General features: G+C 50.3%; 8 protein-coding genes and 1 long non-coding RNA gene across 16 annotated transcripts; 3 read left to right on the top strand and 6 right to left on the bottom strand.

The window, feature by feature from the left end:
* Positions 1–16,522: 16,522 nt before the first annotated feature.
* LOC116956852 (lipopolysaccharide-induced tumor necrosis factor-alpha factor homolog) lies at positions 16,523–37,061 on the bottom strand. 2 transcript variants are annotated; one of them, XM_032978705.2, is made up of 4 exons: positions 36,294–37,061; positions 31,046–31,137; positions 20,431–20,635; positions 16,523–18,570 (listed from the first exon to the last, which is right to left on the bottom strand). In XM_032978705.2, the coding sequence occupies exons 2-4, from the start codon at positions 31,101–31,103 to the stop codon at positions 18,465–18,467; spliced, it is 369 nt and encodes a 122-aa protein (XP_032834596.1). In that variant the 5' UTR covers positions 31,104–31,137; positions 36,294–37,061; the 3' UTR covers positions 16,523–18,464. The 2 variants fall into 2 exon arrangements, with proteins under 2 accessions (XP_032834596.1, XP_032834604.1); XM_032978713.2 differs by having other exon boundaries at positions 20,431–20,632.
* Positions 37,062–38,331: 1,270 nt separating this feature from the next.
* LOC116956838 (lipopolysaccharide-induced tumor necrosis factor-alpha factor homolog) lies at positions 38,332–42,667 on the bottom strand. Its single transcript, XM_032978686.2, has 3 exons — positions 42,384–42,667; positions 41,353–41,569; positions 38,332–40,472 (listed from the first exon to the last, which is right to left on the bottom strand). The coding sequence occupies exons 1-3, from the start codon at positions 42,493–42,495 to the stop codon at positions 40,367–40,369; spliced, it is 435 nt and encodes a 144-aa protein (XP_032834577.1). The 5' UTR covers positions 42,496–42,667; the 3' UTR covers positions 38,332–40,366.
* On the top strand, positions 42,497–44,847 carry LOC116956848 (uncharacterized). Its single transcript, XR_004405054.2, has 2 exons — positions 42,497–42,624; positions 44,300–44,847. It is a non-coding gene; the product is annotated as an uncharacterized LOC116956848 (long non-coding RNA).
* A 9,868-nt stretch (positions 44,848–54,715) lies between these two features.
* Positions 54,716–62,551, bottom strand: LOC116958635 (lipopolysaccharide-induced tumor necrosis factor-alpha factor homolog). 3 transcript variants are annotated; one of them, XM_076052545.1, is made up of 4 exons: positions 61,631–62,551; positions 59,333–59,543; positions 55,903–56,143; positions 54,716–55,235 (listed from the first exon to the last, which is right to left on the bottom strand). In XM_076052545.1, the coding sequence occupies exons 2-4, from the start codon at positions 59,529–59,531 to the stop codon at positions 55,130–55,132; spliced, it is 546 nt and encodes a 181-aa protein (XP_075908660.1). In that variant the 5' UTR covers positions 59,532–59,543; positions 61,631–62,551; the 3' UTR covers positions 54,716–55,129. The 3 variants fall into 3 exon arrangements, with proteins under 3 accessions (XP_075908660.1, XP_075908653.1, XP_075908667.1); XM_076052538.1 differs by lacking the exon at positions 61,631–62,551 and adding an exon at positions 60,504–61,467; XM_076052552.1 differs by lacking the exon at positions 61,631–62,551 and adding an exon at positions 60,788–61,467.
* Positions 62,552–66,172: 3,621 nt separating this feature from the next.
* On the bottom strand, positions 66,173–81,675 carry LOC116956817 (lipopolysaccharide-induced tumor necrosis factor-alpha factor homolog). Of its 3 annotated transcripts, none has more exons than XM_032978674.2 (5): positions 81,596–81,675; positions 74,397–74,483; positions 71,530–71,760; positions 70,480–70,702; positions 66,173–69,327 (listed from the first exon to the last, which is right to left on the bottom strand). In XM_032978674.2, the coding sequence occupies exons 2-5, from the start codon at positions 74,446–74,448 to the stop codon at positions 69,222–69,224; spliced, it is 612 nt and encodes a 203-aa protein (XP_032834565.1). In that variant the 5' UTR covers positions 74,449–74,483; positions 81,596–81,675; the 3' UTR covers positions 66,173–69,221. The 3 variants fall into 3 exon arrangements, with proteins under 3 accessions (XP_032834565.1, XP_032834556.1, XP_032834573.1); XM_032978665.2 differs by lacking the exon at positions 81,596–81,675 and adding an exon at positions 81,372–81,589; XM_032978682.2 differs by lacking the exon at positions 81,596–81,675 and adding an exon at positions 81,257–81,375.
* A 1,983-nt stretch (positions 81,676–83,658) lies between these two features.
* Positions 83,659–89,322, bottom strand: GFER (growth factor, augmenter of liver regeneration). 2 transcript variants are annotated; one of them, XM_076052524.1, is made up of 4 exons: positions 89,113–89,322; positions 87,559–87,818; positions 86,091–86,263; positions 83,659–86,050 (listed from the first exon to the last, which is right to left on the bottom strand). In XM_076052524.1, exons 1-3 carry the CDS (start codon positions 89,290–89,292, stop codon positions 86,101–86,103), a joined length of 603 nt encoding a protein of 200 aa, XP_075908639.1. In that variant the 5' UTR covers positions 89,293–89,322; the 3' UTR covers positions 83,659–86,050; positions 86,091–86,100. The 2 variants fall into 2 exon arrangements, with proteins under 2 accessions (XP_075908639.1, XP_032834527.2); XM_032978636.2 differs by having other exon boundaries at positions 83,659–86,263.
* A 12,090-nt stretch (positions 89,323–101,412) lies between these two features.
* LOC116958627 (uncharacterized) lies at positions 101,413–104,965 on the top strand. The gene has a single exon (XM_032981354.2). It carries the CDS (start codon positions 102,057–102,059, stop codon positions 102,909–102,911), a length of 855 nt encoding a protein of 284 aa, XP_032837245.2. The 5' UTR covers positions 101,413–102,056; the 3' UTR covers positions 102,912–104,965.
* A 1,530-nt stretch (positions 104,966–106,495) lies between these two features.
* NDUFA3 (NADH:ubiquinone oxidoreductase subunit A3) lies at positions 106,496–110,649 on the top strand. Its single transcript, XM_032978623.2, has 4 exons — positions 106,496–106,597; positions 108,042–108,107; positions 109,572–109,649; positions 110,302–110,649. The coding sequence occupies exons 1-4, from the start codon at positions 106,585–106,587 to the stop codon at positions 110,391–110,393; spliced, it is 249 nt and encodes an 82-aa protein (XP_032834514.2). The 5' UTR covers positions 106,496–106,584; the 3' UTR covers positions 110,394–110,649.
* A 248-nt stretch (positions 110,650–110,897) lies between these two features.
* On the bottom strand, positions 110,898–128,238 carry TBL3 (transducin beta like 3). 2 transcript variants are annotated; one of them, XM_032978609.2, is made up of 23 exons: positions 128,008–128,238; positions 126,397–126,448; positions 124,772–124,867; positions 124,329–124,376; positions 123,248–123,392; positions 121,914–121,998; positions 121,481–121,651; positions 121,116–121,191; positions 120,653–120,749; positions 119,952–120,190; positions 119,344–119,485; positions 118,655–118,713; positions 118,166–118,272; positions 117,592–117,727; positions 116,542–116,805; positions 115,990–116,060; positions 115,710–115,866; positions 115,122–115,180; positions 114,128–114,231; positions 113,686–113,757; positions 112,881–113,039; positions 112,328–112,418; positions 110,898–111,647 (listed from the first exon to the last, which is right to left on the bottom strand). In XM_032978609.2, exons 1-23 carry the CDS (start codon positions 128,040–128,042, stop codon positions 111,209–111,211), a joined length of 2,904 nt encoding a protein of 967 aa, XP_032834500.2. In that variant the 5' UTR covers positions 128,043–128,238; the 3' UTR covers positions 110,898–111,208. The 2 variants fall into 2 exon arrangements, with proteins under 2 accessions (XP_032834500.2, XP_075908624.1); XM_076052509.1 differs by lacking the exon at positions 128,008–128,238 and adding an exon at positions 127,703–127,953.
* Positions 128,239–142,847: the final 14,609 nt, after the last annotated feature.

Here is a 142,847-nt window from a genome sequence, read left to right as displayed (position 1 = left end):
TAAACACCAGCTAACATCATCAACACCAGCTAACATAATCAATACCAGCTAACATCAACACCAGCTAACATCATCAACACCAGCTAACATCATAAATACCAGCTAACATCATCAATATCAACTAACATCATCAATACCAGCTAACATCATCAATACCAGCTAACATCATCAACACCAGCTAACATAATCAATACCAGCTAACATCAACACCAGCTAACATCATCAACACCAGCTAACATCATCAATACCAGCTAACATCAATACCAGCTAACATCATCAATACCAGCTAACATCATCAATACCAGCTAACATCATAAACACCAGCTAACATCATCAACACCAGCTAACATAATCAATACCAGCTAACATCAACACCAGCTAACATCATCAACACCAGCAAACATCATCAATACCAGCTAACATCATCAATACCAACTAACATCATCAATACCAGCTAACATCATCAATACCGGCTAACATCATCAATACCAGCTAACATCATCAATACCAGCTAACATCATAAACACCAGCTAACATCATCAACACCAGCTAACATAATCAATACCAGCTAACATCAACACCAGCTAACATCATCAACACCAGCTAACATCATCAATACCAGCTAACATCATCAATACCAACTAACATCATCAATGCCAGCTAACATCATCAATACCGGCTAACATCATCAATACCAGCTAACATCATCAATACCAGCTAACATCATAAACACCAGCTAACATCATCAATACCAGCTAACATCATCAATACCAACTAACATCATCAATACCGGCTAACATCATCAATACCAGCTAACATCATCAATACCAGCTAACATCATCAATACCAGCTAACATCATAAACACCAGCTAACATCATCAATACCAGCTAACATCGTCAATACCAGCTAACATCATAAACACCAGCTAACATCATCAATACCAGCTAACATCGTCAATACCAGCTAACATCGTCAATACCAGCTAACATCATAAACACCAGCTAACATCGTCAATACCAGCTAACATCATCAATACCAGCTAACATCGTCAATACCAGCTAACATCATAAACACCAGCTAACATCATCAATACCAGCTAACATCGTCAATACCAGCTAACATCGTCAATACCAGCTAACATCATAAACACCAGCTAACATCGTCAATACCAGCTAACATCATCAATACCAGCTAACATCGTCAATACCAGCTAACATCGTCAATACCAGCTAACATCGTCAATACCAGCTAACATCATAAACACCAGCTAACATCGTCAATACCAGCTAACATCATCAATACCAGCTAACATCGTCAATACCAGCTAACATCATAAACACCAGCTAACATCATCAATACCAGCTAACATCGTCAATACCAGCTAACATCGTCAATACCAGCTAACATCATAAACACCAGCTAACATCGTCAATACCAGCTAACATCATCAATACCAGCTAACATCGTCAATACCAGCTAACATCGTCAATACCAGCTAACATCGTCAATACCAGCTAACATCATAAACACCAGCTAACATCGTCAATACCAGCTAACATCATCAATACCAGCTAACATCGTCAATACCAGCTAACATCATAAACACCAGCTAACATCATCAATACCAGCTAACATCGTCAATACCAGCTAACATCGTCAATACCAGCTAACATCATAAACACCAGCTAACATCATCAATACCAGCTAACATCATCAATACCAGCTAACATCATCAATACCAGCTAACATCATCAATACCAGCTAACATCATCAATACCAGCTAACATCATCAACACCAGCTAACATCGTCAATACCAGCTAACATCATCAATACCAGCTAACATAATCAATACCAGCTAACATCATCAATACCAGCTAACATCATCAATACCAGCTAACATCATCAATACCAGCTAACATCATCAATACCAGCTAACATCATCAATACCAGCTAACATCATCAATACCAGCTAACATCATCACTACCAGCTAACATCATCACTACCAGCTAACATCATCACTACCAGCTAACATCATCAATACCAGCTAACATCATCAATACCAGCTAACATCATCAACACCAGCTAACATCATCAACACCAGCTAACATAATCAACACCAGCTAACATCATCAATACCAGCTAACATCATCAATACCAGCTAACATCATCAATACCAGCTAACATCATCAACACCAGCTAACATCATCAATACCAGCTAACATCATCAATACCAGCTAACATCATCAATACCAGCTAACATCGTCAATACCAGCTAACATCATCAATACCAGCTAACATCATCAATACCAGCTAACATCATCAACACCAGCTAACATCATCAATACCAGCTAACATCATCAATACCAGCTAACATCATCAATACCAGCTAACTTCATCAATACCAGCTAACATCATCAATACCAGCTAACTTCATCAATACCAGCTAACATCATCAATACCAGCTAACATCATCAATACCAGCTAACTTCATCAATACCAGCTAACATCATCAATACCAGCTAACATCATCAACACCAGCTAACATCATCAACACCAGCTAACATCGTCAATACCAGCTAACATCATCAATACCAGCTAACATAATCAATACCAGCTAACATCATCAATACCAGCTAACATCATCAATACCAGCTAACATCATCAATACCAGCTAACTTCATCAATACCAGCTAACATCATCAATACCAGCTAACATCATCAATACCAGCTAACATCATCAACACCAGCTAACATCATCAACACCAGCTAACATCGTCAATACCAGCTAACATCATCAATACCAGCTAACATAATCAATACCAGCTAACATCATCAATACCAGCTAACATCATCAATACCAGCTAACATCATCAATACCAGCTAACTTCATCAATACCAGCTAACATCATCAATACCAGCTAACATCATCAATACCAGCTAACATCATCAATACCAGCTAACATCATCAATACCAGCTAACATCACCAATACCAGCTAACATCATCAATACCAGCTAACATCATCAACACCAGCTAACATCATCAATACCAGCTAACATCACCAACACCAGCTAACATCATCAATACCAGCTAACATCACCAATACCAGCTAACATCATCAATACCAGCTAACATCATCAATACCAGCTAACATCATCAATACCAGCTAACATCACCAATACCAGCTAACATCACCAAAACCAGCTAACATCATGAATACCAGCTAACATCATCAATACCAGCTAACATCACCAATACCAGCTAACATCACCAAAACCAGCTAACATCATGAATACCAGCTAACATCATCAATACCAGCTAACATCATCAATACCAGCTAACATCATCAATACCAGCTAACATCACCACACGCCTCACCAAAGAGAAGCAGTTCCAGCCCATCGCATTAGGGGTGAGTTCATGAAATGTTTGACCAAATATAACAGGCTAATTTTTAAGTTGATCATTTTGTATGGCCCGCGAATGGTGATGTTATAAATATCCAAATGGCCCTTGGCAGAAAAACGATTCCCCACCCCTGGCTTAGTCTCTGACATTCAATTTGAACGGACGGACGATCATTTCGTGTTTCGATATTCGTGGTGATTGCACCACCTGGCGGTGGCCTTGTAATTGCACCTTGTACGCGTGTGAATATGATTGGTGGGTACGTGTACTGCTGCGGATACGCGTGACACCTCGGTGGTGTACCCGCGACATCTCTAGAGGGTACACGTGATCTCTCTAGGGGGTACACGTGACATCTCTAGGGGGTACACGTGACATCTCTATGGGTTACAGGTCATATCTCTAGGGTGTACGCGTGACATATCTATGGGTTACAGGTCATATCTCAAGGGGGTACGCGTGACATCTCTATGGGTTACAGGTCATATCTCTAGGGGGTACGCGTGACATCTCTATGGGTTACAGGTCATATCTCTAGGGGGTACGCGTGACATCTCTAGGGGGTACAGGTCATATCTCTAGGGGGTACGTGTGACATCTCTATGGGTTACAGGTCATATCTCTAGGGGGTACGCGTGACATCTCTAGGGGATACAGGTCATATCTCTAGGGGGTACGCGTGACATCTCTAGGGGATACTGGTCATATCTCTAGGCTGTACGCGTGACATCTCTAGGGTCTACGCGTGACATCTCTAGGGGGTACGCGTGACATCTCTAGGGGGTACGCGTGACATCTCTGGGGGGTGCACGTGACATCTCTAGGGGGTACACGTGACATCTCTGGGGGGTACACGTGACATCTCTAGGGGATACGCGTGACATCTCTGGGGGGTACACGTGACATCTCTAGGGGATACGCGTGACATCTCTGGGGGGCACACGTGACATCTCTAGGGGGTACACGTGACATCTCTGGGGGGTACACGTGACATCTCTGGGGGGTACACGTGACATCTCTATGGGTTACAGGTCATATCTCTAGGGGGTACGTGTGACATCTATAGGGTCTACGCGTGACATCTCTAGGGGGTACGTGTGACATCTCTAGGGGGTACGCGTGACATCTCTGGGGGTACACGTGACATCTCTAGGGGGTACGCGTGACATCTCTATGGGTTACCGGTCATATCTCTAGGGGGTACGCGTGACATCTCTAGGGTCTACGCGTGACATCTCTAGGGGGTACGCGTGACATCTCTAGGGGGTACGCGTGACATCTCTGGGGGGTGCACGTGACATCTCTAGGGGGTACGCGTGACATCTCTAGGGGGTACGCGTGACATCTCTATGGGTTACAGGTCATATCTCTAGGGGGTACGCGTGACATCTCTAGGAGGTACACGTGACATCTCTAGGGGGTACGCGTGACATCTCTATGGGTTACAGGTCATATCTCTAGGGGGTACGCGTGACATCTCTGGGAGGTACACGTGACATCTCTGGGGGGTACACGTGACATCTCTAGGGGGTACGCGTGACATCTCTATGGGTTACAGGTCATATCTCTAGGGGGTGCACGTGACATCTCTGGGGGGTACACGTGACATCTCTAGGGGGTACGCGTGACATCTCTAGGGGGTACGCGTGACATCTCTGGGGGGTGCACGTGACATCTCTAGGGGGTACGCGTGACATCTCTAGGGGATACGCGTGACATCTCTGGGGGGTACACGTGACATCTCTGGGGGGTACGCGTGACATCTCTGGGGGGTACACGTGACATCTCTAGGGGATACGCGTGACATCTCTGGGGGGTACACGTGACATCTCTAGGGGATACGCGTGACATCTCTGGGGGGTACACGTGACATCTCTAGGGGGTACACGTGACATCTCTGGGGGGTACACGTGACATCTCTGGGGGGTACACGTGACATCTCTAGGGGGTACGCGTGACATCTCTAGGGTCTACGCGTGACATCTCTAGGGGGTACGCGTGACATCTCTAGGGGGTACGCGTGACATCTCTGGGGGGTGCACGTGACATCTCTAGGGGGTACGCGTGACATCTCTAGGGGGTACGCGTAACATCTCTATGGGTTACAGGTCATATCTCTAGGGGGTACGCGTGACATCTCTGGGGGGTACACGTGACATCTCTGGGGGGTACACGTGACATCTCTAGGGGGTACGCGTGACATCTCTATGGGTTACAGGTCATATCTCTAGGGGGTACGCGTGACATCTCTAGGGTCTACGCGTGACATCTCTAGGGGGTACGCGTGACATCTATAGGGGGTACGCGTGACATCTTTGGGGGGTGCACGTGACATCTCTAGGGGGTACGCGTGACATCTCTAGGGGGTACGCGTGACATCTCCAGGTGGTACGCGTGACATCTCTGGGGGGTACACGTGACATCTCTAGGGGGTGCACGTGACATCTCTAGGGGGTACGCGTGACATCTCTAGGGGGTACACGTGACATCTCTAGGGGGTACACGTGACATCTATAGGGTGTACACGTGACATCTCTAGGAGGCACACGTGACATCTCTAGGAGGCACACGTGACATCTCTAGGGGGCACGCGTGACATATATAGGGGGTACGCGTGACATCTATAGGGGGTACACGTGACATCTCTAGGGGGTACGCGTGACATCTCTAGGAGGTACACGTGATCTCTCTAGGGTGTACACGTGACATCTCTGGGGGGTACACGTGACATCTATAGGGTGTACACGTGACATCTCTAGGGGGTACGCGTGACATCTCTAGGGGGTACACGTGACATCTCTAGGGGGTACACGTGACATCTATAGGGTGTACACGTGACATCTCTAGGAGGCACACGTGACATCTCTAGGGGGTACGCGTAACATCTCTAGGGGGCACACGTGATCTCTCTAGGGGGTACACGTAACATCTATAGGGGGTACGCGTGACATTTCTAGGGTTTACACGTGACATCTCTAGGGGGTACACGTGACATCTCTAGGGGTACACGTGACATCTATAGGGGGTACACGTGACATCTATAGGGGGTACGCGTGACATCTCTCGGGGGTACACGTGACATCTCTAAGAGGCACACGTGACATCTCTAGGGGGTACACGTGACATCTCTACGGTGTACGCGTAACATCTCTAGGGGGTACACGTCATCTCTCTAGGGGGTACACGTGACATCTATCGGGGGTACGCGTGACATTTCTAGGGTGTACACGTGACATCTCTAGGAGGTACACGTGATCTCTCTAGGGGGTACACGTGACATCTATAGGGGGTACGCGTGACATTTCTAGGGTGTACACGTGACATCTCTAGGGGATACACGTGACATCTATAGGGGGTACGCGTGACATCTATAGGGGGTACACGTGACATCTCTAGGGGGTACACATTTCAGCGTTCGGGTGTTTAGGGCCTCCTTCGTGCAGCGGGACACACGCCTTGCCCGTGCGCGAACCTCGTTTAAAAACCCCATGTCCTTAGAACGTGCTTCTGTTGTGTTTAGTTTGTTGTCTTTCCCCCGCACCTCCGATTCGCACGGTTGGTTACGTACGGTGCGACAGAAGTTCAACGCAACACCGCCGCCCAATCACGAAGCGGCACTGCATTGCTTATATACACTAAACTATCAAACTAAACTACTTTGTTTTACCAGGTAAGACCCACTGAGCTATGTAGGCTCTTTTTCGGAAGCGACCTGGCCACGAATGATAGCTCAACAGAGTGGCCTATCACGTGGAAATGTATTGCAGCCAAATACTCTGAACCGTGATTTTAAACGTGCAGGGAAAGTTCGGAGGATCTGGCGAAAAATCCACGCGATAAAGGGGAGAGAGAGAGAGAGACATCGCAAACTCCAAATATACAGCAGGCGTCAGGGTCGGGATCGAACTCACGCCCTCCTGCACACCAGGAGAGGGAGTTAACATCAGAGGGGTGAGATGAGGCGAATCAGGCAGAACAAAGCCAGGCACGCAATGCGAACGCGGCGTAGTAATAACAATCATAACGAGCCAGAAGGACAGAGCCGACCACAGACGATACGATTCAGATTAAAAGTTTTTTTTATTGAAATCAACACCACAACTGTGCCAATCTACGCGATCGATCGTGGCGATTTAAATGCCTCTCCATCATGTACACAATGAGTGTCCTCATGGGTAGTGCAGCGGCTAGCGCGGGGTCATAGTGCAGCGGCTAGCGCGCTGCACTATGACCCGGCAGAGACCCGAGTTCAATTCCCGCTCACGGCCACCGGCGCCACTGACGATTATTATCTGAACCGGTCCTGGGCCTCCCCTTGGTCGACTCAGCCTCAAATGGGTACCTGGTGTGGGTGTGTAAATATTGTCACCGGGGAGACAACGGAGGGCGGGCGTGGTCCTGGTCACCCACCCCCCTCGCGTGCCGTGCGGGCCTTCGCTGACGGTACTGCCTCCCACAGTCTATTGAGGCTGTCTTTGTCTTTATTCCGTAGAAATAGCAGAAAAAAACCCCCGCCAAAGAGTCATACCACCAAGGCACGGAATCTAGAACTCGTCCCGAGCTCTCGGGACTTATCGAACCACGCCGAGTCACAACTCCACGGACTAAGCGGCTGAATTCATTCATTGCTCTTTGGTTATTTCGGTAAAGTCACGTAGAAAGAAAATGAATCAAATAATAGAGTACGACGTTTCGATTGCAACACAAGCAACCGTCGTCAGGTAGAACTGAATTTGAGAGAGAGACAAAACACAGACACGGAGACACACACAGACAGACACACAAGCAGAGAGAGACAACACAGAGACACACAGAGAGAGACACAACTTAGACACACAGACACACAAGCAGAGAGAGACAACACAGACACAGAGAGAGACACACAACATAGACACACAGAGACCCAATGCCTCTGTGTCGAGGCCTTAAATAGAGAGAGGGGGGGGGGGCAGAGAGAGAGGTGGGTCTGCTGGGGCAGCTGCTGGAGCAGAGATATTAGCATGTCACTGAATCCACCCCGAAGCGACCGAGGGAAAGAAAGATCGAATGGCCCTATGAGAGCCTGGTAAATTTTAGCGAGAGAAATTGTTTGTGAAAACTAAATTTAGCAAATCTTTTGGAAATGTAATGTGATGCAACACAGAGAGTCGGCTAACACACAGTTAACGCATAGCCTGGTTGATTACGATCTCCAAAGCAGGCTAAAATTAGAAGTTAAGTGTGAAATTTGACAAACAGAGACACACAGAGAGATGTGTGGAAATCCACCCTGAAGCGGCCGTGGGAAAGAAAGAGCGAATGGACCGAGGAGAGCCTGGTAAATTTTACAGAGAGAAATAGGTCGTTGGGGAAAACAAATTTATAAATAAAAATTGGAAATGTAATGCAATGCACCACAGAGAGTCGGCTAACACACAGTTAACTCATAGCCTGGTTGATTACGATCTCCAAAGATTGCTAAATTTGAACTTAAGTGTGAAATTTGACAAACAGAGACACAGAAAGAGAGAGAGAGAGAAAAAACCACTTACATCCTCCCTGTAGAGGTGGTTAAAACTTGATTTGAAGCTTTCGTGACTGCAGGAATGACTGGTTCTTTCGGTAAAGTCACGTAGAAAGAAAATAAATTAAATAATAGAGTACGACGTTTCGATTGCAACACAAGGAACCGTCATTAGGTAAAACTAAATTTGAGAGAGACAAAACACAGACACGGAGGCAGACACACAAGCAGAGAGAGAGAGACAACACAGACACACAGAGAGAGAGACACAACTTAGACACACAGACACACAAGCAGAGAGAGAGAGACAACACAGACACACAGAGAGAGAGACACAACTTAGACACACAGACACACAAGCAGAGAGAGAGACAACACAAACACACAGAGAGAGACACAACTTAGACACACAGACACACAAGCAGAGAGAGAGACAACACAGACACACAGAGAGAGACACAACTTAGACACACAGACACACAAGCAGAGAGAGAGAGACAACACAGAGACACACAGAGAGAGACACAACTTAGACACACAGAGACCCAATGCCTCTGTGTCGAGGCCTTAAATAATAAAGTTGTGTGTCTCTCTCTGTGTGTCTGTGTTGTCTCTCTCTGCTTGTGTTCGTACGCATGGAGGGGGAGATGGGTGGTTAACCCAAATGCGTAGCTTGCGTATGGGGGGGGGGGGGGTCTACTGATAATGTGGTACACATAGGTAACGGGGGGGGGGGGGGTGAAGCCTCGATAATAATTTGTCTACACTGACCTTAAAATGAGTTAGATAGTCCGGCGGTGGACTATCTGTTTGCTTAAACACGTTAATATTATTAATCCTTGATCGTTTCTGCGTGGATGAAATATCGGGCTTTCTATAGGATTCGGGGGGAGGGGGTGCGTCAAGCGGACGTACGTAGGTGGGGGGGGGGGGCCTAAAAAGAACGGGTACGTACAGGGAGGGGGTCAAGTTTTGACAGATTTTTTCGTACTTACTAAATGGATGGCCCTTTAATCAGTGATTAGACCTTGCTCGGAGCTTTACGTGCTCATGGGACACGTCATTTTCCAGATCTCAGCCCCGGACAGCTCCCACTGAGACCGAGGCTCTCTGCACGCGACGACACATTTGCTGCCGTAGCGTTCGTGAAACGTGAATGACCGATCAGAAATGTATCACGCTCCCCCCCACCACCCCATCCTCCTCTCTCGGATTTCAATGAATTGTCACCGATTCGACTCAACAACGCATTCTCTGTTGTTGTTCACATTGTCGTGGATTTCGCGGCCTCTAGCGGCTGGAGGGCGGCGGGGGGGGGGGGTCACCCGAACCCATTGCGAGCAACGTGTTCGCAACGCAAAGCCCGTAACACTCAACGCCGCACAGTATCTGTGAGCTTAGGAACCAGGATCGATTAATCGGCGCATCCTTACGCCTCCGTACAACGTGTGCTGCGACAGTGATGTCACACGCACGCGCACACAGGTGTCGCACCGACGATTCGCACGGTTGGCTACGTACGGCGCGAAAGAAGTTCAGCATATACACACACACAGGTGCTCGTCTCCTTACCTGGCGAGGCGGGAGCCCCGGTGGTGGAGAAACGATGTTGATGCGGTGACGACGTCGGAGGAACTGTGGCGATGATGATGATGATGTTGGAGGAACTATGTTGATGTGGTGATGCTGAAAGGGGCGATGTCGATGTGGTGATGATGTTGGAGGAACGATGTCGATCCGGTGATGATGTTGAACTATGTCGAATAGAAGAGCGATCTGCGTGAGTGAGAGGCCATGTCAAGGAGTGGTCGATGGTGGAGAAGGAGGAAGTCGATGATGATGATGTTGCTGGAATAACGATGTCAATGTACGATCGACGTTTGATCGATGATGTTGCTGCTGAGCAGTCTAGGTATGGACGATGCAGAGTCCGTTGACGTTGCGAAGACGATGCCTGAATTGGGAGAGCGAGAGTCGGTGTGGATGAAGAGACTCCGTGTCCGTGTGGAGGAGAGAGTCCGTGTGAGACGGAGAGAGTCCGTGTGGAGGAGAGAGTCCGTGTGAGACGGAGAGAGTCCGTGTGGAGGAGAGAGTCCGTGTGGAGGAGAGAGTCCGTGTGGAGGAGAGAGTCCGTGTGGAGGAGAGAGCCCGTGTGGAGGAGAGAGTCCGTGTGGAGGAGAGAGTCCGTGTGGAGGAGAGAGTCCGTGTGGAGGAGAGAGTCCGTGTGGAGGAGAGAGTCCGTGTGGAGGAGAGAGTCCGTGTGAGACGGAGAGAGTCCGTGTGGAGGAGGAAGTCTCCGTGGATGAAGAGAGTCCGTGTGCAGTCCGTGTGGAGGAGAGAGTCCGTGTGAGACGGAGAGAGTCCGTGTGGAGGAGGAAGTCTCTGTGGATGAAGAGAGTCCGTGTGCAGTCCGGGTGGAGGAAGAGAGATGTTGGCCGTGGCACGGGAGGAGTTTTGCTTTTCGAGTGCGGCGCGCACTCATTCATCCGTTCGCTCGCTGAAGGCGCCGCGCGATTGGACGTTCGCGGACGTTCACTCGACCAAGAAGGCCGTGATCGCCACGGACCTTGAAGATGCAGACGATGTGTGACCCTCCCCCTTCCCCCCGATCTACATTCTTCACCACCCAGTTAAGAGACACAAACGCCGACACGGTTGTTTGCTATTTTAGCATTCCGTCTCTCAGAATTGCAGCAATGCCATCCTCATTCGTCGTGTTTCTAACCAGAATAATCTCGGTTTCCTCGGCCATCGAAGTATTTCGAGTATTTGGCTGTTATCGTTTTTCCACGTGATAAGCCACATGGTCCAGCTATCATTTGTGGCCAGGGTCGTTTCTCACAAATCAGTCGATGTCACAGTGGGCTTTACCTGGAAGAACACAAAATACATAATTTCGTTTTATTTGTATATATATTTTTTTGCAAGTGATTTGTTTATCTTTCCGATGCGGTTCACTCCTATCGTATTTTTTTGTCATTATTTGTTGTTGTAACGTTCTGACTCCCATGCTCCTACTGGACCATCTGTGAGAAAAGAGCTTCATAGCTCATCGGTTTCTTCCTGCAGTACAAACAAATATGCTGATTCTGAAGACGCGTCTTGTCTGAGGAGGCTGCTGGCCAGATCGCCACCTTTGGAGTTGACTTCCCCGCAGTTGACGGTTTGCTGGGCCTTTCGTTGAAAGAAACTCCCAGCACACGCGGTCAGGATGAGTGAGTGGGTGACACTCGAAAGCGCGGCCCAGATTCTCAGGTGATTCATTCCACTGGCTGGGCTTCCAAACTCCGGGCCAGCTCGCAGCCAGAAGGGCCGCGTGCCTACAGCACCCTTCTGCCGTCATTCCTCGAGCAGTTTCCCCCATTCGAGGAGGTACCGCCCATGCCCAACTTGGGCGCCACGGTGTCTAGGAGATGTTAACTACCTCGCCTGGTACACAGGAGGTCGTGGGTTCGATCCCGACCCTGCCGCCTGCTGTATATTTGGAGTTTGCGTGTCTCTCTCTCATCATCAACATCACGGTGGCTAGGAGATGTTAACTACCTCGTCTGGTATACAGCAGGTCGTGGGTTCGATCCCGACCCTGACGCCTGCTGCTGTATATTTGGAGTTTGCGGTGGCGTTGATTTTCCTCTGGGTCCTTCGGCTTTGCCCTCTACATTCAGAATCAGCACGCGCTTAGAGTGTTTGGCTATTATAAATGTGCACGTGACGATAAGCCACTTCGTAGAGCTGTCATTTGCGAGAGCCAGGTCGCTTCTGAATAAGAGCCACACAGCTCAGTTGGGGCCTTACCTGGTCAAGTAAAATTAACATTGTTTAACTTCGAACAGCCGCTTGGCGTTTGGTCTTCTGCATTCAGCAGCCGTAGTTTAACATAAACATTTAAAAAACCACTCCAATGCACCAATAACACGCAACGAAAACAAGCGTCACCACCCGTATAGCCTGAACAGACTGTTGGGGAAAGTGCTGTTAGCGAGCAGCAGCTATGAAGCCCGAGGGGGTGGGTGGCCAGCACCACGCCTGGCCGCCTTTGTCTCCCCTAAGTGGCGATGTTTACACACCGCCACAGGTGCTCAATTGAGGGTGACTCGACCTAGGGGAGGCCCAGCACCGGTTCGGATAATCGCCACTGGCGTTGGTGGTCGTGAGCGGGATTCGATCTCGGGGCGCCGGGTTCATAGCACAGTGCGCTAACCGATGCGCCACTGCTCCCGACAGCGGCATCGAAACACTACGCCATGTGTAGGTTACCGTCATCGTCGTCATCGTCGTCATTATTTTCATCATCATCGTCGTCATCATTGTCCTCGTCATCATCATCGTTATTATCCTCATCTTCCATCATTATCGTTATCATCGTCTTCATCATCGTCCTCCATAATCATCGTCGTCATCAGTTATCGTCATTATCATCATCGTCGTCGTCATCCCATCATGGCGCGAGGTGTCCACCCGTGTCGGCAGCGACTCTTGATGGTGCTACTCGAGTCGCTTCTCGAGTCGCGACGAAAGTTGGTGACATTTTTTTCTGCTCCGGCCACAGTTTTAGTCGGCGTTGTTTCTCGGCGACCAGCCTTGGCTCTGGCTGATGGGAGCGTTGAATATCGAAACCCCGTCAAGCGGTTTTTTTTGTGTGTGCGCGTGTGTGTGTGAAGGCCGTTTAGCCAGCCATTTGGATGCTTAAAAAAAAACCAGGCACACGTTTGGTCTCACGAGGATTAACAGATTCGCTCCACGGGATCGCCCCTTGTAAAAAGAAAAAAGCCGGGCGACTGGCTGAACGGGAATCATCGTGTTCGTGTGAGGAAATCATGAACACTCAACGCTCCGACAGCACTGCTTCCATTACGGGCTATATGCAAACCACGTGTGCGTTTGAGCAAGACTATGGTGGTGGTCGGTGGTTGCCCGTCTAGTTTTTCTTTGCGTTCCACGCGACGAGGATGTTTGGAGGCAAAATCAAAATACCGCACGGGACTTCCTGAACGTGCACCAAAAGAACGGCGCAGATGAACGCGACCGGGAAAGGCAAACGCTCGTAGAGACGCCTGCACGCACAGAGGTTGTGTGCATGCTGCGCTCGTTGAACTTCATCCTAGCGCAAGCAACGTACGCAGCCAACCGTGATGACTCGGAGGTGCGTGGTGAGGACAGCAAGCTTTAACGCAAAAAGCAGCACACACGTGCACAGGTGGACTTCGAGTACCGTCTGTGGACGCACAGATGCGCGCAACGACAAAGATACATGCACAAGGACACAAAGACAAAGACCCACCCCCTACCCCCTTTGTCTTTGTGTAGGGGCAAGTGCTGTTCGCGAGTAGCACCTATATCGGCTGGCACGGCACACGAGGGGGTGGGTGGCCAGCACCACGCCCGACCGACTTTGTCTCCCCAATGCTGACGTTTTAAATGCATCGCACCAGGTACTAATTTGAGGCTGAGTCGATCTGGGGGGGGGGGGGAATTCCCATAACTGGTTCAGATAACCGTCACTGGTGTTGGTGGCGGTGAGCGGGAGATACAAAGGCGGCCGTGCGAGGTGCAGGGCACCATACTTCAATAGGGATTACCGTTAGTACGGCTATTCTAATGCACACAATGGACAGGAAGGACAAGCACAAGGGGCTCGCATAATGCACATCATGTACGTTGACTTAGTAATCCCCCACATCTATGCCTATATAAGGAAGGAAACAGGTGGACTTACTCTTTGATTCTTTCGGTAAAGTCACGTAGAAAGAAAATAAATTCAATAATAGAGTACGACGTTTCGATTGCAAAACATGGAACCGTCGTCAGGTAGAACTTAATTTGAGAGAGAGACAAAACACAGACACGGAGACACACAGACACACAAGCAGAGAGAGACAACACAGACACACAGACAGACACACAAGCAGAGAGAGAGACAACACAGAGACACATACAAGCAGAGAGAGACAACACAGACACATAGACAGACACACACGCAGAGAGAGACAACACAGACACACACAAGCAGAGAGAGACAACACAGAGACACACAGACACACAAGCAGAGAGAGACAACACAGACACAGACAGACACACAAGCAGAGAGAGACAACACAGACACACAGACACACAAGCAGAGAGAGACAACACAGACACACAGACAGACACAAGCAGAGAGAGACAACACAGAGACACACAGACAGACACACAAGCAGAGAGAGACAACACAGAGACACACAGACACACAAGCAGAGAGAGACAACACAGACACACAGACAGACACACAAGCAGCGAGAGTGACAACACAGACAACAACAACAACCGCCATTCGCCACTAAGTGGCGGTGACGTCACCACGACGCTTGTGCCAGGCCATGTGCACCTTGAGGCCACGTGAAGTGTCGAACGCCCGCTGGCAGGAGGTCACGGGGCAGACCCAGGTGCCACGGGTTGACTGACTGAGATGACTGGCTGATGCACCACCTGTGCCCCCTACTGTGCCAACCTGCTGTGCTTTAGCCACCCGGCGCTCCGCTCGTTGTTGTGAGCGTCGCTCCTCCACCCTCCGTTGTTGTTGGAGGGCGACTGCCTCCAACTGCCCAGCAGCGTCCTTCACGAGCCTCCTCCACAGAGGCCGATCTTGACACCGCTGGTACCAGTCATCGGCAAGTCCACTCAGCTCCACGTCCTCCTGTACCACATCACTCCATCTCTTCTCTACCCCGTGCCGCGCCCGTTTAGCCCCTTCGATCCGTCCGAACAAAAGCTGTTTCGGCATGTGGTGGCTGGGCATGCGGGCTACATGACCCAGCCAATGCAGCCTTGCCTGCCGGAGGAGCTCACCGATGGGACCTTGCCCAGATCTTTCAAGGATTTGTGAGCTCCTCGCACAATCCAGCCTGGTTAAACCCAGGATGGATCGTAGGCAGGCTAGCCTAAATGTTTCTAACCAGCGAAGATGTTCCATTAAGGGGGTCCACGTTTCGCAAGCGTAGAGAAGGGAGGGAATGACCGTGGCCGAGAAGACCTGAAGCTTAGTGCGGAGCGACAGACTAGGTAGCTTCCACACAGCGTTACGCAACCGATGAAAAGATATTGCCGTTCAACTGATTCGGCTGATTCAAAGTGAGACCTCTGCTGTTAAACTGGAGACACACACAGAGAGAAACACAACATAGACACACAGAGACCCAATGCCTCTGTGTCCAGGTCTCAAATAGAGAGGGGGGGAGGGGCAGAGAGAGAGAGAGAGAGGTGGGTCTCTTCTCCACAAATCTGTATGTCGCCTGATGAAGCGAGTTGTAATTACTGGCGAAACGTCGTACTCAGATTGTAAATGTTGTGTCTTGGCTCTCCAACACACCGGTGTGCTGTACTAATAACGAATTGGCCACGTTATGTTTACGTGACAACCCTTACTAGTTGGCTGTGTCGGGTGGTGGCGGGTTTTAACGACACATTTATATATTGTTTACGCGATCTAACCCCCCAAAAAATCCTCTATTATGAAGGACGAGAAGGTTCGAGAAAGGGGGCTGAGGAATATGAAAGGGAAGACAGCACGGGGAGCGGGGACGTTCGGAGGAACATCCAAGCTGGAAGACAAATACGAAGCCTCGGGCCCCTTTATTGTGACTACTTCGTCGTCAGAGTCGTTACACTTGCATCAACACCGCTGCGAGTATTGTCAAGAGCTCCAAGTACACTATGAACGAGTCAATGATCACCGTGCCGTGCTTTTGAAACATTTCTGTATTCACAATGCAGGATAGTGCAGTGGTGGTGTAGTTAAACATCGCCACTCGGGAGACAAAGGCGGCCGGGCGTGGTGCTGGCCACCCACCCCCTCGTTTGCCACAGTGCCGGCCTTCACAGGTGCTGCTCGCTAGCAGCACTTGCGCCGACAGTCTATAAAGGCTACGGGGTGGGGAATCTTTGTCTTTGGTGCTGCTGACTCATTTGGGGTCCATGGGCGTATCACTTCACTGGTCACCACCATCATCATCAGCCGCCATGGTCAATCCACTGCTGGATGGATGAAAGCCTCCCCAAGCTTCCGCAACCTCTCACGATCCTGTGACGTGACAACCCAACCAGCAGCGCCTGCCACACGATACCCGTGTTAACAGTGGGTATAATGGCCCCCTTTTAGCGTCGATTCGATTAGCGCTCACGTCTCCAGGAACGCACCTCGAGCGCTCAACGAGGTCTGCCTGATTTAAAGCTTTCGTGACTGCAAGGATTCATCTTCTTTGGTTCTTTCGGTAAAGTCACGTAGAATGAGAATAAAATAATAAATTGATAAAATAAAATAACACAATAATATTCTCACGACGTTTCGGCCACAACACAAGCGGCCTTCATCAGGTGAAGGGGACGAGACTGTCTGATGAAGGCCGCTTGTGTTGTGGCCGAAACGTCGTGAGAATATGATTGTGTTATTTTATTTTATCAATTTATTATTTTATTCTCATTCTACGTGACTTTACCGAAAGAACCAAAGAAGAGGTCTGCCTGGTCACGTTTATTTTAATCCCGCCTGAAGGTGTATTTTTTCTTAAAGGTATTTTCTCCTTGTTCAAATTTGTTATGCCTTTTGGGAGTGTGGGGGCGGGGGTGGTATTTGTATCCGTGGTTAAATCAAGAGCCCGCTGCGTGATATATTAGGTTTTAGAATTGCGTGAGTTTAATTATTAACTTACTTGCTTTTAGCAGTCTGCAGCGCCTTGCGACCTCTGGGTGAAACGCACTTTATAAGCGTCAATTCATATTGTGATTTAAACGTTATTATACCGCAGTTGTGTGACAGAATTAAGGTAACGAAGTAAAAACTACAATTAAATATTAATTCAACGGTGCTTTTCGTTTTCATAATAAAGGGGGGTTTCTTCTTTCTCCTCGGTTTAGATCGCGTTCATTACAAATGAGTCGGGAATCCACCACAGCCCATTAGCAAGGTTGTGTCACGTAAGCAGAACGTGAGCTTTGCAAATATAAATATGAAGACGCTCATTGTTCTAACACAATAACAACAGTGATCCGAATCCCACCTCTAGATGTTAAGCGAGTGTGTTCTACCCTGCACTTGTGGTCCATGCATTGCCACTATCAGTGGGTCGTGGCATTGACCACGATATTGACAATATTTGATATTTATTTACCCAGAAAAGTCCCGAAGATTGTTTTTTTGCAGAGTCCTGCCACACATTGGATTCTTGACCGACACAAATTACATCCACCGTACGTTTTATTTTATTTTTAGCTTTTCGGAGGAAACCCGAGAACCGTGAAAAAGAGCTTCATAACTCATCGGATTCTTCCCGGATTAAAAAAAAAAACTATTCTGACTCTGAACCCGGAGGAAATCCACACGGTGGAGGGACAGCGAGACAGAGAGAGAACACACAAACTGCACAGAGAAAGTCGACCCGAGTGAGGAATCGAACCGAGGCAAACTTCCTGCTGTGAGTCACGAGCGCGTCACAACTGCTGCCCGCGTCGAGGATGATGACGTCGGGAGGAGGATGGCGCTTTGGAGGAGGTGGGGTGGGGGGTTGGTGCCGTCCCCATCACATCCTGCGGATCGTGCTGATGCGCGCCTTGCAGCTGGGACAGTGGTGGTGGATGTCGTGGCAGGGGGTGAGGCACAGGGGGATTAAACAGCACAGCCAAAGCCTGCACAGACACGCACAGACAACAAAGACACTCCCCACCGGTCCCCCGTAATATGAATAATAATAAGACGTTTTACCATTTCTGCCAATGAAACAGAAGTTGTGCGAAAATGTTCAAACACCAAATGGATGATAGCTTTGGCAAGGAATCAAGTGCTGCATGAACCACACACGTTACTTGTGGTGAACATGCAAACAAACCTGCTCTGATAATAAGTAATATTGTTTAAAAAAAAAACACTTGTTTATAAACACGCTATTATGAAATGTACAAGTAATGGCAGAACTCCACGACTCCATGAAGTGGCCCCGAAGCTTGCCACAACGTAAGGGGACCGTGGCCAATTAGACCCAAACTGAAACATAACATATAGAAAATAATGTTTTAAAAATATGTTTTTTATGATAGAATATAGTATTATCATCAGTATGACATAAGTATACCAGGAGTTTGCAGTCGATATCACATTGGCAAGTGGGTTAAAATTGAGTTACAAGATTTGAGGATACGACAACAACGAGGACACCGACAACAACAACAGACAGAGTGAGTTCAATGAAAGCGTGTAATAAACACAATGCCAGATATTATCAGATAATGTTTGCATGTTCGCCACAAGTTACGTGTGTGATTAATGCGATGCTTGATTCCTTGCCAAAGGTATCATCTACTTGGTGTTTGGACATCTTAACACGACTTTTCTACTGGCGGCAAATATTATCCCAAAGGCGTCCCGTGATGGCCTTCACAGGCTGCTGGGGTCAAGAGCTGTTGTTGGCGATTGGCACCCATGAACAAGGCCGGCACGGCGCATGAGGTGGTGGTGTGGACAGGACCACGTCCCGACCGTCTTTGTCTCCCCAGTGGTGATGTTTAGACACAGGACCAGGCACTCCTTTAAGGGCGGAGTCGACCGAAGGGGAGTCCTAAGACCGCTTCAGGTAGTCATACAACTGAAATTGGCTGTGAGCGGACAATGGAACATGGGTCGCCTCGTTAGTGGCGCAATTCGCCAACCACCGCGCCACCGCTCCGCATACAAAAGACAAATGTTCCCCGTATATGCCTTCAGACTGTTGGGGGCAAGTGCTGCGCACACGCAGCATAAACCGATCCTGGTTTTGGCATTGTCTCTACGTAAAACGCATAGACATCCAGAGCCACGGAGAAACGCAACCGATCTCGTTGGGGGCACGGTGGTGGTTTCCTGGACGAGTGGACACCAACCACGCACGCGCGCCAAGTCGCGATCGGCAGAGGACGCAGCAGCGACAATCCATCGTTGGGCTGCAATTCCATGCTCCCACGTGGCTGCGTGGTCCTGCACGAACCCGCGCACACCGGCGCTGTGGCCGTGGCTCGGCCATCGAACAAAGACGGTGGCCACCGGCATCGCGCGCTTTCGGATGCGCTTCTGCGGCCGTCTGGAACGCTCTTCCTTGCGATAGTAGGAAGCCGCTGGGAGCTGTGCCCTTTTAAATAAGCTCGATTGAAAATTCATTTCTTTCAAATAGCTTTTTTCTGTGTTTTAGTTTGTTGTCCTTCCCTTGTACCTCTGATTAGCGCGGTTGGCTACGTCGGCTGCGAAATTTAAGTTCAACGTACATACACACATTCATCTATGTGTGTGTGTGTGTGCCTGGTAGATGCACTACCTGTGCCCCAATACTGTGCCAACTTTGCTGCGCTTAATCTTTCCCGGGCGCTCCGCTCATCGCTCTGAGACCGTCGCTCCTCTGCCCTCCGTCGTTGCTGGCGGGCGACCGCCTTTCAACTTGCCCAGCAAGCAGCAGCGTCCTCCACGACGAGCCTCCTCCTGCTCCTCCACCCAACCCAACCCAGCCACCCCGACCCACTCACCCCAGCAGACACATGATGCCCACCAAGATCCAGGCCAGGAGTCCCGGGCTGCTGACGGTCTCGGTGACCACCTCGTGCTGGCAGGCGGGGCACGTGGTGGACGCGGGCCCCGCGGCGGAGGGGCCCTCCGGCTGCTCCTCCGCGGGCGCCACGTGGATGTGCGCGTGCGGTTGGGCCGAGCGATATGAGGCCGGACAGCCGCCTGCTGCACGCGAGTCGCGTGGGGTTAGAGCGGTGCTTCTTAACGCGTTTTCAGTGCGGCGGGGGGGGGGATGGGGGGAGGCACTTTCGCCGATAAGACATCAATCAGTGTGTGAGTGCGGTAGCGGTAAACACACATTTGAAACCATTGTTTGGGGTTTGACAGCAAGACGATGATGATGATGGTGATGATCATGGCGGGGGTGGAGGGGGAGTGTTTTTCACAATTTGTGTTGTATTATCGGGGAGGGGAGGGGGTGGGGGGGCAGCGCACGTCAGGGGCCGCGCTAAAGGCCACTAGGGGCCTGCAGTGGCTCGCGGGGGCCTTGCGACGACGAAATTTGCGTCAGACAATCGCCGCGCGGTGCCGAGGAGCCCCAATTGGGGCGAGGCGAGCGTCCTGCGTGTGCGCAACCAACACGGCACGCGTCATCTCGGTCGGTGTTTTAGCAGGAGCTGAGTGGCGTCGTGGGTGGGCTGGGTGGGTACTCTCGTGTATCTGTGCTGGAGGTGAGCGAGTTGCCTGTGAGCTGTGTGTCTGTGCGTGGACATCATCAGCTGTCACGCACAGCACGAGACACCCGCGTGGGTGGGCCAGGTGAGTACTCTCGTGTATCTGCTGGAGGTGAGTGAGTTGCCTGTGAGCTGTGTGTCTGTGCGTGGACACCATCAGCTGTCACGCACAGCACGAGACACCCGCGTGGGTGGGCTGGGTGGGTACTCTCGTGTATCTGTGCTGGAGGTGAGCGAGTTGCCTGTGAGCTGTCTGTCTGTGCGTGGACACCAACAGATGTCACACACAGCACGAGACACCCTCGCTCGGGTATCGCCGACCCTGCGAGACGCAACGAAGGGAATCTCTGTGCTGATGAACCACAATGGGGGTAAAGCCATGTGTGTGTATGTGTATGTATGTGTGTATGTATGTGTATGTGTGTATAGGTGCTCGCTAACAGCACTTGCCCCAACAGTCTGTTAAGGCTACACGGGGATCTTTGTTTTTTTATCTTTGTATGTGTGTATGTATGTGTTTTTTTAATTGTGTGTGTATGTGTATGTATGTGTATGTGTGTATGTATGTGTTTTTTAATTGTGTGTGTATGTGTATGTATGTGTATGTGTGTATGTATGTGTTTATATATGTGTGTGTGTGTATGTGTGTAGGTGTGTATGTGTGTAGGCCAGACAGCCGGCTCTGGACGGGTGCGAGGGACTGGTAACCCCTCCACCTTCAATTAATTACCACTAAACCACGAGTTAAACTGAAATATGTAACTAATAAGCTTGTGCCGGAGGCCCCGGGGGGACAGGCATCTACGACGTCTCCTGGCCAAACCCCAATTGGCGGAGCCAGGAGATTGAATCTCTACCCTCGGGGCTCCTCCAGAAACAACGAAAAGCCACTACGGATGGCCACGTGGAATGTTCGAACACTCACTGCGGAGGAGAGGCTGCCACTCCTCTGTTGGGAGCTGGACCAGTACCGCCTGGATCTATGTGGCATTCAGGAGGTCCGGTGGACCGGCTCTGGCTCCTGCCACCATGAGGGGTGGACAGTCCTCTACTCGGGGCAGCAGACTGCCAAATAACAGGGTGTGGCTCTTCTTTTGAACAAAAGAATGAAGGGGGCGTGGGAGCATGGCGGTGAGGTGTGGGAAGCTGTAAGTCCCAGGCTACTTTGGGCTCGCCTTCCCATCAACCGGAGGCGAGGAATGGTGGTCGTGGTTACTTATGCCCCCACCGAAGATGAACATCCGTGGAGGGATGCAGGAAAAGGCGATGAGTCAGATGCCTTCTATGACCTCCTGTCACAGGTGCTGGCTAAAGTGGCCCCTCGGGATAGAGTCATCATGTTGGGTGACTTCAATGCCCGAGTTGGTCATGATGCTGGCACCTGGTCTGGAGTGATTGGAGGGCATGGGCCAGATCAGCTCAATAACAACGGTAGGAGGCTGCTAGATTTTTGTGCAGCCCATGGGCTTGTAATTACCAACACGCTGTTCCGGCATCGGCGCATCCACACAACATCATGGATGCATGCCGGGTCCAAGCAAGAACATCTGCTGGACTACATAGTGACGGACCAGCGGATGCGAGCCCATGTCCTTGACACCAGGACCTACCGTGGAGCTGATCTGCCCTCTGACCATCGACTAGTCATCTGTAAGATGCGCCTGCCATTCTTCCACTCCGGTGGTGGGTGTACACCCAGGACCCCATTCCAACCTAAAGTGGCCTGGTCTCAGTTATTTGATGGAAGTTTTTAAGCGAGAATTTCATCATCGCTTGCGGCTGGGATTGGCATCATCCCCCACTGCTCCTGATGTCGAGGGTAAATGGGCGAGGTTTAGGACTGTGACTCATGCAGCTGCAATGGCTGCCTTGGGTACGCGGTAAAGACCTCCCCAGAGACCCTGGCTGACAGAGGAGGTGTTCAGGATGGTTGAGGAAAAGAGACAGGCCCACTGTCATCGGCTACAGAATCCCACGTCGGAGAATGAGGAGGCTTACCGCAGCCTTCGCTCGGAGGTTCGGAGAGTCGTGAGGCACTGCAAGGATGGGTGGTGGTCGCGGGTTGCTGAGGAGATGGAGTCTGCCTCAGTGGCCCGTGATCACAAATCTCTATTTAACTCATCAAAAAAGTAACCTGCAGCGCAATACCTATTACCGTCATTAGGGGAAAAAAATGGTGATCCAATCTCCGACCCCCAGGAACAGGTTGGCAGATTTGCTGAGCATTTCTGTGAGGTCCTGGGGGAGGGAAAATCCCTCAGCCAGGAAAACACCGTGGCACAAAGTGAGGATGACCCTGCTGAGGCTGCGATGCCTCAAATATTGGAAGAGTCACCCCCTGTGAATGGCTGGCTGAAGTACCATACTTTGAGAAAGTACTGAAGGTGATCCGGAGTCTGAGACCAGGAAAGGCAGCGGGCAGAGATGATCTCCCAAGCGAAATGCTGAGGGAGGGTGGCGTTTGTGCACAGACTGCCCTATACGATATCATAACAACAGTCTGGACCGCTGGACGGGTTCTGCAGGATTGGAAGGATGCCCTGGTGGTCCCCCTCTTTAAGAAGGGGGACCGCACAGACTGTAACAACTACACTCTTCAGTGTGCCGGGAAAGGTCCTGGCAAGGATTATTCAACATCGCCTCGCCAGGCACGCTGAGGAGAGGCTTGCGGAGCCTGAATACGGTTTCAGGAAAGGGCGGTCCTGCACAGATGCCATATTTTCTGTCCGTCTGCTACAGCAGAGGTGTAGGGACTTCGAACAAGACCTACATCTCTGCTTTATTGACCTGGTCAAGGCCTATGATACCATCAGCAGGCCTGGGCTCTGGGTTGTTCTTCGTGCTTTTGGAGTCCCTGACCCTCTGCTCACGATCATTAAGAACCTTCATGATGGTGAGCGGGCCCGGGTAAAACTACGTGGCCGGGAGTCAGAGCCATTCCCTGTACACCTTGGGGTGCGACAGGGATGTCCGCTGGCTCCCACATTATTTAACATCTATTTTGACCACGTCGTTCATGAAGCCTTCAATAGCTGTACCGGGGGAACCTCCATTTGGTACAGATATAATGGGAGGCTGATCGATGCCCGGATGTGGTCAAGGGATGGCTCCTTATTGCTCAACCACGCTATGTATGCCGATGATTTGGTAATAGCTGCTCATTCAGAGGAGGAGTTGGAGACGCTGCTGCTGAGACTGGAGCGTGCCACTAAGAGATGGGGCCTGACCATCAGCCCCACCGCAACTAAGCACCTGCCTGGGTATTTTGTACCATCGGACACTCCACCCCCACATCTCCCAATCGGTGATGGGGCAGTTGTGGAGAGAGTAGAGAGTTTCCCATACCTGGGCAGTGTGCTTATGACCGGCTCCAGTTTAACAGCAGAGGTCTCACTCCGAATCAGTCGAGCGGCAATATCTTTTCATCGGTTGCGTAACGCTGTGTGGAAGCTACCTGGTCTGTCGCTCCGCACTAAGCTTCAGGTTTTCTCGGCCACGGTCATTCCCTCCCTTCTCTACGCTTGCGAAACGTGGACCCCCTTAATGGAGCATCTTCGCCGGTTGGAAACATTTAGGCTGGCCTGCCTATGATCCATCCTGGGTTTAACCAGACTGGATTGTGTGAGGAGCTCACAAATCCTTGAAAGATCTGGGCAAGGTCCCATCGATGAGCTCCTCCGGCAGGCAAGGCTGCGTTGGCTGGGTCATGTAGCCCGCATGCCCAGCCACCGCATGCCGAAACAGCTTTTGTTCGGCCGGATCGAGGGGGCTAAACGGGCGCGGCACGGGCTAGAGAAGAGATGGAGTGATGTGGTACAGGAGGACGTGGAGCTGAGTGGACTTGCCGATGACTGGTACCAGCGGTGTCAAGATCGGCCTCTGTGGAGGAGGCTCGTGAAGGACGCTACTGAGCAGTTGGAGGCAGTCGCCCTCCAACAACAACGGAGGGCGGAGGAGCGACGCTCACAACGAGCGGAAGCACAGCAGGTTGGCACAGTAGGGGGCACAGGTGGTGCACCAGCCAGTCATCTCAGTCATTCGACCCGTGGCACCTGGGTCTGCCCCGTGACCTCCTGTCCGCGGGCGTTCGACACTTCAAGTGGCCTCAAGGTGCACATGGCCTGGCACAAGCATCGTGGTGACGTCACCGCCACTTAGTGGCGAATGGCGGTTGTTGTTGTATGTGTGTATGTGTGTGTATATGGTTGGCACAGTAGGGGGCACAAGTGGTGCATCAGCCAGTCATCTCAATCAGTCGACCCGTGGTACCTGGGTCTGCCCCGTGACCTCCTGCCAGCGGGCGTTCGACACTTCACGTGGCCTCAGGGTGCACATAGCCTGGCACAAGCATCGTGGTGACGTCACCGCCACTTAGTGGCGAATGGCGGTTGTTGTTGTATGTGTGTATGTGTGTGTATATGGTTGGCACAGTAGGGGGCACAAGTGGTGCATCAGCCAGTCATCTCAATCAGTCGACCCGTGGTACCTGGGTCTGCCCCGTGGCCTCCTGCCAGCGGGCGTTCGACACTTCACGTAGCCTCAAGGTGCACATGGCCTAGCACAAGCGTCGTGGTGACGTCACCACCACTTAGTGGCGAATGGCGGTTGTTGTTGTTGTATATGTGTGTGTGTATATGTGTGTGTGCGTGCGCGCGCGCACTGTGGGGAGCGGTAGTGTAGTGGTTAGCGCGCTGCGCTATGAACCCGGCGAAACGGGTTCGATTCCCGTTAACGGCCAACACCAGTGACGATTATCTGAACCGGTCCCGGGCCTCCCCTAGGTCGACTCAGCCTCAAATGAGTACCTGGTGTGGTGTGTAAACATCGCCACTGGGGAGACAAAGGCCCTTCACAGGTGCTCGCTAACAGCACTTGCCCCTACAGTCTGTTAAGGCTATATCATCATCATCTCTCTCCTGTCAAACCCCAACAATGGTTTTAAATGGTGTGGCGGCCCTACTCACACTGATGGTGGATATGCGGAGAATAGCAGGTGGACGGATACTGAGCAACTACGTCCATACGTGTTAAGGTGAGAATGACATTTCCAACACTTGTATTGCATACCGAATGTAGCAAAACGCGAGAAGACGGTGTGATCCAAGAAAGCTAGAAACGTTTCCATATGCTGCACGATAATATTATTGAGTGTCACCCTAATTTACACAACACATGGAGCTAGGGGCACCGTAGTGGGGAAACGTAGCTCGTTAATAAATACATTCATGAAATTTCCGTTTCCAACAGCATATCCTCGTGGCTTTGTCATTCGAGAATCAAGGTGATGGTTAAATTAATTGCCGGAGAGCTTGTTTCGTGACCTGGGTGCCCTTTTTGAGTGTGACAGCAGCACATCGGTTAGGCCACAGTTGTGGCGCTTGGTGGTCAGAGCTCTTGTTTGTTCCCAGGGGCTTTGGCCCCACGAAGGAGCTTCCAGAGGCACTTTGAGCGGCTGGAGGAGCGAGCGAGGCACAGCTTCTCCCCAATGTTTGACTTCGTGCAGAATTCAAGGACTTCCAGCAGGGCGGGTGTCCTTATCTTTGGTCACAGGTACTGTGATAAACTCTCTCAATCGTTGTTCCATCTTACTGGTTGCCAGCGAGGCCCACGCCTTTCCTATTCCGCTCTCAGGATGTTGCGTTCGGTTTTTTTATTGCGTCAGATGTCAAATGTTTTTTTTTAATGAAATCTTTAGACGTTTTGAGGTTTTCCTTCCAGCTTACATAAATGGGGGCTTCGGTTGCTTTTTGTCCGTTAGCCTGGCCAAGTGTGGGCCTTCCGAGAGTTCAAACTCAACGGCGGTTATGAGCGGTCTTCAGTCGTCCCAATGTGCGCCGCCGCTTACCGCTCTTGCCTCGAATTATTTGCGGGGCAATTCGCGGCTTCCCCATTGTTGGCCCTTTTGGAGATGGAAGCGTTAAGTCGTGGTCCGGTTGTAGTCCGTTTACCATCGGGCTGGGTGAAATGTGCCCAGCTGTGTATGGTCATATAAACAAGCAATGTGTCTTGAGCCCCCCCCTGCCCCCCCCCTATTGTGTGCGTGTGGTGGCGATTGAAGTCAACCCGCCCACGTCTGTGGTAGCCACGTGAGTGACTGCTGGCAGAAGTGATGATGTCCGATTTAGTATTCGGGTGGTACAGACGTTTTGTCACCCCCAATTAATGTACCCCCCCCCCCTCACTTTTTGTTAGCATATTAATTTCTGTTTTAAATCAACCTTACTTGAAAAAAAATTGGTTTAGAGATTTAAATGTAGGTCACAATACATCTGGACCACCATGAACGTTGATCACCGTAACCGTGACCATCTGTCACGGTCACCGTCGATGCGCCATCGCCAGCGACGGTGACCTTGAGAGGTCACGCAGAAGTCCTTCGGGGCCTTTAGGGTGGCGGCTGGGCGCAACGAGGATGCTGTGTGGCCGTTCAGTTTCGTGACTCCGCCATCCGAGTGCTGTCCTCCCACGCACGGCCCTCCTGTAATGGGACGACCTCAATCTTAACCCTCCTCCCCCCTGACTCTGGCTTCGAGGGTGCTGTGTGGCCGTTCAGTTTCGTGACTCCGCCATCCGAGTGCTGTCCTCCCACGCACGGCCCTCCTGTAATGGGACGACCTCAATCTTAACCCTCCTCCCCCCTGACTCTGGCTTCTCCTGGCCGGGAAGCCAAATCTCATTTACGTCTTGAGTTCACTCGAATAGCCCCTTAGCAGGGGGTTTTATTTCTTATTTCGGCTTTTAGCGCTCTAATGGGGTCATATGTGGATTCAGATTAACGACGACCATTTCACCTCGATGGTGGTATTGCGTTTCACGTAACACGAAACCCTGTGACAGGGCACAAAGCAGCCACCCCAACCACAATGCAGTTCACAAACAAGGCGTCTCTTCTTGTTTTCTCACGCTGCTCCACTCTGGAATTCCCGCATATCGCCTGTGTCGGTTCCAGCAAACGAGTTAACCCTCATCCGTTACATCTTAGCGGAGTGCTGTCTGCTGCTGGCCACTTGGCGTTTTGGGCCTGTGCTCGGCAACCGTGATATAAACACTCTACTGTATACATCACACACGTGAATTTGACTAAACAAATGCCAACACCCCAAATGTCCAACCCCAAACGCATCACGAGTAATGTTGTTGGGCCACTCCCTGGGTGTGGTAGCGTTGCAATAATTAAGCTCTAGGTGACCCCCCCCCTCCCAAAATGACTACGAGTTGTCGCAATGTAATCGAGCTTCTTACGTAATACAATAACGTACATGGCCTAGCGGCCCACGCGTGGACTATGGGACTCTAAACAGCACGGCTGTGTGTGCTCAGATTTTAAACCATTTAATTATTATCTGCGCTGACAGTGATGCACAAGCACAATGAGCCAAAACTCAGCGCGAATGAAAAATACATTATTTAGTTATTTTTTTCTGGTTTTAGTTTAGTTTCATTTATTAGGCATAGCCATGTGAGCCATGCGGCTCTTGACTCGGGTGCAACCGCAACAAACAAAAACATGCACAAAGAACATCTTAGAGTGACGACGCGCAACAGAATCCAGGAAAAAAACCAGCAAAATCTTCCAGAAAAAAGCACCGTATATCAACGCTGTGTGCAAAAATCCCAGTGGGATGCATGTCAAACAATAACAACCATAAGACAATTGAGATTAAAGTTATCAGGCTAACTCCGTACTTCAACAAACACGCATGGCTTAACCATAGGTAATAGTCGACGTTTCGGGCAATAGGCTCTTTTTCACTCATATGCTATGAAGAAGGGCAATTTGCTGAAACGTCGCAGGCTGCGTGTTTGTTGTTGTTTGTGGGGAGCGGTGGTGCAGTGGTTGGCACGCTGCGCTACGAACCCGGCAACCCGAGTTCAATTCCCGCTCACGGCGACCAACGCCAAGTGGCGGGTATCTGAACCGATCCCGGACCTCCTACAGGTCGATTCCGTTTTAAAATGAGTACCTGGTGCGATGTGCAAACGTCGCCAGTAAGGAGACATACTCTTTGGTTCTATTCCGTTTTCTCAATGAAGCGCTGTCGTCCCGACAGTTCTGTTCCTTCACCTGAAGAAGGCCACTTGTGTTGTGGCCGAAACGTCGTGATTTTTGTCGTTTTTTTTTACCTACGTGACTTTACCGAAAAGAACCAAAGAGTATGGATCCTTGCAGTCACAAAAGCTTCAAATCTAGAATAAGTAAGGAGATTGTCGTGGTGCTGTCCACCCACCCCCTAGTGTGCCGTGCCGGCCTTTGAAGGTGGCTCCCTAACAGCACTTGCCCCAGCAGTCTTCAGTTAAGGCTCGACGGGGGGGGATCTTTGTCTTTGTCTATACGCAACGTCACTTACAGTTGGCAAAAAACCATTGGCGAACCTTGCCCGCCGAGTTTTCGGCCCCGAGCTGCGTCGCCTTGTTCCGTGTGCGGACAGCTGCCGGGAGGGGTGCCCCCCCCTCCCCTGCTCGGCTACAAACGGCGGCTGGGCATTGGAAGTGGTTTGAGATTAAATGTGCCGGCGCTGAGAGTCAGCCGAGGCGAGGACGCGCCCCCTGGACGTTAGGTGGTACTGTTCAATAAATATCTACGGCACCCTGTTTTGTTGTGTCAGTATCAAAAAATGATGATGATGAAACAAAACATCTGAATTAGCTTTAGCCCCAAGCCTGCCAATAACACAGGATGCGGTAAGATGTGCGAACACAAAATGATGTAGGTAACCTATCGCAAGGTATCAAGTCTGCATTAACTGCACGTACGTGTTGCAAAAGCATTGAAACAAACATGCGTTGATAAGGATGTTGGCCAACACCAACGCTACAACCTCCTTTATGGCCGAGTCTTTACACCGCCTGCGTTAGACCGGGGAACAACGCCAAAAGGCGAACAGTACAGTGCCAACGCAAGTATCAACGTATCAACAATAATTTAACGATTTAACATTTTTTTGTAATTTACCAGGTTAAGGTCCACTGAGCTACGTAGCAAGTTTTCAGAGAGACCTGGCCACCAAACGATAGCTCAACGAAGTGGCTTATCACGTGGACATTTATAGCAACCAAGTCCTCTTAAAATGCGTGACATTGATTCTAAATGTGGAGGGGGAAAACCCCGGAGGATCCGGAGGAAAAAAAATCCACGCGACCATGGGGAGAGGTACACACACGCTTCAAATATACAGCAGCAGGAGTCAGGGTCGGGACCGAACCCATGACCATCCTGCATACCAGGCGAGGGTAGTTAACGTCTCCTAGCCACCAGAGGGCTGGGTTGGCCACGTCATTATGAAAAGTACGGCTTGTATGCAGCTCAGCGCGAGTGTCGCGGATTAACCGAGTCCCCGGCGTGGGGTGCGATGGTCGTCCGGTCGCTGTAGCAGAGACGAACGAGGTCGGCAAAGGGGCGGGGGGTGTGGGGGGGAGGGGGATCGCTGCTTGTGTTAGATGTGGCCGTGCTTCTCTCATTGTTGTTAATCGACGCTCGTGGGAACGATGAGCTGCACCACGAGCTCGTGAAAGACGAGGATGGATTTCTCGTCCTTTGCACGCCTAACGAGCTCAAGGAATTGTTTGCTTTCATTTGTGACGACCATTAAGAAAAAATAAAAAAAACTATTGCTTTTCGCAACGCCACACGAAAGAAGAAGAATTGTTTGTTGTAACGTCCTAACCCGCCCCCCGACTGGACACCTGTCAAAAAAAGCTCTTATAGCTCCATCGGATTCCTCCAGAATTAAGTAAAATATTCTGATTCTGGCTATGGGAGGCCTTGACCCAGCAGTAGATAAATCATGGATGGTGATGATGATGATTATTTGAAATCCGTATGGGCGCGAGGTGGTGCAGGGTGTGGGGGAGAAGTTGGAGAAGTAGGAGGAGGACGAGAGGGGTTCGGAGCTGTCCTCACCTCGGTTGTGATCCGGAATGAGACCAAACTGCATCGACTGAGGTCGGTTCTCGATCATCGCACTCGTCCCCGTCGTGTGAGGCCGCAGTCCTCTAACAATCAAGCGACACAATAACGGCAATCGTGATGGTCAGCCGCACCAGTCCGGACTACTATCGCGGGGAATATTCGAACTGCAGAGACTACGCCACACATCTAACTCGCTCTTGCTCTCCTCGGATCGTTTACCTGCGCCGCCGTTTTTTCGAGTTGTGGGTTTGTTCCTTCGGCACGTTCGATGTTCCCATCCTCTACGAGAGCGGATTTTTTTTTATGCTTGCTGCGTTTACGGAATCTTCCGTGTGCAATGTCAACTGGCTCAACGGGATCATTACCATCATCGTCATCCGTGTAACGAATGCAGTAAACTCGAACTAAACTCAAGACTTTTCTACAACCTGTTGTGTTTATTATTATTATTATAGCAATATAGGGGAACAGCATAAATGATTATTACGGATAAGTATATATATACAGGGTGTTTAAAAACTATGGACCCGATTTGAAATCGCGATATCTCTGCAACCACGAACCGCCCATGAATGAAACTCTGACCACTTGAAAAGGCGGGGCATAGAGAGGGCGGGGCGTAGAGAGGGCGGGGCATAGAGAGGGCGGGGCATAGAGTTTTAAATGATTACCGCGAGATGCCTCTCCCAGCGCACAAACAGCCCCTAGCCTCAGTCATTCTCTAGATGGTGACCCCAGCGTACAAACAACCCCTAGCCTCAAGTCATTCTCTAGATGGTGACCCCACCGCAACACAAGGGGCGTTTTGCGTTCTGCAGTTCAGCAAGGCTGAATCCGTAATTGCAGGGCAGCGTGCGTTTCAACGGCGTTTTGGCATTGATCCGCCAATGTCAAAGAGCGTTCATCGTTGGTAGCGACAATTTGAGGAAACGGGCTGCTGTTTATGTAAGGGGAAGAGCACAGGGCGACCACGCACCTCAGAGGGAAACGGGAGAAGAGAGGCGTTTGGGACGAATTCAACTATCGTCTCGATGTTGTCCGTACACCAGGTGGAGGGCACATAGAGCATTTATAAAATGGTTATTAAAACTTGATAACTCGTTAAACCGTTTTTGTGTAATTGTAACATGTTGCCATCGTGAAATATACTGCTTTTAAATTGGGTCCATCTTTTTGAAACACCCTGTATATTGTACGTACTCTAGTGGTAGTGCCTTACGCCGATAATTCTTACTCCAAGCCGGCCTAGAAGAGTTCCAGAAATGATCGGGGTGAGATATGAAGCCCTGGCGAATTGAGTAACAGTGTCTGGCCAATCAATCTGTCGGCCTGGGGTATTGGGGGATCTTTCTCCTTGTTGAGGGCCAAAGAGATTCGAACTTCCAAATACTTTTGGTGGACAAAGATCCGCTGTATAGCCTTGAACAGACTGTCGGGGCGAGTGCTGCTAGCGAGCACCACATAATGAAGGCCGGCACGGCACACGAGGGGGTGGGTGGCCAAGCACCACTCCCGACCGCCTTTGTCTCCCTCGCGGCGATGTTCACACACCGCACCAGGTTACTCTTTGATGGCGAAGTCGGCTTAGGTGGAGGAGGCCCAGGATCGGTTCGGATAATTAATCAGTCGTGACAGGTGGTTGATGGTGGTCGTGAGGGTGGGGATCGAACCAGGGGAGGGGGGGGGGTCATTGCCAGGGTTCGTAGCGTGAACGCGCGAACCGCTCCACTGCTACCGTGTGGACATCCACGCAATGACGCAACACTCCCCCCACCCCTCCACCGCCACTCTACGTTCATCAATCACGACGCACGGCGCCACTTAACGACCGACTGTAAAGACGCCCCCCGTGCAGTGACGGCGGTGGCAGGCGGCGAGACGCTATCTCATTACAGCGTCGATTCAATATTCAACCTCCAGTATCCGATTTAGCGCGGATGAGATGCTTGCAGGTGGCAGACACGTGTCATCCGCCGGGTCGTTAGGAGGTGCTAGGACCCCAGGGGGCTCTGGGGCTGCACGCGGCTCTTTGGCTTCCACCTTCGCCAGTGTCCTGGAGTAAGCTAGTGCGGGGGGCCTGTAACAAGTGTTGTTATAAAGGGGCCCTAAATAAATAAATAAAAATGTAAATTTTAAAACGCAATTTTTGTTTACTTGCATAGTAGAGTAATTGTATTTTTTTCATTTGCTATACAGCCAGATAATACGACAAATCGCTAACCTTAAACACCCGGTCGTTCATAAACGTTGAAGGCAGTATAGTACTATAGTAATAGAAGCAAGTGCAGAATCACTGAACCGGAATTGATAGCTTGAAAGCATTTAGCGCGGGGGGAGCCTTGAAAGTGCGGGGCCCGTAGCTACTACAGACGTAGCTACTACAGATGTAGCTACTACATATGTAGCTACTACACGTGTAGTTAATTTTGCTACTCGGATAATCCGGCACTGCCCTTTGCGGGCATCCGATTTTTTTGTGTTTGTTTGTTAAACTTATATCCGAAACGTAATTTAACGTAAACATATAATTGGTTTAAATAAGACAGGGAATGGGTCTCCATGTAATGTCTTGGTGACAACACCATGTACAGCAGTCGAACTGTATCGTTAAAGAATAACTAAGGGGGGGGGCGGCGGTGGCTAAATAGACGCAGTATATTCCACCACCTATTTTGTGTGATTTCAGTCAGAGCGTGTGTGTCACTTTGCCGTACACCCGCTGCTGCGTCTGCGTCTGTGTACAAGTAGCCCTGCGCGTGTGATGCGGCTCTCGAACTATTTTAGTCAAAGACGTTCAAAGGTTGCCCGACCCCCCCCGACCCCCCCCCCCCCCGTGCTCGACCCTCAACTCCGTAGTAGCCGCGCGACAGGACGTCTCGTGCCGCGTCCGACCCGCGGTGTCGTAGATTCCACAGCACTGCCCCGAGCTCGCCGCGGTCGATAAAACGAGTACCGCTTTGTGTGCATGTCCAACTTATTTTGCGCCGCACGTCACCGACCGTGCTAATCGGAGGACGACAAACCTTGAAGGAAGAGCAAAACACCGAACTTTCCCCGTCGTCGGAACGTGGAATTTCCACCACTAACTCAAACAACTCGCTATTCATTTGGGACGCTCTCAGCAACAGCTGACATTTTTACATTTCGATTTAAAGCTTTCGTGACTGCAAGGATTCATCTTCTTTGGTTCTTTCGGTAAGATCACGTAGAATGAGAATAACATAATAAAATAACACAATAATATTCTCACGACGCTTCGGCCACAACACAAGTGGCCTTCATCAGGTGAAGGGACCGTGCTGTCATGAGGACAGCGTTGGAGTGAAAACAGCCAAGCCCAGGTCGCGTCCATTAAGCTGTGTGGGAGGAAGCAAAACGCTTTGACAAAGGAATTAGCATAAAAATGACCATGATGTACGTAGGAGGTGCATGGGCCATGATGGACCAGGAGCGGGTGGGGACCACGATGGACCAGCAGCGGGGGGGGAGTGAGTGGAGTGAGTGAGAGGAGTGAGTGAGTGGAGTGAGTGAGTGGAGTGAGTGAGTGAGTGGAGTGAGTGAGTGAGTGGAGTGAGTGAGTGAGTGGAGTGAGTGAGTGAGTGGAGTGAGTGAGTGGAGTGAGTGAGTGAGTGGAGTGAGTGGAGTGAGTGGAGTGAGTGAGTGAGTGGAATGAGTGAGTGGAGTGAGTAGGTGGAGTGAGTGAGTGGAGTGAGTGAGTAAGTGGAGTGAGTGAGTGGAGTGAGTGGAGTGAGTGAGTGGAGTGAGTGGAGTGAGTGAGTGGAGTGAGTGAGTGAGTGGAGTGAGTGGAGTGAGTGGAGTGAGTGAGTGAGTGGAATGAGTGAGTGGAGTGAGTAGGTGGAGTGAGTGAGTGGAGTGAGTGAGTGAGTGGAGTGAGTGAGTGAGTGGAGTGAGTGGAGTGAGTGAGTGGAGTGAGTGGAGTGAGTGAGTGGAGTGAGTGAGTGTAGTGAGTGGAGTGAGTGAGTGGAGTGAGTGGAGTGAGTGAGTGGAGTGAGTGAGTGGGGTGAGTGAGTGAGTGGAGAGAAATAAGCAGCTGTGAAAGTTTGTGGTACCACTACTTGAAAAAAAATACTGTACCATTGAAAATTAGTTTAATGTTTGGTTTGATTTAGAACATCTTTCCAATGATTGCTTAATTTGAAACCATCCTCTCGGTTGAAATTGTGTCTGTGTTTGTAAATCTGAATTGCCTCGTGGACAAATCTCTGATACATACCCGTGGGATACCAAGGTTCTCTGCAAACCCACGGGTTTTTATCAGAGATTTGTCCACGAGGCAATTCAGATTTACAAACACAGACACAATTTCAACCGAGAGGATGGTTTCAAATTAAGCAATCATTGGAAAGATGTTCTAAATCAAACCAAACATTATACACATTTTCAATGGTACAGTAATTTTTTTTCAATTAGTGGTACCCTAAACTTTCACAGCTGCTTATTTCTCTCCACTCACTCTACTCACTCACTCACTCCACTCACTCCACTCACTCACTCCACTCACTCCACTCACTCACTCCACTCACTCCACTCACTCACTCACTCCACTCACTCACTCCACTCACTCCACTCACTCTACTCACTCACTCCACTCACTTACTCACTCCACTCACTCATTCCACTCTCACTCCACTCACTCACTCCACTCACTCACTCCACCTACTCACTCCACTCACTCCACTCACTCACTCCACTCACTCACTCACTCCACTCACTCACTCCACTCACTCCACCTACTCACTCCACTCACTCCACTCACTCACTCCACTCACTCCACTCACTCACTCCACTCACTCCCCCCCCCCCCGCTGCTGGTCCGTCATGGTCCCCACCCGCTCCTGGTCCATCATGGCCCATGCACCTCCTACGTACATCATGCTCATTTTTATGCTAATTCTTTGTCAAAGCGTTTTGCTTCCTCCCACACAGCTTAAAGGACGCGACTTGGGCTTGGCTGTTTTCACTCCAACGCTGTCCTCATGACAGCACGGTCCCTTCACCTGATGAAGGCCACTTGTGTTGTGGCCGAAACGTCGTGAGAATTTTATTGTGTTATTTTATTATTTTATTCTCATTCTACGTGACCTTACCGAAAGAACCAAAGAAGAAAAAAAACAGCTGACATTGCCTTGAGCCGGCTTCTCGTTGCCGAGTTGACGGCTGTCACCTGACCGTCTTCGACCGCGTAGGTTTCGGTTCGAGCGGTGCAGGATGAGCTTACCTTGGGAGCGGTGTCCAACGCTGCTCTACGGCGAGGGTGGAGATCCTCGGCAGCGGTGGGGGTGGCAGGATGGTTTTGGTGGTAACGGTAGTTGGTGGTTGTGGTTGTATGGGCAGGTATTGATGGTGGTGGTGGTTTAGGTGGCGGTGATGATGGGGTTAATGGTAGTGGTGGTATTAGTGGAGCTATTGGTGACCGCGGAATGTGTGGCGGTAGTTTTGGTGAAATCGGTGATGGCTTTGAGGCTGCGCGTGGCTGGTGGTGGTCGTTGTGGCGGTACAGGTGCGGGTGGAGGTCTGTAGTGGTGTTGGTGGCGGTGGTGTTCGTAGATATATGGGTGGTGGATTTGGTTAAGTGGTAGATCGGTGGTGGTGGTGGCAATAGTAGTGTTGGCGGTATGTTTATGTGGTCTTACGGTGGCTGTAGGGATATGAGTGGTGGTGGCAGTGCAAGAGCTATGGGGGTGTCAGTGGAAGAGTTAAGAGTGGTGTGGTGGTGGTGTGTGGGTGGAGCTGGTAATGACCGTTGGTTGAACGGTATTTGAGTGGCCGTAACTTTCTTTCAAATTGCACCCAAACTGTAAAAAAACTGCACCTCCCGATTAGTACGGTTGGCTACGTACGGTAAGAAAGAAGTTCAACATACAAGGCGGACAGCAGAAAGTGGTCAAACCCCTACCAAGGGAAGTCTCACCGAGACACTTTATTTCTGGATTGGGATGTTTGGCCAATTAATTTTTATGTACAGTACTGTATTTTATCTGTAGGGCTTCATGTATTTCAGGGTCGCTGGTAGATTGTGGAACAGACACGTGACCTGCCAACGCAGAAGTAGCACCACCAAATAAATTATATAAATGATTGTACACCACTCACGATCGATAAACATATTCCGTAGATTATAAGACGGCTTTTTTGTCTGTACTGTATCGTGTATCAAAAGTTCTTGGTTTCCCAAGTGTGATCCAGCTGGCCAGGAATGGGCAAAACTAACATTACAACTAACATTAACACATTTAAGAATTACAGTTAAGAGACACAATATCCAGTACATACTATTTAAAAATAAGGAATAGAAAATGCTGTAAAAAATTTAACTAAAATTTAACTTGGGTACACTTTGGAAATGCGCACGTGGGCATGGCTTACTCTTGATTTTTGGGTACCCTTTGCAAGAGTGCTTTGAGAATATCGGGGCTGGGTTTACGAGAGGCTGAACATATGATGGTTAATCTCAACTTAAATTTACAATCCCACCTTTTTGCAGCTTGTAACTTATTTTTTTTATTTAATATAGAGTTTGCCCAACAGTTTATTAAAAAAAACACTTTAGAAGCGGGTAGCGTGTGTACACCCAGGAGGAATACAGACGTGCGTCATTGACCCGATCCCTGAGTGAGTGGTAAACACGCGCTCGCACACACGAGGCTCTCTTGTGTATGTGTGTCAACAACAAAAAAATGTATTCTTTACTCAATTACCACGGGACTCGGGAGGCCGGTTAATTCACTCATTTTAGTGAAGGCGGTCGCTGATGAATTAATTGCTCCGTGGAAATGTGAGCTTTTTGCCGGCTCTCTTTTTGGATGAACGTTTGATATTTTTTTTTGCCACGTTTTGGTTCCGAGCCAGTTCCGTTATTTCATCGCACAACTCCACCTAATCATTAGCGTGGTCGTGTGGAGAATTATAAATAACGCGTACGATACCCCCTCTCCCTTAATATCGTCTCTCAATCAAAGAAGAAAAAAATAATACTCAGAAATACTCTTTTTTTAAACACGCTTTAATGAAATGTACCGTACGAGTAATGGCAGAACTCCACGACTTCAGGAAGCGGCCCCGAGGCTTGCCACAACGTAAGGGGGCCATGGTGATTTACAGCCAAAGTCAGTTGAGCGTGGACAATTAGACCCTGGCCGAAACATAACATATAAAAACTAATGTTTAAAAATACTTTTTGTATTTTCTTGACAGAATATAGTATTGTCATCAGTATGACATAAGTGTTGAGGCGTAAATGACGACTCGGAGGCAGATTTTCATGTAGGGGCTTGCGCCAGCTGTTTTATTAAGGACTTGTCTTCATACACCACGACTCCCGTGTACTGCACGCTCACTGCTTATACTCCACACCTTAGGGGAAGGGTACTGGAGAGGTCCCTCGCACACCCACAGGCTACCCTAGCCTGGTGCTCATTTCCCCCTACCCCGGGGTCCCATCGCTCCCCCAGGGGAAGGGTACTGGGGAGGTCCCTAGCACACCCACAGGCTACCCTAGCCCAGTGCCAATTTCTCCCTACCCCGGGGTCCCATCGCTCCCCCGGGGGTAGGGTACTGGGGAGGTCCCTAGCACACCCACAGGCTACCCTAGCCTGGTGCCAATTTCCCCCTACCCCGGGGTCCCATCGCTCCCCCAGGGGTAGGGTACTGGGGAGGTCCCTAGCACACCCACAGGCTACCCTAGCCTGGTGCCAATTTCCCCCTACCCCGGGGTCCCATCGCTCCCCCAGGGGTAGGGTACTGGGGAGGTCCCTAGCACACCCACAGGCTACCCTAGCCTGGTGCCAATTTCCCCCTACCCCGGGGTCCCAACTCCCAACTTTACACGTTGCTGGCTACCCGCAACGACCTCGAACACGTCGTGAGAATTTTATTGTGTTATTTTATTCTTTTATTCTCATTCTACGTGACTTTACCGAAAGAACCAAAGAAGAAGACCTCGAACGCGTCACGGGTCCCAACCTAAATATTCCCAGGGGGACATGATGTCACCGTCCCCCCCCTGTCCATGACGTCACCATACGTGACGTCATCGTGCCGGAGGGCGAGCGTGATATGACGTCACTAACTACTACTCTACGTAAGTATACCACGTTTGCAGTCGATGCCACATTGGGAAGTGGGTTAAAATTGAGTTACAAGATTGGGGGATAAAACAACGACAACGACGACGACGACAACAGAGTGAGTTAAATAAAAGCGTGCAAAAAAAACCCCACCCCCAAAGTATTACAACAAGCCAATCGCGCGGCGTTACTCCGTGCGTGCAGAATTCCAGGTGAGCAAGGTGAGTGTGGCGCTGGGAAGGGAGATCGAGGGACACGAGATGGTCTTTTTTTATCGGAGATCTGTCCGACTAATAAGGTGAGTGGGAGCCCGGGTTTAAATGCTTAGAGCAACGGCAGCTTAAACTTGCACGGACAAGCGAAAGACTTACAGAGAAACCCTTAGACCGGCATATACAATACGTGCAAAGAGAGAGACTTTTATTGATTTACAAGAAAGACATTAATTTTTTTAATGGCAACTGTTGTATGTGACGCCTTGTTTTTTCCCCCAAAAAACGTATCTCCACCAACTTCTGTGGCTGCGGTGTAGAACCTCAACTCGATCGACTGAATGAGAGCTGTCGTGCGTGTCTGTACGTGAGCTATCGTGCGTGTCTGTACGTGAGCTGTCGTGTGTGTCTGTACGTGAGCTGTCGTGTGTGTCTGTACGTGAGCTGTCGTGTGTGTCTGTACGTGAGCTGTCGTGTGTGTCTGTACGTGAGCTGTCGTGTGTGTCTGCACGTGAGCTGTCGTGCGTGTCTGTACGTGAGCTATCGTGCGTGTCTGTACGTGAGCTGTCGTGTGTGTCTGTACGTGAGCTGTCGTGCGTGTCTGTACGTGAGCTGTCGTGCGTGTCTGCACGTGAGCTGTCGTGCGTGTCTGTACGTGAGCTGTCGTGCGTGTCTGCACGTGAGCTGTCGTACGTGTTTGCACGTGAGCTATCGTGCGTGTCTGTACGTGAGCTGTCGTGCGTGTCTGCACGTGAGCTGTCGTGCGTGTCTGCACGTGAGCTATCGTGCGTGTCTGTACGTGAGCTGTCGTGCGTGTCTGTACGTGAGCTATCGTGCGTGTCTGTACGTGAGCTATCGTGCGTGTCTGTACGTGAGCTGCCGTGTGTGTCCGTACGTGAGCTATCGTGCGTGTCTGTACGTGAGCTGTCGTGTGTGTCTGTACGTGAGCTATCGTGTGTGTCTGCACGTGAGCTATCGTGCCTGCGCGCGTGCGCTCCGTGTGGATGGAGCGATCAGATCCTGCGCGACGTGGTGATGTACATCTTGCAGTTGGCGCAGCGATGCTCCACGTCCTTGCACGAGTCCACGACGAGCGGGATCCACACGCACAGCCACAGCCTGCGGCGCGGGGCGAGATGGGAGAGACGTGAAGGAGGAGGAGGGGAGGGTGGGTTGGAGAGATGGGTGCTGTGCTGGGGGCGGGCGGGGGGAGATGGAGGGGGAGACGGGGGGCAGGTGACGGGAAGGAATGACAGCCACAGTCTGTGGGGAACGGTGAGCTCGTGGTGTGATGGTGAGGATTTGGCGACGGATGGGGGGGGGGGGATGCGTGTTTGTGGTGGGGATAGGAGGAGTGATGGGGGGATGCAGGTGATGGGAGGGATGGTAGAGGGGGGGGAGAAATATGGGAGGGTGGGGAGATGCAAACACGCCCTAGGCCCAGCCGTCTTACACCACATGTATTTATTTTCTGGAGCCCTGTCACGAAGCAAACAGCAGCAACAACAGCAGCAACAGCAGCAACAACAACAGCAGCAATAGCAACAACAACAGCAACAGCAGCAACAACAGTAGCAGCAACAGCAGCAGCAACAGCAGCAGCAATAGCAACAACAGCAGCAACAGCAGCAACAACAGAAGCAGCAACAGCAGCAACAGCAGCAACAACAGCAGTAGCAACAACAGCAGCAACAGCAGCAGCAACAGCAGCAGCAACAACAGCCGCAGCAGCAACAGCAGCAGCAGCAATAACAGCAGCAGCAACAACAGCAGCAGCAACAGCAGCAACAGCAGCAGCAACAGCAGCAGCAATAGCAACAACAGCAGCAACAGCAGCAGCAACAACAACAGCAACAGCAGCAGCAACAGCAGCAGCAATAGCAGCAACAGCAGCAGCAACAGCAGCAGCAATAGCAACAATATCAGCAACAGCAGCAGCTCCTCTCCGTGTGGGTGGAGGTGGTGGTGGGGGGGTGCTGCTGCTGCAACGTCGCCTCACCCGACCAGACAGAGGCCGCCCATGATCAGCCACGTGAGGAGTCCCGGCTGGGTGCTCGTCTCGGTTTGCACCATCTGGCGGCACGACGGACACGTGGTGGTGACGGGGTTGAACGACGTGGGCTGGTGCTGCACCACCACTAACCCCGTGGTGGTGGTGGACACCGGCGGTAGCTGCACCACCGTCGCCGACGGTTGTGTCATGTACACCGTGGTAGCTGCGAGACAGGCGCACGCGGTTGGGGCATGGCACGGGGTGGGTAGAGAGGGCACAGGGTAGAAATTATTTTTACTCCTGGCCGTGTGCTTCTATTGTTGTTGTAACGTTCAGATGTGTCTAGTACCCCCCCCCCCTTCCCCCCACCGCTTACTGGACAAGGAGCTTCATAGCTCATCTGATTCCTTTGGTATAAATAAAATATTCAGATTCTGATCTGCCAGATCTGACCCGTGTCAGCCCAGTGCTCGCCGAGCTGCTCTTGGCTCCACCGGCTGCCTGCCGAACGAATGCACGAGAAGGTCGCGCTCATTGCACACAAAGTTATCGCAGAACAAACGAACCCCGCAGGGCTATTAGAAAGCCACCGGAGCGATGAACATTAAAATCGAGGTTGAAAACTAATTTCTGTACAACGGTGTTTTGTGTTGAGTTTTGTTCTTCCTCCCCCCCCCCACCACCGCCACCTCCAATTAGCACGTACGGTATTAAAACATTTCTACATACGTACAACCCGTGGCACCTGGATCTTGTCCCGTGACCACCTGCCAGCGAGCCTTCCGACACGCCACGTGGCCTCAAAGTGCACCTAGCCTGGCACAAGCGCTGCGGTGACGCCTCAAATAAATAGCTGGCGTGCCTTATAAGCATCGGTACTGGGAAGACAAAGACGGACGGGCGTGGTGGTGGCGGCCACACCACCCACTTAGGTCTGTTTGCTCAACCCCACACACGCAGCAGTGGCAACGGCATTTCGGCTTCAACGATCAAGACATCTCCGAGGTCTGTCCCCGCCCGGAGTTTGTGCGACTCACCTCCTTGCATTGGTGCCGGATTGTTGCTGCCCTCCTGGCCCGCGTATGCCGGTGGTTGCTGCATGGGGTAGTAGACGCCCTGGTGGTCGCTCTTTGGATTCGGGGAAGCCATCGCCGCTCCTTGACAAGCTGTATTTCTTCTGACCAGCGCGCACGCACGGGAGACGAAGACCTCTTTCGAGCGATTTGGTAGAAGAAGAGTGAGGGAAAATACGAATACGGGCTCCCCTATCGTGCCGCCGTGAGTAATTGCAATGATTTTTTTCCGTAATAATGTGGATGGGTTGTAAATGACGCGGACTAAGCCTGCGCCGATAGGAGCCTGTGTTTGCTTTGTGGGTGTCTGCCGCCCGCACCCCGATTAACCAGGTTTGTGTGTTTAATTTGATGGTGTAATCGCAGTCACCGTTGACGGCACAGAAAACCCCCCACGGTATTCATTTGTGTTTTCCTCCACAATTTGTACGCCTAAATATTGCAGCTGTGTGTAATTAAACAGGTTGTTTTGATTGACCAGGAATGAACACACTTTTGCCGGACATCTAATATGTGTGCCCCTTGTGCGGATTAACACTCCAAATGACGTGACTTCAGGAGTAGTTCTCTGATGTTCTCTTCCAGGGTTTATGCTCTGACACAAGGTGGTGCAATGCTGGCTGTGAATATTAATGATACATATTTTGAAAGCATTTTGATTGAGCCCACTTGCATTCATGGGAATTTTTCTTTTTTATATATATACAAAAAATTTGAGTTGTTCGGTGATGCTGCATTGGCGGTGGTGCATACGCACAATTAACATTCAAAAACTCAACACGTTCATCAATAACACCGTGGCCTTAAAATGCATAAAAGGCAACGTTTCTGGTGATAGCCCTTCTTCGTAGCACACATATAGATGCCACCCTGTCTCCAGCATCTCCATGTGCTTTAAAGAACGGCAATTCCCCGAAACGTCGCCGATTATATATATATTTTTCTAAGGCCACAGTTATTGATGATTGCGTTTTTTGAGTTTATGTTTAAATATTTATGTCAGCGCGGTAATTTTTATTTTATTCTGGAACGCGGCTACTCTCCTCCCGATTTTGTGTTCATATTTTTTCGCCGTGTTTTCGTAGCGGTGACCCAGGTGACACTCTTGCAAATGCGACTAATTCTACTTACTTGGGTTCTCATGCCAGTAACATAAATTCATTAAAGACATTAGATATTTGATTTGTTTTTCCCCCACACGCGCAATGGCTTGGCACCGACAGCACGAGTGGCATGGAGCTGGTCAGGAAATTGCAAAGACCTTGATGTTTGGAATCCTTTCGATTTCCGTGGCCTCAAGCCCAATCTTCCAAAGCTCCCTCAATCAAATTCCCCTCTTTATCTGTACAGTCTCTCGATGTGGCCCTAATTATACCGATCTTTCATAAATACATCGTACATTGGAAATGTCGCCACGTGTGGGGAGGGGGGGGGGGGGTGCTGAAACATCCCTCTTGATATGCATTTAATTACCGGCAGCGCGTTTCATCACTCAAGTGCGACACCGCAGGGAAAACTGAACTGATGCTGCCTCGCCGGGCATGGTGAAGTATGGTCAAACACCACACCCCCCCCACCACCCCCCCCCCCCCCCCCCCAGTGACCGACATGATACAGCACTGCACAATGGAAAATTAGAAAAAGTTATTTTATACGGCGCGCGACAAAGCCCTCTTGCGAGATGCGATTTGTATAAAGGTGGAGTCACACCCCTCCCCTCCCACGTGCCATGGGATAAATGTGGTAAATGCGTTTTAGAGGTTTTTTTTTTAATACATGACATTTTATGGCGATTACTTGGGGCTTTAAAACTCCACGTCGGCCTGTTGTGTAACCGTGACGCGGGGTGTTTGTGCTTGCGGCCGTGTTTGTGCCAACAGCTCAGGGAGTGGAGTCGTGAAGGGAAAAAAAGGCCGCAACTTAGCGAGGTGGCGGACGTATCAATGGAACTGCTGTGGACGATCTCTCTCCTGGACATGTTCGCTGCCTTTGACTGCCACTCGGTCGCTAGTCTCGGCCACTGGCCATCGCCCCTTCGAGTGACGAGTCCTGCCCATACCCATGTTGTTATCCACTCCATCGCAGCACACGCTGTATACAGATTCACAGGCGTTGTGGTGTCCTCCCAGAAAAAACTCCACGTGCGGCTCAATCTTGAGCCAGCGCAGGATGTAGTGTAGTCTCACACGAGTCGAGTAGCCTACACGAGGTTACTTTTGAGCCCTTGATTAGAAATTCCCCCTGCACGGTATCCGTGCCGCAGCCTGGGCCAATCCTTGAAGTCTGTCACAGAGGGTGGTGCGACCAATGGTTTAAGAATTTCTCTAATCGATTGACACTAACCCTAACTGATAACCTTTAACCCTCTAAATCTAGCCCTATCCCCAGCATGATATCGTCTCTTTATTAATAAAGCACACATATGTTGGCCCTGTCATGTGTGTGTATGTATATATTAAGTAGTGTAGAGGTTAGTGCGCTGCGATACGAACCCTGGTGGACCCGAGTTCGATTCCCGCTCACGGCCCACACAGGTGACGATTATTTGAACCGGTCCTGGACCTCCCCTGGGTCAACTCAGTCTCAAATGAGTACCTGTTGCGGTGTGTAAACATCGCCACTAGGGAGACAAAAGCGGTCTGGCGTGGTGCTGGCCACCCACCCCCTCGTGTGCCACAGTGCCAGCGGCCTTCATAGGTGCTACTCGCTAACAGCACTCGCCCCAACAGTCTGTTAAGGCTGGGCGGAGGATATCCATCTTTGCTTATAGAAGTATACGGTATACGTGTGTCTGTAGGATACGGAGCAACTGTTAACGCAGTTGTCAACTTTGTCATGCTGTAATATCATTCATATTGTACACTGGCCATTAGCTGACAGCGGTCCCCAACCTTTTTGGCACCAGGGACCGGTTTCGTGGAAGACAATTTTTTCACGGACCGGGGGGGGGGGGTTCATCATTGTGTCTTTCCCTTCTTTTTCGAAGCTTTCCAGCGACGTTTGTTTTTTACTCATTGTGGCTACTAGGGGTTAGAGCTTGTGGGCTTACTCATTTTGGCTACTAGGGGTCAGCGTGTGGGCTTACCAACACTGTGACTGAGACAAGTGCGCGGTGCGGGAAAGAGGCGCGGACGAAAGTGGTTAATAATAAAATAATGGGGGCAGGTTCCACGTGCGGACTCACCGCCCTCACCTCCTGCTGCTGTGCGGCCCGGTTCCTAACAGGACACGGACCGGTCCGCGGCCAGGGGGTTGGGGACCCTCTGCGATCAGCAGACTTAACAGGGACTAAAGTTAGCTTCATACCAGCCGCTAACCGTCACGGTTGGACTCCCAGCCGATGGCGTAAATCGTCCCGGAGTGCGCCCAAATCTGGTCGGTTCTCGAAAGGTTCTCGAAGGGCCAAATCAGCGTCGAGCCCCGGTGCGACGCTGGGCGACCACCGTGCAACGAGGTGGAAAAGGCAGCAACTCAGGGCAGCGCTGACCAAACAAAGCGTTTGGAAAAAAAAACCAGAACAAGAAACGGTCTCACCCTTTCTGGCAGTAGAAACAGGGAGGTGTGTGTCATGCAATGTTTAACCACCAAACAGAAACATTTCTTTGCGATGAATCAAGTTGCCGCATTCACCGCGCGTTTGTTTGCATATGCGGTCAATGCGGTGAACTTGATTCCTTGCAAGAAAAAAATGTTTTCTATTTCGCGGTCAAACATCCTAACGCAACTCCTGCCGTTTGATTGACAGGAAGGGTGGAGCCGGTTCTTATTTTTGACGACGTCCGTTTGTCCCACGTGGTCGCTCGCTCGTTGTGCCTTCTTGCCTCCCCTGCGCGTGAACAACCTCACCCACCACACGTAAACAATCGCCTTCGCATTAACAACCTGCAGCTTCCGTTCCCGCCCCCCCTCTTAAAGCAACCCCCGTCTCTTACTCCCCTAGTCCATCACCCCCCCCTCCCCACCACCCGTCGCCAGCTACAACCAGGACTATCCCCATCCAAGTTGCTTCCCCTATCACTACCCCAACCACTACCACTACCCCTATCACTACCCCAACCACTACAACTGCCCCAACCCCTATCACTACCCCAACCACTGCCACTACCCCAACCACTACCACTACCCCAACCACTACCACTACCCCTATCACTACCCCAACCACTACCACTACCCCAACCACTATCACTACCCCTATCACTACCCCAACCACTACCCCTACCACTACCCCAACACCTATCACTACCCCAACCACTACCACTACCCCTATCACTACCCCGACCACTACCACTACCCCAACCACTACCACAACCCCTATCACTGCCCCAACCCCTATCATTACCCCAACCACTACCCCAACCCCTATCACTACCCACTACCACTACCCCAACCCCTATCACTACCCTAACCACTACCCCAACCACTACCCCTATCACTACCCCAACCCCTATCACTACCCCAACCACTGCCACTACCCCTACCACTATCACTACCACTACCCCTATCACTACCCCAACCACTACCACTACCCCAACCACTACCCCTACCACTACCCCAACACCTATTACTACCCCAACCACTACCCCAACCACTACCCCAACCACTACCACTACCCCTATCACTACCACTACCACTACGCCAACCCCTATCACTACCCCAACCACTACCCCAACCCCTATCACTACCCCAACCACTACCCCAACCCCTATCACTACCCCAACCACTACCACTACCCCAACCCCAATCACTACCCCAACCACTACTACTACCCCAACCCCTATCACTACCCCCAACCACTACCACTACCCCAACCCCTATCACTACCCCAACCACTACCACTACTCCAACCCCTATCATTACCCCAACCACTACCACTACCCCAACCACTACCCCTATCACTACCCCAACCACTACCACTACCCCAACCCCTATAACTACCCCAACCACTACCACTACCCCAACCCCTATCACTACCCCAACCACTACCACTACCCCAACCCCTATCACTACCCCAACCACTACCACTACCCCAACCCCTATCACTACCCCAACCCCTATCACTACCCCAACCACTACCACTACCCCAACCCCTATCACTACCCCAACCACTACCACTACCCCAACCCCTATCACTACCCCAACAACTACCACTACGCCAACCACTACTATTACCCCTATCACTACCCCAACCACTACCACTACCCCAACCCCTATCACTACCCCAACCACAACCACTACCCCAACCCCTATCACTACCCCAACCACTACCACTACCCCTATCACTACCCCAACTTCTATCACTACCCCAACCACTGCCACTACCCCAACCCCTATCACTACCCCAACCACTACCACTACCCCAACCACTATCATTACCCCAACCACTGCCACTACCCCAACCACTACCACTACCCCAACCACTACCACTACCCCTATCACTACCCCAACCACTACCACTACCCCAACCACTATCACTACCCCTATCACTACCCCAACCACGACCCCTACCACTACCCCAACACCTATCACTACCCCAACCACTACCACTACCCCAACCACTACCCCAACCACTACCACTACCCCAACCACTACCACTACCGCAACACCTATCACTACCCCAACCCCTATCACTACCCCAACCACTACCACTACCCCAACCACTACCACTACCCCAACCCCTATCACTACGCCAACCACTACCACTACCCCAACCACTATCACTACCCCAACCCCTATCACTACCCCTATCACTACCCCGACCACTACCACTACCCCAACCACTACCACAACCCCTATCACTGCCCCAACCCCTATCATTACCTCAACCACTACCCCTATCACTACCCCAACCACTACCACTGCCCCTATCACTACCCTAACCGCTACCACTACCCCAACCACTACCCCTATCACTACCCCAACCACTACCACTGCCCCAACCCCTATCACTACCCCAACCACTATCACTACCACTACCCCTATCACTACCCCAACCACTACCCCAACCACTACCCCTACCACTACCCCAACACCTATCACTACCCCAACCTCTACCCCAACCACTACCCCAACCACTACCCCTATCACTACCACTACCACTACGCCAACCCCTATCACTACCCCAACCACTACCCCAACCCCTATCACTACCCCAACCACTACCCCAACCCCTATCACTACCCCAACTACTACCACTACCCCAACCCCAATCACTACCCCAACCACTACTACTACCCCAACCCCTATCACTACCCCCAACCACTACCACTACCCCAACCCCTATCACTACCCCAACCACTACCACTACTCCAACCCCTATCATTACCCCAACCACTACCACTACCCCAACCACTACCCCTATCACTACCCCAACCACTACCACTACCCCAACCCCTATAACTACCCCAACCACTACCACTACCCCAACCCCTATCACTACCCCAACCACTACCACTACCCCAACCCCTATCACTACCCCAACCACTACCACTACCCCAACCCCTATCACTACCCCAACCCCTATCACTACCCCAACCACTACCACTACCCCAACCCCTATCACTACCCCAACCACTACCACTACCCCAACCCCTATCACTACCCCAACCACTACCACTACGCCAACCACTACTATTACCCCTATCACTACCCCAACCACTACCACTACCCCAACCCCTATCACTACCCCAACCACAACCACTACCCCAACCCCTATCACTACCCCAACCACTACCACTACCCCTATCACTACCCCAACTTCTATCACTACCCCAACCACTGCCACTACCCCAACCCCTATCACTACCCCAACCACTACCACTACCCCAACCACTACCACTACCCCAACCACTACCCCAACCCCTATCACTACCCCAACCACTACCCCAACCCCTATCACTACCCCAACCACTACCCCAACCACTACTACTACCCCAACCACTACCACTACCCCTATCACTACCCCAACACCTACCACTACCCCAACCACTACCACAACCACTACCCCAACCCCTATCACTACCCCAACCACTACCACTACCCCAACCCCTATCACTACCCCAACCCCTATCACTAACCCAACCACTACCACTACCCCAACCACTACCACTACCCCAACCCTATCATTACCCCAACCACTACCACTACCCCAACCACTACCCCTATCACTACCCCAACCACTACCACTAGCCCAACCCCTATCACTACCCCAACCACTACCACTACCCAACCCCTATCACTACCCCAACCACTACCCCAACACCTATCACTACCCCAACCCCTATCACTACCCCTATCACTACCCCGACCACTACCACTACCCCAACCACTACCCCAACCACTACCACTACACCAACCCCTATCACTACCCCAACCACTACCACTACCCCAACCACTACCCCAACCCCTATCACTACCCCAACCACTACCCCAACCCCTATCACTACCCCAACCACTACCCCAACCACTACCACTACCCCAACCACTACCACTACCCCTATCACTACCCCAACACCTACCACTACCCCAACCACTACCACTACCCCAACCCCTATCACTACCCCAACCACTACCACTACCCCAACCCCTATCACTACCCCAACCCCTATCACTCCCCCAACCACTACCCCAACCACTACCCCAACCCCTATCACTACCACTATCCCAACCCCTATTACTACCCCAACCACTACCCCAACCCCTACCACTACCACTACCCCAACCACTATTACTACCCCAACCACTACCCCAACCCCTATCACGGCGGTTGGCGTGCGTCGCACACACACACTCAGTCGGAGACGAGGCAGTCGCAGGAGGCACCGTCCTCCCCTTTTATTGTTGTCAAGTTCACGCCACCATCGCGGGCCCCCTCTCTCTCACGACCACGCTGCTGCACGATCTGTCCCAGACACGGCCCTGTCCCAGACACGGCCCTGTCTCAGACACGGCCCGTCCCAGACACGACCCGTACCAGACACGGCGCTGTCCCAGACACGGCCCTGTCTCAGACACGGCCCGTCCCAGACACGACCCGTACCAGACACGGCGCTGTCCCAGACACGGCCCTGTCCCAGACACGACCTCGTCCCAGACACGACCCTGTCCCAGACACGACCCATACCAGACACGGCCCTGTCCGCGTTGCACCGACGGCGTCGACCGGGACAGCCACCCGCTGTCCGGCCGCGTAACGATCGGGCGAAGGCGGCGATGACGAGGGCGGCGATCGACGGCGACGACGAGACGAGTCCAATCCCAGAACCGGCAGCCCGGAGCTCTCGCTCTCCACTGCTTTTATTCACCTCGGCGCGGCTTGGCTCCGTCCTAACCGCGCCTCTCTTCTCGAACCCGCCAGAGGGTTCCAGGGGCCTCCCCACGAGGTCTACCGTGACCTTTGCCCCAGTTCCTCCGCCCTGCCGGCACACGCACACCGTGTAAATGCTCAACGGCGTGTGCGCTAAGTGACCTCCTGCAGTTACAGTCGGCGCTGTGTCACTACACTTGTATGCTGACGCAATTATTCTCCCCTCCCCGCTTTCCCAACCCGCACTGACCAGCGTGGTGAAGTATGGTCAAATAAACTGACCAGTGAGGTGAAGTATGGACTCTGAATCAGCTGAAGCAGGCTGTAGTTAACATAGCAAAGCAAATGAGTCTCTCATATTGTCTGTGGACTATGTTGATCTTATATTCTTAGTTTTTTCGGTAAAGTCACGTTGAAGAGAAACAACAAAATAACAAAATATATATAAAACAATAAAAAATTCTCACGACGTTTCGACCATAACTCAAACGGTCATCATCAGGTGTGTCGGTTTGCATAAATTTATTTTGAAAACGGCATATTTATTTATTTATTTATATAAAAAATATAACGTTTGCATCACGCGCAACGATTGGCAGTTTGCCCAGGACTAGTCCATCTATTTTTTGAAAAGAGGAGGGGGGAGACGAAATTTGTTTTTATGTATGCTGTCTGAAAGCCACTGTAAGCGTGAACAATCAATCAAGAACTGAAATGATTTATCAAATCTTTCCAATGATTGCTAAGATAGAATCCATCTTCTCGGTTGAAATTGTCTCTGTGCTTGTATATGTGGATAGCCTCATGAACGAATCTCTCATGGAAGCCAGATGGCTTACAAAGAACCTCCGTCTTGGAAAAGTCAATGGCATGTGAGCCTACTGAATTAGAACAATGATCTGCTACGGCCGAGGTGTTGGTCCTACCGTGTTTAAGGTCTGCTTTATGTTCACGAATGCGGTCCGAGATATGGCGTTTGGTTTCTCCAATGTAACTACTACCACAGAGGCAACTTAGTTTGTAGACACCAGGGTATTGTATGTCCGGAATCACATCTTTTACAGACGGAACCAGATCACGGATTTTATGTAATGTGTTGAAACGGACCTGGATCTTGTGTTTATTCAAGATTTTGGAGATCTTTTTTGTGATCCCAGCAATGTAGGGTAAAGTGATGGTTTTGAAAGGCTCCTCAAGAGGGTTCTTCTTCATGGTTTGAGTGATAGCTTTGCGGATTGTATAGTCGGAGTAACCATTAGCCCTAAGAGCTTGGTGTACGTGCTTGAGTTCACTGCTTATGTGTTCCTGGTCGGATATGCATTGGGCTCTATGATACAGAGTCTTGATGAGAGAATTCTTCTGTGATGGATGGTGGTGGGAATCCGGTTTCAGATAAGCATCCGTATGGGTAGCTTTCCTGTAGACAGAGTGGCTCATTGAACCATCAGGTCTCTTTTTAATTAGGACATCCAAAAAAGGTATCTTGCCATCTATTTCGACTTCCATGGTAAATCTGATGGCTGGGTGTATGGAATTGATGTGGTCGAAGAATTGGTCTAGAGCAGGCCGGCCATGTGGCCAGATGACAAAAGTGTCATCCACGTACCTCTTCCATAAGGTTGGGCGCAGAGTGGCAGTCTGGATGGCGTCAGTCTCAAATTTCTCCATGAAAATGTTAGCTATAACTGGAGAAAGGGGGGAGCCCATTGGGGTGCCCTCAGTTTGTTTGTAGAAAGTTCCATTCCAAGTGAAGTATGTATTGGTTAAACTGTCTCACCAGGGGGGGTACCTCAGTGTTTAGTCCTTGATGAACCAAGTCTTCAATGATTGCAATGGTGTCAGGTACAGGAACCTTGGTGAATAAGGAAACTACATCAAAACTGACAAGCAGGTCGTCTGGGGACAGGGAAATACCCTTGATTGTTGATACCAGGTGAGTAGAATTTTGTACCGCAGAGGTGGTCTTTCCAGTGAAAGGACGCAGGATTTCAGACAAAAAACGAGCTAGTTTGTAGGTGGGGGAGCTGATAGTAGAGACTATGGGACGAAGAGGTGTATCAACTTTATGTATTTTTGGTAAGCCGTATAATCTTGGTGGCCTGGCAGCAGAAGGTTTCAACGAAAACTGTTTAGATTGATCAATTAATGCGGTTGAATCAGAAATTATTTTGTTGGTTTGTGTGACGAGGCTGTTGGTGGGATCTATTTTTATTTTTGTATAACTACCATCGTCGAGTAATTCTTTAATTTTGTTGTTGTATTCTATTTTATCCATGATGACAGTAGCATTGCCTTTGTCAGCTGAGAGAACTACAATATCATTCCTCTTTTTTAATTTATATAATTCAAAACGCTCATCTTTGCTGAGGTTGCTAGCTGGCATCTTAGCGTTTTTGAGGGTTGCAGCGATTTCAGATCTTGCTACGTCTGCAGCGATGTGACCCAGGCCCCTGAGAGCAACGTCTACTTGGGCAATTATATCATTAACTGGTATGTGTTTAGGTGTGACTGCAAAGTTTAGACCTTTAGCTAAAACGGATTTCAGACCATCGGAAATAGAACTGTTACTGCGATTAATTACGACTTTATTAACGTCTAACTTTTTGGTATGTGGGTCCGGTCTTTTGTTGAAGAGGAGGTTAAATTTGGAAATCAGGTTTTCCTTACATTTGGTCGACATAGTAGCAGCTGAAGAGGCAGTCATATTGTCTACATGTTCCCAATCCGATGTGGACATTATTGCCGTCAATGATAAGTGTGATTTGTAGAGTGTCTTGTCTAACTGATCTAGTTCTGTGCGTATAAGTCTGATTTTTTCTGAGATAAGAGCTAAGCTAGTTTTGAAAAGAATTCGTTTCGCATTAGAAGAAGTTACAGTAGCAGAGGTGAGTGTAAATGCGATTGGTATTACCCCAGAGTCGCGGCATCTCTTCAGGAAGGTGAGAGACTCGATCAGCTGAGCTTTCTTATCCCGGAGTTTGTTGAAGGATCTTAAAGTTATGTGAAAACCCTCCCCGTAGAGGCGATTAAATTTTGATTTAAAGCTTTCGTGACTGCAGAAATTCATATTCTTAGTTTTTTCGGTAAAGTCACGTTGAAGAGAAACAACAAAATAACAAAATATATATAAAACAATAAAAAAAATTCTCACGACGTTTCGACCATAACTCAAACGGTCATCATCAGGTGTGTCGGTTTGCATAAATTTATTTTGAAAACGGCATATTTTTTTATTTATATATATATAAAAATAACGTTTGCGTCACGCGCAACGATTGGCAGTTTGCCCAGGACTAGTCCATCTATTTTTTGAAAAGAGGAGGGGGGAGACGAAATTTGTTTTTATGTATGCTGTCTGAAAGCCACTGTAAGCGTGAACAATCAATCAAGAACTGAAATGATTTATCAAATCTTTCCAATGATTGCTAAGATAGAATCCATCTTCTCGGTTGAAATTGTCTCTGTGCTTGTATATGTGGATAGCCTCATGAACGAATCTCTCATGGAAGCCAGATGGCTTACAAAGAACCTCCGTCTTGGAAAAGTCAATGGCATGTGAGCCTACTGAATTAGAACAATGATCTGCTACGGCCGAGGTGTTGGTCCTACCGTGTTTAAGGTCTGCTTTATGTTCACGAATGCGGTCCGAGATATGGCGTTTGGTTTCTCCAATGTAACTACTACCACAGAGGCAACTTAGTTTGTAGACACCAGGGTATTGTATGTCCGGAATCACATATGTTGATCTTCTTCCGCAACCGTACGTAGCCAACCCGTGCTAATCGGAAGCATCTCTCCTTTCATCTCGTTAACCTTTTTATATTACACCTATTATCTATAGATCTCACAAGGATTTCACGTATTGCCTCGATAAGGGAGGACAACCTCAAAAATATTGTGGCTTTTAGAGCCCCCCCAATGGTACGAAATCCCCCACTGGCTGTGTGGCTACAACCCGACCGATGGGAGTAAAGATCAACCATCACTTCACACGTGGGAGCACAAGGCACGTTTTATTCTGTCCCTGGATCGTGACAACACGCGATCTTGTGAGTGCAGTGAACACAATCCAGATAGATGGTTAGCTAGATAGATCCTGTATTGTCATTGTCACCAGTACAACGAAATTTAAAGTGCTCACCAGTCAGTACATCATTCATAAATTTAAATAAAACAAGAAATGTAATCCAGTGGTTCTTAAGCTGGGGTGTCGCGCACCCCCTGGGGATGCCCTCTCTGGGTGTGCGAGACATGGCCAGATCTTTTTTCGAAGGTAAATCATCAAAAACACAAATTAAGCACGGAGCGGTTGTAGGGGTGGGGGAGGGGGGCGGTGGAGAAGGCTCCCCTTGCTCCCCACGCTCGGCCGACTTCAATCCGTGGGCTCACGTGAAGGCGGCCGCCGCAATCACATGGGCGAGTGGGTGTAGAGGTGCGTCTTGCAATTGGGACACTTGTGGTGAACATCTTGGAAGGAGGAGATGCACAGCGGGATCCAGCAGAAGAGCCACGGCCTGGTGGGGGCGGGGCGCGGCGGGGCGAGAGGCGACGTGGGGAGAGGGCAGAGCATCAGAATTCGAATATTGATTTTTACTGCATGAGTCCGACGAGCGATAAAAAATATTTTTCACACGTGTCCAGTCGGGGGCACGGGGTCAGCACGCTAACTGCTAACTGCAAAACCACCGCTCCGGTAACAATTGCCGCTAAGTGGCGGTGAAGTCGTCACGGCGTTCGTGCCAGGCTCGGTGCACTTTGAGGCCACGTGAAGTGTCGAAGGCTCTTCTGCTGGGAGCCAGTCACGGGACAGACCCAGCAGGTGCCATGGGTTGACTGTTGTGCCAGGTTAGGTGCAGGAGGAGGTCACGGCACAGACCCAGGTGTCATGGGTTAACTGCTGTGCCAGGCTAGGTGCAGGAGGAGGTCACGGGTCAAGACCCAGGTGCCATGGGTTAACTGCTGTGCCAGGTTAGGTGCAGAAGGAGGTCACGGGACAGACCCAGGTGCCATGGGTTGACAGTTGTGCCAGGCTAGGTGCAGGAGGAGGTCACGGGACAGACCCACGTGTTGCCATGGGTTGACTGCTGTGCCAGGCTAGGTGCAGGAGGATGTCACGGGTCAGACCCAGGTGCCATGGGTTGATTGACTGAGATGAGACACACGGACACAACGCAGACTCACAGAATAAAAAACCAGCCGGTCAGAAATATGATGCCCACGGCAGACCAGGCGTAGGCACCGGCGCGCCTTTTCGTCTTGGTGGTCACCTCGTCGTGACAGTACGGGCAGGTGATGCGCACGGGGGAAGAAGAGCGAAGCGGCTGCTGCTGCTGCTGCATCATCACGGGCACCACGGGCACCTGCGTGCATGCCTGCGGCTGGGTCACGAACGTCTGCGTCGGGTACGTCATCGTCGTCGGCGCTGCACCACACAAATGACAGAGAACGGCATCACCGGTGCACGTGTCACTCGCTACCGGCGTAGTAGCAAGGGCGGGGCGGGGGGGGGAGCGAGGGGGACCGGTGGGTGGCGTTGCCCGAACGTGCAGCTCAGTTGCGTAGTGACGACATAATCCTCAGCTCAGTGGCGTGGTGACGACATAATCATCAGCTCAGTGGCGTAGTGACGACATAATCATCAGCTCAGTGGCTTAGTGACGACATTATCATCAGCTCAGGGGGTACGGCAGTCGGTCAAGGTGAGGGCCCAAATATTTGAATTTGTCTCGCACGCTCGCACCTCGGCTGTTGTCTGTCTCGGCTCCTCTCTGCCCAAGTCACCTCGTTACGCTCACAAAGTGCGGCCACGACAGCAGTACCCTCTTTGCAATATTACTCTGCCGCTCCAGTTAAGTTAAAACGAAACGTTGCACGGAGATGAGATGGCAGCGTTGTCGTTACAAATACATTCAAACCGCTTTTTAAATAAGTTGTTGTTCTTGAACACTGAAACATCATTTTAAGGTGGTTGTCAAGGCCCCCCCCCCAACTCGTAGCTTTGGCCACCGGGGGAGGAAGGGAGGAATGGGGGCGGGGCACCCCCCCCCTTGCTCCCCACGCGAGTTACGCTCCTGGTGCAGCCGAATTATTGGAAACGAAACGAGCGGTGGGGATCGCTGGCTCGCATTGTTGATGGGGGTGCTGCCGGCGCCGCACAAGCACGGTGGTGTGGGGTGGTGGTGCTGGTGGTGCTGGTGGTGGTGCTGGTGGTGGTGCTGGTGGTGGTGGTGCTGGTGGTGCTGGTGGTGGTGGTGCTGGTGGTGGTGTTGGTGCTGGTGGTGGTGCTGGTGGTGCTGGTGGTGGTGCTGGTGGTGGTGGTGCTGGTGGTGCTGGTGGTGGTGCTGGTGCTGGTGGTGGTGGTGTTGGTGGTGCTGGTGGTGCTGGTGCTGGTGGTGGTGGTGCTGGTGGTGGTGGTCGTGGGTTGGGTGGTGACAGTCCGGAGCAGGCGCTAACGGACCCAGCCACGGTTCTGCTTCGCCACTGATATCCTCGCCGTGGCTTGGGACTCAAACAACTCAAGTGGCGCGCTTCTCAAGAGGAGTGCGCAAACCGCGACGCCACCGTTACAGCTCAAAACGACCACTGCCCCCTGCCCCCTGCTCCCACCCCCTGCCCCCCCCCGCCCCGCCCCCTGCTCCCTGCTCCCTGCACCCGCCGATTGTCTTTGTCAACGGGGGGCCCCTGGACGAGGCGTGAGGGGCCACTGAACCAGGTGGGGGGCGGGGATTGCGGTGGGGGGGGGGGGAAATCGGCAACAAAAAAATAACAAGAAGAGCGATTTCTGTTTCGCGAATTCGCCCAAAAGCAAACAAACAAAAATCGATATTTAAAAGCGCCGCAAAGCGATGCGAATAAATAAATAAATACTTGCGTGCGTGCCACGTTACGTCACAAAGGAGTGCGTAAAGTGCCGCGTGCGGCTCCGAATCCGCCGGTTTCCCACCCACTGCGCTAAACCCTCCACCCGGTAATCGATCGTTGTTGCTGTTGCTCCACACAACAACAACAACAACAAAGTTGTCGCGGGTTGACGCACGCGCACACGCGAACGATTTGCAACGACGACGACGGCGGAGAAGTCCTCCAAACGAATCGCCGCAGTCTCGTGGAGAGTCGGGCACCTCCGTCGCTTGGCGGATGGCACTGGGAAGACGAAGGCGGCCGGGCGTGGTGGTGGTGGTGGTGGTGACTGGTGGTGGTGGTGGTGTTGGCTGGTGGTGGTGGTTTTGACTGGTGGTGGTGTTGGCTGGTGGTGGTGTTGACTGGTGGTGGTGACTGGTGGTGGTGGTGGTGTTGGCTGGTGGTGGTGGTTTTGACTGGTGGTGGTGTTGGCTGGTGGTGGTGTTGACTGGTGGTGGTGGTGGTGTTGACTGGTGGTGGTGGTGGTGTTGGCTGGTGGTGGTGTTGACTGGTGGTGGTGTTGACTGGTGGTGGTGTTGACTGGTGGTGGTGGTGGTGTTGACTGATGGTGGTGGTGGTGTTGGCTGGTGGTGGTGGTGTTGACTGGTGGTGGTGTTGGCTGGTGGTGGTGTTGACTGGTGGTGGTGGTGGTGTTGACTGGTGGTGGTGGTGTTGTTGGCTGGTGGTGGTGTTGACTGGTGGTGGTGGTGGTGTTGGCTGGTGGTTGTGGTGTTGACTGGTGGTGGTGGTGGTGTTGACTGGTGGTGGTGGTGTTGACTGGTGGTGGTGTTGACTGGTGGTGGTGGTGTTGACTGGTGGTGGTGTTGGCTGGTGGTGGTGGTGGCCACAACCACCCACTCCGGTCAGTTTTGCTTAATCCCACGCAGCAGCAACGATCGAAGCATCCGCCTCTCGTGGCGGGTTTCGGAAGTCGTGGGTTTAGAGCTTGGATGAGTGGTGACCATCCATGGCTTACCAGGAGTTTGCGTGCCACGGTGGCGAGGCGTTACCTACCTCGCCCGGAATGCAGGAGGCTCAATGGTTCGATCCCGACGCCTGTGTATTTTGAGTTTGCGCGTTCTCCCCATGGCCGCGTGGATTTGTATCCGGGTCCTTCGGTTTTTACCCCCACATTTAGAATCAACGCGCGTTTCGAGTATTTGGCTGCTAGGAATTTCCCCCGTAATAAGACACTTCCCTGCGCTATAATTTGTGCTGGCCAGGTCGCTTCTGAAAAATATATATAGCTGAGTGAGCCTTACCTGGTAAAATAAAAAAAAATAGTTTAAATCTTGACTTAAAACTTTCGTGACTGCAGGAATTCATATTCTTTGGGTCTTTCGGTAAAGCTACGTAGATAGAAAAAATATATCACGACGTTTAGATCGCAACACAAGCAATTGTCATCGGGTGAAAAAAATATAGCGGAACAGCTGCTGAGGCAGCAAAAAATATAGGAAAACAAAAATTCCCTGCCTCAGCAGCTCTCCCCCTATATTTTTTCACCTGATGACGTGGCTTTACCGAAAGACCCAAAGAATATAAAAAAATAATAGTTTAGTTTCATAAGTTTGTTCAAATAAAAATGTGTTTCCTTCATAGTTTTGTAGCGCGGGGGCTGTGAGATGGGCATTGCTTGGGGCCACCACCACCCTCTCCGCATGTCCCGGGTGTGATTTCACCAGGACCTCGGCAGCTCGCAACGACTCACCACCACCACCAACAACCCATCCTCCTCCTCCTGCCGGCGCTGATGCCGCAGCGCCCGGAGGGTGCGCCATGGCTGGGTTGGGCCCCCACGCCTGGCCCGGGTATGGGGACCGCTGCTCCATGGGAGGCGCGTGCGTAGGGTAGGGGGCGCTGGACTTGGAAGGGTCCCCGTGGTTGGGCTGTGGGTTTGGTGAAGCCATCGCTGTCTCTGGCTGCATCCACTCAGCACGCACCACGGGGGGGGGGGGGAGCGTTAGCCTTCACGGTGATGAGATGTTATCCCCCTCGCCTGGTATGCAGAAGGTCGTGGATTCGGTCGGTCCCGAACCTGACGCCTGCTGTATATTTGGAGTTTGCGTGCCTCTCTCTCTCTCTCTGCCCCGTGATCGCGTGGATTTTTGTCCGGGTCCTACAATTTCCCCACCCCCTCCCACATTCATAAACACGCGTTTTTTAGATTGATGGTCTGCTCTAAGTGTCCACGTGACAAGCCACTTTGTTGACCTATTTGTGGCCGGGTCGCTTCTGAAAAGAAGAGCGAATAACTGGGTGGGTCTTGACTTAAAGCTTTCGTGACTGCAGGAATTCATATTCTTTTGGGTATTTCGGTAAAGTCACGTGGATAGGTTCAAATCAAATAACAAACAAAAAAACTAGGACGTTTCGATCGCAACGCAAGCGGTCGTCATGATGAACCTATCTACGTGACTTTACCGAAAGACCCAAAGAATAATGGGTGGGTCTTACTTGGTTAAAATTAAAAAAAAAATAGTTTGGAAACGGCGGCGATCCAAAAACGACTGTTGATCGACTTTAACAGTGGTCGTTTTACCCGGTTAGCCGTCGTTTTAACTGCCGAAAGATCGAATTCAACTGCAGGGAGATCTCCGAATTGCAAATCCCGGTGAGCCGAATCTTACAGCATCACGCCAATCGTGCATGCTCTACACGTGGTCGCGTGCGGACGCCCACGAGGTTTTCTCGATGGGCTCATTCATTGCAACGGGAGCACGTCGGCTTCACAAGAATCATGGTCAGGCAAAACTCCCTCGAGGGGGGAAACGGAGCTCTCTCCGTGACACCTGCTACAACCGTGCAGTGCCTTTTTGTTGTTGTTGTTGTTGTTGTTGGTTATAGGTGAGCACAGACCGGGTTTAAACCCGACCACGCACCTGCAAACTGTCGCACAGAAGACGGCGACGTGGTCGGACGGACGTTGAACTTCTATCGCACCGTACGTAGTGCAGCCGTGCGAATCGGATGTGCGCGGGGAGAAGTACACGCAAACTAAACGCAACAAATGGCAAGTTCTAAAGAAGTGAGTTTTCAATCAATAAATAAAAAGCCGTTCCTCTCTCCGTCGTCTCTCGTAATGAGCGTGCCCACCGACCGTGGCGTGTGCCGTCATCGCCGGCGCCTGTGAAAAGGCACCGTGGTCTTAACGGTCGAGTTTTACCTTTCCTCCCGCTACTCCCTCCTCCTCGGAGCGGGCGGAGAGACTGGAATCGACAGGGCCGCTTCGACTGAAGCGCTCAAGTTTAACGAGGCTTTTCGTCGACGAAACGGCGATAAAATGTCCACCCCTGCTGCTTTGCTCACGAAATTCACGACCTCATATGACCGCAATCCCGCAAGGTGGATGGTGCCACGGACTACATATCACCGGCATCGCCGCCCATGATCTATTCACTGCGATGCCACAATCCATGAAGCTCCAGCACACGAGCAGATTCGCAGCACTACATCTGCACGGTAGATGGACGTCCTCTCGGGCATGTATTCTCCCTTTGGCTGTCGCCAATGTCGTTACACTCCACCTCCTAGCGATTATTACTTTCTGGTAACGTGTCTGCCCTGCCCATATGCGTGCTTCTTGTTCAACTGTTGTTCCATCATCTTCGTCAATGTCCACGTTTTCTGGTCCGTATATCTAAGCAAATAAAAAAAACAACTACTTCGTTTGGCACATTACTACTTTTTCACGAATTGTTAGTTGTTTTTGAAGGAGCGCTCCCGACTTCGATCTGCTGTCGTCCGCCGTGTTTATTCATCATAACGCGCACGTATTCGAACGTCCGTGTGAATGATGATTCGATGAAACAAAAAAGACAAGTGACCGTTACGTTCCGTCAACTGCTGAAGATGCGGGCGGAGATCAAATTCCGTCGTTCGAGTTTCCCCGCAGTAGCGCGCGGCAAAAGCTCAAGGGAAGAGATTGCTCAACGCTCAGGACAAACCCGGTGGGGTGGGGGGAGGGGGGGGGCGAAGGCGCAACAAACGTGGACGCACGGTGGCCTACCTTGCTCACCGAGGTGCTGACGAACGTTTATGGATTGGGATGTATCGCCGCAGAGGCCCGGTCGCAACGCAAATTCCCCAGGACGCTGGTCGGGGGGGGGGGGGGGGGCGAGCGTTTCACGCGAGTTCACCTCTCTCCGCTTTGAGACGGCGCGTGGAAGTTGTCTTTTTTTATTTAGTCCGCGGCGCGATGTACGTTGAATTTCTTTGGCGCCGTACGTAGCCCGATCGTGCCAATGGGATCGCGAGCACCGGGCAACGGCGGTGTGCGGCGTCGTCTGGTTGCCATATACGACTGGGAAAGACCCTCCCTGGGGTGCGCTGTGTAAATTTGCTTATGGGTTGAGTCGTTTGCTGGGAAGGGCTCGCCACTCTCACACACAGCAACCTTGAAGAGCCTTATCGGGCCCTGTTTGTTGAAGGGCAGGACGCGGACGCTTTCGGATATACAGGCACGTCACTCAAACGTGGATACACAGGCGGTTGATTTTGTTTTGTGTTACTTGCGGAAGGTGCATGGGTATCTTAGTTACCAGCGTGCACGATGAAACAAACTCTTTATTACCCACCCCCTACTGGATATCCTGTGAAAAAGAGCTTCATAGCTCATCGGATTTCTCCAGGATAAATAAAGATTCTGATTCGAAGCTTTCGTGACTGCAGGGATTACTCTTTGGTTCTTTCGGTAAAGTCACGTAGAAAATAAAATGATAATAGAATACGACGTTTCGGTTGCAATACAAGCAACCATCATCAGGTAAGAATGAATGATAAAACCAAGACAAACAGGACTGTTGTGTCTTGGTGTTTGTCTCGCTCGGTGTGTCTTTGTGTGTGTCTCTCTCTGCATGTGTGTCTGCCTATGCTCTTCCCGTGTCTGTGTGTTATCATTCATTCTTACCTGATGATGGTTGCTTGTGTTGCAACCGAAACGTCGAATTCTATTATTATTTGATTTTATTTTCTACGTCACTTTACCGAAAGAACCTCAGAGTAAAGATTCGGATTCTTTGCAATGTCCGTAAGTCACGAAAGAGTGTAGGAGTCCATGGCTTGACGTTTGTATGTTGAACCGTACGCAGCCAACCATGCTAATCGGATATATGGGGGGAAGACGACGAATTAAACACAAAAAGCACTTCTAAAGAAATGAGTTTTCAATCGAGATAATTTCAAAGTGCGTAGCTCCAGGTGGCTTCTAAATATCAAAAGGAAGAGCGTTCCAGACGGCCACAAAAGCGCACCTGAAAGCGCGCGATGCGGTGATCGTCCTTTGTTCGATGGACAGCCAAAAGCCGCCGCTGCTGCTGCTGCGATGATGACCGGGGTGGTGGAGACGAGCAAACTGCAAGGATGTGAAACGCGTCTGGCCCAGCAGACCCACAGCCAAAAGCCCTTCATTTATTTTTAAACGTGTATTTCTCTCAATTCACTATCGGTTGTGCTATTCGCATCACGTTCTGGGACAAAAGTGTCCACTTGGGACTGTCCCAGAGAGAACGACCCGCGGAAGCTGATGACACAGAACTACTTCTGGGATCACTTCAAGTGACCTCATTCCTTATATGTGCGTGTTGCTGGGGCGTTTTTTTGTTCCTACATCACCCTGCTGCAGAAATGGTTTAGCGCATGGCACTCCAACTAAAAATAGTTTTCATTATAAAAGCTGGATTTTGATTCAAAGTAACGTAACAAAATAAACCAATGGACTTCATATTCATTTATTTTGATCGTTGGTGACCTGAGCCGAGACCATCAACTCACTACACTTGAGAAACCGGTTCAGTTAGTGCTGGCCAAGCGCTCTGACCCTTGAATCACCCGGCCCACTGCACCTGCTTGTCTTTCTTTCTTTGTGGAGAGACTGAAGTTGACTGCTTTCTTTTTGTTTAGCAAGCGTTGTAATAAACGATCGCTAAGCACCGAGATGACTACGAGGTCCCTGAGTCAGTTGCTGGCGGCACGAGGCACAAGCAAACAAAGCACATTTTTGTCATCTAAAACGATAACGCCTTCCTTTTAGAACTGCTTTTTGTGTTTGAGTATGTTGTCCCCCCCCCCCGCACCTCCGATTAGCACCATTGGCTACGTACGGTGCGAAAGAAGTTCAACATATGTACACATTATTTGGGCCTCAAGAGGCTCAAGGGGGGCGAAGGGCCTGGGATTCATAACCAATGACCAATAGGAATGAAACAAATATCAGCTCGAATCCAAAAAGTTAATAAACACAACGCAAATTAACATTTCAAAAAAATCTGAATCATCTTTCTCCTGCATAATGTTGTCTGCACGTTCTCTGACTGAACTCCGCCTCTACCTCGTCTAAATCTCTCATGTCCCTGCATCGGTCTCGCTTGCATCTCTCGTATCTCATCGCATCTACACCGTCGATCTCTTTTAGGGCCCACAAATAATATCTGCTCAAGGCCCACACCGCCCCCCCCCTCTCGCCCCCCTCTCCCCACCTACTAAACCAGCACCGCCACTGGAGGACCCCCGAACGCGTGAAGCCACCTGTGACAGGACGGACTCACGGACTTCGTGCGTGCTTTTTGTAGCTTCACGAAGAGGAAACGGAAAACCGACTGGTGCTTCACGATCTCCGAGCCAGTGCTTCCCCTAGCGATAGAATACAATCTCATTTATATTTATATGCAGCGCCTTCACTCAAGGCGCTTGATGGCAAAGCTCACAAAACGATGATAGAATGGAATAATCAACTTCGTTCGTATGGCCGATGTAGATGCAGAGCAACGGCGACAATTTCACATCCAGGTGGTCAAGCCAGACAACTTGCGTCAACAGCGGAGGAGATGTGTCGCTGCGATGGCTCCATCGTTATTGGTGGATCGGGCGTTGCTTCGTTATACGTTGCTTCGTTATACGTTGCAATGTCTGTTCCGGATGACCACCGTTGCACACTTAAGACTTTTAATTTTTTCCATTTGTGCATCGGGTATCCGCATCTGCTGCCATGGTTTGTGCAGTGGATGCAGTTTAGGGTGGACCACGAGCTTCGTGGAAGATCAAACCCCAGGGATATTCTGCGTTGCGTCTTTCACAAGGCGTTTGCGAGTTCTTTTGAACTCAATTTCAGCTCTCCAAGCGTCGTCAGGAGTTAAATCTGCATTGTTGAAAGGGAAGCGCACGGGGGTCCAAAAGGGGCTTGCGCGACTTCAATCGTAGGGGTCCAAAAGGGGTTTGCGTGACTTCAATTGTAGGGGTCCAAAAGGGGCTTGCGTGACTGCAAGCGTAGGGGTCCAAAAGGGGCTTGCGCGACTTCAAGCGTAGGGGTCCAAAAGGGGCTTGCGTGACTTAAATCGTAGGGGTCCAAAAGGGGTTTGCATGACTGCAAGCGTAGGGGTCCAAAAGGGCTTGCGTGACTTAAATCGTAGGGGTACAAAAGGGGTTTGCGTGACTTCAAGCGTAGGGGTCCAAAAGGGCTTGCGTGACTTAAATCGTAGGGGTCCAAACGGGTTTGCGTGACTTCAATCGTAGGGGTCCAAAAGGGCTTGCGTGACTTAAATCGTAGGGGTCCAAAAGGGGCTTGCGTGACTTAAATCGTAGGGGCCCAAAAAGGGCTTGCGTGACTTAAATTGTAGGGGTTCAAAAGGGGCTTGCGTGACTTAAATCGTAGGGGTCCAAAAGGGGTTTGCGTGACTTCAATCGTAGGGGTCCAAAAGGGGCTTGCGCGACTTCAAGCGTAGGGGTCCAAAAGGGGCTTGCGTGACTTCAAGCGTAGGGGTCCAAAAGGGGCTTGCGTGACTTTTAATCGATGGCAAGGGGACGTTCGCGAGGTCCTGATGAATGGCAAGGCGACTGTTGTCCTCGATTCGCAGGACTTCCCGCAGGGTTGCAGCGGACGGGTGGGGGCAAGAGACGTGCGACAGCGCGGGCAGCTAGGTTACTGGGGTCGACTTGAGGGTAGGCGACAGTGTATGCAGTTGACAGGGGGGCGTACAAGGATTGAGGAATGAGTGACAACGTTGTAGGGTACTTGGGGACCGTGAAAGGGGGAGGGAGGGGAATGAGCGGAGTGGCAAGAGGAGGGAAGATTATGGGCAATAGAGGCGATGATTTATCAGAGGAGGTTAAGGAGGGGGGGGGGCTGCTTAATGTGCAAGGGAAGTTTATTCAAATGGAGAGGTTGCAAGGAGGGAGTGGGCCCGTGAACGGTACTGGGCACAGGTAGAATTAGGGACAGAGAGAGGATTGGGAACGAAGAGGACGAGAGGAGGAGGGGGGGGAATGGAAGACAATGAGAGAGGCGAGATGAGGTGGGGGAGTGGGCGGGGTGGCAAGGCCACGAAGATATGTTTAAGACTATAGTAGGACATTTTAAAAGGCAGCGGTCGTGGAGTAAACGGGGAGACGAAGTGTTAGAATTAAAGGAGAGATTGAAAAAGAAATCGGGGCAGATGCACGTAGGGTACACGAACAGATGCTCCCTCCCTTTCACTGGCTGCCCACAACGCGGCCACGCGTGTCCCGCAGTGCACGTGCGATTCTATATCGTCCGGACAAACAAACACCGCCGTCGGAAAGAGAAAAACGAATCTTTATTACGTGTTTTTAATGTTGTGAAACATGAGAGCGGCAGTAAATGTGTCCAACTGCACTCTGACCACGCCCCCACCCCCCACCCCCAATCTGCCCGAGTTTGGTTCATTTGTCGCGCACAACACGGAGGAATAAGGATTTGCAGTGATTGGGCGCTGGAATGCCCCCTTAATCTGGGTGCGCCTTACATCACATCTCAAATCGATCATCGCAATGCGCAGCTGTAGTTATCGTCTTTTAGCCGAGGGGACGCCCTGATTCACAGCTGTCCCTGTGAAGCAGGTGGTGACGCAGCACTGGCCTGCAAGCGGGCACGAGTCTTGTCAGTGGAGGGCGATGCTACGATTGGTCATTCCAAATAATGATTATTTAACCATTCAAATTTGGCCGATTTTTCACCCGTGGCGCTTACATGGCCGTGCCATCTTTCTGAGAACGTCACGGGACCTTTCAATGTCCACTGCGATGTGGACGAAACGCAGTTGTATTTTATGGTCGATACAAACGCAGTATTCGCCAGGGTGGCCAGGGGATTGAACCGCAAACCTCTGAAACAATAAGCGGCTTAGGCTCCACGATGTCACCGCCCTCCACCTCTCTCCCTCTACCAGCGGCATTTTTGGCAACTGATTTTAATATAGATCCCGTGTGGGTTTAACCGGTCTAAAATTAATGGCTGTTGTGTATCAACATCGAGAATCGTGAAGGCAAAGGCAGACCAGGTGTGGTGCTGGCCTCAACGGTTCTAACCATAACAGGTGCTTGCAAACAGCACTTAACCCCGTACCCCCATCAGTCCATTCAGAAGGCAAACCTCCGTATATAACTGTGTTCCACGCTGCCATGTATGTATATCGTTGAACACTTCCAACGCATTAGGCAAACTACATTTTGATTATATCACCAGGCGGCGGAGGCATCAGAAATCCCCCCCCCCAAAAAAAACCACCTCGACAACAACACAGGTTTCTCCTCGATCTGCGGCGGCAGCCGTAGCAGAGGCACGTAAAGTGAAAGAGCACGGGTAGCACACACAGTGAACACACAATGTTGTTTCTCTGTATATATCTGTGTGTCTATCTGTGTGCGGGACAGCTACCTGCCGTGTAGCGCACGCAGTACACAAACAATGTATTTTTGTACGCGTCTCTGTGCTTCTACCTGTGCAAGACAGCTGCCTGCCATGTAGCGCACACAATACATGCACAATGTCGCCCCCACGTCCGACCGCATAGCTGCATACGAGTTAATTAAAACCGCGTGCTATTCTGAATTTTGGGTATAAATCGGTTAGCCGCATTATGCAGCGCGAAATCGCGCAAACCGAACCCGCGTAGAGCGAGGGAGGAACCTGTGTGTGTGTGTGTGCGAAGAATCACCTTTAAAAAGAAACTCGTGGTTGGTAAATATGACAAAGACTGGCACGCCATCCAAAACCGCATGCGTACCCACATTACTCAGCATGGCTGTGCAACAATAAAAACACACCGTGACCTTTTTCACGTGCAACTGTGGAAAAAGCAAACGTGCAGACGTCCCACAGGTGGCTTGTGTGTCACACACTCACGCAACCACGAGCTAATGGACATCATAGTGGACTGACTTCATTGCCTGCTTTTACAGGCGACGGTACTCCACGGTAAACAATTCCCTACAAAGAGGTCCTCGGCTGGGCAGCCGCAGCGGTAAATCGAACGTTTTTGATAGTGTAAATCGGTCCTGGTGGCTAGCGTGCTGCCCACATAAGGTGCACACACTCGCAGCAATGTTTGAAGCAGAACGTCGTCACCGAGGCCATTCCCTCACTGCTGCTGTGCAGCGTCGCATGCTGCCGTTTTCTAGCGACCGCGTGGCGATACAGAGGACTGGGCCAATCACCGATGGCTGCGATGTCATATCCTGCTCGACCCCCCCCGCCCTCACCACCTCCGGTCACCCACATTCCTTCAGAAAGCCATGTCATGGGAAAGCACCGCAACAGGATATGACATCACAAGGATGCACGGTTGCCGGAAGTGACATCACATCACGACGTGATCGCCATATGAACCTTAAGGCGGGACCCCGGGGTCCGCAATAAAACGGAGGTCAAAATCGTAATTAGTTAATTTATTTTTGGCGACTCCGTCCCACCACACACAACCGCCACGACCCACCTGGCGCGGATCGTTCTGTTGTCGTGTCGTCCAAGCGCAGCGAGGACGAATGCGCAGAAGAAACAAAACTTTTAAACTTTGATTAGCGCATCGTGTAGATGCTCGTCGAGAGGAATAGACTGCCGTATCGTTCGCCTTCAACAGACATAAAATTAAGTCGCAACGCAGCTCATGCGAGAGCCAGAGGCTTATGGACCCCGGGGTCCTGCAGCAGCCGTGACGAACATTTTCATCAGACTTTCAAACACCTTTTTTTAGGCCTGGTTATCACTGCGGCCATTTTTTATTGCAAACTTATGCACCGTCTGCTTCACAATGAACGTTGTTAAAGATACCCTGATGTAATTCGCAAGAGTCGATGCCTTGACGTCATTTGCATTTATGTGCTGGTGTCATGGACCAAAAATTTTTAAAAATGACACCGCAAAGCATTCTGTTGAAATATACATGACAACCATCGCCCTCTACTGTGAAAACTTGGTAGGAGACTCCTGTAAACGAGTCATGAGCCTCGGCGAGGTATTCCTGCATAAACAAGCATAGCAATTGCCTTTAGATGGCCACACATTCATACACACACACGCACCTGAGCGCACACAAAAAATCCAGTGTTATTGGCAGATCTAAAAGATGCCAGGAGTACCTGACTGGTGCAGCCACGAGGCTTTCAGTGACAGATAAAACGTCGTTTGCGTGCAATTCGAAGTTTTAATCGATCACCGGTGCGAAATCGCCAGTTTGAACCAACAACTCTCAAGGTTGAGATATGCTCTCTGTAGAAATCGTGCCGTAGAGTGTGATTTTTCTTTTTTTACGAGCCTTGGGTCAAACCCGCCGTCCGGGTTTCCTTCCGTGGGAAGGCGGCGGAGGCAATCACATGCGCGTGTAGGTGTAGATGTTGGCCTTGCAGTTGGGGCACCGGTGGCGGACGTCGTGGCAGGAGGGGATGCACAGGGGGACGAAGCAGAAGAGCAGCGGTCTGGTGGTGGAGAGAGAGGAGGCGGAAGTTAAGGCGAGAAAGGTGGCGGAGAGTGGGTGGGCGAGTGGTGGGTTGGTGAGGGAGTGGGTGAGTGAGTGGGTGGGTGAGTGAGTGGGTGGGTGAGTGAATGGGTGGGTGGGCGAGTGGTGGGTTGGTGGGCGAGTGGTGGGTTGGTGAGGGAGTGGGTGGGTGGGCGAGTGTTGGGTTGGTGAGGGAGTGGGTGGGTGGGTGGGTGAGTGAGTGAGTGGGTGGGTGAGGGAGTGGGTGGTGGGTGAGTGGTGGGTTGGTGAGGGAGTGGGTGAGTGGGTGAGTGAGTGGGTGGGTGGGCGAGTGGTGGGTGGGCGAGTGGTGGGTTGGTGAGGGAGTGGGTGTTGGGCGAGAAAGGTGGCGGAGAGACGGAGGCAGGCCAAGGGCGGAGTAAAAACAAACCGTGCCACTGCTCGGCAAGTTCAAGAATATCGCACGAATGCAATACAATTTGTATGGTATCAAATGCTTTCATTTTGTATGAATGTTGTGTCGTGATATTTGAAACAAAATGCTTCAGTTACCTATCCCTGTTCTGATATTTCCTGTCACTGATGTCAACCATGGCCGGGAATCTGACACTGATAGCAATATGCTAACCACCGCACCACCACTGTACCCATTATTTATTTATATACATATGGTCTGATTTAATACTCAATTCCCACCGATAACTATGACAACATGACCGTGCACATCTTCCGATTGCTCAGCATTATTGGAGAAACCCACAGTACCTCTATGAGCCAGTAGAGGGAGCAATCAGCACGCGTGTGCCAAGTGAAGTGGAGAGCCGTGGCGCCGCGCTCAGCGCGCTACGAACCCTGCGACACGTGTTCGATTCCCGCTCGTGGCGTAACTAGATTATCAGTTCAGGGGACGAGCCAATCGGTCAGGTGGGGGTCCCAATATTTGATTTCGTTTCGCACGGGGAATCGCTGTCGAAGGCTCGCTGGCAGGAGGACACGGGACGGACTCAGGTGCCACGGGTTGACTGCTTGAGCCGACTTGCAGATGCTCCCACTGCGTTTTAACCACCTGGCGTTCTGCAAGATGTGTGCGAGCGTCGCATACATAGGCACGCACGCACACACACACACGCAGAGGCAACGCGTGACGACTCACATCAGCAACACCAGGCCGGCGAGGAACAATCCGCCCACTATGAGCCAGGCGAGCAAGCCTGGGTAGGTGCTCGTCTTTGTGACCACCGGCTGCTGGCACGACGGGCACGTGACGGCCACGGGGTCTGGCGTGCGCAGGGGCTGCTGCACCACCGTCACGTTGGGCACCATCAAGTAGCCCTGCGGCTGCATCAACTGGGGCGGCAGTGGCTGCCCGGCGTTCGCTGCAACAAAATCACACAAAGACAAAGGATCATAGCCTTAACACACTTGTTGGGTGCAAGTGCTTGTTTGCGAGCGCCTAATGAAGGCAGGGATGAGGAGGGTGGGTGGGCCATGTTTACACACCGAGTCGACCTCGGGGAGGCCCAAGACCAGTTCAGATAATCACCACTGGTGTTGGCAACCATGAGCGGGAATCGAATCAGGGTTGCCGGGGGTTCGTTGTGCAGCGATTAGCGCGCTGCACTAGCGCTCCCCACTTCCGCTGTGCAAGCGCACGTTAATACGACCGCTTCGCCACCACCACGCACGCTCATGCAGAAGACCACACACACACAAGCGGCGAAGCAGCCAGAACCAGCACCAACAATGACCCCAAGCTCTGTTGTCCTATAATTGGGAAATGTGCCCAACTCCAATGATTATTATTCACATATATCACTTTCTTTTCTACAGTTACATGATAATGTCTCACATTAACATCATGCTAATCCCACACATTAACATAGCCACATCCGTGCCCTCGTTTAGGAGGCCGCTCTCCTATCTTACAGTTACATGCTAATTTATCACATTAACATCACTAGCCCCGGCCACTTCTTTATGACCCTTGAGCTACACCCATTTCAAACCTTTTATAACAGTCTGCCTCAGCAGCAGACCACGGCTTTCCCACCTGATGATGGACGCTTGTGTTGCGCCCGAAACGTCGTGATTTACTTTATTTTATACCTACGTGACTTTACCGAAAGAACCAAAGAGTATATATCACTTTCATGAATAAAATAAAACGTCATCGCGGGGAACAGCGGCCGGCCACACAGCTCACCTCCTTGTGGTTCCGGAGGGCCTGGTGGGTATGCCGCTGCAGGGTTGGGCCCCACCAATGGTCCCGCGTAGCTCGGGTGGCCTGGGTAGCCCGGGTGTCCAGGCAGTTGCTGCCTGGGGTAGTCATACGGCGGTGGTGGTGCTTGAGGGCCGTTCGGGCCCTGCAGGAGGTAACCGGGCGGATGGGCATACCCATGTGGCCCCGGATTCTCCCCCCCCATCGGCGCTCCACCTGGGACGCAACGGAAACGGCTCGGCGATCCAGTTTGACCACCTTAGGAATTTCTACAAACACCTTCCCAACCGAGGTGGCCGGCCTGTGTGGCTCCAGAGATCAAATCGCCGAGCCGGCACAACTGAGATCGTGGGTTCGTATCCAGGCAGCTGCAGCAGCAGCCTATATCCAGGCAGCAGCAGCCGCCTGTAATTAAACCTGAGCTCTCAAGTGCATTTAAGTTGCTTTCACCATCACATGATAGACATTGGACTCTACAGCAGGGCAGGTGGGAAAGTTCACTCACAATCCCGGTCGCAGGGCGAGTTGAATTATTATCATCGTAATCATCATCCCTTCGATGTTTATGATGAGGTCAAGGCCGCTCGCTCTGTGCGAAGTCAACTTGTTGTCATGTGCATAGCGTGTTCACCGCTTGTTGCACAAGTTGGTATTTCGAATTCCGGTGGACGCCTTGATTTAATACTGCGGGGGCCTATTAGCAATACAAATTACGGGCCATCTGCTTTAAAGTGGATGTCAAAGATTCCGAAGTTACTTGCAAAAGCAAGACATTGTGCCCTGGTGCCGGCGTCCAAATTTGTCATATTTGAAGAAGGTGACTGGAAAACTCTTGAATTGTAATTGTACCCCGCAACCATCGCGCTCCCCCCCCCCCCCCCTACTGTGAAAAGTTGGCAGGACCCTTTTTGAAAAATAGTTGTGAGACTTCGTGAGGCTTTCTTGGGTTAAGTAGGACCATCCTCAAAAGGAATTTTAAAAACCCATCAGAATATGGAATTTCGACTCAAGGCTGAAGGCTGCCGGCTAAGATTAATGCCACCGTGACTTTCAGGGACGCCGCCATAGCACTGCGGTGACATCACTGCGGTGACATCACTGCGGTGACATCACTGCGGTGACATCACTGCGGTGACATCACTGCGGTGACATCACTGCGGTGACATCACTGCGGTACTGCTGCCCTTTAGTTCAACAGACGCATTTGAATGTTGCTTTAAATTCCATTTTAAATCAATAACGAAGCCACACAGCTCACACGTTGAATAGCGTGGGACGCACAGCTATCGGGACATATCGAGTAGGCCTCGGCAAGGTAAGGTAAAAGGTAAAAACAACGAGCCTACCTTTACCCTACCTTTTACCTTTCCACAAAACAATCACTCTACCCTACCTTTTACCCTTCAGCAGGTAAGGTTTAAGGTTCAAAGCAACGAGCCTACCTTTACCCTGCCTTTTACCCTTACCCCATACAAATTACTCGATTACAGGGTAATTACTGGGGTACTACACATGAAAAAGGTTTATAACAGGTAAATGCTAGGTAGAGCGCTTTATTCATATAGAATGCTCTCAATGATTCCAATTTTACACACTTTCTTTTAACTCACTCTGTCTGTTGATGTTGTCATTGTTGTTGTCGTTGTTGCATACTCAAATCTTGTAACTTAATTTTAACCCACTTCCAAATGTGGTTTCAACTACAAACTTGTTTTTTACAAATAAAATAAAAAATATTTTTAAACATTATTTTTTATTTGTTATGTTTCGGCTTGGGTCTAATTGTCCACTGTCAACTGACGTTGGCTGTAATTGGCCACGGTCCCTTACGTTGGCTGTAATTGGCCACGGTCCCTTACGTTGTGGCAAGCTTCGGGGCCACTTCCTGGAGTCGTGGACTCGTGGAGTTCTGACATTACTAGTAGGGTACATTTCATAACGGCATGTTTTTAATAAAGCTTTGTCTAAAATATTACTTATTAAATGTAGGCCACGGACTGCGCCCACGGAGCTTTTAGCGGTAAACAAGGCACCGTAGTTACCGGGTTAGTACTTTGCGTCACCTTTACCCTACCGGGTAATTCTTCCTAGCGACCTTTACCCTACCCTTTGCCTTACCCCTTGGCATGTCGACACCTTTACCCTTTACCCGTTTACCCGGTAAAAAGGTAAATTACCTTACCTTGCCGAGGCCTAATATCGAGCACAGATTAAAGCCTATATGAGCACAATTCCATTGTGTCTTTCCACGGTTAAATAAATGAATAAAATATACTCTTTGGTTATATTGGGTAAAGTCACGTAGGTAAAAAATAAAATACCTACGTGACTTTACCCAATAGAACCAAAGAGTATGGATCCTAGCAGTCACGAAAGCTTTAAATCTAGAATTGAATAAAATATGTTTTAGTCCACCAGTCTATTTATTGTATTTCCAGACCAATATCATCCAACAGCAGGTTTCGATTTTTCTGGGTCCCATCAGCAGTCAGGCTTGTTAAGCAAAAGCTGCCAGGTTACAGGATGTTATTGGTAAGAGCACTCCATAAAAAAAACTGTGGGATCCCGCTGAACGCGAAAAGCAACAGTGTACACAAACTCACAACGCATTTCCGCTGACCATTACGGGTGAAAGCATAACAAAACAAATCTACAACTTAGTTTACTGGACATCTGTGAAAAAAAGCTTCATAACTCATTGGATTTCTCAAGGATAAATCACGATTTTGATTCTAACATTTCCCCTCTATCCATCTATCCACCTGCACGTGGCACTTGAGACTGGACAACTCAAGGTGAGACCATTGGGAGGGGGGGGGACGGAGGAGTGGGGGTGGGGGGGTGCAACTCACCTGGAGCCTTGTTGAAGTCATTTCCGAACTGGTCTGGAGGAGGCACATTCATACTTGCTGCTCAATAACAGACGAGGTATGTGCGGTCTGTTTAGAAAACAAACAGCAGCAGCAGGGGTTAACAAATAAGTCACTCAGATATCGTCATGTGCTGCGAAACTACCCCAACCCGCTGGACTATGAAGGCAATTGAGCCGAGATAAGGGCAGTACAGCAAGTGTGTGTTTGTGACTTGTCTATGGATTTATTTTGTTCAAATCTTATCCCATAATAGGCGTCAGCTTGATAATGGGTCCGCACAGCTCGACCTAAGTCCCCACTTGGTCCTACATTGTCCCGATGCATCACACCTGGTTCTGCAAAGACCACACCTGTGTTCCAAAAATCTTCAAGTGGTCCCTACGCACGGTCCCAACCTGGCCTAAAGTGCCGCCCCCCCCCCCCCCCATGTGATTCCACGTACCTAGGCTGTCAAATAATGCACATAGGAACCTTGACCTAACCATTATGAGCCACCCCTAAAAGCTGCCCCCTGGATGTCTCCAGATCTGATTAACTTTCAGTAATTTCGAGTGCCCTGGAGACAAACGATATAGTTCCCCTTAATTATCCCTGGCAAGTTCTATATTTGTGACCCTGGGTCTATGAAAGGTGGCATCCGTGGGGGTTTCACGGATGCCACATCCGAAATTTAAATCAGGTTTATTAATTCCGAAATGAAAATGAAAGATGGTTGTCTCCCAAGATTGCTGGGAAGAAGTGATTTTTTTCATGTTATAGCCTAGGACTACAGAATTTAATACCTGGAAGTTTTGATGACTGCCGAATCAAAATATAGCATCAGATATTCATTAACTCGTTTCCGGAAAAGTATGATGCTAAAACCGATAAAGGCTGACCGAGACTCAAGACTGTTTAAGGAGGGTGCATTGTAACATTGAGCCGATTCCATTCATGGGTGTTTGGCAACATGTGGGAGAAACCCAGGATACCTTGAACTAAAACTCACGCATGCACACACACACACACACGATGAGGCAACACTCGGTCAAGTTCCGCACAACGCGAAGCACTCGTGAGCATCGCCGAGGAGCACACAAGCATCCAAACAAGAAGCGGGCAATCGGTCTTTTTCATATATCCGTCTCTCCACATTATTAAATATAAACGTATATTATTTCTATTTTTTTTTTACACAAAACCCATCGGGCCCCAATGGGCTTCTGGGAGTGGATAATGTCTGCAGCGTTGGTTCACGAAAAGCAAATCTCTCTGGACCTGTTTTGACGCACAGTCTCTCATCAGCAGAGTCGGGCTTGCTCAAGTCAATGCTGGCGAGCTGCCATTACTACACCATTTAAAGATACGGATCCTCATACAACGCAGAAAATCATACGACGCGTAACCGTAATATGAATTAGCGTCACATTGGAGAACACGAGCAACAAAGCGAAAAACTCGTCTCTCAAAAACTTCCCTGGGCCACTTCGCGATGTTCCGACAGCGAGATTCCTCTGTAAGTGGAAGACCGAACCTTTTGTGTACTGAAGGGAAAGGCTCACTCACCCACAAGTCATCACATTTCTGTCTCTGTTGACACAATGTAGGGGGCAGTGTACCCCCCCCTCTCCTCCAACTGGAAGCTGGCAGAGCCAGATTTGCCTCATGCGCCTCAGAGCTCCAACATACCCGAGGTACAGCAAAAATGTCGAATATAAACACGTATTTTTAACAGGGGGCGATGACCAGAAATAGCACATGTAAATTGCAGTACAAAGCAGTTTAGGTTTTTTTTTATGCACCCATACCATACCAGAGTAGAGAACAGTATGCCATGTTATAACAGGGCCAGAATGATGAGTTTTGGCAAAAAGAGAAAATGTTTGTTCATAAATGTTTACCCCCCCCCCGCCCGCCCCAATGTTGCGGGTCAATTATTTAGAACGTTATCATTTGTGACCCTGGGTCTATGAAAGGTTGCATCCGTGGGGGTTTCACGGATGCCACATCCGAAATTGAAATCAGGTTTATTAATTCCGAAACGAAAATGAAAGATGGTTGTCTCCCAAGATTGCTGGGAAGAAGTGTTTTTTTCATGTTATAGCCTAGGACTACAGAATTTAATACCTGGAAATTTTGATGACTGCCGAATCAAAATATTGCATCAGATATTCATTAACTCGTTTCCGGAAAAGTGTGACGCTAAAACCGATAAAATTGTGACAAACCTACGACTTATTTGGTTCTTTCGGTAAAGTCACGTAGAATGAGAATAAAATAACAAATTGATAAAATAAAATAACAATAATATATATAACATTCATGAGAATATTATTGTGTTATTTTATTTTATCAATTTATTATTTTAGTCTCATTCTACGTGACTTTACCGAAAGAACCAAAGAAGATGAATCCTTGCAGTCACGAAAGCTTTAAATCGAAACCTACGACTACTACTTGTGCGATTCAGAGGAGCGATTTACCCACAAGCGAGAATCAACTCAGGTCGCCGGGATCGTATATCAGCGCGCTAACTGCTACGCTATCGCTCCCCGCTACAAGCAGGAGATACAAAGACAAAGATCCCACGTATAATCTTCACAACACTGTTGGGGCAAGTGCTGTTAGGCCGGCACGGCACATGAGGGGGTCGGTGGCCAGCACCACGCCCGACCGCCTCTGTCTCCCCAGTGGCGAGGTTTACACACCGCACCAGGTACTCGCTTGAGGCTGAGTCGACCTAGGGGAGGGCTAGGACCGGTTCAGATAATCATCACCGCTGTTGGCCATGAGCGGAAATCGAACTCTTAAGTCACCGGGTTCATAGCACAGTGCGCTAACCGCTACACTACCGCTTCCCCGCACACAGAGAGGAAGGGAGGCTCTTATTTCCCGTTGTATTCTAAATGCCGTGAGTTACCGGCCCACGATTCTCCGAGATCTTAACTGAAGAGTTACCATATTCTTGGTTCTTTCGGTAAAGTCACGTAGAAGGGAAACCGAAAGAACCAAGAATATGAATCCCTGCAGTCACAAAAGCTTTAAATCAAAATTGAAGAGTTACCCTTTTCTCCCCGGGTGAATTTGACTAAACAAATACCGACCCCCCAAATTCCAAACGCATCACGAGTAATGTTGTCGGGCCAGTCCCTGGGTGTGGTAGCGTTGCGTTGCAATAATTTAGCTCAAGTTGACCCCCCCCCTCCCCACAAATGACTACGAGTTGTCGCAATGTAATCGAGCTTCTTACGTAGTACAATAACGTACATGGCCTAGCGGCCCACGCGTGGACTCTGGGACTCATAAACAGCACGGCCGTGTGTGCTCAGATTTTAAACCATTTAATTATTATCCACGCTGACAGTGAAGCACAAGCACAATGAGCCAAAACTCAGCGCGAATTAAAAATACATTATTTAGTTAATTTTTTCTGGTTTTAGTTTAGTTTCATTTATTAGGCATAGCCATGTGAGCCATGCGGCTCTTGACTCGGGTGCAACCGCAACAAACAAAAACATGCACAAAGAACATCTTCGAGTGACGACGCGCAACAGAATCCAGGAAAAAAACCAGCAAAATCTTCCAGAAAAAAGCACCGTATATCAATGCTGTGTGCAAAAATCCCAGTGGGATGCATGTCAAACAATAACAACCATAAGACAATTTAGATTAAAGTTATCAGGCTAACTCCGTACTTCAACAAACACACATGGCTTAACCATAGGTAATAGTCGACGTTTCGGGCAATAGGCTCTTTTTCACTCATATGCTATGAAGAAGGGCAATTTGCTGAAACGTCGCAGGCTGCGTGTTTGTTGTTGTTGTTTGTGGGGAGCGGTGGTGCAGTGGTTGGCACGCTGCACTACGAACCCGGCCACCCGAGTTCGATTCCCGTTCACGGCGACCAACGCCAAGTGGCGGGTATCTGAACCGATCCCGGACCTCCTGTAGGTCGATTCCGTTTTAAAATGAGTACCTGGTGCGATGTGCAAACGTCGCCAGTAAGGAGACAGTCGTGATGTTGGCCACCCACCCCAGAGTGTGCCATGCGGGCCTTCATAGGTGCTACTTCGCTAACAGCACTTGCCCCAACAGGTCTCCTCATGCTTGTTGTGCGTGTGTGATGTGTACAGTAGAGTGTTTATATCACGGTTGCCGAGCACAGGCCCAAAACGCCAAGTGGCCAGCAGCAGACAGCACTCCCCTAAGATGTAACGGATGAGGGTTAACTCGTTTGCTTGAACCGACACAGGCGATATGCGGGAATTCCAGAGTGGAGCAGCGTGAGAAAACAAGAAGAGACGCCTTGTTTGTGAACTGCATTGTGGTGGCGGTGGCTGCTTTGTGTCCTGTCACAGGGTTTCGTGTTACGTGAAACGCAATACCACCATCGAGGTGAAATGGTCGTCGTTAATCTGAATCCACATATGACCCCATTAGAGCGCTAAAAGCCGAAATAAGAAATAAAACCCCCTGCTAAGGGGCCATTCGAGTGAACTCAAGACGTAAATGAGATTTGGCTTCCCGGCCAGGAGAAGCCTGAGTCAGGGGGGAGGAGGGTTAAGATTGAGGTCGTCCCATTAGAGGAGGGCCGTGCGTGGGAGGACAGCACTCGGATGGCGGAGTCACGAAACTGAACGGCCACACAGCACCCTCGTTGCGCCCAGCCGCCACCCTAAACACGGGGCTAAGGCCCCGAAGGACTTCTGCGTGACCTCTCAAGGCCACCGTCGCTGGCGATGGCGCATCGACGGTGACCGTGACAGATGGTCACGGTTACGGTGATCAACGTTCATGGTGGTCCAGATGTATTGTGACCTACATTTAAATCTCTAAACCAATTTTTTTTTCAAGTAAGGTTGATTTAAAACAGAAATTAATATGCTAACAAAAAAAGTGAGGGGGGGGGGTACATTAATTGGGGGTGACAAGACGTCTGTACCACCCGAATACTAAATCGGATATCATCACTTCTGCCAGCAGCCACTCACGTGGCTACCACGGACGTGGGCGGGTTGACTTCAATCGCCACCACACGCACACAATGGGGAGGGGGGGCAGGGGGGGGCTCAAGACACATTGCTTGTTTATATGACCATACACAGCTGGGCACATTTCACCCAGCTCGATGGTAAACGGACTACAACCGGACCACGACTTAACGCTTCCATCTCCAAAAGGGCCAACAATGGGGAAGCCGCGAATTGCCCCGCAAATAATTCGAGTCAAGAGCGGTAAGCGGCGGCGCACATTGGGACGACTGAAGACCGCTCATAACCGCCGTTGAGTTTGAACTCTCGGAAGGCCCACACTTGGCCAGGCTACGGACAAAAAGCAACCGAAGCCCCCATCACACGTCAGGGGGGTAGGGAGGTGGGGGCACTAAAAGCCACCAGGGGGTCCGCGCCAGTGGCCCGCGGGCCTAGACTGCACTACGACATATATGTATGGCCTTTTGGCTGTCTCTGGTGTGGACCAATCAGTTTCAAGGGCAATGCCAAATATGATCAGAGTGTGTTTTTTTTTTGCATTCTGACCACAGGCATTGTGGTTCATGCAGACATGGTTCCTCGTAAAAGGTTTCAGTTTGGTGTTTTAACATCTTAACACAACCTGTGTTTTTTCTTTGGTTACCGAAAGAACCAAAGAAGATGAATCCTTGCAGTCACGAAAGCTTTAAATCGAAATACAACCTGTTTTGTTGCCAGAAAGAAGGGAAAAAAACCCTATTATTATATTGTGATACTGGCAAAGGTGGTCCCATGATGTAGTGAATTGTTAAACCGGTTACACATGGAGGTTGCTGTCTGTCAACTCGCGGTGGCTTCTCGAGGCTGACAGGTAAAATAACGAACGTGCCTTTGAGCTTGATAGATAACAAAGTGAAATTTCGAGTGGAACCCGAGCGCATAATACACATCGCAGTGGGATATGTGGACGGATGGTTTAAGTGTACAGCACGCGCAAACGCACAAATGTGTGGTTCATAACGGAAAGCTCATTTCGCATCCTTGAGTCGAAAAAAGTTCAAAACTTGTATGTTTCACCTGCTGGGACATTCCTCAATGCGTGGCAAAAAAAAATGTGCATTAGCGGTTACCGGTTGTTCAAATGTCACGCGTTAGTAACGTGCACTGTGAAGATGAACCTACGGTATTGAAGTGCTTCCACGTGGCTATCCACTGCTGGATGAATAACCCAGCCCCCGCCACGCTCCATAGCGAGACACCATTCGCGTTGACCTGCGGCGTGTGTGTCACGTCGTGTTTGACGATTCGTTGACGATTGACGTGGTAGACCTCGAGCAAAGGTGCTCTATAAATAGGGTGCCGTATAAAAAAAAAAACCCCCGAGGCATATCGTTGCGCGTTCGTGTCTCGTTTTTTTTTCATCATTTTCCACACGCAAGTTACAAGTCAACTACTAAACCTCTTAACGCGCTACCTGTACCGACACGTCAATGGCATCCGGGCTGTGTTCAAACCGCAAGAGCCCAGCAATGTAGGAAAAACGTGTTTTTCCCCGAGATTACGAACAACGCAAGATTCTGATTATGCCAAACAAATGACTGCGCTTACAGCCAAACGCGCTCTGAACACCGCACAAAAGCCCCTGCCAAGAAGCTCGCGATCAACTTTAAAAACGTTGTTGTTTTTGGTTAATCCACTGCTGGATGAGAGCCCGACTCGAGCACGCCGGTTAATTTTGTTTGACCATACTTCATCACGACGGTCAGTGGCGGGTTGAAGGAGGCGATTGGGGGGGGGGGGGTGGATAGCACGTGGGAACAACTACAGTACAACTATGGATGTCCTTGACCAAAGTTCTACCGTTGCTCGCTCGCATTCACCACCCCTTACCGACACAGCGAGGTGAAGTATGGTCGTGTAAACAACAGCACGCGCGAACTCCCTGGACGCGTTGAAACACAGGCTGTAGAAGTAGCCAGCGCATCACGGCACACGGACATTGTACCTGGTGGCTCACGGTGTTGTGTGAAGATGGTGGCAATGTCCCGTCTTTGCGAACGGAACTAATTACGCAACTCGATACGCCGCTGCCGTCGCCGCTGCGACAACAACAACAACAGGAGTGAGAGAGGGAGAGAGACTGCTCCAAGTTGCTTTCCCGGACAGCACACGACGAGGTGGGCGCGACTCAATGCCAGAGGCCGAGACGTGAAGAGGAGAGAGACGAACCTCGAAGCGCTGCAGCGACTGTGGCGGGATCCGCCGCTCACGGATCTCCACCCCACCCCACTCCCCCCACTCCCCCACCCCCCACTGTTGCGTCACGAACCCGTAGGGGTTGGCAAGAGGCAGCCGCATGCCGCTGTTGTGGCCAGAAAGCGGCGGCTCTCAACCGGGGGGCCGGGTGGGTCGGGGTGGGGGTACGAGGACCCCCCCCCGGGTGGGTCGGGGTACGAGGACCCCCCCCCGGGTGGGTCGGGGTACGAGGACCCCCCCCCCGGGTGGGTCGGGGTGGGGGGTACGAGGACCCCCCCGGGTGGGTCGGGGTGGGGGTACGAGGACCCCCCCCCGGGTGGGTCGGGGTACGAGGACCCCCCCCCGGGTGGGTCGGGGTACGAGGACCCCACCCCCGGGTGGGTCGGGGTGGGGGTACGAGGACCCCCCCCGGGTGGGTCGGGGTGGGGGGTACGAGGACCCCCCCCCCGGGTGGGTCGGGGTGGGGGTACGAGGACCCCCCCCCCCGGGTGGTCGGGGTGGGGGTACGAGGACCCCCCCCGGGTGGGTCGGGGTGGGGGTACGAGGACCCCCCCCCCGGGTGGGTCGGGGTGGGGGTACGAGGACCCCCCCCGGGTGGGTCGCGGTGGGGGTACGAGGACCCCCCCCCCGGGTGGGTCGGGGTGGGGGTACGAGGACCCCCCCCGGGTGGGTCGCGGTGGGGGTACGAGGACCCCCCCGGGTGGGTCGCGGTGGGGGTACGAGGACCCCCCCCGGGTGGGTCGGTGTGGGGGTACGAGGACCCCCCCCCGGGTGGGTCGGGGTGGGGGTACGAGGACCCCCCCCCGGGTGGGTCGGGGTGGGGGTACGAGGACCCCCCCCGGGTGGGTCGGGGTGGGAGTACGAGGACCCAACCCCCCCCCCCGGGTGGGTCGGGGAGGGGGTACGAGGACCCCCCCCTCGCCTGGGTGGGGGGGCTGGGGGTACGAGGACTCCCCCCCTCGCCTGGGTGGGGGGGCTGGGGGTACTTGGCAATGTCCCCGGGTGTTGGTACGCGAGGTGATTCATGTGAACGTTGTGAAATTTCATCACGCCACGAGAGTCGGCCGCGCCACCCAACACACGCCGTCATTTCACAACAAATTGGGTTTTTTTATTTCCATCCGATTAAAGTTGGAACGATGTGTGGCCGAAGTGCTTTCGTTGCGAATGTCAAGCGTCCGACCAACTTTCCATCGGTTCTTGTAACAAAATAACTGCGATTAAAGAAAATGTGTAAAATCTACGCGGCGATAACCTACAACTGTTTGTGTGTATATAAAGAGACCTTTCTAAACTCCTTGATGGTAAACGATGCCGCTTCCGAGAGTAACCCAGCGAGAGCGAACGAATTCCGTGTATTTTTTTGGGATTCGTTTGCCGTTACTTAGCTGGTCAGGAGACCTCACGAAACGCAGAATTGGCTGAAACAAAATTGCTGTTCCTTATTCGTGACATTTATTCCTTCCAGAACCACGCTTGGTTGGATCAGCTTTAAAACAAAGAAAATCAACGAGGGATCCGGAACACAGTAGCAACAATCCAAAGCCTGTCTGAGAACGCTGTCGCAATGAATCAGGCGCACGTCTTTGCGAGCAACGTTCGCGAATTAATCTTCGCGGCTGGCTGGCTGTCAGTCGGCCTCTTGCTGCAATTTCACAATTTCACTCCCTCGTCGGATTCGTCCAGAAGAAATAACAATTCGGATTCTGGTTCTCTGCTCTCCCCCCCCCCCCCCCCCCCGCTGTTCCATCCCCTCCTGCCAAGATGTTCACCACGAGTGTCCCAATTCCAAGAAGCACCTCGACCACCCCACTCGTCCATGTGATCGCGGCGGCCGCCTTCCCGTGAGCCCACGGACTGAAGTCGGCTAAGTCCCGTAACGAGCGTGGGGGACAGGGGGTGCCTTGCACCGCCACCCCCCCCCCCAACCAACCAACCCAGTGGTGGCCAAAGCTACGAGTTGGATGAGGCCCCCATGACAACCATGAGATGTGTTTTAAACAACAAGTGTCAAAGAACACCAACAAAACTTCCAATTATTTTGACGAAAACGCTTCCATTTACGCGCCACGTTTTATTTTCATTTCGAGCAGAAGCGTGATATTGCAAACGAGGTACTACGAACGCGTGTACGGCACGATACATCTTTCGACAACACAACTCGCCACTGATTAAACTCAAGCCCCCGCGTCACCTGGGGGCTTTTATTTATTAAATGATTAATCATCAGGCGCATGAGGCGCGTAAGTGGTTTAAACGAACGTACGCACATCTGTCACCAAAACATTTAAACAACTCATAATGGTGCAACCGGGGGCTTGATTTAATCTGAAGTTGTCCGTTGGCTGAGCTCCGGAAAATGCCGACGCCGTCGAAGGTAGGGGAGAGTTGGGCCCAACCACGCAAATAACTAAACACACAATTAAAATATAACCTCTTGTATTATCACACGACTCCCCTCCTTATTCTAAGTGACATGTGCAGAAGGTCGGTGACGGATTACAATATAATGCATCACCAATTTATAATAGGGGTTTCCCTTTTTTTTCTGGCAACAAAACCGAAACCTTTTTACAAGGATTCATGTCTGTATTAACCACAATACCTGCAGTCAAAATGCAAACAAAAAAACATACTATGATAATATAGGACAATGCATATATTATAATAGTAAGGGGAAACCCCTATTATTATATTTTGGTACTGGCAAAGGTCTAATGATGTAGCGTCACCAATTGTTTACGAAATATTCAGCGATACACGCGCAAACGCCTTGAGGGCAAACACTAAACAAGTGCTGTTAGCGAGCACCTATTAAGGCAGGAACGGCATAAACGGGGGTGGGGGGTGGCCAGCACCACGTCTGGCCACCTTTGCCTCGCTAGTAGCAATATTTACACACTGCACCAAATACTCATTTGAAATTGGGTCGACCTAGGGAGCGGCCCAAGACCGGTTCGCTGTTGTTGGCCGTGAGCGAGAATTGAACTCGGAAAGCCAGACTTGCACCACCGCTCCTCACGCAAACACGAATATCCCGCATGTAGCCTGAACAGACTGTAGGGGCAAGTGCTGTTAGCGAGCAGCACCTATGAATGCCGGCACGGTATGCATGGGAGTGGGTGGCCAGCACCACGCCCGACCGCCTTTGTCTCCCCAGTGGCGATGTTTACTACACACCGCACCAGGTACTCATGTGCGGCTGAGTCAACCTCGGGGAGGCCCAGGACCGGTTCAGATAATCGTCACCAATGTTGGCCATGAGCAGAAATCGAACTCGGGTGGCGAACCGCTACACTACCGCTGCCCACGCACACATACATACACGCACACACATGCAAACTTTGTCAAGAGACCACAGGCACGACATTATTTGCCTAAAATACCACTGCACCCACAGATCGCAGATACCAACGTAGGAACACACGGAAATTCACGTGCAGGGTTCACACTGTGCTGACGACATAACCACCGATTATTCCAACTGCATTGTTGGGGCCTTACTTGGCTCCAGTTTGCGGTGAACAAAGTTCAACCCATGTTTTCAAGTCTTAAGATGAGTTAACGAGTGGAGGTGAATTCACCAAGTAATTTGAGCGTGTCAAGTCTCTTCATCATTGGCGCATTTTCTATCAGGGCGTACACATGCATTCAACTGCCAATCGTCACACTAAGAGGCGGTGATGTTATTCCAGCGCTCATGCCAGGCGCGGTGCACTTTGAGGCCTTGTGGAGGTTCAAAGGCTCACTAGCAGGTGGGGTCACGAGAGAGACTTGTGCGTTATGGCATAACCGAGGTGCCACCTGGAATGTTTTTTTAAAGAGATCCTGTGTAGCCGAAGCTGGTTATTGGGGCAAGTTCTGTTAGCGAATACTTATTAAAGGGCAGAGACGTTTTGCAGTCAGGACTCTTATGGAGAGGCAATTTAAGCATAGTATACAAGGCCGTAAAGATGAACTGTGCTGGTCTCTAAAAGAACTTGCACGCTACATTAAGGTTTCCTTTATTGTAGTGCGTCAGTGTTATCCCCTTATATGCACGTGTATTCCAACAAAATTGGACACTCAAATTTCCTCCTGCATAAAAGTTAAAATCCTTCAACCTAAATTTGCGAAAATTGCAAACGGAACCAGTAATTTTTGTTCTATAAATATTGAAAATTATAAATAACATAAAATCACACTTAACTCAATTGCATAGTGTTGTTGCATTGTAACATTTACTTTTATATTTCAACATTCAATATCAAAGTGCGCTGAGCCACACACACGCGCACCTGCTGAAGTCAAAGAATCAGTAACCATGGATTGGCATCACAAAGGATTAGAGTCATAGTAATAAGAGTATTAAATCGTGGGTTTGAGTCAAGGGTCATGGGGGGGGGGGGGGGGGGGAGTTTGGTGGAAATGAGGGTGGGCGATCGACGTGTTCCATCGCTCAGTCACAGGAACCATCGTTCAGTCACAGGAACCATCGCTCAGTCACAGGAACCATCGCTCCACCCATCCTTCCAGCGCTCGTCCACGCGGCTGCAGTCGAACTGGGGCTTTCCGAGCCTGCGGTTCACATCGTTGTGCAGGCCGCACATCCACTGTGAGAGGCGGCAGCGGCTGCTCGTGTCCGGTGGTCGGGTCTCAAGCCTGCGCGGCAGCAACAAAGGCAAAGGATCCCCCGTGTAGCCTTAACAGACTGCAGGGGCAAGTGCTGTTAGCGAGCAGCACCTATGAAGGCCGGTAACGGTACACGAGGGGGTGGGTGGCCAGCAACCACGCCCGACCGCCTTTGTCTCCCTAGTGGCAATGTTTACACACCGCACCGGGTACTCATTTGAGGCTGAGTCGACCTAGGGGAGGCCCGGGACCGGTTCAGATAAACGTCACTGGTGTTGGCCGTGAGCGGGAATCGAACCCGGGTCGCCAGGTTCATAGCGCAGCGCGCTAAACGCTACACTATCGCTCCCCACAGCAGCAACACACACACACACGATGAAAATGGAACACTTTTCATTCAAATATTAGGAAGCCACTGGGGCTATGCACTTTCAAATCTAGATTAAAAATTAATTTCTTAAGAACTGCTGTTTGTGTTTAGTTCGTTGTCCTTCCCCTGCAACTCCGATCAGCACGGTTGGCTACGTATGCTGCGAAATAAGTTCAACATACATACAATGGTCGCAGTGCAGCATTGGCAAATGTGGCTATTGGTAGTTGGTGGTGGTGGTGGCAATGGCCATGATGGGCCATGATGAGCCATGCCTGTAAATGAGATGCTTTGGGAGGAGGCAAGGTTGGTGGCTTATACGGACATCACCTGCTGTGGGTAACAAGGAGGAATGGAAAAACACGAAGCCAAAGGGAAGCATAGCTGAGCACAGGGAGATTTGTGGTGGTACGTGTAAATGGAGGTGGAGTGGTTCGTGTAGAGTGGGTTCATAGCATTTCAAACCGGGCACGGTCCAGCATGGTAAGATCCAACAATCCTCATGACTGACACAATGTGGGAAGGCTGTCAGCCAGCAGTGTATTAAGGGCTGTTTATATAAACAAGGGTGTACTGCTGTGGAGACACTACACAGCAGCGACACAGGCAGGTATAAAAGATACACTGAGACATGAGGAAGCACAACAAGGTAATAGAGACACGGGCACGATGTGGCACAATGGCAATGAAGTCAATTGTGACAACAAAGCCGGCACGTGTGAACACATTGAGGCAACGGTCATCACACACAGGTGCAAGGAGGCACAATGACAACACACTGCGGCGCATGGAGACACGTGGCACACAATCACACAGAAACGCAGGAAGGCCCAGACAGACGCATTGACACACGTGGTGGCGCAGGGGAGAAGAGGGGACACTTGACGACACACGGAGCCACGCGCGGCCTTGCAGGGGGGAACCACAACAATGGACCACCACGTGGGGGATTCACCTTTCTCGCATGTCCTTGGCGCAATCCTCGCACGGGTAGAAGCGCGAGAACAGCCGCACCAGCTCCCCCATGTCGCGACGCTGCTGCGCGCTCGGCTGCTCGGGGTAGTAGGCGGCCATGGTGTGCAGGAAGGTCCACGTGCTGCGGCCGAGCTCCTCGCGGTCCGCGGGGCACTCGGCCGCCGCCGCCGCCGCGGCCGCCGCGGCCGCTCTGCGCTGCTCTGCCTCCTCGGTCGCAGCGCTGCCCGCTGCCGCCCCCTTCTGCTCGTATCGAGGGACACGCGAGGAGAGCGATGATCAGGATCAAGGTGTCATCATGGCCAAAGTCGTTGATACCTCCTACCAGAAATCCCGCAGCTGCTGCACAGTAGACATGCCACCTCCAAGATTTGCCGTAACAGTATCTCCACCATCTGCTCGTACATCTTCGTCTTGGTCGTCAGACTCGTGGAGATCACCCCAAGGCCTGTCTCGGTAACTGGCCCTCCATCATCACGCACACATGTCCTACCCCAGTGTTCTACACTGCAAGGTCCGCGGGCAACCGGTGGCCTCTGGTGGCCTTTAGTGTGGCCCCCGACATTAGACAAACGTGAAGGCGGTGTGGCGGCCCTCACACCGATGTCTTACCCGAGAAAGTGCCCCCCCCCCCCCTCTGACAATTAGTTAAGAACACTGACCAACCCCAGTGTAACATTTTCAGCGCCTTGTCGGGCAGTGAAGGATAGCGACGGCGTGGGAAGGCCTTAACACAGCAGATAAAATAGACCACGGCCGATGGTGCTCACAATTACCAACGAAATCTTAATGGGGCACAATCTGCTGAAAGTATAGTATACGATGATTCCTAACAGGGCTCCGTTTATTTATAAACAGTGAATTGGATGATGATGATGATGTATGACTAAATGTACGGGATTGTCCAATGAATCTCAATGCACGGTACTGTCAAATTGCCCACTTTGAAGCTTTCACCTTTGTTAAAGGACGTGATTATAATCCTGTCATGGTTTAATGGATACGGAGGATGACAACAGATAAATCGAGGGCATGCTTATTATAACCAGGGCTTTATTTCTCACGGAATGCTTTGTTTCCCCCGATAGACTGGAGCCGGTGGGTCGCGCCTGGAAACTTCTGCAGAGAGACACTGGATGCGCTTTCCCGGGTGCAGCAAGGTGCTCCGCTTTGGTTACCTCAAAACAACGTGACCGAAATAAAAACCCTCCTTATAAATGTTAAATGACGACGAGCGCAACAATGGTTACCCAAAAAGACAAGCTTATGATAGCCAATTTAAGAACACTATAAACTGGTTAAAGTAAGTGGTTATACTGTAATGGTTAAACGTAGACCACTTTTAACGCTGGTTAATGAAGTACATGCTTATACCAGTTAAAGACCACTGCAAAATAGCTATATGGCCCGCAATGTGTAAACGCCATGCTTATAATAACGGATCAATCTAAACCACGGTAGCAATGGTTAAATGACATTCTTATAATGGTCAAATAGCGACCCGCATTCCCAACGGTTACTCAATTCACCCGCGCACCTCCTTCCTCTGCGCCTTCATCCATGACGTGAAGTCTGTGCACGCCCGGCACGGCTTGGGAGCTCCTGGGGCCTTGGCCGCTGAGCTTGACCCGGGCACTGACCCGGGCACTGACCCGGGCACTGACCCCAATCCCGAACCCCGTGCCTGCGTGGTCTCCTTCTCACTGGGCGCAGCCATGACTGGTGACGCGGGGCAGCTTGGGAAATAGAGGAGCCCCCCCCCGCCCCCTCGCCGCTCCGCCCCCACCCCCGCCGCTCCGCCCCCACCCCGCGGCTCCGCCCCCACCCCGCGGCTCCGCCCCCACCCCGCGGCTCCGCCCCCACCCCGCGGCTCCGCCCCCACCCCTCGCCGCTCCGCCCCCACCCCCGCCGCTCCGCCCCCACCCCTCGCCGCTCCGCCCCCACCCCCGCGGCTCCGCCCCCACCCCTCGCCGCTCCGCCCCCACCCCTCGCCGCTCCAACCCGCGCCCCGCCCATAGTCTGTGGCGTCACCACACTCATCGAAGTCACCGGCGGCCATCATAAGTGGGGGAATAAAAAATGAAAAATTGTATAAACACACTTTTTTTTAATTGAATGATTTCAACAGGTAAGGTCCGCTGAGACATGCGGCTCTTCTTTTTTGCAGAAGCGAACCTGGCCATCGCTAGCGACAGCTCAACAAAGTGGCGCATCATCACGTGCAAATTTATAGCGACCGGATGCACGCAAAACAAAATGTGCCACGAACAAGGGCGGTTGCCCGAAACGTCGCCTATTATATACATTCGCCCCCGCATTCCCGTCGATTTCAGGCCACAGCGATATTGACGGTTGTGTTGAGCAGCGTCCCGCGAGGGAAGAACGAGAGTCGTGCCTGCGTGCTGACGTCCAGTGAACGTCGATGGTGCATGACGTTCGTCGACGGCGGCCGAAAGGGGGGTCGGCGACCTTACAAAGAAGAAGAAGAAGAGGCTAGAGCCGTGTTTTGTTGTTTTGTTTTTGATCAAAATAGTTCGAGAGCAGGGACGTGCGGTCAGGGGAGGAAGGGGAGGCAGAGCCTCACCTGTCATACTCTAATGAAAATAGCTGTTACGAAAAGTAAAAAAAATAATCCAATCAAATAAATATTAAGATTTTTCAACTGATCTGTGTTATAAATGTCATTTTTGTACGATTCTAATAATTTTTATTGTCAAAATCGCCAAATTTGCGGAGCTCCGCTGCAACTACAGGACGAGAGGTGAGGCAGCGACGAGCTCAGCCTCCCTTCTGATTGCGCAACCTCTCAGTAACTTGATGGAGCGCGGGCAATAAGCGCGTGCCTGTTACTATCTCAGTATGTCACCAATGTAATGTTTGTAGACCCCTTAATTTCATGTCCTCGCCTTCCATACGCCAGGTAACTTATTTCACGTATGTGTATAAAGATATTTAGGCTCGCTGGTCTCGTCATGAAACTGCAATGAAAAAGCACCAGGGGAGGCAGCTATCACATTTGCCTCACTGAGGAGCACGTGTCTAACGCGCCCTCCTCAGCGTGGACAAGCCCCCTCCATGAGGCCACGCCCCCTCAGTGAGGCCACGCCCCCCTCCTCAAGTGTGTGAATCTGGCTCTGACACTAGCCAGTGCCTCCCCAGCCACTGACCTCACCCACCGCACGTCACTGTTCGAGAGCCGCATCACGCGCGCAGGGCTACTTGTACACAGACGCAGCGGGTATACGGCAAGATGACAACCAAGTCTCTCTTAATTAAACACACTTGGTGATGGAATAAACTGTGTACTTAGCTGTTTTTTTTTCCCTCTGAGTAAATCATAGCCGTCAACCCCTTATTAGTGCGCTACCTTATTACAGACCAATTCAGACCTTATTGGTCACCCCGTGCCCCTTAAAAATCTCAAGGCTCATCCTGCAAAGTCCCATCACAAGGGAGAAACGCAAACAAATAAGACAACATTTTTGTTGCCCGTATTGAAACGTCTGTACGCCGTCTGAACCTGAAAACTTAATTTCCCTTGTACAAGAATACGGGGTAAACCGTGCGGGTTGACAGGTATGGTCAACCCGTACGGTTGTCACCAACACGTCTATAGGAAAGTAGGGTTCGATTTACGACGATCCGATTTACACTGGGGTTTCCAGGAACACATCGCTTGTTGCTTCGTTTCTCAGTCCGCTTGTCCTGGTGAGGGTCTCGGCAACGGCGTGTTGAGTATTGGCGGTCCACACCTCCCTTTCCCTGGCGACAGCACTACATTACTATACACTATACACTACTACACCATATACTCCTCTACACTACGTTACTATACACTACTACACTATACACTACTATACTACATTACTACACACTACTACACTATACACTCCTCTACACTACATTACTACACACTACTACACTATACACTACTATACTACATTACTACACACTATTACACTATACACTACTACACTATTCACTACTACACTATACACTACTACACTATACACTACTACACTATACACTCCTCTACACTACATTACTACACACTATACACTCCTCTACACTACATTACTATACATCAGGGGTCGGGAACCTTTTTGACTAAGAGAGCCATGAAAGCAAAAAAATTGGAAATTTATTTCAGTGAGAGCCATATAATATATTTTAAAAGTGAATTCAACTAAATGTCAGTATAATAAGCCTCTGAATTTATTCTTTTAAATAATGTTGTTATAACACTCACCATTAATGCGACTTCTGGTGCTGCATGGATTTGCTGATGTCTTTGTAGTCGGGTTGGTACTTGGTGAGGTTAAGCTTCATGCAAGCGTTGAGGCTTTCATCCGTTAAACGTGATCGTAGGTTGGACTTGATGTTTTTAAGATGTGAGAATGACTGCTCACATGCATACGTAGATCCAAACATGGTCAATACAGCAATACTCACACGCTGCAGTGTGTGGTATGTGACAGGAAGCGCGTTCCAAGTTTTGAGAATCAGCTGGTCTTCGGGTTGAACTTATTCACCCACATGTCTGAGGCCTTCAGGTCAGCCACTTCTGCTTCAAAATCTCTGACGGAGACACCAGGGATGTAATTCAGGTCGGCTGTGTTCAGTGAACACTCGTTTGGATGGGTGATGAACTTAAAAAGACGAGTGTGCTCACGAAATTCTCCAAAGCGTGCTTTGAAGGACTGTAGGAGACTGGATGTGCAGCCAGCTAGCTGGTGGAGATCAAGGTTTTGAATGGGCTCACTTGCTGTGCATGCATCTTTAAATTGGCTCAGTTTTTCAAAATGTAGTAAACGACCTGTTTCAAGATCCGTGATGAAAAGCTCCAGCTTGTTTTCAAAAGCAAATACAGCTTGTTGAAGGGATAACACTGTATTTCCAATGCCTTGCATTTTCACGTTGAGCTGGTTCAGATGTTCAGTCAGATCTACGAGATAGTAAAACTTGAGGAGCCACTCGGTGTCGGCTAGCTCAGGATGCCCGACGCCTTTCATTTCAAGGAAAGTCCGGATTTCGTTCAGGCAAGCCGCAAAACGGCTAAGCACCTTCCCTCTTGACAACCAACGCACATTGCTGTGCAAAAGCAGACCAGGATAGTTATTTACAACTTCATCCAGCAGTGTTTTAAACTGGCGATCATTTAAGGCTTGGGCAACAATAAAGTTGATCACACGAATGACCAGCGACATCACTTCGCCAAACTGCCTGTCACACATCTGAGCACAAAGTGCCTCCTGGTGTATAATGCAATGGAAACTTAGGATGGGTCTATTTTCATGTTCACGGAGAAGCGCCACAAATCCTTTGTTTTTCCCCACCATACACGGAGCACCATCAGTACACACTGAGAGAAGTTTATCCATAGGTAGACTTTTTTCTTGAGCAAACTCCATGAAAGACTTGAATAAATCCTCACCTCTTGTGGACCCTTTTAATGGCAGAACAGCAAGACTTTCTTCGCGCAGTGTGTCACCAACAGCATATCTTGCAATCACGCTGAACTGCGACAAATGGCTCACGTCTGTTGACTCATCCAAAGCCAGAGAAAAGAACGGCGCTGCATTTATGTCCTTCACTTGCGTTTCCTCCACTTTGTTTGCCATCACGATGGTACGATCATGAACAGTTCTTGCCGACAGAGGCATGTCTTGTATCCGTTTGATTATCTTGTCTTTGTTCGGAAGATCATCAAAAAGTTCATTGGCTACATCCAGCATGAACGTTTTAGCATACTCGCCATCTGTGAATGGTTTTCCGTTCCTCACTATTGCTAAAGAACCAGCAAAGCTAGCCGAATTATAGTCACCTTGCCGGGTCCATACGCGGAGTTGCTGCTGGCTAGCTTGCACCCTGCTCAGAAGCTCTTGGCACGCTTTCTTTCTGCTGTCTCCCGCAGGGTATTTTGATGCAAAGGTAGCGTGGCGCGTGTCGAAGTGCCGCTTTACATTCGACCGTTTCAACGATGTAATTTTGTCATTGCAAATTAGACACACCGCAGAACCCGCTCTCTCCACAAAGGCGAATTCTTCGGTCCATTCGTCCTGAAATGTACGATACTCGTCGTCTTTTTTTCTTTTCGCCATCTTCTTCGTCGAAGGGTTAGCTTTGAGCTAATGACCGAGCAGACGCAGTCTCAGACTGATTCAAAAGGGGGCGTTTACCTGTTTTACCCAGCAACGGCAAACGTAGGCCAGTATCATCCAATTAAAATAATGGACAATTGCTCCTGCAGCCCTGAACAGGACATGCGCAGTGAAAAATCGATGGATGGATTAAAACAAGTGAGAATATTTTGTTTTATCTGCGAGCCATATGCAATCATCAAAAGAGCCACATCTGGCTCGCGAGCCATAGGTTCCCGACCCCTGCTATACATTATACACTACTACACTATACACTCCTCTACACTACATTACTATACACTACTACACTACATTACTACACACTACTACACTATACACTCCTCTACACTACATTACTACACACTACTACACTATACACTACTACACTACATTACTATACACTACTACACTATACACTCCTCTACACTACATTACTATACACTACTACACTATACACTCCTCCACTACATTACTACACACTACTACACTATACACTCCTCTACACTACATTACTACACACTACTACACTATACACTACTACACTACATTACTACACACTACTACACTATACACTCCTCTACACTACATTACTATACACTACTACACTATACACTACACACTACATTACTATACATTATACACTACTACACTATACACTCCTCTACACTACATTACTATACATTATACACTACTACACTATACACTCCTCTACACTACATTACTATACACTACTACACTATACCCTCCTCTACACTACATTACTACACACTACTACACTATACACTACACACTACATTACTATACATTATACACTACTACACTATACACTCCTCTACACTACATTACTACACACTACTACACTATACACTCCTCTACACTACATTACTATACACTACTACACTATACACTCCTCTACACTACATTACTATACACTACTACGCTATACACTCCACTATACACTACTCTACACTATACACTACAACAGCATGTTGTGTAGTGGTGGTCCAGAGCTCCCTTTCCCTGGCGACAGACTCTAGCTCTACATTACTATACACTATACATTACTATAAACTACACTATTATACACTACACTATACACTACTACACTATAAACTACTACACACTACTGCACTATAAACTACTATACACTACTATACACTACAATACATTACACTAATTATACAGACTACACTATAAACTACTGTACACTACTAAACTATGAACTACTATACACTACTACACTATACACTACAATACACTACTACACTATACACTACTACACTATACACTACTATACACTACTGTACACTACTATGTGGTGCCACGACCGAGGTGCAACTACGCAAACGCCGCGACTCCCTCCCGCCCACCGCACTAAACACGCCACACGCACACATGCACACACGAAGGGCCCCTAGCGGGGATGTCCCACGGTTTCCCGGTGCCAGGAGATTGGCTGACCCCCCCCCCCCAGGCCAAATTACATTGCGGCCCCCCTTAGAGACGAGGCTCTAAGGAAAGCTGTCTCGGGTGTGGATCAATCAATTTCGAGGACAGTGCATACATTATCAGAGTTATGTTTTTTGTTTGCATTCCGACCGCAGGTATTGTGGTCAATGCAAACATGACTCCTTGTAAAAAAAGGGGGTAATTTATGTTGCCAGATAAAAGGGTAAAAAAACAATTGTCATATTTTGCTACTAGCAAAGGAGGTTCCATTGATACTATACACTTCTACACTATAAACTATTATATACTTCACTATAAACTATTATACACTACTAAACTATAAACTACTACACTATGAACTACTATACACTACTACACTGTGAACTACTATACACTACAACACACTACTACACTATGAACTACTATACACTACAACACTATAAAAATACTACACTATAAATTACTATATACTACTACACTATGAACTACTATACACTACTACACTATGAACTACTATACACTACTACACTATGAACTACTATAAACTACTATACACTATAAACTACTATAAACTACTATACACTATAAACTACTATACACTACTACACTATGAACTATTATACACTACTACACTATGAACTACTATAAACTACTATACACTATAAACAACTATACACTACTACACTATTCACTATTATACACTACTACACTATGAACTACTATACACTACTACACTATAAACAACTATACACTACTACACTATACACTACTACACTATGAACTACTATACACTACTACACTATGAACTACTATAAACTACTATACACTATAAACTACTATACACTACTACACTATACACTACTACACTATGAACTACTAGAAACTACTATACACTATAAACTACTATACACTACTGTACACTATAAACTACTATACACTACTACACTATAAACTACTATACACTATAAACTACTATACACTACTACACTATGAACTACTATAAAGTACTATACACTATAAAGTACTATACACTATAAACTACTATACACTACTACACTATAAACTACTATACACTATAAACTACTATAAACTACTGTACACTATAAACTACTATACACTATCAACTACTATACACTACTATACACTATAAACTACTACACTATAAACTACTATACACTATAAACTACTATACACTACTACACTATAAACTACTATACACTATAAACTACTATACACTATAAACTACTACACTATCCACTACTATACACTACACTACCATACACAGGCTCGAGTTCTGCCTAGGGAATTCCCGGGCGTTCCCAGGCCAGGCGAGCGACATGGCCCGCCAGCAGCAGCAGGAGCAGCGTGGTCCTGGCCGAGGGTCAGGGGGAGTCTCCCGGGGGGGAGCTGGGGAGGGCTTCCTTACCTGGTGACAGAACCACCTCGAATGACCCCTCTCCAACTTCAGAGCCGGGGGGGGGGGGTCGGCAACCTTTCAAAGACGGATAAGATAGAGCCGTAAACACTTTATTTGGAGCTTTCGTGACTGCAGGAATAATTACTCTTTGGTTCTCTCGGTAAAGCCACGTAAAAAGAAAAATAAATTAAATGATAGCATACGACGTTTCGATTGCAACACAAGCAATCATCATCAGGTACAAATGAAAGAGAAAACAAACCCAGTAAATCATATTCTTAGTTTTTTCGGTAAAGTCACGTTGAAGAGAAACAACAAAATAATAAAATATATATAAAACAATAAAAAATTATCACGACGTTTCAACCATAACTCCTGAAGATGACCGTTTGAGTTATGGTCGAAACGTCGTGAGAATTTTTAATTGTTTTATATATATTTTATTATTTTGTTGTTTCTCTTCAACGTGACTTTACCGAAAAAACTAAGAATATGAATTACTGCAGTCACGAAAGCTTTAAATCAAAATTTAAACCCAGTAAACTTAGAAATATAATGCAATACAACACAGAGAGTCGGCTAACACAACAGTCAACACCCCACCTGGTTGATTACGTTCTTGAAAAAAATTGCTAAATTTGAGAGAGACAAAACACAGACAACGGAAACACACAGACATACATACACAAGCAGAGAGAGACAGAGAGAGAGAGAGAGACACACACAAGCAGAGAGAGAGACAACACAGACACACAGACAGACACACAAGCAGAGAGAGACAACACAGACACAGTCACACAAGCAGAGAGAGACAACACAGACACACAGTCACACAAGCAGAGAGAGACTCATACAGACACATAGACAGACACACAAGCATAGAGAGACAACACAGACAGACACACAAGCAGAGAGAGACAACACAGACACACAGACAGAGACACACACAAGCAGAGAGAGACAACACAGACACACAGACAGACACACAAGCAGAGAGAGAGACAACACAGACACATAGACAGACACACAAGCAGAGAGAGACAACACAGACACACACACAAGCAGATAGAGACAACACAGACACACAGATAGACACACAAGCAGAGAGAGACAACACAGACAGACAGACAGACACACAAGCAAAGAGAGACAAAACAGACACACGGACAGACACACAAGCAGAGAGAGACAACACAGACGCACAGACAGACACACAAGCAGAGAGAGAGACTCACACAGAGACACACAAGCAGAGAGAGACAACACAGACACAGAGACACACACAAGCAGAGAGAGACAACACAGACACACAGACAGACACACAGGCAGAGAGAGAGAGACAACACAGACACATAGACAGACACACAAGCAGAGAGAGACAACACAGACACACACACAAGCAGAGAGAGACAACACAGACGCACAGATAGACACACAAGCAGAGAGAGACAACACAGACAGACAGACAGACAGACACACAAGCAGAGAGAGACAAAACAGACACACAGACAGACACAAGCAGAGAGAGACAACACAGACACACAGACAGACACACAAGCAGAGAGAGACAACACAGACACACAGATAGACACAAGCAGAGAGAGACAACATAGACACACAGACAGACACACAAGCAGAGAGAGACAACACAGACACACAGACAGACACACAAGCAGAGAGAGACAACACAGACACACAGACAGACACACAAGCAGAGAGAGACAACACAGGCACACACACAAGCAGAGAAAGACAACACAGACACACAGACAGGCACAAGCAGTGAGAGACAACACAGACACACAGACAGACACAAGCAGAGAGAGACAACACAGACACACAGACATACACAAGCAGAGAGAGACAACACAGACACACAGACAGGCACAAGCAGAGTGAGATAACACAGACACACAAACAGACACACTAGCAGGGAAAACACAGACACACAGACAGACACACAAGCAGAGAGAGACAACACAGACACACAGACAGGCACAAGCAGAGAGAGAGACAACACAGACACACAGACAGACACAAGCAGAGAGAAACAACACAGACACACAGACAGACACAAGCAGAGAGAGATAACACAGACACACAGACAGACACAAGCAGAGAAAGACAACACAGACACACAGACAGGCACAAGCAGTGAGAGACAACACAGACACACAGACAGACACAAGCAAAGAGAGACAACACAGACACACAGACATACACAAGCAGAGAGAGACAACACAGACACACAGACAGGCACAAGCAGAGTGAGATAACACAGACACACAAACAGACACACTAGCAGGGAAAACACAGACACACAGACAGACACACAAGCAGAGAGAGACAACACAGACACACAGACAGGCACAAGCAGAGAGAGAGACAACACAGACACACAGACAGACACAAGCAGAGAGAGACAACACAGACACACAGACAGACACAAGCAGAGAGAGATAACACAGACACACAGACAGACACAAGCAGAGAGAGATAACACAGACACACATACAGACACAAGCAGAGAGAGATAACACAGACACACAGACAGACACAAGCAGAGAGAGACAACACAGACACACAGACAGACACAAGCAGAGAGAGATAACCGGCATAGCTCTGATAGGCGCATCGCACGCAGGGCTACTTGTACAGTGAGGGAAAAAAAGTATTTGATACCCTGCTGATTTTGTACGTTTGCCCACGGACAAAGAAATGATCAGTCTATAATTTTAATGGTAGGTTTGTTTGAACAGTGAGAGACAGAATAACAACAAGAAAATCCAGAAAAACGCATGTCAAAAATGTTATAAATAAATTTGCATTTTAATGAGGGAAATAAGTATTTGACCCCCTCTCAATCAGAAAGATTTCTCGCTCCCAGGTGTCTTTTATACAGGTAACGAGCTGAGATTAGGAGCACACTCTTAAAGGGAGTGCTCCTAATCTCAGCTTGTTACCTATATAAAATACACCTGTCCACAGAAGCAATCAATCAATCAGATTCCAAACTCTCCATAATGGCCAAGACCTAAGAGCTCTCCAAGGATGTCAGGGACAAGATTGTAGACCTACACAAGGCTGGAATGGGCTACAAGACCATTGCTAAGCAGCTTGGTGAGAAGGTGACAATAGTTGGTGTGATTATTCGCAAATGGAAGAACCACAAAGAACTGTCAATCTCCCTCGGCCTGGGGCTCCATGCAAGATCTCACCTCGTGGAGTTGCAATGATCATGAGAACGGTGAGGAATCAGCTCAGAACTACATGGGAGTATCTTGTCAATGATCTCAAGGCAGCTGGGACCATAGTCACCAAGAAAACAATTGGTAACACACTACGTTGTGAAGGACTGAAATCATGCAGCACCCGCAAGGTCCCCCTGCTCAAGAAAGCACATATACATGCCCGTCTGAAGTTTGCAAATGAACATCTGAATGATTCAGAGGACAACTGGGTGAAAGTGTTGTGGTCAGATGAGACCAAAATGGAGCTCTTTGGCATCAACTCAACTCGCCGTGTTTGGAGGAGGAGGAATGCTGCCTATGACCCCAAGAACACCATCCCCACCGTCAAACATGGATGTGGAAACATTATGCTTTGAGGGTGTTTTTTTTGCTAAGGGGACAGGACAACTTCACCGCATCAAAGGGACGATGGACGGGGCCATGTACCGTCAAATCTGGGGTGAGAACCTCCTTCCCTCAGCCAGGGCATTGAAAATGGGTCGTGGATGGGTATTCCAGCATGACAATGACCCAAAACACACGGCCAAGGCAACAAAGGAGTGGCTCAAAAAGAAGCACATTAAGGTCCTGGAGTGGCCTAGCCAGTCTCCAGACCTTAATCTCATAGAAAATCTGTGGAGGGAGCTGAAGGTTCGAGTTGCTAAACGTCAGCCTCGAAGCCTTAATGACTTGGAGAAGATCTGCAAAGAGGAGTGGGACAAAATCCCTCCTGAGATGTGTGCAAACCTGGTGGCCAACTACAAGAAACGTCTGACCTCTGTGATTGCCAACAAGGGTTTTGCCACCAAGTACTAAGTCATGTTTTGCAGAGGGGTCAAATACTTATTTCCCTCATTAAAATGCAAATCAATTTATAACATTTTTGACATGCCTTTTTCTGGATTTTTGTTGTTGTTATTCTGTCTCTCACTGTTCAAATAAACCTACCATTAAAATTATAGACTGATCATTTCTTTACTCTTTGGTTCTATTCGGTAAAGTCACGTAGGTAAAAGCTTCAAATCTAGAATTGATCATTTCTTTGTCAGTGGGCAAACGTACAAAATCGGCAGGGGATCAAATAATTCTAGATTTAAAGCTTTCGTGACTGCTAGGATCCATACTCTTTGGTTCTATTGGGTAAAGTCACGTAGGTGTTATTTTATTTTCACCTACGTGACTTTACCCAATAGAACCAAAGAGTAGGGGATCAAATACTTGTTTCCCTCACTGTACATGTGCGCAGCAGCAGGTGTACGGCAAGATGACGAACACATTCCGACGTCAATCGCACACAAAAGGTGATGGAATAAACTGCGTTTATTTAGTGGGGGGTGGCGGGCGGGGGGTGGAGATTTCCCGCTTCGTTTTGTTTAAACAATGCAGTTTGACTGTACATGCAATGCAGTTTGACTGGACATGTTGTTGTCACCGAGACATTGCACAGTGGCCCATTCCCTGCCATAAATAATACATCGTCTTTACGTAAAATTACATTTCAGATTCGTTTAAATGAAACGGCTGCCCGCAAGGAGCCGCAATGGGGGCAGCCGAAGAGCCAGCACGTGGCTCTGGAGCCGTAGGCTGTCGACTCCCTTGCTTTCGAGTGTAAAGAACCGAATAAAGTCAATTCTTTATGGGGTTTTTTTAAACGCCTGCCCGCAAGGGGGCAGCCAAAGAGGTGCAATGGGGCAGCCAAAGAGCCAGCACGTGGCTCTGAAGCCGTAAGTTTGCCGACTCCCTTGCTTTAGAGGGTTAAAGAACCGATTACAATTTGTTTTTTTTTTAAATAAAGGCTGCCCGGAAGAGGGCAGCCAAAGTGCCACAGGATGCCGACCACCGGCTGTGGCAACAACAATGTGGACGTCAAATGAAATATTTAATCGGTGACATTTCCCGTAAGGCCCCTGAACGTCACTGCCCAAAACGACAGTAAATATTTAACATTTTTTTGTTCTCTCTTTTAAGGAAATATCTTTGGACGAATTTGCGTCAAAAGCACCACCACCACCGCCGCCCCCCCCCCTCCTCTCTCTCTATCTATCATCGTCTACAGAGATGCGAGGGCGTGAGAGAGGCGTCTTCCCAGTTGGCCCGTCTGCCGTGTAGTTTGAAGCTCTCAAGAAGGCGGCGCGGTTCGTCGCGTGTTCTCAGACTCCGTGCCGCGGACGCCACAGAGCGCCCAACCCCAAACCCCCATCGCCTGCCGTGTCAGCCGCAAGCCACCTCCGCCGGGCTCGGAGCCATGGCGTTTCCCACCAAGAAAAGCGTCGAGAATCTGCTGACCACGTGCGGGTACAGATACAAGGACGTGACGGCCAAAGACGCCGCGAACCTGCTTGGCGCTTACAGGGATTTGAGAGCAGGTGTCGACACGTGCGTGTTCGGTGATGGCAGCTCAAAGGAACTCGTCAACATCAGCGGGACCATACCTCTGCATTACAAAGGGAATATCTACAACATTCCAGTGCAGCTCTGGCTGTTTGACACGCATCCGTACCTGCCTCCCTATTGCTTTGTGAAGCCCACGAGCAGCATGCTGATCAAGGAGGGCAAGCACGTGGGTAAAGATGGCCGTATCTACCTGCCCTATCTGCACGAGTGGAAAGCTCACGCGTCGGATTTGCTGGGACTCGTTCAGGTCATGCTCGCGGTGTTTGGAGAGCAGCCGCCTCTGTATTCTCGCTCTCACTCGATCTCCGTGGTCATTCCACCGGTGGCTCGAATCTACCAAAACTACCCTTGGTACCCTGTCCCCAATCCACCCGCTGAAGAACAGAAGGAGCTCGCGACTGCCGCTCATGGAATGACAACGAATTCATCCGCAGCTGGAAGCGGCCCTTTTTACCCTGCCCCCAAACCACCCGTGAAAGAACGGACGGCTGCCGCTGCCGCTGCCCACGCCAACAAGAGCACCGAAGAGGAGCTCAGGCGCCTGCAGGATCGGCACACGTGCAAGGTGTGCATGGACAATGAGGTGTCCGTCGTCTTCGTGCCGTGCGGCCACTTGGTGGCATGCCAAGAATGCGCCTCCTCCCTGGCCATTTGCCCCATCTGCCGTGCGGCCGTGAGAGAGGCGGTCCGTACGTTTATGCCGTAGTGTGAAATGGCCCAAGGAAGGACGCGAAACAACTTCATCAACGCGAAACGTGAATACTGGTTCACTGTCTTGATGCAAATGATGTGATTTATGACAATCGCGTGTGCAGTAATTATCAATTTAAAACGTTGCGTTGACAGTCAAGGGTTTAAGGCTTATTGGCAGCAATGAGGAAGTCAGATGACCTGAGGATTATTATTGTTAACAAAACAACATGGGAAAAGAGTACCTTTAAAATATTTTTCAGCCATCTTCTTTGGTTCTTTCGGTAAAGTCACGTAGAATGAGAATAAAATAATAAATTGATAAAATAAAATAACACAGAATATTATTGTGTTAAAATAACACAGAATATTATTATTGTGTTAAAATAATACAGAATATTATTGTTATTTTATTTTATCAATTTTTTTTATTTTATTCTCATTCTACGTGACTTTACCGAAAGAACCAAAGAAGATGAATCCTTGCAGTCACGAAAGCTTTAAATCGAAATTTTTCAGCCAGTCAACATATCTCAAACGGAAACGTGCCGATTTAGAAGAGCATTTTGCCTGTTATTATTGGCAGTATAAAGCGTAACGAGTTAGTCATGGTTATGGGAATACAATCTTGAGTTTTGTGTGAAGCATTTTATTGGCAGGTGATTACCATATATTCAGGTTTTTTTTGTCTTAATATGGGAATTATATACAAATTTGTATTGTATGCAATTGACAACCGTTGTTGATATAGGGGTGTCTTGTCCATTTTAGGTTTGAAAAAAAAACCTGTTTAAAAGTCGAAGTGGTGACGAATACGTTTTTGTTCTGAATTCCTTAAATTGTATGACTCCAACTAATGGCATAGAAACTGAGACGTTACAGTTGCTAAATTTAGAAGTCGTCAATGCAGTGTAGCTGTATGCAAAGTTGGCAACTCTCGCTATGGTAAAGCTTAGTTTGCTATGTCACCTGATGTCTGCTCGCAGCAGACATCGCAGCTATCGCGATTTTCACCTGAAGACGAACGCTTGTGTTGCGTTCGAAACGTCGTGATTTATTTTATTTTTCTACCTATGTGACTTTACTGAAAGAACCAAAGAGTATGGATTCCTGCAATCACGAAAGCTTCAAATCAAGATTGAATTTTAGATATTGTTTCTGAAAACCATATTTACCCGTAGCATATTTGTAATGCAAGGAGTGAGTTTATTCACGTTTGAATATAAGTTGTGCAATGCTTAATACGGAAGTCACGTGACACATGTGGCTAGCAGACTATAATGTGCATTAATTAGCCTTGTTTTTATCATATAATCGATGATTTCATTGGGTATGTGGCTGCTAAAGTAAGCTGATCATGTTAACGGTATGAAAATCTGATTAATCTACATTTAAAATTTCTTAACACGTGGGCTTTCGCGACCATCATCCATAATAAAGCTTTTTTTGTTTGTTAGATCGCGTAAATGTGTTGTTAAACCCGCCACCACCCGACACAGCCACCACTCTGGCTGTCGCCTGATGAGGCTGGTTGTAATTACCGGCGAAACGTCGTAATCTAATTGTAAATGTTGTAGGCTTACTCTCCAACACACCGGTTGGGTGAACTTGTAACGAATTGGCATGTTTTGTTTCAGTGACAAACCTTAATAATTGGCTGTGTCGGGTGGTGGCAGGTTTAACGACATATCTTTATTTACGTGATCTAACAAACAAAAAACCTCTTATGGATTAAGATACATTTTTACACAAGTGCATATTATTAAAGGCGCTTTCTATATCTGTGTAATGTTCATGTAACTTACTTGTAATTGACGATTGTCAGTTTTAACATAATCTGCCCTAGCCGATTTTTGCTATGGGTAATGTATTACTTAACATTAATTTGTGTTTTTGTAATCCAGTATTTTAAATGTATCATGGGACACGGTTGTTTTTGTACAGATTTCGATTTCCTTCATTGCCGTGCTGTTGTCATTTTGGTTACCCACGTGACTCAAATGAGACTCTCCTGGTATATTGAGTTAAACAATGACACCTGGTTAAACAAATAAACGTGTAACCTTCAAACCGTGGTTCAAATCGTTATACATCACATCAACTTAATGCCATTTGGTCAACAGTACACATGTAGTGACACAGAATCGGTCACGTAGCAGCATAGTGCTGGCTGCTGGCAGGGAAGCGGGTCTGCAGCTTACAGCAGCCCTGACTGACAGCAGGTCACGTGATATAGACCAGAGAGGGATTTAGGGGAAAGGTTACGGAAGGGGCGCATCGAGAACCCGCTAGTAGGTTCCAAAAGGGGGCGTGGCCGGGGGCGGAGCCAGGGTACGCTGGCAGTATAAGAGGGGCCCCGGGAGGGGACCTCGGGGCTGTCGATTGGCGTTGGGATCCCCGTCGTGCTGCTGTTGGAGTCTTCACCGTCTCGGCGTCACCAGTCAAGCAGTCTACCAGCTGATAGCGCCGGCATGGAGCGACTTCAACCTAATCTGCCGATTAAATAACCTAACGCCCCACGTGGGAAAACAGAACATGTATGTGCGTGACTGCAGCTACAAACAACCAAACTGTGGGACCGTAGAACTTGTCACTGCCCCAAAAATATTAATATTCAATCCACCAACTCTCAGACACAGAATTAAAGCTGTCAAATCACTTCTAACCGACTAACAATGATCCACATTTGCGTTCGGCAGAATTAATCTCTTATAGTTCCTCTCGGTCCCATAGATATAACTGCTCAACTCGAGCATTGCCTTTGTGCTGTTCGCCTGTTGGCGTTCTCTGTGGTCTAACACCAGTGAGACTAGGCCATAAAGAAGGCTGTCTCTGGTGCAGGCCAGTCAGTTTCAAAGACAATGCATGCATTATCAGAGCGTGTTTGTTGGCATGTTTTCCATAAATGTGTGTGGATAATGCAGACATTAAAAAACGGTTTATATTTGGGGTCTGAACATCTGAACGCATCCTATTGCCAGACTAGGTGTAAAGCCTCTTATTATTTTTCATAATTTGCTCACGATTGGCCATCAACCTAACGACCGCTCCCTCCTGCCCCCCTCTCACTTTGCCCACATTTAGCCCCGCACCTATCGATATAACCAATACACCAACATCCGCCGTTTCGCCACTAAGTGACGGTGCCGTCACCACAGCGCCTGTGCCAGGCCAGGTGCACCTTGAGACCACGTGAAGTGTCGGAAGGCTCGCTGCTGATAGGAGGTCTCTGTACAGACACCTAGCAGGTGCCATGGGTTGTGGCTCACTGAGATGACTGGCAGATGCATCACAACAGCTGTAGCCCCCCCCCTACTCTGCCCACTTGACCAATACCAACATCCGCCGTTCGCCACCAAGTGACGGTGCCGTCACCACAGCGCCTGTGCCAGGCTAGGTGCACTCTTGCTGACAGGAGGTCTCGGGACAGACACCCAGCAGGTGCTTTGCCAACTCGCTGCATCGAAAAGACCAATACCCAACTCGACCACGCCTTCTTTCTCCCTCATTGACCCCGCCCTCTTATACATAGCACCGCACCCTCCCTATCTAGATAACCACGCCCTCCCCCCTCTATCGTCCCGCCCCCCTCCCTATCTGCATAACCACGCCCTCCCCCCTCCATCGTCCCGCCCCCCACCCTCTGCCCCGCCCACACCCCCAAGGTCACGCGGTACCCGGCGGTGGCGATGGCGTTCGGCGGTGAGTTTCTCGTTCGCTGTGTGGCGGCGTCGGCGGCGTCGGCGGTGGCTGCCGCAGTTTGAACGTTGATCATCGATGGTCGCAAGGATCGTGGGCGACTACAGCCCGCGGTGCCACTCTCAAGCGGGCCGGCGTCGTGAATTCGTCAAGCGTTGCTTGCGGCCTTTGGTTTGAAACCGAAGGAACGCGCGCGTGTGTGTGTGGCGCGGCGCTGTTGTCGGCTCCCGTGGGGTTCGTTGTTGCGAATGATCGTAACGCTTCCTGTTGTTTTTGTTTACGCCTCAGGTGTTTGTTTACGAGTCGTGTTTTTTTTTTTGAGAGGCCGTGGCTGCACTGGCGCGGCATAATCGGGGGTGGGGATGGGTAACCTTGCACAATTCAAGCGATGCGCTGACCTCTCGGTCGATGATGACTGTGACGGTGCTGCTTGTTGCCGGCCGCAGCACCGGTTCCGTCCGAGCATCGTTCGCCGCCGCTGATGTTGGCCGGGATCGAACTTCAAGGTTGCCTGGTTCGCAGCGAGCCGCGTTGCGCTATCCACACTGGTGGTGGTATCGCTCCTCCTAAATGCTGACCGTCGGGTTTTGTTCCAAATTCGCCAATGCGAAATGGAAATGCGTTTACAACGAGAAGTGCATTTGTAGGCATAGGCGGAGCAAAGGCAGAGCGTGTGCACGGACTTACCGATCATCTCGACGTGTTAACTACCTCGCCCGGTATACAGGAGGTCGTGGGTTCGACCCTGACGCCTGCTGCTGCTGCTGTATATTTGGAGTTTGCGTGTCTCTCTCCCCCTCTCTCCCCGTGGTCGCGTGGATTTTTCTCCGGGTCTTTCTCTCTCCACGTGTCGAATCAACGTCACGCGTTTCGTGTATTTTGTTGCGATAAAATTCCCGCAAATAAGCCACTTCGTTGAGCTATCATTTGTGGGCCAAGATCGCTTCTGACACAAAAAAAGCTATATAGCTCAGTGGGCCTTACCTGGTAAAGTTAAAAAATGGTGTAGTTTGTATAGTTTTTTTTAAAGGGGGAGTTGGCAATACGATTGTGCCAACCCTTGAAGAGGGCACATCATTGGGAATTCACTGCTATAGCAGTGAATTATTGTTCGATGCCACGAGTTTTCCCCAGCTCAGATGCCACTTTATTCTGCTCTGATTGTTAACAGCATCACGCAGGGCTGTCAACACGGCAAGTGACTTGTGAATAAAAAAAAATGCTGAAACCACCCACCATGTGGTGTGACACGAATGAAGCAGACAGCAGCTCTACTGCGAATCCTAACTAGGCAAGCTAACCCTAGTCCTCGCCGTAACTATGGTAACCAGACCCTTGTCCAACACAAACTTAGCTCTGATCCTGACCCTTACCGCAAGTCAAATCCCGGCGGAGCCTTGTAAAAAATCTTAACACAAGTGTCTTTTTTGCCGTCATTCCTCTGCAGCCTACCTCAAGCACCTGTGGAACAAGGAGCCAGTGATTATGGCGTCCTTGGGAATCGGCATGACCGGTAATTGTTGCGACGGCGGTTTTGTGTTGAAGGCTCGTGGCGGGATGGCATTGTGGGCCACGCTTTCACGACTTTGTCGGATTTGCACGGATAATTTGATAATCGGGTGACAGCCTTGACGTTTTTGTTGTTGTTCTAAATGTAGCATTTTCTGTCCCTCCTAATGATAACGCCACTCGCATCGTCAGCGTCCTATCGTCACACGAGACGAGGAACTCACCGTGAGCAGCTTAACACTGGGTGTCCAGAACGGCCCCGGAGGATGACGTCAAGGAACCAATTCTGAAGTAACTCCAGAAGCCATTGCCTACACTAGGCGGGGGGGGCGGGGGGGAGTCACCTTTTATTTGCCCCCTGCAAAGTGTTGATGACCTGTCAAAAAAACAATCTCTTTCAAGCAGGCGAACTGGAAAAAAGCCACATTGTCAAAAAAACTCTAAGTAATTACTTAACACAGCCATCGGTGTGACCTGGCTGACACCATCAAGTGGCCTACGCTTGAGAATCCGGTTTAAACATGGAGTTGAACGCAGGATCTCGGTGATGCAAGCTTGGTGACGTTATCCTTTGAGCCACTTGGCCAACTCGGCCTTTGTGGAGAATTACCATGTACTGCAGTGAGGGGAAAAAAGTATTTGATCCCCTGCTGATTTTGTACGTTTGCCCACTGACAAAGAAATGTTCAGTCTATAATTTTAATGGTAGGTTTATTTGAACAGTGAGAGACAGAATAACAACAAAAAAATCCAGAAAAACGCATGTCAAAAATGTTATAAATTGATTTGCATTTTAATGAGGGAAATAAGTATTTGACCCCCTCTCAATCAGAAAGATGTCTGGCTCCCAGGTGTCTTTTATACAGGTAACGAGCTGAGATTAGGAGCACACTCTTAAAGGGAGTGCTCCTAATCTCAGCTTGTTACCTCATTACACACAAAGTGCTTGTCATAAATGGACCACAATACCTCGCTGATCTCGTCAAGGAACATAAACCATCACGCAAACTCCGGTCATCCTCGCAGCGGCTTTTAGCTAACCATCAAACAAAGACAGTCACTGTATCGCACGCTTTCAGATGCGCTTCTGCGGAACACTTTAAATATTCGGAAGTCACTGGAGCCTATGTACTTGTAAATCCCGCACTTACGATTAGCGTGGTTGGCTACGTACGGTGCGAAAGAAGTTCAACAAAATGCTTACAAGAGTGTGCTGTTGTTACCCTATGTGACACATTAAGAATAACCTAGATAGATGGTTAGTATGCGAAAGTGGGATTCAACTTATAAACCCCTCAGTCTTCTGCCTCTGGCAACTGCTGTCTACCATGCTGTCCCCAGTGGCTACCTGTGTGGGTTGGTGGTTTCGGGAAGGTGGCAAGAGGTGGGGAGGATGTTTTAAGGGTATTTTTCATTTTTATTGTTCTCCCCGTCCCCTCTGGTGCATCGGCCACCATCTGCCCCACAGCGCTGATTCTGCCATTCGTGAGCCCCCTCACCAAGTACTCGAGAAAGTTGAGCCTGGCCAGTCCGTACTACTATCCGGGTGAGTCACTCGATAAGTTCGGTTACGTTTTGGAAATTACTGTATTAAGTCTTCTGACTTTCACTTCACAACATAAGTTGTGTTTCTGTGTGTTACACAAGCATGAACGGGTGTGAGCAAGCAAGTTCAGTATTTTTTTTCCTAACGGGCCACCCTTATTCATTGACGTTGCCATCACTATTGCAAATATCTCAAATATTTGAAAAACAAATATTTCACCAATGTCGCATGGCAGCATTCAAAGCAGACACGTGCAAATGCCTTTAAATTTAATCCGACCCATGCCTGCTTGAATTTATGAACCCAAATTTAAAAAATTCAGGATTCAATTCAATAACCAATAATTTTGTCTCCAAACGATCTCGTTAAGAGTTAGGAGCAGTTGCTCTGTCGTACTTATTCATATAGTTGCTCTCTCCATTCATCTAAATGTAACAATACCACTTGCCGTAATCATTTCTAATCTAGTCGCACGCGCACGATTCAACGTGCACGTTATGCGCGGTACGATATCGATTTGAATCGAAGTGTCGTCCTTGCTGCTCGTCCCTACTCAGCTGATCTTGGCGTGAACGTTCAGCTATTTCCCCAAATGCATCGTGCCCCCATCCCTCTTATCTCCATCCTCTCCCCCCCCCCCCCCCCCCGGTAGTGCCTGTGCGGGATGATGGCAACATGCCCGATGTGCCGCAACACCCATGCGAGAAAAAGGGCAACAGCCTTGAATGGCTCAAGAACTTCTGAGCAACGGCCGCCAACACAACACGGCGCTCAAGGAATTTGGTGGCTTCTGAATGCCGGCGCACGCTCGCTCGCTCCACCACCACCACCACCAACAGTAGGAAAGGAAGTTATTTCGTCCCACCACCTCCAGTCGCGTATTTCCTTGTATAATTTAAAATTTTGCCGTCGCTGCGCGTACGGAATGTCACGCGGATCAATGCAAGTTACGCGCGTAAATGGCTCGGCAAATAAAGAGTAACTTGAAGTTACCGTTAAAGAGTGTACGAGTTTCATTTGTCACTTAGGAGTGAACAGCTGTAGACCACGGCTCGGTTGGTTATGATTCACACCCCCTGCCACCCTGTGAAGCCAATAAATTATTACAATACCAATTCAACAATTGATAATTGGCTCAATTTTACCATTTCATTTGTATGGCTTTACTTGTTTCCCTTAGTTTTATTGTAACATCACTAAATAATTTGCATAAACTTGACACCAGTTCTCACACATTGATCCCATGCATTTTGAGGGCAAGAATATTTTATTGATGCAAAAATGTTGAGCTATTGGTGGGCGAGGTTCCGGCGCACACGGTTGGTACAGTAAAGGGCAACACATTAAAATTAATCACTAAGTGTAGAGCCCCCTTTTGCCAATCCACTGCTGGATGAGTGCCTCCCCATGCCATGCTGGTCCTGGGGGGGTTCATACTTTATGCTGGTCAATGTAGTTTGAAGGCAGGGGGAGCATAGAGAAACAGCGCAACAACAAACAGATGTTGCCATCTGCTGTCCACCTTAAGCCCAGTACGAAACAACTAAACTTTTGGGGCACTACACTTTTTTCGTTTGCTTCTTTAGAGCCTTGGGCGATTGTCCTTTAGCAATGGTGCGCGCGCGAGTCACCCTCCCCGCCACTTTCGTTTGCGGTTTTGCCTCAAAACCCAGAGCAGCTGAGTCCTCGTCACTAGTGGAGCATGGCTGTTCTTTCTCCTCATCTTCTTCACTCAACTCCGACTCTGATCCGGAATCCTCGCTGCTGGATTTTGGTGCGGGAGTTGCCTTGCCGCGTCTTGTCCTGGGCACCGCAGTGGCCTTGCAATCATCATCGTCCGACGATTCGGACTCCGACTCTGACTCGAACCCGGACACAGAGCCGTCGCTGGCATCAGCGGTGGCAGCGTTGCCGCTCGGAGGTCGAGCTCCGATTTTGTCTACCCTGAAGCTCGGCCGAGCGGCGTCCACCCCGTCCACCTCCATGGCATCCGTGCTCCTGCATAGACATTTCAGATGAATGTATGTTGTCAACGGTGTACAATAACAATTTACAGGCCTCTTGTCAATCCACTGCTTCAGAATCAGAATATTTATACTGGAGGAATCCGATGAGCTATAAAGCTCTTTTTCACAGATGTCCAGCTTGATGATGGCCCATCCAGAATGCCATGCCGATCATGGGCGGTTTATTTGACTGCTGGTTATAGTGTAGGTTGGTGTAATGGAGGGAGCCCGGGACCGTGTAGTTATGCATGTTGAACTTCTTTCGCACCACCTTATGTAGCCTTTACTAGTACAGCACGCCGGTGTGTTGTACGTAGCCAACCATGCTAATCGGAGGTGCAGTGGAAGGACAACAAACACAAAAAGCAGTTCTAAAGAAATGAGTCGTCTATCTAGATTTAAAAGTGCATAGCTCCTGTGGCTTCGTGATATCGGAAGAGCGTTCCAGACGGCTGCAGAAGTGCATCTGCAAGCGCACAATGCAGTGACCGTCTTTGTTCAATGGCGAGCCAAAAGCCGCTCCTGCGAGAATTACCGGAGTTTGCGTGATGGTTTAAGCTCCTTGACATCAGCAGCACAAGGTATTGTGGTTCATTCGTGGCAAGCGCTTTAGTGTGCAATGAGTGCAACCTTTCAAATGTTTTGTGCGGCGAGTGGGGGAGGGGCGCTCACTTGAAGTCGGACAAGAGCCGCATGCTCCTCCAGGTGTAGTCCACAAACATGGCGGCCTGCAGGAGCCGCCCCATCCTCTGGAAGTGTCGCTCTGTCAAGAGAGAGGGCACCTCCGATTAGCGCGGCTGGCCACACACGGTGCGTAAGAAGCTCAACGTGCGCACGCAGCCGGACGGTGCGACTTACAATTAATTGCACAGCGCACAGGCGTTCCCGCTGCCGACAAGAGGGCTGTGCCCGTGTCATTCATTCCTTCATTCACACTATTTAGCCAGGTCCACTGCCCACTGAGATGAATTATCTTCACCTGCGCCGAATAAAGAAATGTCGTGAAATGTGATAGAATGTCGATCCACGGCAATGCGCGGGATGAGAAATAATACATATTCAAGGTTCACTCATTCGCAATCGGTTCACCAACAAGAAACGCCAACCGATCCAAGTTCACAGCATTCATTGGCAGCGCGACGTATCGCTGCGCAAGCGTTAACGTGGGTGGACCCACAGGTGGACACCTGGCCCCCGCTCCCCCGCCCACCGCCACCGGACGCACCGCTGTAGGGCAGCAGCGCCTCGACGGCGGGCTGCACGTTGGCGAAGCGCAGGAGGTCGCCGGGCGGCACGTGCCGGAAGAGCGTGGCGAGCACGGCGTGCGCCTCGTGGCAGCTGCGAGAGTTCGTGTTCCACGTCACGGCGAACTTGAGCAGCGACTCTGTGGCAAAAAAAGTTCCCCGCAACCTGCCCGCGTGAGACGACCGAGGTGAGATTGGCCAGTGGCAGCGCGATTCGGAGGGCTGCGGCGCGGGACGGCCGCACGGTTCCGTAGTCAACAGGGCAGGCCCCGCAGCCGTTGGTTTGGCCTTTGAGTAGGAAGTCGACGTCAGAAACGGAATATTTATACTGCAGGAGGAATCCAATGAGCGATGAAGCTCTTTTTGCACAGGTGTCCACAGTAGGTTGGAAGCCAAGCAGAAACATTTTTTGCCTAGTTAACTCCTCGGGATGTGAGACTGCCATTCCGGGGGAATACCAGGTGTCACACGAATGGGGCTGACCAAGAGATGGCAGCACAGCCAGCGGTGGATTCTTGAATCCATCGGTGCGAAGCTTTGAGCGTAACCCCCTCTCTGTACATTGGGATCTTCTCCGGTTTCGTCCCACACTAAGAAAAAGACTCGTGATGGGAATCGACCAAAAAAATCCAAGGTAGCTACAGAACATTATTTGTTACAACAGCCATGTCCAGCGTAGTCGATGGACCGTCTGGGTCACCAGCCTTTGCACGAACGTAACCATCACGGCCAGCGATGACGACGCGAGAACGCCTCTCCACCGGCCGCCAGGCCCTCCGTCCTCACCTTTCTGGTCCTGTCTCAGCTTGGCGATGGTGGCCTCCAGGTCCTCTCGTCCTCCCGTCTCATCCAGGATCGCTGCGCCACGACACAGGGGGTGGGGGGGGTGGTGGTTCGGGTGGGGTTACCGCGTGTCGACCGACGGCGCAAAACCATGTGCAGCGCGGTACGCGCTACCCGAACGTGCGAGCTAAGGTGGAAATCTCATCTCACAACGTGGGTTCGATCCCGACCCTGACGCCTGCTGTTTATTTGGAGTTTACGTGTCTCTCTCCCCGTGGTCGCGTGGATTTTTCTCATGGTCCTCCGGTTTTTCCCTCCACATTTCAAATCACATGATAAGCCACTTCGTTGAGCGGTTCTGGAAAAAAAAGAGCTTCATACCTCAGTGGGCCTGAACTGGTATAAAATGAATAGGTTTAGTTTACAGTTTAGTTTCCCCACTCACCTTGGATGACGGTCAGTGTCGTGTGGGGCTGATCGAGGGAGATGGCGAGGCGGAGAGCCTTCAGGTATTTCTTTTCGTGCAGCAAGTTCGAAAGTTCCTGTCTCCTGCCAGACGCAGCATTCACGAGGGGAAGGAAATTAAACGAGCGCAGTAACTCCGAGGTCACCGACGGTTCTCGGGGGTTCAAATCTCGACCGCGGTTGGCAAAGACGTGCCCCCCCCCCCACCACCACCACACCAAATATTTGCAACACCAGTCGCCAAATGCTCGCTCCCTTTGCACCAATTTGACTACACATTCGTAGCAAGGGCAGGGCCTCCGTTACCATGTACGTCACTGACGGCTTCACTCCCCATTACGGCCACCGCTGCCGTCGCCTCCACCTATGACCGGAATGGAATGCACTCGACTTCGTCGGATGTAAGTATGTATGTGTGTTGCACTTCTATTGCACCACCGTACCATAGCCGACCGTGCCAATCGGAGGTGCGGGGGAAGGACAGCAAACTAAACACAGAAAGCAGTTCTAAAAAAATGAAGTTTTCAATTTAGATTTAAAAGTCCACAGCTCCAGTGGCTTCATCATATCGGAAGGTAGAGCGTTCCAGACGGCCGCAGAATCGCATCGTGCGGGCTATGCAGTGACCGTCTTTGTTCGATAGCTAGCCAAAAGCCGCTGCGAGGATCTCGGAAGCCAAGCAGATTTGAGCCTGGTCAGAACTCCTCGACTGGGAGACCGCCCACGAATACCAGGTGTTGTAGGCCCTTACCCAGGGATCGGCAATCAAAATACCAAGACCCATTTTTTTCGAAATTCGGTAAAAAAACTAAAATTCCCAGAGCGCCGCAATGCATGCGAGAATACGACACGGTGGCCCTTAACAAATAACGTCACGAAGCGGTCCTCAAAGAGGCGCGCGTGCTGCCAACCCCCCTGCCCCTAACCCGAACCGCGCTGCCGTTGATGTTGCGCGCTGCGATGGCGACGCTCACTTCAGCAGCTGCTCCTCCTCCTTCTTCCGCTCCTCCTCCTGCTCCTCCTGCGTCACGTCCTGCGGTGGAGATGGAAGGTTGAGTTGGCGAGCTCGGCTGATAGATTGATAAATAAATAGCGCACGCGTCGCGGTGTTTTACAAGAGGGCACGTGACAGGAGGCCCTCGGGACGTTTGATTCCGATCGCCTCTCTACGCTTGTGATAGGACGCGCAAGAATCGCGTAGTGCGGATCGATGATTGTGATATTCGTATTTTTGCCGCATGCGAATGCTGCGCTGAAATCCTGCAGCTGGTGGAGGTGCCGTGCTAATCGTAGGTGCTGGGGAAGGACCGCAAACTAAACCCAAAAAGCAGTTCTAAAGAAATTCGATTTAGATTTAAAAGTGCATCGCTCCCAGCGACTACCTAATATCGGAAGGAAGAGCGTTCCAGACGGCCGCAGAAGCGCGTCTGAGAGCGCGCGATGCGGTGACTGTCTTTGTCCGATGGTTAGCCAAAAGCCGCTGCTGCTGTGGTGGTGGTGGGGGGGGGGGGAGGTTTGGGTGGGGGGGGTGTTAGGGTCAAGTGGTTCCGGCCGTCACTTGCCTTCCACAGCACGATGCAGGCGTCGCTCCCGCCGGTGAGCACACGCTCGTCGTCACGGCTGCCGTGGAGGCCCCAGACTTTCCCGTCGTGCGCGTCGAGCGTGCGCACGCACTCGTTGGTCTTGATCGTCCAGAGCTTCACGAGGCCGTCCGAGCCGCTACGCGGGGCGGCGGGAGAGACGGAGACGGGTACAAAAAAAAAATGGAACAATAAATGCGAAGAATAAAAAGTGCGACGGAAATGTATTTGATTGCGCCAATGATTAAAGTCGCTGTCTGACCTCGTCAGGAGCTGCGTCCCTCGCGCCACGAACACGACCTTGAGCACCGACGCATCGTGACCTTCAAACGTCTGCACAGAGAGAGAGAGGGAGACACACAGGCGGACACGGGGGAACAAGCGAACCAGACTTTTCATCACCATCACCGTCACTGCCATCGTCACCGTCATCGTCACCATCGTCATCACCTTAAGCATTCGATCTCACGCGTAAAGAGCACACACGGACACAACCGCGTCGACCGTGGCTGCTCCTGTGGCAGCTGTTTTCACTCTCGCAGTTGCTGCAGCAGTTGCTCTGACTGCAATTGCTGCATTGGTGGCTGCATTAGCTGCTGCTGTGGCAGCTGCTACTTGCTGTGTCCAGTGGCGGTGTCGGCTGCTGTGTCCAGTGGCCATGCTCGCTGCTGCGTCAGTGATCGTGTCCGCTGCCGTGTCAGCGATCCTATGAGCAGCAGCTGATACGGCAGCTGATACGGCAGTGTCAGCGACCGTGTCAGCCGCCAGCGCGAGGTTAACCGCGGCAGTGTCGTCAGCCTCCGCCGTGGCTCACCTTGAGGCAGGCGAAGTCGTGCAGCCCCCAGAGCCGCACGGAGCCGTCGGCGGAGGCGGAGGCGACGACCTGGTCCATGGGGGAGAAGGCGACGGCCCAGACGCCGCGACGGTGGCCCCGCAGCACCGCCACGGGGCCAACACCGCCCCCCCCCTCCTCCTCCTTCTTCTTCTTCGCCGCCACCGCCCACAGCCGCACCGTGTGGTCCTGGGAGCCGCTCGCCACCAGCCGGTCGTTGGGGGAGACCGCCACGCTGTTCACGTCCTGCACGCGTTTACGAACAGCGGGCCCACGGTCTGTCCGCTGCTCGACGAAGGCATGCCCCCCCCACCCGCACACCCGCACGTGTGCGCGTGTTTTTGTGCTGGTGGCCAGTGGGGGAGCGGTAGTGTAGTGGTTAGCGCTACGCTGCACTACGAACCCGGCGACTCGGGTTCGATTCCCGCTCACGGCCAACACCAGTGATGATTATTTGAACCGGTCCTGGGCCTTCCCTAGGTCGACTCAGCCTAAAATGAGTACCTGGTGTGGTGTGTAAACATCGCCACTGGGGAGACAAAGGCGGCCGGGCGTGGTGTTGGCCACCCACCCCTTCGTGTGCCGTGCCGGCCTTTATAGGTGCTCGCTAACAGCACGTTCCCCAACAGCCTGTTAAGGCTACACGGGGGATCTTTGTCTTTATCTTTGCTGGTGACAAGTGTGTGTGTGTGTGTGTGCACGTGAACGTGTGCTAGTGACCAGCGTGTGTGTGTGTGTGTGCACGTGAACGTGTGCTAGTGACCAGCGTGTGTGTGTGTGTGTGTGCACGTGAACGTGTGCTAGTGACCAGCGTGTGTGTGTGTGTGTGCACGTGAACGTGTGCTAGTGACCAGCGTGTGTGTGTGTGCACGTGAACGTGTGCTAGTGACCAGCGTGTGTGTGTGTGTGTGAACGTGTGCTAGTGACCAGCGTGTGTGTGTGTGCGTGTGAACGTGTGCTAGTGACCAGCGTGTGTGTGTGTGTGTGCCAGCAATGGTCTGGTGTGGCACGTGCGTGCGAGCGCATGTCCACCTTGTCGTGCGCCTTCTCCGTGAAGCGGCAGGTGAGGGCGGTGGTGGCGGTGCCGCTGGACGAGAGACCCTTGGGGAGGTCCCACAGCTTCAGGGTGCAGTCCTGGCTCCCGCTCACCAGGAAGCCATCCTTCAGCCTGCAGTACGACAAAGACAAACCCGACCCCCCTGTAGCCTCAACAGACCGTTGGAGCAAGTGCTTTTAGCGAGTAGCAGCCGCCTATGAAGGCCGACACGGCACACGAACAGGTGGGTGGCCAACACCACACCCGGCCGCCTTTGTCTCCCCGGTTGCTGATGCTGTACTCATGTTAAAGCCGAGTCGACCTACGACAGGCCCAGGGCATATTCGGCAGTGTTATTGGTCGTGAGCGGGAATCGAACTCGGCTCGCCGGGTTCGTAGTGCGCTAACCACTGCGCTCACTGTTCCCCAAAGACGCACACCCACACAGACACCCACGCAAATAAACGCACACAAGACACCCACAGACACACACGCAGACACAGACACGCACGCACAGACACGAACGCACAGACACGCACGCACAGACACGCACACGCACGGCGCTCTCACCTGGACCAGGCGACGGCCCCGACCGCGTGAGCGTGTCCCGTCGCCACGGCGACGCAGCGCACGTGCCCGCTCGCCTCCTCCATGCTCCACACGCGCACCGTGCGGTCCTGTTCACAACGACCGGGTCACAGCGGGCGATCGCGTGGGGCACGGCGGCGGGGTACAGGCGGCAGCAGTCATCGTGGTGGTGGTGGTGGTCTAAGGGCCACGCTGTTGGTTGCGCAGGCAACCAACAGCGTGTGGCGGAGTGGGCGATGCTATTGACCGTGTCGGTGGTGGCGATTATCGTGGCGCTTGTGGTGTTGGCTGCGGTGGCGGCTGTGGTGTCGGGAGTGCACCTGGTCTGGAACGAGCGCCGTGGTGATGTCACCGCAACTTAGTGGCTAATGGTGTCTGTTGTTGTTGTTGTTGTCGTGTAGTGTTATGGTGGTGGTGGTTGTGTTGATGGTGGTTGTGGTGTTGGTGGCGCTTGCGGTTGTGAGCTCTCACCTTGGAGCTGCTGGCGAGCATCGTGCCCCTTCGCGATACGTCCAGCGCCAGCACCATGTCTGCACACGCAACAATGTATACAAAACACTTCAGCACGAAGATCTCCCCCCCACACCCCGCCGTGTAGCCTCGACAGGCTGTTGAGGCAAGTGCTGTTAGCGAGTAGCAGCACCTATGAAGACCAACACAGCACACGAAGGGGGTGGGTGACCAGCGCCACGCCCAACCGCCTTTGTCTCCCCAGTGGCGTCACCGATGTTGGCCGTGAGCGGGAATCAAACTCGGGGTCGCCGGGTTCATGGCGCAGCGCGCTAACCACTTTAGTACCAAAGACAAAGATCCCCCATACAGCCTGAACAGACTGTTGAGGCAAGTGCTGTTAGCGAGTGGCACCTATGAAGGCCGGCACGGAACACGAGGTGGGAGGCCAGCACCACGCCCAACCGCCTTTGTCTCCATCGTGGACATGTTTACACGTTGTACATCACACACCGCAACCAGGTACTCATTTGAGGCCGAGTCGACCTCGGGGAGGCCCAGGACCGGTTCAAATAATCGTAACTGGCGTTGGCCGTGAGCGGGCAATCGAACCCGGGTTCGTAGCCGGGTTCGTAGCGCGGCGCGCCGAGCTCTGCGTCGCCACTCGCGCACGCCGACGCTCTCGCTCACGCTCTCGCTCACGCACTCACCCCTGTGCCCGTGCAGCAGCTGGCAGTGGGAACTGTCAAGCTGGAAGATTTTGATCTGGGCGCTGTTGGTCGCCACCGCCACGTGGGAGTCCGTCTTGCCCAAGAACTTCACGTCCAGCACCTCGTCGTTGTAGCCCACGAACTGCGGCAGCACGAAAGAACGAAACATCATGGGCGGAGGGGGAGGAATGTTAATTGCAGAATCAGAATATTTATTTATACCACGGGAGGAATCCGATGAGCTATGAAGTTATTTTTCACAGATGTCCAGTAGCGGGCATGGGGTCAGAACGTTACAAAAACAAAGGACACGATAAAAAAAAGGGAGTGAAAAGTGTAAGGGAAAGATAAATCACTTAAATAAATATACAAATAAAACTAAACTTATGTTTTTTTTCTTACCAAAAAAAAAGTCCACCGAGCTATTCGCTTTATTTTTCACGAGCGACATTGGCGATCACAAACGATAGCTCAACAAAAGTGGCTCAATCGAAGTCATCCAAACTCATTATGTCTCGTTAACCGCCACGACGACCCAATTCGCAGAGGCAACGCGAACGCCTCCCTCAAGCAAACGGTCTCAACGGACGGACCGACGACGCACGGACCTGCTTTGCGACGGTCAGCCCTCCCAGCGCGTGCAGGATGATGTTGTGGTCGGAGGTGACGGCCGCGATTTGCCCGAGCGCCGGCACGAGGTGAGCCTGCACGATCGTTCGCTCCGCGCCGTCGCCGGGCCCGGCGCTCGCAGCCGCTGCTGCGGCGTCGTCCCCTGGCGAGCCGGCCTCGGGCGGTGGCGCCGTGAAGACGCAGCGCGCATTCGCCGCGTCCCACACGCGCAGCGTGCCTGGAGACGGCGCGGGAAGGCGAGTGCGCTCAAACTCTCGGGAATCCACGTGCGGGTGAAATGTATTCCTGTCGGGAAGCGCAGGAGCCCTGTCGCCCTGGCGACCCGTCGCCCCGTGACCCCTGTCGCCCCGTGACCCCTGTCGCCCCGTGACCCCTGTCGCCCCGTGACCCCTGTCGCCCCGTGACCCCTGTCGCCCCGTGACCCCTGTCGCCCCGTGACCCCTGTCACCCCTTGACCCGTCGCTCCGTGACCCGTTGCCCCGCAAATATGACGCAATACAAACAAAACAGTATAAACGAGGCACGATAAACGAGGCGAAAAATAAAAAACCTCGTCTGTTCTGAAATAACACTAAGAATTCGTGCAATCGGCCGAGCCAGTGAATTGACGAGTATAAATTACAATTTATTTACTCCCGAGCGTCAGGTCTCATTCGGACCGCCATGTTGCCGCTCTCACCTTTGCTGCCCGCGGTGACGAAGTGGATGCCCTTCCCCTCCACTCCCAGTGCCGATTGATCGCCCTCCTCAGGCAGAACCACCAGGTCCTCCAGGGGCTGTGGGGTCACGAGATGGGGGGGGACGCGTTGGTGAAGGAGTCGCGCGGGTTGCGTTGGTAACATGGTGTCGCGCGGGTCACATGGTGTCGCACAGGTCACATGGTGTCGCGCGGGTCACATGGTGTCGCGCAGGTCACATGGTGTCGCGCAGGTCACATGGTGTCGCGCAGGTCACATGGTGTCGCGCAGGTCACATGGTGTCGCGCAGGTCACATGGTGTCGCGCAGGTCACATGGTGTCGCGCAGGTCACATGGTGTCGCGCAGGTCACATGGTGTCGCGCGGGTCACATGGTGTCGCGCGGGTCACATGGTGTCGCGCGGGTCACATGGTGTCGCGCAGGTCACATGGCCGTGGCGCTCACCTCGTACACGGGCACCGTTTTCCGCACAACGCCGGCCTCCAGCTCCCAGAGCAGCACGACGCTGTCCCTCCCGGCACTGGCGCGACACAACACGGAACGGTTATCCCCACGCACATCACAACCAACCAACCACGACCGGTGTGAAAACCACCATGGCCGTTACGAACCCCTCGATAGCGACAGATGGACCACTGCGAGTCTCGTGACTTGGATCGTAAGTCTCAGTGGTGCTGGCTAAGTGTCTCCGGCATGGCCATCATCAACCTCTTGACAATAGACACAGGCTCGACTCCAGAGCTTAAACCGCAGATCTCACCATTGCTAGTCCAGTGTCTGTGACACGGCCATTGTGAACCCGTGGATACCTGAGCAGCGTGCGCCCGTCGCAGGCGAAGCGCAGGGCGGTGACGGCGCTGTAGTGGCCGTCGAGGGTGGCGCTGCAGGCGCCACTCTGCAGGTCCCACACGCGGATCTTGCAGTCGGAGGCGGCGGAGAGAACACGGGGGCACGACGTGTCCGGGTGGAACGCCACCACGCTACGGAATGCACGCACACGGGTACAAAGGCAAAGATCCGCCGTACAGCCTTCGACAGACTGTTGGGGCAAGCGCTGCTATCGAGTAATACCAATGAAGGCCGATACGGCACACGAAGGGGGTGGGTGGTCAGCAACACAAACACACACATACACACGGGCACACACAAAGGCACACGCGCACAAAGACACACACACAAATACAGATGAGGGCACACAAACGCACGCGCGCGCGAGTCCGAAGGCTCCGGCCGCCCACTCACCCGACGACACCCGACGAGCCGCGGAAGTTGTGGGTACAGTACTGCTTGACGATGTCCCACACCTTGATGGTGGCATCGCTGCTCCCTGCGCCACCGAGAAAAGCGTCACGCACGCACACACCGGCACGGGCGGGGGGGGGGGTCACCGCGCTAGAGGCCGCCAGCACGATTAGCTCCAGAGCGCGGAGAGCGTGGGACAACGGCTCGGGATAATCCCGCAGCGTAGTTTCAAGAGTTTGTGTGGCCAGGGGGGGGAGAAACTCAAAAGAGAAGCGGAGACGAGTCTCGTACGCAAGAGTGACCGTAGCGCGCGGTTGGAGGGGGGATGATTGCGATTCATCCCAGTTGAGAGATTTGCAGGTGATTTTCAAATCTGGACCCTTGACGCCGGGCACACAGCGGCCCTACCCTTTTTCGCATGACGCCAAGGAATATTTAACGTCCACTGTGATGCGGAAAGCGGTATTGACCGGGGCGGCCGTTTGGATTGGAACCGTGACCCTCTGCAACAACCAGCGGTGAACGCGCTACCTCTGGGCCACGTCCCCATGAATAAAGGCAGGTGCAGTCTTGACACATATTGGCCTGGATCTGTCAAGTGCACAGTACCGGTTGGAATGAAGTGGGTTAGAATGAAGGGGATGGACCAAATCAAGTTGAGATGGGGGGGGGATGATAGGGTAAGGCCACATGGCCAGGGTGGTGAGAGTGTGTGGCGGGGGGGGGAATGCCCAATACACATGGCCAGGGTGGTTCAAACCAAGTGGTGAGAGTGTGTGGGGGGGGGGGGAATGCCCAGTCCACATGGCCAGGATGGTTCAAACCAAGTGGTGAGAGTGTGTGGGGGGGGGGGAATGCCCAGTCAACATGGCCAGGGTGGTTCAAACCAGTGGTGAGAGTGTGTGGGGGGGGGATGCCCAGTCCACATGGCCAGGATGGTTCAAACCAAGTGGTGAGAGTGTGTGGGGGGGGGGGGGAGGAATGCCCAGTCCACATGGCCAGGATGGTTCAAACCAAGTGGTGAGAGTGTGTGGGGGGGGGGAGGAATGCCCAGTCCACATGGCCAGGATGGTTCAAACCAAGTGGTGAGAGTGTGTGGGGGGGAGGAATGCCCAGTCCACATGGCCAGGATGGTTCAAACCAAGTGGTGAGAGTGTGTGGGGGGGGGGGAGGAATGCCCAGTCCACATGGCCAGGATGGTTCAAACCAAGTGGTGAGAGTGTGTGGGGGGGAGGAATGCCCAGTCCACATGGCCAGGATGGTTCAAACCAAGTGGTGAGAGTGTGTGGGGGGGGGGAGGAATGCCCAGTCCACATGGCCAGGGCGGCGCCCACCGGTGGCCAGCAGTGTGGAGGTGGCGTCGAAGGCCATGCTGACGATGGGGGCCACGTGGACGGCCTTCCACGTGCGCTGGCACACCGCGGCGTCGCGCCACGCCCACTGCCGCAGCAACATCGCCCGGCTCGCCGTTACCATCACCTGCCAGGGTGAGGGGTGGGGGGGGGGAAGGTTGGGATGGGGGGGGTGGGGGGAAATCCGAGATGGTACTCATGGGAAGTGGTGTCCACCCGGTTGCACAATCAACCAGTGGAGCTCGATACAGCGACTCGTATAAAACACACAACACGAACAGGGCTCAATACTACAGTAAGATGACACAGTAAGTCCTCGTTTAACGTGGCAGATGCTCTCTTGAAAAGTGCCGGATTAGGCAAGAACAATTTCCCCATGAATAATGTAACGATAAAAGTTTGGCGAAATACGATGCACTACGCGTACAAGGCGAGATGGTGGGACGAATACCCGAGGGTATACCGCCACTACGTCATTGCATCATTCCGCGTACTGTATCACGATACCGCTCGGCTGCGCAGCTCAAGAAAATAATTTGGCGTCGATGGCTCAAAAAACCGCGTTATAACGGTGCGCGTTCCGTGTGGTAACGGTGAACATTCCACATTATAACGGTGCGTGTTCCACGTTATAACGGTCCGCGTGATGATGGGGCACATTCCAAGTTATAATGGTGCGCGTGATGATGGGGCACATTCCAAGTTATAACGGTGCGCGTTCCACGTTATAACGGTCCGTGTGATGATGGGGCACATTCCAAGTTATAACGGTGCGCGTTCCACGTTATAACGGTCCGCGTGGTGATGGGGCACATTCCAAGTTGTAACGGTGAGCGCGTTCCAGGTTGTGCGAAAGTGCTCCCGAATGGAAGCGCTCCCTAATGGAAGAACCGTGTTATACTGAAAACGCTTTATTAGTGTGAACACCGCGCGCTAAACGAGAACTTACCATACTAACAGAGCTCCAGACAAACTCGTGAATCCCCAACTAATCAATACCGAACCCATTACTAACGGAACTCATATAACCCCCCCCCCACCTCCCGCCAGACACTCCACGCACCTCATCGTCCGGGCTCAACACGAAGCACGTGACGTCCTCCTCATCCTCCTGCCGGGCAACAACGAGCAAATCATTATTGTTGGGACGAGCGCCACGATGGGAGGTTGGGCGAGAAACAAAAATGAGTGGGGAGTGCGCGTCCACACAAAAGACAAAGGACCCCCCCCCCCCCGTATAGCATTAACAGACTGTTGGGGCAAGTGCTATTAGCGAGTAGCACCTATGAAGGCCGCCACGGCACACGGGGGGGGGGGGCGGTAAGGTGGCCAGCACCACGCCCGACCTCCCTGTCTCTCCTTGGTGAGGTCGAGTCGACCTGGAGGAGGCCCAGGACCGGTTCAGATAGTCGGTGTGTGTGTGTGTGGTGTCCACGGGGTGTGCATGGGGTTTGCGTGCGGTGTGTGTGTACGGTGTACTCGGGGTGTGGTGGTGAACTTCCTCACCTGGGCGATGGTGTGCATCACTTTGCCCGTGCTCACGTCCAGCACCTGCACCTTGGTGCCGCAGGTGCACAGCAGGCGCTGTCCATCGCCGCTGAACTGAGCACAAGGGGGCACGTAGACGCGCGTTTACTCACCGACATGTGGACACACGGACGCAGGGACACGGGAATGCTGGGACACGCGCGCATGAGACACGGGACACGCTGAAGCGTGTTTACACACTGACACGGAGAGACGTGGACGCAGAGACACGGGGGACACAAGACGCAGGGGCAAGCGACCGTGGGACGCAGAGACATAGGGCACGGGGGTAAGGGAAGGTGCGCGGGGACACGAGAAATTTACTTGGGTTAAAGGGCGCAATTATTACTATTCACACACAGTGGACACACACATATACATACCCTGATACAGTATTACTGGACATGCGAACACAGTAAATACACGCGCAATGGACAGACGAACATGCGTACACGTACACACACACCATCATACGCGTAAACAGGCATAAAATCTTGATTTAAAGCTTTTGTGACTGCAGGGATTCATATTCTTGGTTCTTTCGGTAAAGTCACGTAGAAGGGAAACAATAAAATAATAAAAATATAAAACAATAAAATTCTCACGACGTTTCGACTGCAACACAAGCACTCATTATCAGGTGATGATGATTGCTTGTGTTGAATAGGCATAAAATCGTCAAGAAGAATAAGCCGTCACACAAACTCCGGTCATCCTCGCCAGCGGCTTTTGGCTGCCCATCGAACAAAGATGGTCACCGCATCGCGCTCTTTCTGATGCGCTTCTGCGGCCGTCTGCAGCGCTCTTCCTTCCGGTATTAGCAAGCAACCGGGAGCGATGCACTTTTAATTCAACATCCAGATTGAAAGCTCACTTCTTTAGAACTGCTTTTTGCGTTTCGTTTGTCGTCCTTCCCCCCCCACGCCTCCGATTGGCACCGGTTGGCTAAGTACGGCGCAGAAAGGAGTTCAACATCCATGCATACTCTTTGGTTCTTTCGGTAAAGTCACGTGGGTAGAAAAATAATGAGATATCGCAACGTTTCGATCGCAACACAAGCAATCATGGGACAACCACAGCAAGGGAGGGGGGGGAGGCAGGGCAGAAAGTGGACCATACATACACACAGAGATGCCTTGTGTAGGCAGATGGGACAAATATTTGCGAGCACTATTCATGATGGAACAGAAGACGGATGGCGGTGGGGTGGGGGTAGTGATTTGAAAACACTATGTAACACAATTTTTGTTCATGGGTACTAAGTGTTATTGTTTTATTGCTTATGCCTAAAAAGTATAGAAAATGGCTATTATTCCCCACAAACTTTGCTTTTGTGACCAGGACTTTATGTGAAGGAATGACACAAATGTTTTCTCAATGAAAATAGGTCAATTTCAAAATATCACTATCCTGGTCACAAAAGCAAAGTTTGTGGGGAATAACAGCCACTTTCTGTACTTTTTGAGGCATCAGCAATTAGGAAATAACTCTTACTACTTCCCAGGAACAACAACAACAACAAAAAGTGTTTTGTTACGCAGTGAAATCACTGTCCCCGATCGCCTTTGTCTCCCCCAGTGGTGATGTTTACACACAGATCTCACCTGCACTTTGCCTCCAGAGTAAAAGGGCTCGAACTTGTAGGAGACCGTGTAACTGCAACGAGAATCAACGCAACTTGGGTCACACATTTGATACCTTCTGATATTCACGTCCGCACCACCGACGCGGCGTAGGAGAAAAACAGAGAGAGGGCTTCCTCTAGCGCAGTGCGGCTCTTCTTCCTTCTTAACCTGGGGTTCACGAAATCCCCTGGGGGTGCGTGATGCCCTCTCTGGGGGTGCGAGGCGTGGCCAGGTCGTTTGTGAAGAAGGTGAATAATCGAAACAAATTAAGCACGGGGCACGCGAGTTTGCAAATTACTTTGATTCGTACTCTTTGCTTTTTTCGGTAAAGTCACGTAGGTAAAAAAATAAAATTAAAATAAATGAAAACTAAATTTGTTGTTTTCATTTATTTTAATTTGATTTTTTTACCTACGTGACTTTACCGAAAAAACCAAAGAGTATGAATGCTTGCAGTCACGAAAGCTTCAAATCTAGAATTGCTTTGTTCCGTCAAACCCCGTGTATTTTAATCGGCGTTGTGCATTTTTCTTGAACGAATGCGAACCCAATGGGGGTGCGCCAAAGGCTGCAGTGAAGTTGAAGAACCACTGGTCTAGCAGTGCCTTGTTGACCAAGGGCCCGTAAATACAAACTCGTGTGTCGTGTCCTCCCGGATTCAGCGTTTGTTTACCTCTCTTCGCATATTTTAAATGAAAAGTTACGGGTTTCGGGCGCGTCTTTAGTTCCCGAAGCGTCTTACGTCTTGTAATCCCGAGTAAACAATAAACAGCCGAGCACATCTTAAGTTATGCAATGCACGCGATTAAAAATAAAAGCGATTAAAGGCGTACAACGAACGTCCCGACACTTTTGCGCAAATGCCGGGGAGAAGTCAAAACGTTGGGGCAGGAAAAAAAACTGCGAATAGAAGCTGGGATCAGATTTTTCTTTTTTTAAATGTACTGTATACATTATAACGATCGTCTGCCGTGGTTCAAATCCACTGCTCGATGGAGGCCTCCCAAAGCCGCCACTGCCGCCGCCGCCTAGAACACGGAACGGATTTTCATCGCTCCATCTCCTCCGCGCGGTGGTCAGCTCGGGACGCCGGAGTAATGCCACAAGAAGAGACAAAGATCCCCCGTGTAGCTTTAACAGACTGTTGGGGGCAAGTGCTGTTAGCGAGCGGCACCGACGAATGCCGGCATTGGTACGCATGGGGGAGGGCGGGTGAAGTGGCCAGCACCACGCCCGGCCGCCTTTGTCTCCCTCGTGGACAATGTTTACACATTGAGGCAGGTACCCATTTGAGGGTGAGTCGGCATCGAGGAGGCCCAGGACCGGTTCAGATAATCCTTGCCGGCTTCGTAGGGCAGCGCGCTAGCCACTGCACCACCGATTCCCCAGAGTAAAGATACTACGACTACTACACTAATACGAAAAATTGGAACTTATAAACAGCAGAAAAATTCGACCACTGCGACCATTGAGGCTCGGGAAACGAGCCCCCCCTAAGGGTGATGACCACAGCCTCCGATAGAACCTCTCCCGCTCGCGAACTTTCCACGCCTCGGCCACCCGCCCACTTCTCCCCGCACACACACGCACTTGTCTTTGAGCTGCAAGGGTTTCTCCTCGGCCATGGCGAGAGGCGCAGAAACGCCGGGCCCCAGTGCCGGGTTTCGGAGCGGCGGGGGTGTCAGCGCGCCCGTACGGCGTAGAAATCCGCACGGGGGGGTGGTGGTGGTGGCACTCCGTTCTCTCCACGTGCTGGGCGAGTCGCGCGGTGCGGCGTGGGGCGCGGCGTGCCACGTGCGCCGCGCGCGGTGCGGGCGGACATCTTGGTAAGGGAGGGGGGGAGGGATGGGAACGCCCCCTCGGGTAGGGACCCGCCCCCCGCCGGACCCCAGACAGCCCTGCCTGCCTGAACCCCCCAGCCTGACCCCCACCTCTTGCCCGAACTCCCCCCCCCCGCCTGACCCCCCGCCTGAACCCCCCCATGCCTGACCCCCCCCCATGCCCGACACCCCCCCCCCACTACCCCCGCCTGCGCCCCCCACCCCCACTAAGAAGTAGTTGTGGTGACGTCGAGCGCCTCCGTGTGTTTGTCAACCTGCTCCTCCTGCTCCTCCTTCCTCTTTCTCCTCCGCTTGTTCTTGTTGCCGGTGTCGATGCAAGAGGCGACGAAGGCAGTCGTGGTGGGATCGTTGCGATGGCTCCTTCTTCTTCGTGTTCGTGGATCCGGGGGCATTGCGTTGTTCACTGTGTGTTGTGGATGATGATCCCGCGGTCCCGCACGTTACTGGACCCCCCCCACCACCACCCCCGGGGGAGTCCTCAATGTGCCCATTTGTGCTGCAGCTACGCCAGGCGTCATCCGCCTGCTGGCGCTGCCCGAAGGTTCAGCGGATTTCCATTTATTTTGGTATAGCCCTGTGAGCCATTCGCCTCTTGAATCGGGTGCAACCGCAACAAACAAACAAAACACGAACAAGAAAACATCTTAAAGTGACTATGTGAGTGTGCAAACAGAAAATCCAGGGGAAAAAAACCATCAAAATATTCCTGAAATAGCACCATACACCAAAGCTGTATGCAAAAATCCCAGTGGGATGCAAGTCAAACAACAACAACCACAAGACAACTAATATTAAGGCCATCAGTCTAACTCCGTACTACAATAAACAAAAACATGGCCAAAACAAAAAACGTCTGCGTTCCACGCGTAGCGGAGACTTTCGCGAGAAATAATACTCCTATTATATAACTTTAACTTTATCGATCTGTGATGAACGCTATCACTTTCCGTCGTTTTTACGCGCACCCCCGGCATGAACGACGGAGGCGCATGGACAAGACTTTCGATTACGTTGGTATCGATCTGCAGACGGCGGTCTTCTCTCGCACGATCAGCAGCTCGGTGTCGCCTTATCTCGATCCCCGCAATCCCAAACGGGTGAAAGTCCCCATCGAACCGAACCCCCCCACCACAGCAAGGCCATCATCTACTTAACGACGAGAGAAAATTCACACGTGAAATGTCCTTTTCAATGAAGTCTTCCAGATGTAAAATTATATGAGCTTTGAATGAAGAAATACTATTGTCTAATTCAAAACAATACAATTCAAAATGTTTTGCATTTTAAAAAAAACTTCTAAAACGGAGCGACGTTCGTGCGCAATTTTTTTTTCAAGCCAGGAAAGTCACGAGTATATCCATAATGAAGAGGTGGGGGGGGGGGGGTGTTACATCGTGTAAATATCTAAATGCATGACTGTCTCAAACCGTGCGGGTTTAACCCCGTATTGTTGAGTTTTCAGGTCCATACGGGCACACAAACAATGTTCTTTTTGTGTCATTTTGTTTGTGTTTCTCCCTTGTGATGGGATGAAGATTAATAAGGGGCACGGGGTGACCAGTAAGGTCTGAATTGGCCCGTAATAAGGCGAGGGCACTGATAAGGGATTGACGGGTGCGTAAATGTGTCGTAAAACCCGCCGCCACCCGACACGGCCAATTGAGTGTGTCGCGAGAACAAACCCGAGCCCAATTCGTGCACCAACTCACCGCCTAGCTGTGTGTTGGAGAGTAAACACCACAACAACACAACAAACAACATTTACAATTCGAGTTTCCGTGACGTTCTACAGATAACTTGACGACTCGCAAGGGGCCGTCCATAAATGACGTCACGCACCTAGGTGGGGGGGGGGGGTCAGACATTTGTGACGATGTGTGACGAGGGGGGGGGGGTTTGAGAAATGTGACGTCACATCAAAATGCGCAATTTAAAATAAATATAGACAACACGTTCTACTTAATTAAATATACTTTTAAATAAATGTTTTCTCCTACAACATCAGAGTGCAGCGCCACATTAAACACGCACTACAATGACAATAGTTTAAAGCGATTTGAAGCATGTTTTATTTTGGGGGGGGGGGGAACAGAGCATTGTGACGTCATATTTGAGGGGGGGTCTAACTTTTTGTGACGCCGTGTGCCGAGGGGGGGGGGTCAAAAAATCGTCCAAAATCGCGTGACGTCATTTACGGACGGCCCCCAATACGCTCGCGGATCTGCGTCGTTCGCTACCCCTCCCCCCACACACACAAAAGCAAATGGGAGCGTCCCCCTTAGCAACATGGCCACCGGCTCGTCACGTCGCGGAAAGGGGGGGGGGAGTTAAAGACGTCGTTACAAGACGTGCCCGCCCACTCGATTGGCTGCGTTCAGTGAGAAGTGGGTGGGGGGGGAGATTGACGCGATCCAATGAGCGTGCGGATTCTCGGACGATACCACTTTCCGTTCACTCAATTAAAAAAAGGGGGGGGGGGGTGACGTTACTGCGTGGTCCCAAAAAAATATGAAACTAGTTTATAATATAATTATGCTGAAATGGGTTTTTTTCTCTTTTAACATTTTTATCTACGATCAGACACTGACAACTATTCCCCAAAAAAATATTTTTCTGCATAAAACAACATTGTTAACGCTTTTATTCTTGCATATATTACGTAGTATGTTTTTTTGTTTGCATTTTGACTGCATGTATTGTGGTTAATGCAGACATGAATCCTTGTAAAAAGGTTTCAGTTTTGTTGCCAGAAAAAAGGGGAAAACCCCTATTATTATGGCTTTATTCTTCTTATATTTAAAGACGTACCCATCGGAAAGCGCTCAAATTAAAGATCCTGTTATTTTTTTAATAGCAAGAACACAAATTAATTTACTTAATTCTCTACGAGGGGAAGCTCTCCTATCTTTTTCCGTTTTCGAATTATTCAGATTTTAACATCATAAATTGCGTTTTTTGTGTGTAAAAAACCCACTTGAATCCAAAATATCTGAAGACAATAAAAGATAGACCAGTGGTTCTCGCTTTAATTGTAGTTGCTGTTTAAGGCTCTGTCAAACGAAAAAAACCGCAGTAATATTTTGAATGGGTTCTGAATGACATGACGCACAAATAAGTTCATGGGGCTCTTAAAATCGATATTTGAGGGCCTTAAAATAAAAAAAAAAATGTCAGATTTTAAGATTTTTCCTGTTCTGTCCTAAAAGCTACCTATGTACTAAATTTCAGCTTTTACTTTGTCGAGAAGTACCACAGAGGTTTTTGAGACATAGAGCTAAAGGTCTTTATTTATATAAACAATGTTTTATTTCATTTTACCAGGTAAGGCCACTGGAACTATGTAGCTCTTTTTCAGAAGCGACCTGGCCAAACGCGATGAAAGCTCAACGAAGTGGAAATTTATAGCAGCCAACTCACTCTAAACTCGTCGTGTTGATTCTAAATGTGGAGGGGAAAAGCGGAGGATCCAGAGGAAAAAGCCACACGACCACGGGGAGAGAGAAACTCGAAATATACAGCAGGCGTCAGGCTCAAACCCACGACCTCCTGTAGACCAGGTGAGGTCGTTTAGTTTACATTTATTGATCTGGAAAGCCAATACGGTCGATGGACCAACTTTTTTATTGTTTAACGTGGAGACAGAGTGCTGCTTAACCAAGATGCTGCACAACAACGCAAAATGATAGCATACAATAATATAAATACAATATTTAGGCATACCCCGCTTTACGTCGGGGATACACTTTCCCCTGCAGGGGGCAGAATAAACTTAATCTATAATTACACTGTCACATTTTTTTGTTGTTCCTGGGGAGTAAGTGTTATTTCCTAATTGGTTATGCCTCAGAGGTACAGAAAATCGCTATTATTCCCCACAAACTTTGCTTTTGTGACCAGGACAGTGATATTTTGAAATTTGCCTATTTTCAATGAGAATTCCAGATAGATTCAGCGCTGAGTAAACTTGGAGTAACTTCTAGAACATTCCAGAACTTTACAGTAATATAAATAGTAGTTTAAATACAGGGGCCACAAGCCCACCAGTTCAGTTTAGTTCCAGCTGCCCAAGTGGATACATATCTGCATTTTTCTGAGATGGCATCAAGAGGCTGCAAGCATCCGGCAGACGCATTTTGCTACGTCTGCGGCCAATTTATCAAGACAAGAGCGAAAAAGTACTCTGTGGGGGCATCTGCTAAGATGTGTGAGGCCTACAAGGCATATTTCGGCATTCCTGTCGAGGTTTAAGACAAACCCTGGGCACTTCATTTCACTTGCGAGCAATGCAAAACAACTCTGGAAGGTAAGATGGACAACTGTTGCTCGGAATTTTACGTTATAAAATTTGTTAACATTTTAAAAATTGTAAAAGTTTTTAATTTGAAAATGTTTTACAATTTTCATCGTTATTGAAACAATATATAATACAAGCTTTTTGCCCGTCCAAGGACGGGTGTATTGCAGTAAATCTAAAAACTTGCAAGCGAACAGCAGACCGCGACGTGATATGTTAATTGCATTAATGCGTGTGCAATTTGTAAGGGCGTGGTGACACAGACCTTTTATTTTAAGGTTATAATCCCTTGTTCATCATGACGTCCTTGTTACTTTGATGTCTCAACAGCGTCACGGAGATCACGTGACGTGAGGGTTCTGCCTTTGCGGTGAGGGTTGTGAGTTGACGCCGAGAAGGGGGGAGGAGGCGCCTCGCCCCCCCCCATGTGGAGTGACGTCAGCCGCTAATTATTATTAATGGCGGGGGGTGTCCATTTGGAGGACGTCACGTCATGATTATTAATGAGGGGGGCTGTTCGATGTGGAGTGACGGCACCTGCTCATGATTATTAATGATGGGGGAGGGTGGTCAATGTGGAGGACGTAACCTGTTCATGATTATTAATGAGGGGGGCTGGTCGACGTGGAGTGACGTCACGAGCGTTGCACACAGACATTCTTGGCTCATACAGTGAGGGAAAAAAGTATTTGATCCCCTGCTGATTTTGTACGTTTGCTCACTGTCAAATAAATTATCAGTCTATAATTTTAATGGTAGGTTTATTTGAACAGTGAGATACAGAATAACAACAACAAAATCCAGAAAAACGCATGTCAAAAATTGTATAAATTGATTTGCATTTTAATGAGGGAAATAAATAATTGACCCCCTCTCAATCAGAAAGATTTCTGGCTCCCAGGTGTCTTTTATACAGGTAACGAGCTGAGATTAGGAGCACACTCTTAAAGGGAGTGCTCCTAATCTCAGCTTGCTACCTGTATCAAAGACACCTGTCCACAGAAGCAATCAATCAATCAGATTCCAAACTCTCCACCATGGCCAAGACCAAAGAGCTCTCCAAGGATGTCAGGGACAAGATTGTAGACCTACACAAGACTGGAATTGGCTACAAGACCATTGCCAAGCAGCTTGGTGAGAAGGTGACAACAGTTGGTGCGATTATTCGCAAATGGAAGAAACACAAAAGAACTGTCAATCTCCCTCGGCCTGGGGCTCCATGCAAGATCTCACCTCGTGGAGTTGCAATGATCATGAGAACGGTGAGCAATAAGCCCAGAACTACACGGGAGGATCTTGTCAATGATCTCAAGGCAGCTGGGACCATAGTCACCAATAAAACAATTGGTAACACACTATGCCGTGAAGGACTGAAATCCTGCAGTGCCCGCAAGGTCCCTCTGCTCAAGAAAGCATATATACATGCCCGTCTGAAGTTTGCCAATGAACATCTGAATGATTCAGAGGACAACTGGGTGAAAGTGTTGTAGTCAGATGAGACCAAAATGGAGCTCTTTGGCATCAACTCAACTCGCCGTGTTTGGAGGAGGAGGAATGCTGCCTATGACCCCAAGAACACCATCCCCACCGTCAAACAAGGAGGTGGAAACATTATGCTTTGGGAGTGTTTTTCTGCTAAGGGGACAGGACAACTTCACCGCATCAAAGGGACGATGGACAGGGCCATGTACCATCAAATCTTGGGTGAGAACCTCCTTCCCTCAGCCAGGGCATTGAAAATGGGTCGTGGATTGGTATTCCAGCATGACAATGACCCAATACACACGGCCAAGGCAACAAAGGAGTGGCTCAAGAAGAAGCACATTAAGGTCCTGGAGTGGTCTATCCAGTCTCCAGACCTTAATCCCATAGAAAATCTGTGGAGGGAGCTGAAGGTTCGATTTGCCAAACGTCAGCCTCGAAACCTTAATAACTTGGAGAAGATCTGCAAAGAGGAGTGGGCCAAATCCCTCCTGAGATGTGTGCAAACCTGGTGGCCAACTACAAGAAACGTCTGACCTCTGTGATTGCCAACAAGGGTTTTGCCACCAAGTACTAAGTCATGTTTTGCAGAGGAGTCAAATACTTATTTCCCTCATAAAAATGCAAATCAATTTATAACATTTTTGACATGCGTTTTTCTGGATTTTCTTGTTGTTATTCTGTCTCTCACTGTTCAAATAAACCTAGCATTAAAATGATAGACTAATCATTTCCTTGTCAGTGGGCAAACGTACAAAATCAGCAGGGGATCAAATACTTTTTTCCCTCACTGTAGTAGGTAATAATGGGGGGGGGGGGGGGTGTCCATTTGGCGGACGTCACATGCTTTTATTATTAATGAGGGGGGGGGGGTCCATGGGGAGGACGTAACCTGTTCATGATTATTAAGAGGGGGGCTGGTCGATGTGGAGTGACGTCACGAGCGTTAAGGACAGACATTCCTGGGTGATTATAGTGGGTATATGAAAAATGTTGCGAGAATCTCTTACACATTAGTCATGGGTGAAATAAATGTGTTTTTGTAGGATGGTACAGAGGGGAAAAGAGAGCCATGAAGTTCGCTATCCCAATAATTTGTCGGGAACCCACTGACCACTGAAGCAACTGCTGCTTCTGCATGGTGGAGCCTTCCAAACGTCGGACTGGCAAGAATGCACCTGCTATCACGTATCCAGACCTTCCTTCATCCATCGCCCCGGTGCCACACTGCCATGAGCTCCCCGTACCCACTCCTCCGGAGAGAGAGCAGCCGTCTTTAGAAGAGAGCAGCAAGTCAGAGAGCGAGGAAGACGTTGTAGATCCAGATGGCAATTTCAGAGTTGGAGCTGAGGAGAGAAACCCATACTACCCAAACCAAAAAGACCTCAACACCTTCATCAGAGATCGTGGTCTCACCAAGTCCAATGCCGAGCTTTTGACGTCGAGGCTCAAGCAGTGGAAATTGTTGGATGAAAGTGTGCAAGTCGCAGATCAGAGGACGCCTCACCAACCTTTTTGCAGCTTCTTCACTCGTCAAGATGGGCTCTACTTCTGCCACAATGTGACCAGCCTGTTCGAGGCAATCAGAATCGCTTGTAACCAGAATGAGTGGCACCTATTCATTGACAGCTCATCCAGGAGCCTCAAAGCCGTGCTCCTCCATAATGGTAACAAGTACCCGTCCCTTCACCTGCCTCACTCGGTGCACCTCAAAGAGGATTACAACAGCATCAAGACCTTGCTGGATGCCTTGAAGTATTATGAGTACGGTTGGGAGGCCATCGGAGACTTAAAAATGGTGGCATTCCTGATGGGTCTCAAGGTGGTTTTACCAAGTTTCCCGCTATCTTTGCCTTTGGGACAGTAGGGACACCAATGCCCACTACCACAGGCGGGACTGGCCACAGCGGACTGAGGTCTCTGTGGTGAGAAACAACGTCAAGTGGGAGCCACTGGTGGACCTCCAGAAGGTGCTGATCCCACCACTTCACATCAATTTGGGCCTTATGAAACAATTTGTCAGAGCTGTAGATAAGGAGTCGGCAACCTTCAAGTACCTTCAAGACTTCTTCCCTAAGCTGTTTAAGGCAAAGGTCAAAGCCGGTGTCTTCGTCGGACCACAGATAAAGAATATCCTGGAGTGCAATGGATTCCCCAAGAAGCTCACTAGTAAGGAGCAAGCGGCTTGGAACAGCTTTGTTGCAGTTGTTCGTGGATTCATGGGGAATCATAAGGTAGAAAACTACGTGGAGCTGGTTGAGACTGGTGAAGAACTACGGCACAATGGGCTGTTGGATGTCCTTCAAAGTCCATATCCTTGATGCTCATCTTGATAAATTCAAGGAGAACATGGGAACGTACTCGGAGGAGCCAGGCGAGCGCTTCCACCAAGCTATACTGGACTTTGAACGCCGCTACCAAGGACAGTATAACGAGAACATGATGGGAGACTACATTTGGGGGCTGATTCGTGAAAGTGATTTACAGTATAATCGTAAATCTCGAAAAACTACTCACTTCTAAATCTTTTGTAGTCATTTTTGTATTACTTTAGTATAAATACATGTTAATTTTGATTCATATGTTGTTTTTCTGACTTAACGTGAACGAAAAGACACAAATTCGCCCGTTTTCTCATTGAAAATAGGTAAATTTCAAAATATCACTGTCCTAGTCACAAAAGTAAAGTTTGTGGGGAATAATAGCCATTTTCTATACTTTTTAGGCATAAGCAATTACGCAATAACACTTACTACCGAGGAACAAAAAATGTGTTACATAGTGTAATTATTCTTTCATCATTTATTATTTTTAAAAGCTCTTTGTCAACCCAGTGTTGGATAAAGAGCAATAATACTGAAATAACAATACTCCTGTAATGATGATTGTGAAATTATGGTTCGTCACTTGACTTAAATACCTCTGGATAATATTGGTCTGGAAATCCAGCCGATCGATAGCTTAAAACATGCTTATTTGTATATATACACCCTCTGCAAATTGATTTAAAACAAATATTACGTGTTGTTGTTAGCGAGCACCTGTGAAATCACCCGGGTTTCAATCCCATTGCTGTACTGTACTTTTCTATGGTACAGGTTATATGTTCCATTGCTTTCACAATGATACTCATCCAGAAGTGGTTTAAAAAGGGCTTTACAATTAATCCCAAGGGGAAAAACTCGAACAAAAAATAACAGCCTCACCTTGAAGTTTTTGGAATTGCTTAGAGGGATGCGTGCAAAATTGGCGGGGCAAGTTTGAATTTTGGGAGAATTGAAAAAATTCGTCACGGGGTTTAAATAAACGTTCACCACACCGTCGTCTAAAGAAAACACACAAAACAAATTCTGACCATCACCGGCCTCTCTTAAACACACACGCACACACGAACCCGAGAACAAACATCAATCCTGACCACACCCTCTGACTTTCAAGAACAGTGTGAGGTCCTTAAAAGATATCGCCAGCCATCTCCACCACGCATTCGCTTCGCAGACTTGAAACCGACAAAACGGCGGTGTATTAACGCATCCACAATTATACGCTGAATTCCGCCCTGTGTCTCCACGTATAAATGGGCTTCTATTAAAATGCAACAGGTATGTTTGTTGGCTTCCAAGGGAAATATTTGTCAAGCTGCGTTTAAGTGATGAGTTTGTGTAAGGCCCGCGGGCAACTAGCGGCCTTCAGTGCGGCCTCTAACGTGCAGCTCTCCGACAATACAACAAATCGATAAACAAATTGTGAAAACACCCACCACCACCATCACCATCGTGCTGTCAAACCCAACAACGGTTTCCTCAAATGTGTGGCGGCCCTCGCACTGACGATGGCTTTTCGGCCGAAGTGGCCCACCCTCTTAAGAATTAGTGAGGAGCACCGATTTAAATGTTGCCCAATTCAGATCTTCCTCCCTGCATTTAATCCCCTCGCTCTCCTACATGCACGACGTACGGTGCGAAAGAAGTTCAACATACCCGGCAGAGTTCAGAGTCTGGTGTTGACATGAGAGGGAGCTCGAGAATATGTGCGATGGAGATGGGAGACTAACGGAGGTCGGGAGAATGGTGACAGACTTGAGGAGGATGATCCGTAAGAGATGGTGGCTATCGAGAGGTACGAATATAGAGGGAGAGAGGGGGAGATAAATAAGAAGAGACCATTTGGAGAGAGGGATAGACGTGGAGAGGCGTGCAGGGAGTGAGTTATATGAACAGTGGGTCAGAGTGGTTCGCAAGGGCATTGATGCAAACGTTTAAATGGGGCCCCATGTCCAATATCCCACCTTCGTGGTCCAACGCGTGGGACCCTGTGCCCAATGGAGCTATACCGGCTGCGCGCTTGACGAGAGCGATGGGGACAGAGAGAGAGGGGCGAGAGGAGAGACTTGGGGAGAGATGGACAGAGAGGTGATGAAGAGCGAGGCGAGGGTAGAGAGGGAAGGAGAGCGAAGGTTCGGTGGGGTCAACATATTCTCCACGGCCTCCACTCGACGCTCAATGGGGATGAAAGCGAGGCGAGAAGCAAAGCTTTGATCGAACCGACACGAGTGGTGGGGTCGGGGCTACGTGAGAGGGGTGTGGAGTTGGGGGTGGGCTGGCAGTGGTGGTGGTGGTTGAGACGATGGTGGTAGTCGTGGCGTTGGATGTGGTGGAGGTGATTGAGGAGGATGCGGTGTTAGGTGGTGGTGGTGATGGTGATGGAAGTGCCGGCCTTCATAGGTGCTCGCTAACAGCACTCGCCCCAACAATCTGTTAAGACGACACTGAGGGTTTATTTCTTACATATTAGTGGTGGTTGTGGTGGTGATTGTTATTGGTGTGATAGTCGGGAGTTTTGAGTCTTGTTTGTGTGGTTGGCGGTTATTATAGTTACGATGGTTGGTGGTGGTGATGCTGTAATAGTGACGGTGATGATGGGAACGGCAGTGATGACAATGGTTATTATGGTGGTGGTGACAATAAGGTATTTACAATGCCCCCCATTGGGATTTGAACTCAAACCCTCTCAACCCACAGCCTCGCTGCAGCTCTCTCTGTATATAAACAGTTCGGTAGACATCGCATCTTAAGAAACAAGCAAAGATGCTCATTGTTGACACAGATTGCAAAATATTACAACGCAGCAGACACCGACCAGCTACAGTACACCTTTGTACATCTCTTGTGAAAGTAATGAGGCGCCCATTCCTAAAGAAACACTTTGAAGTGCTCGAGTGAAGCCTTTCAGATAAATGTGTTGTTTATGTCTGGTGGACTCTCTCCGACCCACTGCCGTGCGTACGAGCCTCCACACAGCACCAACAAGGTGGTAACGGAGACTTCATTTCAACAAAATTCGTTCCTTTTTTCTCTCTCTCTCAACTCGTTGAGAAGGTCAAGAGAGAGCATTTATTTTCATTTCAAATGTGAAATATGCAAGAAATGTGGGTCTTTTTTTTGCAATGCAATAATTAAATAACTATTTTACACGTCTTCGTATTTGACGTGACCGGTAATGTTTTGTTTTCTTCAACTGTATTTTGTTTGCGCTCCTGCTCTAGTTTTTTTTGTTCTTGCCCTGACAGATCTTTGGTTGTTACAATGTTCAATGCCTGAGATCCACCAGCTGATGGCGTGAGATTGATGAGCGGCAGGGTGAGATTGACGTGCGGCAGGGTGAGATTGACGTGCGGCAGGGTGAGATTGACGTGCGGCAGGGTGAGATTGACGTGTCAGGGTGAGATTGACGTGTCAGGGTGAGATTGACGTGTGGCAGGGTGAGATTGACGAGTGTCAGGGTGAGATTGACGAGTGTCAGGGTGAGATTGACGTGTGGCAGGGTGAGATTGACGTGTCAGGGTGAGATTGACGTGACAGGGTGAGATTGACGAGTGTCAGGGTGAGATTGACGAGTGTCAGGGTGAGATTGACGTGTGGCAGGGTGAGATTGACGTGTCAGGGTGAGATTGACGTGTGGTAGGGTGAGATTGACGTGTCAGGGTGAGATTGACGTGTGGTAGGGTGAGATTGACGAGTGACAGGGTGAGATTGACGAGTGTCAGGGTGAGATTGACGAGTGGCAGGGTGAGATTGACGAGTGTCAGGGTGAGATTGACGTGTCAGGGTGAGATTGACGTGTAGCAGGGTGAGATTGACGAGTGTCAGGGTGAGATTGACGTGTCAGGGTGAGATTGACGTGTGGCAGGGTGAGATTGACGAGTGTCAGGGTGAGATTGACGTGTGGCAGGGTGAGATTGACGTGCGGCAGGGTGAGATTGACGTGTCAGGGTGAGATTGACGTGTCAGGGTGAGATTGACGTGCGGCAGGGTGAGATTGACGAGTGTCAGGGTGAGATTGACGTGCGGCAGGGTGAGATTGACGTGTGGCAGGGTGAGATTGACGTGCGGCAGGGTGAGATTGACGTGCAGCAGGGTGAGATTGACGTGTGGCAGGGTGAGATTGACGTGACAGGGTGAGATTGACGTGTCAGGGTGAGATTGACGTGCGGCAGGGTGAGATTGACGAGTGGCAGGGTGAGATTGACGAGTGTCAGGGTGAGATTGACGAGTGTCAGGGTGAGATTGACGTGTCAGGGTGAGATTGACGAGTGTCAGGGTGAGATTGACGTGACAGGGTGAGATTGACGAGTGGCAGGGTGAGATTGACGTGTGGCAGGGTGACATTGACGAGTGTCAGGGTGAGATTGACGTGTGGCAGGGTGAGATTGACGTGTGTCAGGGTGAGATTGACGTGACAGGGTGAGATTGACGTGACAGGGTGAGATTGACGTGTCAGGGTGAGATTGACGTGTCAGGGTGAGATTGACGTGCGGCAGGGTGAGATTGACGAGTGGCAGCGTGAGATTGACGAGTGGCAGGGTGAGATTGACGAGTGTCAGGGTGAGATTGACGAGTGTCAGGGTGAGATTGACGAGTGTCAGGGTGAGATTGACGTGTGGCAGGGTGAGATTGACGTGACAGGGTGAGATTGACGTGTGTCAGGGTGAGATTTACGAGTGGCAGGGTGAGATTGACGTGTGTCAGGGTGAGATTGACGTGTGGCCGGGTGAGATTGACGTGTGGCAGGGTGAGATTGACGTGTAGCAGGGTGAGATTGACGAGTGTCAGGGTGAGATTGACGTGTGTCAGGGTGAGATTGACGTGTGGCAGGGTGAGATTGACGTATGTCAGGGTAAGATTGACGTGTGGCAGGGTGAGATTGACGAGTGGCAGGGTGAGATTGACGTGTGACAGGGTGAGATTGACGTGGCAGGGTGAGATTGACGTGTGGCAGGGTGAGATTGACGAGTGGCAGGGTGAGATTGACGAGTGTCAGGGTGAGATTGACGTGTGGCAGGGTGAGATTGACGTGCGGCAGGGTGAGATTGACGTGTGACAGGGTGAGATTGACGTGGCAGGGTGAGATTGACGTGCGGCAGGGTGAGATTGACGAGTGGCAGGGTGAGATTGACGAGTGTCAGGGTGAGATTGACGAGTGTCAGGGTGAGATTGACGTGTCAGGGTGAGATTGACGAGTGTCAGGGTGAGATTGAAGTGTGGCAGGGTGAGATTGACGTGTGGCAGGGTGAGATTGACGAGTGTCAGGGTGAGATTGACGTGTCAGGGTGAGATTGACGAGCGGCAGGGTGAGATTGACGTGCGGCAGGGTGAGATTGACGAGTGTCAGGGTGAGATTGACGAGTGGCAGGGTGAGATTGACGAGTGTCAGGGTGAGATTGACGTGTGGCAGGGTGAGATTGACGTGTGGCAGGGTGAGATTGACGAGTGTCAGGGTGAGATTGACGAGTGTCAGGGTGAGATTGACGAGTGGCAGGGTGAGATTGACGTGACAGGGTGAGACTTGGCGGCACCATCCTCACCATCGTCATCATCAAATATAAATACGAGTGTCGATTGAATTACATTGTCTCAATGAAATACATTGTCTCAAATAGATCAATGTTGAGGCTATACAGGGAATTGTTGTGGGTCTTTGTGCAAGTGGGTCGATCTTATTAAGTACTCTCAGTTTTCCAGGACACACATTGTGTCACTGGAAGAAGCCCTTTCAGTGACTAAATTTAGGCAGCCAGTGTTTACAAATCGATGATGCCCGTCCCCCTCTCCAATACCCGATAAGTGTGGCTGAGGCTAAGATGTATGTATATGTCTGTTTTTTTCAGAAGCGACCTGGCCACAAATGATAACTCGATGAAGTGGCCCATCACGTGGAAATGTTATAGCAGCCAAATACTCTCAGCGCGTGATGTTGATTCTAAATGTGGTGGGGGAGACCGGAGGACCCGGGGAAAAATCCACACAAACCACGGGGAGAGAGACATGAAAACTCCAAATATACGTCAGTGTCGGGATCGAACCCACGTCCTCCTGTATACTAGGCAAGGTAGTTAATGTCTCGCCCTAAACATATTTTGTGGGCTGTTTGGAAGTTCGTAGACCTCCTGTGGCCTTATTAAATTGTTACGAGGGATACCCAGCCTGCGGGCCTTAGGTACTAGATTTGAAGCTTTCGTGACTGCAAGGATCCATATTCTTTGGTTCTATTCGCTAAAGTCATGTAGGTAAAAAATAAAACAAAAACCACGTTTCGGCCACAACACAAGTGGACGAAAAGTCGTGATTTTTGTTGTTTTATTTGTTACCTACGTGACTTTACCGAATAGAACCAAAGAGTATGGGGCCTTAGGTTCCTCACACATTATCGACCTTTTACTACCAAACATCCCTCGTAGACCCCCCCCCCCCCACCCCTGTACAGCCTTAACAGACTGTTGGAGCCAAGTGCCGCGAGCGAGCACCTATGAAGGC

The sequence above is a fragment of the Petromyzon marinus genome, chromosome 3 (genome assembly GCF_048934315.1).
Source record: "Petromyzon marinus isolate PM22_M1 ecotype Great Lakes invasive population chromosome 3, UKy_Petmar_22M1.pri1.0, whole genome shotgun sequence".
NCBI classification, from domain to species: domain Eukaryota; kingdom Metazoa; phylum Chordata; class Hyperoartia; order Petromyzontiformes; family Petromyzontidae; genus Petromyzon; species Petromyzon marinus.
Note: the sequence above shows the minus strand (reverse complement) of the source record. Positions and strands in the feature narration are given on the sequence as shown.

Coding starts and splice junctions, on each gene's coding strand:
- LOC116956852 (XM_032978705.2), bottom strand. CDS start 31,103: ATGATCGAGAACCGACCTCAGTCGATGCAGTTTGGTCTCATTCCGGAT. Junction 20,636..31,045: donor CATTCCGGATCACAACCGAG/GTGAGGACAGCT, acceptor ACTCGCGTGCAG/CAGGCGGCTGTCCGGCCTCA. Junction 18,571..20,430: donor GGCATCATGTGTCTGCTGGG/GTGAGTGGGTCG, acceptor GTGTCTGTGCAG/GCTTTGGCTGTGCTGTTTAA.
- LOC116956838 (XM_032978686.2), bottom strand. CDS start 42,495: ATGGCTTCCCCGAATCCAAAGAGCGACCACCAGGGCGTCTACTACCCC. Junction 41,570..42,383: donor TCCGGCACCAATGCAAGGAG/GTGAGTCGCACA, acceptor CCTGTCTCGCAG/CTACCACGGTGTACATGACA. Junction 40,473..41,352: donor GGCGGCCTCTGTCTGGTCGG/GTGAGGCGACGT, acceptor CCCGCGCCGCAG/GCTGTGGCTGTGCGTGTGGA.
- LOC116958635 (XM_076052545.1), bottom strand. CDS start 59,531: ATGGCTTCACCAAACCCACAGCCCAACCACGGGGACCCTTCCAAGTCC. Junction 56,144..59,332: donor ATGGGTTGTTGGTGGTGGTG/GTGAGTCGTTGC, acceptor TGTGTGGTGCAG/CGCCGACGACGATGACGTAC. Junction 55,236..55,902: donor ACCGGCTGGTTTTTTATTCT/GTGAGTCTGCGT, acceptor CGCCCCCACCAG/GCCGTGGCTCTTCTGCTGGA.
- LOC116956817 (XM_032978674.2), bottom strand. CDS start 74,448: ATGAATGTGCCTCCTCCAGACCAGTTCGGAAATGACTTCAACAAGGCT. Junction 70,703..71,529: donor CCCTCCGGAACCACAAGGAG/GTGAGCTGTGTG, acceptor ATTTTGTTGCAG/CGAACGCCGGGCAGCCACTG. Junction 69,328..70,479: donor GCCGGCCTGGTGTTGCTGAT/GTGAGTCGTCAC, acceptor CTCCACCACCAG/ACCGCTGCTCTTCTGCTTCG.
- GFER (XM_032978636.2), bottom strand. CDS start 89,292: ATGGCTGCGCCCAGTGAGAAGGAGACCACGCAGGCACGGGGTTCGGGA. Junction 87,819..89,112: donor TGAAGGCGCAGAGGAAGGAG/GTGCGCGGGTGA, acceptor CGATACGAGCAG/AAGGGGGCGGCAGCGGGCAG. Junction 86,264..87,558: donor GCCAAGGACATGCGAGAAAG/GTGAATCCCCCA, acceptor GCTGCCGCGCAG/GCTTGAGACCCGACCACCGG.
- LOC116958627 (XM_032981354.2), top strand. CDS start 102,057: ATGGCGTTTCCCACCAAGAAAAGCGTCGAGAATCTGCTGACCACGTGC.
- NDUFA3 (XM_032978623.2), top strand. Junction 108,108..109,571: donor CTTGGGAATCGGCATGACCG/GTAATTGTTGCG, acceptor TCTGCCCCACAG/CGCTGATTCTGCCATTCGTG. Junction 109,650..110,301: donor CAGTCCGTACTACTATCCGG/GTGAGTCACTCG, acceptor CCCCCCCGGTAG/TGCCTGTGCGGGATGATGGC.
- TBL3 (XM_032978609.2), bottom strand. CDS start 128,042: ATGGCCGAGGAGAAACCCTTGCAGCTCAAAGACAA. Junction 115,867..115,989: donor GGGACGCAGCTCCTGACGAG/GTCAGACAGCGA, acceptor CGCCCCGCGTAG/CGGCTCGGACGGCCTCGTGA. Junction 112,419..112,880: donor GGCGCTGCTGCCCTACAGCG/GTGCGTCCGGTG, acceptor CTCTCTTGACAG/AGCGACACTTCCAGAGGATG.